This window comes from Nerophis lumbriciformis, linkage group LG01, assembly GCF_033978685.3.
Source record: "Nerophis lumbriciformis linkage group LG01, RoL_Nlum_v2.1, whole genome shotgun sequence".
NCBI classification, from domain to species: Eukaryota; Metazoa; Chordata; class Actinopteri; order Syngnathiformes; family Syngnathidae; genus Nerophis; species Nerophis lumbriciformis.
The window spans coordinates 77786235-77912046 of record NC_084548.2 but is presented as its reverse complement, the minus strand read 5'-3'; the positions used below and the strand labels follow the sequence as shown (position 1 = coordinate 77912046).

General features: G+C 38.0%; 2 protein-coding genes across 4 annotated transcripts; one reads left to right on the top strand and one right to left on the bottom strand.

The window, feature by feature from the left end:
- Positions 1-6644: 6644 nt before the first annotated feature.
- On the bottom strand, positions 6645-70691 carry LOC133614928 (sodium-coupled neutral amino acid transporter 3-like). 3 transcript variants are annotated; one of them, XM_072914795.1, is made up of 16 exons: positions 70103-70612; positions 43891-43996; positions 43749-43818; positions 39902-40017; positions 35547-35620; positions 35377-35469; positions 30701-30782; positions 28142-28224; positions 25173-25231; positions 21495-21611; positions 19706-19785; positions 19533-19633; positions 19337-19461; positions 13467-13611; positions 11537-11640; positions 6645-7395 (listed from the first exon to the last, which is right to left on the bottom strand). In XM_072914795.1, the coding sequence occupies exons 2-16, from the start codon at positions 43962-43964 to the stop codon at positions 7291-7293; spliced, it is 1428 nt and encodes a 475-aa protein (XP_072770896.1). In that variant the 5' UTR covers positions 43965-43996; positions 70103-70612; the 3' UTR covers positions 6645-7290. The 3 variants fall into 3 exon arrangements, with proteins under 3 accessions (XP_072770896.1, XP_072770895.1, XP_072770894.1); XM_072914794.1 differs by lacking the exon at positions 6645-7395 and having other exon boundaries at positions 11285-11640; positions 70103-70385; positions 70557-70691; XM_072914793.1 differs by lacking the exon at positions 6645-7395 and having other exon boundaries at positions 11285-11640; positions 70103-70616.
- A 7758-nt stretch (positions 70692-78449) lies between these two features.
- LOC133612608 (solute carrier family 2, facilitated glucose transporter member 1-like) lies at positions 78450-125385 on the top strand. The gene is made up of 10 exons (XM_061970188.2): positions 78450-78542; positions 94183-94275; positions 100085-100245; positions 100315-100555; positions 108313-108475; positions 111269-111456; positions 113571-113675; positions 113926-114027; positions 116957-117160; positions 125084-125385. The coding sequence occupies exons 1-10, from the start codon at positions 78525-78527 to the stop codon at positions 125285-125287; spliced, it is 1479 nt and encodes a 492-aa protein (XP_061826172.2). The 5' UTR covers positions 78450-78524; the 3' UTR covers positions 125288-125385.
- The last annotated feature ends 427 nt before the right edge of the window (positions 125386-125812 follow it).

Genomic DNA, 125812 nt, shown 5'->3' with positions numbered 1-125812 from the left:
AAGTCTAAGACTAGATGTGACCAATCAAAGTCTAAGACTAGATGTGACCAGTCTTAAGACTAGATGTGACCAATCAAAGTCTAAGACTAGATGTGACCGATCAAAGTCTAAGACTAGATGTGACCAGTCTTAAGACTAGATGTGACCAATCAAAGTCTAAGACTAGATGTGACCAATCAAAGTCTAAGACTAGATGTGACCAATCAAAGTCTAAGACTAGATGTGACCAATCAAAGTCTAAGACTAGATGTGACCAATCAAAGTCTAAGACTAGATGTGACCGATCAAAGATGCTAGTCTTAAGACTGGTCACATCTAGTCTTGGACTTAGATTGGTCACGTCTAGTCTAGGGGCTGGGGTATGTCTTCCAGTTTCACAATATAAAGAGTCTTCTGGTGTGTAAACTTTGTGACAAAGACCCACAGTAAAGGCCAAGGACCAGAGTCCAGGGGACAGAATACGGCCCATCAGGTGCTAACAATTAGCACCTTGCAGTCGGAATCATGCCCAGGGAAAAAAGCTTTGGTGCAGGGCCAGAGTGCAGAGATCATCCGAGTTCCTTTGGCAGGAGAATTCTAGGTCTCCGGTTCAGATCCTTGGATGGTAGTACCTGGGCTTCAATGTCAGGCAGCTGCTCTTCTATACTCTGGCTCAGGAACTGGACTACTGGACTACTGCGGCACGTGAATTTGACACTGGGATTACTGCAGGACGGGCCCTGGACCAAAGGGAAGGCAGGGCACGTGTAATGTAGCACTGGAAACTAGGGACCAGGTCTGTAGGGCCAGAAGAGAAGTACCCTGGCTTGCTGTGGAACAGAAACTGGAGATGCCCAAACCTTTTCCACTGAGGGCCCCTGATTGACAAATCAAAGGATTCGGGGGCCATCTTAGTAGTTTCCCCCTTCAAAACCAGTACAATATATACTTTTGTTTTTCCAAAGATGAAAAATACATCGTCATCGCTCTAGTCATAATTTTTGTGCTTAAAAAATGTCCCTGACTTGAGTTTGTTTGATAGTCATTACTGCCACAAGTGGTGGAAAAGAGTATTACAACTGAGTACCACAGCTGAGAAACTAACAATGGGCCCCGGCCCTATGGTTAAGAAACACTGGCTCAAACCGTATGTACGGTAAGAAAGAAGATGTTAGTGGTTTTGAAACAGTCCCTTTTTTAATAAACCTTCAAACCAGTAAGCAGGCCACGGCTCACCGCTTGTTGTCATTGCGCTCATTCATGGGTGAGCGAGCACAGGGGGGCCCAAACTCTTTCCACCGAGGGCTTAGGGCCAAATTACAGGACCTCAGGGTCAGAGGTCGGCAACCCAAAATGTTGAAAGAGCCATATTGGACCAAAAATACAAAAGAAACATTTGTCTGGAGCCACAAAAAATGTAAATCCTTATATAAGTGTTATAATGAAGACAACACATGATGTAAGTGTCTATATTAGCCTACTATCAAAATGACTTTAAAAGTCTTATATAAGTGTTATAATGAAGACAACACATGATGTAAGTGTCTATATTAGCTCTATTAGCCTACTATCAACAAGACTTTAAAAGTCTTATATAAGTGTTATAATGAAGACAACACATAATGTAAGTGTCTATATTAGCCTACTATCAAAATGACTTTAAAAGTCTTATATAAGTGTTATAATGAAGACAACACATGATGTAAGTGTCTATATTAGCCTACTATCAAAATGACTTTAAAAGTCTTATAAGTGTTATAATGAAGACAACACATGATGTAAGTGTCTATATTAGCCTACTATCAAAATGACTTTAAAAGTCTTATATAAGTGTTATAATGAAGGCAACACATGATGTGTCTATATTAGTTATATTAGCCTACTATCAAAATGACTTGAAAAGTCCTTTATAAGTGTTATAATGAAGACAATACATGATGTAAGTGTCTATATTAGTTATATTAGCCTACTATCAAAATGACTTTAAAAAAAGTCTTGTATAACTGTTATAATGAAGACAACACATAATGTAAGTGTCTATATTAGCCTACTATCAAAATGACTTTACAAGTCTTATATAAGTGTTATAATGAAGACAACACATGATGTAAGTGTCTCTATTAGCCTACTATCAAAATGACTTTAAACGTCTTGTATAAGTGTTATAATGAAGACAACACATGATGTAAGTGTCTATATTAGTTATATTAGCCTACTATCAAAATGACTTTAAAAGTCTTATATAGGTGTTATAATGAAGACAACACATGATGTAAGTGTCTATATTAGCCTACTATCAAAATGACTTTAAAAGTCTTATAAGTGTTATAATGAAGACAACACATGATGTAAGTGTCTATATTAGCCTACTATCAAAATGACTTTAAAAGTCTTATATAAGTGTTCTAATGAAGGCAACACATGATGTGTCTATATTAGTTATATTAGCCTACTATCAAAATGACTTGAAAAGTCCTTTATAAGTGTTATAATGAAGACAACACATGATGTAAGTGTCTATATTAGTTATATTAGCCTACTATCAAAATGACTTTTAAAAAAGTCTTGTATAAGTGTTATAATGAAGACAACACATAATGTAAGTGTCTATATTAGCCTACTATCAAAATGACTTTACAAGTCTTATATAAGTGTTATAATGAAGACAACACATGATGTAAGTGTCTATATTAGCCTACTATCAAAATGACTTTAAACGTCTTGTATAAGTGTTATAATGAAGACAACACATGATGGAAGTGTCTATATTAGTTATATTAGCCTACTATCAAAATGACTTTAAAAGTCTTGTATAAGTGTTATAATGAAGACAACACATGATGTAAGTGTCTATATTAGCCTACTATCAAAATGACTTTAAAAGTCTTATATAAGTGTTATAATGAAGACAACACATGCTGTAAGTGTCTATATTAGATATTTTAGCCTACTATCAAAATGACTTTAAAAGTCTTGTTAAAGTGTTATAATGAAGACAACTAATGCTGTAAGTGTCTATATTAGCCTACTATCAAAATGACTTTAAAAGTATTGTATAAGTGTTATAATGAAGACAACTAATGCTGTAAGTGTCTATATTAGCCTACTATCAAAATGACTTTAAAAGTATTGTATAAGTGTTATAATGAAGGCAACACATGATGTAAGTGTCTATAGTAGTTATATTAGCCTACTATCAAAATGACTTTAAAAGTCTTATATAAGTGTTATAATGAAGACAACACATGCTGTAAGTGTCTATATTAGATATTTTAGCCTACTATCAAAATGACTTTAAAAGTCTTGTATAAGTGTTATAATGAAGACAACTAATGCTGTAAGTGTCTATATTAGCCTACTATCAAAATTACTTTAAAAAGTATTGTATAAGTGTTATAATGAAGACAACACATGATGTAAGTGTCTATATTAGCCTACTATCAAAATGACTTTAAAAGTCTTATATAAGTGTTGTATGAAGACAACACATGATGTAAGTGTCTATATTAGCCTACTATCAAAATGACTTTAAAAGTCTTATATAAGTGTTATAATGAAGACAACACATGATGTAAGTGTCTATTAGCCTACTATCAACATGACTTTAAAAGTCTTATATAAGTGTTATAATGAAGACAACACATAATGTAAGTGTCTATATTAGCCTACTATCAAAATGACTTTAAAAGTCTTATATAAGTGTTATAATGAAGACAACACATGATGTAAGTGTCTATATTAGCCTACTATCAAAATGACTTTAAAAGGCTTATATAAGTGTTATAATGAAGACAACACATGATGTAAGTGTCTATATTAGTTATATTAGCCTACTATCAAAATGACTTTAAAAAGTATTGTATAAGTGTTATAATGAAGACAACACATGATGTAAGTGTCTATATTAGCCTACTATCAAAATGACTTTAAAAGTCTTATATAAGTGTTATAATGAAGACAACACATAATGTAAGTGTCTATATTAGCCTACTATCAAAATGACTTGAAAAGTCTTATATAAGTGTTATAATGAAGACAACACATGATGTAAGTGTCTATATTAGCCTACTATCAAAATGACTTTAAAAGGCTTATATAAGTGTTATAATGAAGACAACACATGATGTAAGTGTCTATATTAGTTATATTAGCCTACTATCAAAATGACTTTAAAAAGTATTGTATAAGTGTTATAATGAAGACAACACATGATGTAAGTGTCTATATTAGCCTACTATCAAAATGACTTGAAAAGTCTTATATAAGTGTTATAATGAAGACAACACATGATGTGTCTATATTAGTTATATTAGCCTACTATCAAAATGACTTGAAAAGTCTTATATAAGTGTTATAATGAAGACAACACATGATGTAAGTGTCTATATTAGCCTACTATCAAAATGACTTTAAAAAAGTCTTGTATAAGTGTTATAATGAAGACAACACATAATGTAAGTGTCTATATTAGCCTACTATCAAAATGACTTTAAAAGTCTTATATAAGTGTTATAATGAAGACAACACATGATGTAAGTGTCTATATTAGCCTACTATCAAAATGACTTTAAAAGTCTTATATAAGTGTTATAATGAAGACAACACATGATGTAAGTGTCTATATTAGATATTTTAGCCTACTATCAAAATTACTTTAAAAGTCTTATATAAGTGTTATAATGAAGACAACACATGATGTAAGTGTCTATATTAGATATTTTAGCCTACTATCAAAATTACTTTAAAAGTCTTTGAGTACCTTGAAGGTAGAAAAGCGCTATACAAGTATAACCCATTCATCATTTATTTATTTGTATAAGTGTTATAATGAAGACAACTAATGCTGTAAGTGTCTATATTAGCCTACTATAAAAATGACTTTAAAAGTATTGTATAAGTGTTATAATGAAGGCAACACATGATGTAAGTGTCTATATTAGTTATATTAGCCTACTATCAAAATGACTTTAAAAGTCTTATATAAGTGTTATAATGAAGACAACACATGATGTAAGTGTCTATATTAGATAGTTTAGCCTACTATCAAAATGACTTTAAAAGTCTTGTATAAGTGTTATAATGAAGACAACACATGATGTGTCTATATTAGCCTACTACCAAAATGACTTTAAAAGTCGTATATAAGTGTTATAATGAAGACAACACATGGTGTAAGTGTCTATATTAGTTATATTAGCCTACTATCAAAATGACTTTAAAAGTCTAATGAAGACAACACATGATGTAAGTGTCTATATTAGTTATATTAGCCTACTATCAACATGACTTTAAAAGTCTTATATAAGTGTTATAATGAAGACAACACATGATGTAAGTGTCTATATTAGCCTACTATCAAAATGACTTTAAAAGTCTTATATAAGTGTTATAATGAAGACAACACATGATGTAAGTGTCTATATTAGCCTACTATCAAAATGACTTTAAAAGTCTTATATAAGTGTTATAATGAAGACAACACATGATGTAAGTGTCTATATTAGCCTACTATCAAAATGACTTTAAAAGTGTTATAATGAAGACAACACATGATGTAAGTGTCTATATTAGCCTACTATCAAAATGACTTTAAAAGTCTTATATAACTGTTATAATAAAGACAACACATGATGTAAGTGTCTATATTAGCTATATTAGCCTACTATCAAAATGCCACCCGAACGCCTCCGTAGGGAGGTGTTTCGGGCACGTCCGACCTATAGGAGGCCACGGGGAAGACCCAGGACACGTTGGGAAGACTATGTCTCCCGGCTGGCCTGGGAACGCCTCGGGGTCCCACAGGAAGAGCTGGACCAAGTGGCTGGGGAGAGGGAAGTCTGGGCTTCCCTGCTTAGGCTGCTGCCCCCGCGACCCGACCTCGGATAAGTGGAAGAAGATGGCTGGACATGACTACGTGTCGCAGGCTGACACAAATCTTCGTTGACAGAAATGTTGAAATGTAATATTTAATTTACATAGGAAAAGATGAGTAAAAGTTCTCAGAAGGTGAGATAACTCCTGGGAATGACCAAAGGTATAGATGTGTGTGTCCAACTTAAAGGAAGTGTCTTCTTCTAATGGATTCATTACAGTCTTTGCAAGCTGGGTAACATTTGCTGTGGTCTGGAACAAAATAGTAAAGTTTGCTGTGGTCTGGAACAACATGGTAATGTTTGCTGTGGTCTGGAACAACATGGCACACAAACAACTATCAGACATGCAGCCAATATTACATACAGATAATGTGTCATGAGACATGCAAATATCAATGAAATACACAGAGGACAAACAGTATGAAGTGAAATATAGCTACAGACGAGGCATAATGATGCAGCTAGCCTACATAGCATGTTAGCATGGATTAGCTTGCAGTCATGCACTGACCAAACATGTCTGATTAGCACTCCAACAAGTCAACAACAAAGCTCACATTTGTGCATTCACACACAGTATAAAACGTTTGGTGGACAAAATGAGACAAAAGAGGAGTGGCATAAAACACCTCTTTCTGTGGCAGCGTCGGAGAAAGTTGCACATGTGAACAAACTATGTTGAGTTCAAGGACCGCCAATATTATTAGGACAAAATGGAGCTGGCCAAATACCGTCATGAGTGTGGCATATTTATTATCAGGAGTGGATATTAGCCTGGTAGCGGGCCTGTAAACAAGCTAGCATGCTAAGGATTGTGCTAACGTTGGTCAAGCGGCTGGAGAAAAACAAATCAAATGCAGGATTTCATCTTTTGAAAATATTTATTGAACAATGTCCAGAATAAATGTGTTTGCTTGCACTCTGCCACGTGATTGGCTGACTGCAGACTTGGTCTCTGCCTTCAAGTCCGCTACCACAACTAGAAAATGACCACAATTTGTGGCGGCGAGTGTTTGGTCTTTGACTTGCTAAACGCAAACTTGGCTAATGGCGAAAGAAATGTTTTGCATGGCGAGTTAGCAATTGTCAGGTTGTGAGGATGGCGGCTTCCCGACACCACGCTGGCCGCCGGTGCGCGGACACAGGACACGCCTTCCCTTTCGCCGCCGTGACGTCCTCAAAGAATGAAGGAACTGTCCTGGTAGAATGAAGGAGCCGTCCTGGTAGAATGAAGGAGCCGTCCTGGTAGAATGAAGGAGGCGTCCTGGTAGAATGAAGGAGGCGTCCTGGTAGAATGAAGGAGGCGTCCTGATAGAATGAAGGAGCCGTCCTGGTAGAATGAAGGAGCCGTCCTGGTAGAATGAAGGAGCCGTCCTGGTAGAATGAAGGAGCCGTCCAAGCGTGCAGCAGAGAGGTGAGGACTGTTGCCACAAGCACTTTAATGGCCGCCCACGCTGCGTTTTTGCCCGCTCATCCAATCCACGGCGATGAAGGTGACGCTCATGGTCATGAAGATGAAGCCCAGGGCGGTGAAGCAGGCGGCCTGAGGAGGACAACAACAAATCGGAGAAGAAATGAATGTGGTTCACAATCCTTCTGGAAGACTTCTCTTTTCCTTTTTCATGCATTCTTAGTCGTAAAAAAAGGCTAGCAAAAGTCAGCTAACAATGGAGTCGATGCAAGTCGCTCTTTTCCGCCTATGAAGCGCTCTAAAAAAACCTCCATCAACAATTGATCAACATGCTGTTCATTTCTGCTTTTTTTTTACAAAGAATTTATGTCATTGAATTTTTTGCATTTGAATTCTGTAAACGGAACTTTTTTGCATCAAATTATATTGACAATTACCTTGAAAACAATTTGTTAGCAAAATGTGTGTCTTTTAAGATTCAGTGTAAAAAAAGTGAAGTGTAAAACAATTCAGTATTTAAAAATCCAGTGTAGAAAAATTCTGTTTAAAGATTCAATGTAGAATAATTCAGTGTAAAAAAAAAATAAAATTAGTGTAGAATAATTCAGTGTGAAAAAAAAAATTTAGTGTAGAACATTTAGTGTAAAAAATTCAGTATTTAAAAATCCAGTGTATAAAAATTCAGTGTTAAAAAATTCAGTCTAATAAAATCAGTGTTGAAGAATTTAGTGTAGAAAAATTCAGTGTAAGAAATATTGTTTAAAAATTCACTGTTTAAAAATTCAGTGTATAAAAGTTCAGTGTAAAAAATTCAGTATTTAAAAATCCAGTGTATAAAAATTTATTGGAATTTTTTTTTGTAATTCAGTGTAAAAAAAAAAAAAGTGTATAAAAATTCAGAGTTAAAAAAATTCAGTGTAAAAAAAATCAGTGTATAAAAATTCTGTGTATTAAAATTCAGTGTAGAAAATGTCAGTGTAAAAAAAATTTAGTGTAGAAAAATGCAGTGTTTTAAAATTTTGTGTAGAAAATTTAGTGTAAAAAATTCAGTATTTAAAAATCCAGTGTATAAAAATTCAATTTAAAAATTCAGTGTAGAAAAATGAAAATCTATGTATAAAAATTCAGCGTACGGTATAGAATTCAGCGTGGAGTAATTCAGTGTAAAAAAATACATCTAAAGAAACGTGTAGAAAAATGCAGTGTTTGAAAATTTTGTGTAGAAAATTCAGTGTAAAAAATATTAAAACATTCAGTGTAAAAAAATCAGTATTTAAAAATCCAGTGTAATTTTTTTTTTTTTTAACTCACTGTTTTAAAATTCAGTGTAAAAAAAAAAATCATTGTTGAAAAATTCAGTGTATAAAAATTCAGTGTAGGGTATAGAAGTCAGTGTAGAATAATTCAGTGTAAAAAACATATGTAGAAAAATGCAGTGTTTGAAAATTTAGTGTGCAAAAATTCAGTGTAAAAAATATTTACAAATTCAGTGTAAAAAAAATTCAAACATTCAGTGTAAAAAATTCAGTATTTAAAAATCCAGTGTATAAAAATTCAGTGTAAAAATTTTTTTTTTTTTAAACTCACTGTTTTAAAATTCAGTGTAAAAAAAAAAAATTCAGTGTATAAAAATTCAGTGTAGGGTATAGAAGTCAGTGTAGAATAATTCAGTGTAAAAAAAAATATTGTGTAGAAAAATGCAGTGTTTGAAAATTTAGTGTAGAAAAATTCAGTGTAAACAATATTTACAAATTCAGTGTAAAAAAAATTAAAACAGTCAGTTTAAAAAAATCAGTATTTAAAAATCCAGTGTATAAAAATTCAGTGTAAAATTATTATTTTTTTTAAACTCACTGTTTTAAAATTCAGTGTAAAAAAATAATTGTTGAAAAATTCAGTGTATAAAAATTCAGTGTAGGGTATAGAAGTCAGTGTAGAATAATTCAGTGTAAAAAAAAATATTGTGTAGAAAAATGCAGTGTTTGAAAATTTAGTGTACAAAAATTCAGTGTAAAAAATATTTACAAATTCAGTGTAAATTTTTTTTTAAAACATTCAGTGTAAAAAAAAAATCAGTATTTAAAAATCCAGTGTATAAAAATTCAGTGTAAATTTTTTATTTTTTTTTAAACTCACTGTTTTAAAATTCAGTGTAAAAAAAAAAAAAAAGTTAAAAAATTCAGTGTATAAAAATTCAGTGTAGGGTATAGAAGTCAGTGTAGAATAATTCAGTGTAAAAAAAAATATTGTGTAGAAAAATGCAGTGTTTGAAAATTTAGTGTACAAAAATTCAGTGTAAAAAATATTTACAAATTCAGTGTAAAAAAAATTAAAACATTCAGTGTAAAAAAATCAGTATTTAAAAATCCAGTGTATAAAAATTCAATTTAAAAATTCAGTGTAGAAAAATGAAAATCTATGTATAAAAATTCAGCGTACGGTATAGAATTCAGCGTGGAGTAATTCAGTGTAAAAAAAATACATCTAAAGAAACGTGTAGAAAAATGCAGTGTTTGAAAATTTTGTGTAGAAAATTCAGTGTAAAAAATATTAAAACATTCAGTGTAAAAAAATCAGTATTTAAAAATCCAGTGTAATTTTTTTTTTTTTTTTAACTCACTGTTTTAAAATTCAGTGTAAAAAAAAAATCATTGTTGAAAAATTCAGTGTATAAAAATTCAGTGCAGGGTATAGAAGTCAGTGTAGAATAATTCAGTGTAAAAAAACATATTGTGTAGAAAAATGCAGTGTTTGAAAATTTAGTGTACAAAAATTCAGTGTAAAAAATATTTACAAATTCAGTGTAAAAAAAATTAAAACATTCAGTGTAAAAAATTCAGTATTTAAAAATCCAGTGTATAAAAATTCAATTTAAAAATTCAGTGTAGAAAAATGAAAATCTGTGTATAAAAATTCAGCGTACGGTATAGAATTCAGCGTGGAGTAATTCAGTGTAAAAAAATACATTTAAAGAAACGTGTAGAAAAATGCAGTGTTTGAAAATTTTGTGTTGAAAATTCAGTGTAAAAAATATTAAAACATTCAGTGTAAAAAAATCAGTATTTAAAAATCCAGTGTCATTTTTTTTTTTTTTAACTCACTGTTTTAAAATTCAGTGTAAAAAAAAAATCATTGTTGAAAAATTCAGTGTATAAAAATTCAGTGTAGGGTATAGAAGTCAGTGTAGAATAATTCAGTGTAAAAAACATATGTAGAAAAATGCAGTGTTTGAAAATTTAGTCTACAAAAATTCAATGTAAAAAATATTTACAAATTCAGTGTAAAAAAAATTAAAACATTCAGTGTAAAAAAATCAGTATTTAAAAATCCTGGGTATAAAAATTCAGTGTACATTTTTTTTTTTTTTTTAAACTCACTGTTTTAAAATTCAGTGTAAAAGAAATCACCGTTGAAAAATTCAGTGTATAAAAAGTGAGTGTAGGGTATAGAAGTCAGTGTAGAATAATTCAGTGTAAAAAAAAAATATTGTGTAGAAAAATGCAGTGTTTGAAAATTTAGTGTAGAAAAATTCAGTGTAAAAAATATTTACAAATTCAGTGTAAAAAAAATTAAAACATTCAGTGTAAAAAAATCAGTATTTAAAAATCCAGTGTATAAAAATTCAGGGTAAAATTTTTTTTTTTTTTTTACTCACTGTTTTAAAATTCAGTGTAAAAAAATAATTGTTGAAAAATTCAGTGTATAAAAATTCAGTGTAGGGCAGTGGTCCCCAATCACCGGGCCGCGGACCGGGACCGATTGGTACCGGGCCGCAAAAGAAAAAGAAAAAAAAATATATATATATATTTTATTAAATCAACATAAAAACACAATATATACACTATATATCAATGTATATCAATACAGTCTGCAGGGATACAGTCCGTAAGCACACATGATTGTATTTCTTTATTAAAAAACAACAACAAAACAAACAAAAAAAATCATGAAATATTGTTGCTGGATTTTAGATGTTGTTTTTACAGGTTTTTTTGAGCTGCATTTTAGCCACCTCTTACTTGCCATATTTGACAACTTAGAATGCAAACATAAGTGTTGTCGTGTGACATGATGATTGTGCATAAGTGTTGTTGTCTGACATGATGATTGTGCATAAGTGTTGTTGTCTGACATGATGATTGTGCATAAGTGTTGTTGTGTGACGTGATGATTGTGCATAAGTGTTGTTGTCTGACATGATTATTGTGCATAAGTGTTGTTGTCTGACATGATGATTGTGCATAAGTGTTGTTGTGCAGGAGAAGAAGTGCACCTGGATCTTTGGTCTTGAGTTGAGGGGTTCTTGTTCAGTGGGGATGATGCGGATGTAGAAGAGTCCAGGCAGGATGAAGATCAGACTGGGAGCAGTTGTGGCCCCTGAACACACACACACATACACACACACACACACACACAGAGAGAGAGAGAGAGACTTATTATTCCAAAATATTGATGCTAAGATGTTCTATTTAGCACATTCATCCATGGTGTTCAAACAGTTTAAGACGGGGGTGTCCTAACTTTTTCCACTGAGGGCCAAACTGAAAAATGAAAGCATGCGGCGGCCATTTTGATATTTTTCATTTCCTAAACCAATAGAATATATTGATTTGTATTGAACATTTATGGCTTCCCTCAACTTTGATCCCAAGGACCTGAAAAGTGTCTTTGTCATAAAAATGTTAAAAATATATGAATTCACTTTTCATTATTCAACAAAATATGCACAAAGTAGAAAAGCAGTGAAGTTGTCAAGTTGTGTAAATGGTCAATAAAAAGAGAATAAATCAACTTATATTCAATTGAATAGACTGCAAAGACAAGATATTTCATGTTCACACTGACAAACTTTCTTCTTTTTTTACAAATAATCATTAACTTAGAATGTAATGGCAGCAACACATTGCAAAAAAGGCATTTTTACCAGTGTGTTACATGGCCTTTCCTTTTAACAACACTCAGTAAAGGTTTGGGAACTGAGGAGACACATTTTTGAAGTGGAATTCTTTCCCATTCTTGCTTGATGTACAGCTTAAGTTGTTCAACAGTCTCCCTTCTCATATTTTAGCCTTCACACATCTTCAATGTCTGGACTACAGGCAGGCCAGTCTAGTACCCGCACTCTTTTACCATGAATGATGGCATCGTCTTGCTGAAATAAGCAGGGGCGTCCATGATAACAACATATGTTGCTCCAAAAGCTGTATGTACCTTTCAGCATTAATGGTGCCTTCACAGATGTGTAAGTTACCCATGTCTCGGCCACTAATACACCCCCATACCATCACACATGCTGGCTTCTACACTTTCACCCTAGAACAGTCCCCATGCTTCTTTTCCTCTTTGCTCCACAGTTTCCAAAAACAATTTGAAATGTGGACAGAACACTTTTCCACTTTGCATCAGTCCATCTTAGATGATCTCGGGCCCAGCAAAGCCGGCGCCATTTCTGGGTGTTGTTGATAAATAGCTTTGGCTTTGCATAGTAGAGTTTTAACTTGCACTTACAGATGTAGCGACCAACTGTAGTTACTGACAGTGGTTTTCTGAAGTGTTCCTGAGCCCATGTGGTGATATCCTTTACACACTGATGTGGCTTTTTGATGCAGTAGCGCCTGAGGGATCCAAGGTGTGTAATATCATGGCTTACGTGCAGTGATTTCTGCACATTCTCTGAACCTTTTGATGATATTACGGAGCGTAGATGGTGAAATCCCGAAATTCCTTGTTGAGAAATGTTGTTCTTAAACAGTTTGCTCAGGCCTTTGTTGACAAAGTGGTGACCCTCGCCCCGTCCTTGTTTGTGAATAACTCAGCATTTCATGGAAGCTGCTTTTATAGCCAATCATGGCACCCACCTGTTCCCAATTAGCCTGTTCACCCGTGGGATGTTCCAAATAAGTCTTTGATGAGCATTCCTCAACTTTCTCACTCTTTTTTGCCACTCGTGCCAGCTTTTTGGAAACATATTGCAGCCATCAAATTACAAATGAGCTAATATTTGCAAGAAATAATAAAGTTTGTCAGTGTGAACATGAAATATCTTGTCTTTGCAGTCTATTCAATTGAATATAAGTTGAAAAGGATTTGTTGTATTCTCTACACAAGGTGACCAGTTATTGATGATAACATTGGTGAAGACGGGTCTTACTTTCTCTGCTCATAATGTACAGTATGTGTTGACTTGTAAGTGAAAGTGATACCGGTGATGCCGAAGATGTCTCGGATGTTGGGGACGAGGATGACCAGCATGTTGACAGTGAACAGAAGGCACAAGGCGATGATGATGTGCCTCAGCCAGTGAAAAGGTCTCCCAGGGAACAGGAGCTGCTGCAGCGCCCGGCGGATCTGATGGAAATAGACACGTACAGTAAGCAGGATTTATTTTTGGTTTATTGAAGTACAGTATGTCTTTTTCACCCAACATGGAAGCTGTTGTTGCTGATGTATGCTAACATACTCACACGGTGTCTGTGTCAACATTTTGACACTTGAAGTTATTTTAAAAATACATTTTCAACCAGCCCACCTTGTCACAAATCTCCCTAAACTTCTCCCATTTGTTTGTGCTGAATACATTGTTGTTTATTATAGTTATTTTGTTATTAATGTGTTATTATTCATAACTAGTAGTGATATAAGAAAAAAAAAAAAATCGATTTTCAAATGAATTCTTATTTGTAATGATTCTGAGTTGGAAAAATAAGCAAATAAATAAAAAAAAATAAAAAAATATATACATATATATATATATATGTACAGTACAGGCCAAAAGTTTGGACACACCTTCTCATTTAAAGGCCGTTGCTATAGTTATTATCAATTGTGCTGAAGTTGTACTTTTCTATCTGTGCAAAGGGACAACTTGCAATCTTGGATTGCGAGTGGCCTCGTATCAGTGTTTGTGTCCAGACTCGGCCTGCTGACTGCCAAGGGCGAACATCGAGTACCTTGACGCAGACAAAGCAGAGACAGGGCGATATCACGAGTGTCAGCACATTTCCATTTCATGAATAATCATATATTGTGTCTAACTGGGGCTGCTGAAATGACCCCCCCTTCCTTCAGAAGCAGCCTCAGTGATGTAACCAGGGACCTCCCAAATAAATAGAGGAGCACGTGGGCTGTGCCTTAGAGCGTAGGTTGGAACTGTAACTTGAGTGTACAGCCCAATACGTCTCTCCTCATGAGCCAAATTTAACTCTGTCTCTACATGATTCCTTGCCTCTGTTTAATAAATGTCATCAGTGTTTGAACTGGACAAACAAAAAAAGGTGAAATAACTGAAAACATGTTTTATACTCTACTTTCTTCAAAATAGCCACCCTTTGCTCTGATTACCGCTCTGCACACTCTTGGCATTCTCTCCATGAGCTTCAAGCACACATGTGAAGTGAAAAGCATTCCAGGTAACTACCTCTTGAAGCTCATGGAGAGAATGCCAAGAGTGTGCAAAGCGGTAATCCGAGCAAAGGGTGGCTATTTTGAAGGAACTAGAATATAAAACATGTTGTTTTTTTTTAACTCCACATGTGTTCATTCCTAGTTTTGATGTGACAATCTACAATGTAAATAAAGATTGAATGAAAAGAAGGTGTGTCCAAACATTAATAACATAAAAGCTATAATATATAACATAACAAAATATTATAACCAAACAAATGGGACAGGTGTGTTGCCAAGGTGATGTATTTTACAATAATGACAATGTGAAAACATTTTTCCACATTTTTTCTTGCAAATTGACTCGAAATAAAAGAAGTGTTCACAGCATTTGTGATGAAGATGAAAAGTGAGCATCCTTGAGATGTTCCTCCAGCTTCATTGGAGTCCACCTGTGGTCAAGTCAGAGGGAAGGCACATTGACGGTGTATGGCAGAACACAAACCAAGAATGAAGTCCAAGGAATGGTCTGTAGACCTCCGAGACAGGATGGTCTCAAGGCACAAATCTGGCGAAGGGTACTGAAAAAATACGTGCGTGGCCTCCATCATCCGTACATGGAAGAAGTTTGGAACCACCAGGCTGTCTAAACTGGGCGATGGAGGGAGAAGGGCCCTAGTCAGGGAGGTGACCAAGACCATGGTCACTCTGTCAGAGCTACAGCATTCCTCTGTGGAGAGAGGAGAACTTTCCAGAAGGACAATCCACCAACCAGACCTGTATGGTAGAGTGGCCAGACAGAAGCCGTTTCTTAGTAAAAAATGCACCTGAAAGACTCTCAGACCGTAAGAAACTAAATTCTCTGGTCTGACGAGACAAAGATTGAAGTCTTTGGTGTGAATGTCATGTTTGGAGGAAACCAGGCACCGCTCATCACCAGGCCAGTACCAAGCATGGTGGTGGCAGCATCATGATGTGGGGATGGTTTTCTGGGAGACGAGTCAGGATAGAGGGAAAGATGAATGCAGCAATGTATAGAGACATCCTGGATGAAAACCAGGGCTTCCTACCCAACCTGATGGAACTTGAGAGGTGCTGCAAAGAGGAAGTGCCCAAAGATAAGTGTGCCAATCTTGTGGCGTGGTATTCAAAAAGCCTTGAGGCTGTAAATGCTGCCAAAGGTGCATCAACTAAGTATTGAGCAAAGGCTGTGAAGACTTTTTATGTACGTGAGATGTTTGCAAACATTTAATAAAAATGTTTTCACATTGTCTTTCATGGGGTTATTGTGTGAAGGTTTTTGCGGACACAAATGAACTGTGACACACTCCATTGAGTGGAATCTCTGGCCATAGATATCATCTATTATGTTAGTTACTTCTCTTTCTTCTATTTCCTGCTGGATCTACTCTCTATTTTATGCTGCAGCTGTCACATATACTGTACATCAGGGGTGCTCACACTTTTTCTGCAGGCGAGCTACTTTTAAATTGATCAAGTCGTGGGGATCTACCTCATTCATACCGTATTTTCCGCACTATTAGCCGCACCTAAAAACCACAAATTTACTCAAAAGCTGACAGTGCGGCTTATAACCCGGTGCGCTTTATATATGGATTAATATTAAGATTCATTTTCATAAAGTTTCGGTCTCGCAACTACGGTAAACAGCCGCCATCTTTTTTCCCCGTAGAAGAGGAAGTGCTTCTTCTTCTACGCAAGCAACCGCCAAGGTAAGCACCCGCCCCCATAGAACAGGAAGCGCTTCTTCTACTGTAAGCAACCACCCGCCCGCGTAGAAGAAGAAGAAGCGCGCGGATATTACGTTTCATTTCCTTTGTGTGTTTACATCTGTAAAGACCACAAAATGGCTCCTACTAAGCGACAAGTTTCCGGTTCATGAAAAGACGCAATCTCTCCATCCGCACACGGACTACTATTTCACAGCAACTGCCTAAAGACTTTCAAGAAAAGCTGGCTACTTTCCGTGCATATTGTAAAAACAAGATAGCTGAAAAAAAGATCTGGCCAGAGAACATTATCAACATGGACGAGGTTCCACTGACTTTTGATATTCCTGTGAACCGCACTGTGGATACAACGGGAGCACGTACGGTGAATATTCGCACCACAGGGAATGAGAAGTCATCCTTCACTGTGGTTCTAGCTTGCCATGCTAATGGCCAGAAACTTCCACCCATGGTGATATTCAAAAGGAAGACCTTGCCAAAAGAGACCTTTCCAGCCGGCGTCATCATAAAAGCTAACTCGAAGGGATGGATGAAGAAAAGATGAGCGAGTGGTTAAGGTAAGTTTAAGTTTACGCGAAGAGGCCGGGTGGCTTTTTTCACGCAGCTCCATCCATGTTGATATACGACTCCATGCGCGCCCACATCACGCTGGTTTTTAATATATTATTAAAGTTTGACTGACCTATCTGACTGTTTTTTTGACATTCCTTTAGCGCAGTTAGATGCGGCTTATAACACGGGGCGGCTTATAGGTGGACAAAGTTTTGAAATATGCCGTTCACTGAAGGCGCGGCTTATAACCCAGGGCGGCTTATGGTGCGGAAAATACGGTATATATAATTTATATTTACTTATTTATGAAATATATGTTTTTGTTAACAAGTTAAAGGTGTTTAATGATAATGCAAGCATGTTTAACACATATAGTTAATATTGTTAATACATTAAAGGTGTTTAATGATAATACAAGTATGTTTAATACATATAGTTAATATTGTTAACAGCTTAAAGGTGTTTAAAGATAATACAAGCATGTTTAACACATATAGATTCCTTTCTTTCATGAAGACAAGAATATAAGTTGGTGTATTACCTGATTCTGATGACTTGCATTGACAGGAATCAGACAGTGGTGATGATAATGTCCGCATTTTCGAATGGAGGAGAAAAAAAGTCTCCTTTCTGTCCAATACCACATGAAAGTGGTTGGTTTTTGGCATCTTATTTGTCCAGCTTCCGTACTCCTTTGTATACACTTTACAAGAAATACATTGTCGGCAAACTCCGTAGCTTGCTAGCTTGTGCACGCCAGCTTTCTGAGACTCTTATTTTGTTAGCGCAACTGTGCAACTGTGCAGTCGGTCTTTGGAGTTTTGACGACAGGTACGGCGCCAGAGTCTGTTGAAATAAAGTGTTTCTCGCCTTCCAGTCGGCAATTTTAATGAGCTGGCAGCAGCCGGCGTCATCTCAGAAGACCCTCGGGTGCCGTGAATGTCAATCAAGTGACGAAAGTGACGTCATAGTGAAGATTTATGATCGCTCATTTTTAGGACTATTTTTTTAATGCCTGGCTGGTGATGGACTGACACACCCTCCGAGATCGACCGGTAGCTCGCGATCGACGTAATGAGCACCCCTGATGTACATGCTCATTGTTATATATGTTATAGACATCATATAATATATTATGTAAATATGACATATATATGTTATATTTGATATGGCTATATTTAGAGTACCGTATTTTCCGCACCATAAGGCGCCCTGGGTTATAAGCCGCGCCTTCAATGAACGGCATATTTCAAAACTTTGTCCACCTATAAGCCGCCCCGTGTTATAAGCCGCATCTAACTGCGCTAAAGGAATGTCAAAAAAACAGTCAGATAGGTCAGTCAAACTTTAATAATATATTAAAACCAGCGTGATGTGGGCGCGCATGGAGTCGTATATCAACATGGACGGAGCTGCGTGAAAAAAGCCACCCGGCCTCTTCGCGTAAACTTAAACTTACCTTAACCACTCGCTCATCTTTTCTTCATCCATCCCTTCGAGTTAGCTTTTATGATGACGCCGGCTGGAAAGGTCTCTTTTGGCAAGGTCTTCCTTTTGAATATCACCATGGGTGGAAGTTTCTGGCCATTAGCATGGCAAGCTAGAACCACAGTGAAGGATGACTTCTCATTCCCTGTGGTGCGAATATTCACCGTACGTGCTCCCGTTGTATCCACAGTGCGGTTCACAGGAATATCAAAAGTCAGTGGAACCTCGTCCATGTTGATAATGTTCTCTGGCCGGATCTTTTTTTCAGCTATCTTGTTTTTACAATATGCACGGAAAGTAGCCAGCTTTTCTTGAAAGTCTTTAGGCAGTTGCTGTGAAATAGTAGTCCGTGTGCGGATGGAGAGATTGCGTCTTTTCATGAACCGGAAACCTGTCGCTTAGTAGGAGCCATTTTGTGGTCTTTACAGATGTAAACACACAAAGGAAATGAAACGTAATATCCGCGCGCTTCTTCTTCTTCTACGCGGGCGGGTGGTTGCTTACAGTAGAAGAAGAAGCGCTTCCTGTTCTATGGGGGCGGGTGCTTACCTTGGCGGTTGCTTGCGTAGAAGAAGAAGCACTTCCTCTTCTACGGGAAAAAAAGATGGCGGCTGTTTACCGTAGTTGCGAGACCGAAACTTTATGAAAATGAATCTTAATATTAATCCATATATAAAGCGCACCGGGTTATAAGGCGCACTGTCAGCTTTTGAGAAAATTTGTGGTTTTTAGGTGCGCCTTATAGTGCGGAAAATACGGTATTTATACCTGCATTGTCCTTTCCATCCTTACACTTTCCATCATTGTAACTGAGCTACTGTGTGGAACAATTGGCTCATTGAAGTTAGTGTGAGTGTAAGAGAGAATGTGAGTATGTTGATGAGATTGTGAGGTCGTACAGGGAAGAGGACCACGGGGACGGTGAGGGTGACGGCCACCAGGACGGCCAATCGCACGCAGAGGATCAGAGTGTCCAGGGGGTCCACCTTGCTGTAGGTGTGCAGGAGCTCTGCTTCCGTGTTTCCTGCACAACAAAAGCACAACAAGTGTCAGATCCGATGAAGGCAGGTGAAGGAAGAGAGTCTCTGCTCTCACCGTAGAAGGTCAGGTAGCCAAAGATGGCCGTGAGGAAGTACATGACGAACATGGCCAGGATGGAAACGTTGCCGATGTTCTGCATTCTCCTCTTGGTGGGACTTGAGGGAGCAAACATGTCAAACATGTCAGCTCTTCCAGCAGCAACACTGAGAGCGGCGCAGGAATCTTACCTTCTGAGCTCCGTGTAGATGGGAAGAACTTCAGGGTGGCAAACAAAAGCAAAGGCCAGGATTGGAATGGCGTACGCCGTCTGCCAACAAGGAGGAGAACATCTTCAACAACTTGAACTTACTTTAGGAAACTGATGTTCTTTCTATCATTGAAATGCCATCATCATATTGATCATTGATCATTGTCATCATCATATTGATCATTGATCATTGTCATCATCATATTGATCATTGATCATTGTCATCATCATATTGATGGATTCTTCTATATTAACTACTGTCACTTATTTTATGTAGCAACTACTACACCAAAAACACAAATAAGTAAGCAAGAACTCAAAAAAAGTGAGGCAATCAGTTGTGTTTTTGGAGTTCATAAACGCAAATATTTCAGTATATTTGGAGTTTATGTTAAATGTACTTTTAAATGATAATGTCATTAAACTTACCAATTAAGCCAACTCAAATATTGTCCTCCTCGTGTCTGCTGCCTTAAGAGGAAGCGCACGCTAAATGCTACAAAATAAAAGCACTTCCTCTGTGCGTGCATGTAATAATTGATACACACACACACACACACACACACACACACACACACACACACACACACACACACACACACACACACACACACACACACACACACACACACACACACACACACACACACACACAGTATGATAACAATACAAATCTATAATGCAATGGATTCATTCTTCATTTATTCTTGGGGGACCACATTGAATGACATAGCGGGCCACGTTGAATGACATGACGGGCCACTTTAAATGATATGGTGGGCCACATAAATGAGGTGACAGACCACATTAAATGATGTGGCAGACCACGTTGAATGACATTACGGGCCACTTGGAATGACATGAAGGGCCACTTTAAATGACATGAAGGGCCAAATTAAATGACATGGTGGGCCACATAAATGAGGTGACAGACCACATTAAATGATTTTGCAGACCACGTTGAATGACATGACGGGTCACTTTAAATGACATGAAGGGCCACTTTAAATGACATGAAGGGCCAGTTTAAATGACATGGTGGGCCACGCATTAAATGACATGGTGGGCCACATAAATGAGGTGACAGACCACATTAAATGATGTGGCAGACCACGTTGAATGACATGACGGGTCACTTTAAATGACATGACGGGCCACTTTAAATGACATGAAGGGCCAGTTTAAATGACATGGTGGGCCACGCATTAAATGACATGGTGGGCCACATAAATGAGATGACAGACCACATAAAATGTTGTGGCAGACCACGTTGAATGACATGACGGGCCACTTTAAATGACATGACGGGCCACTTTAAATGACATGAAGGGCCACACATTAAATGACATGGTGGGCCACATAAATGAGGTGACAGACCACATTAAATTATTTTGCAGACCATGTTGAATGACAGGCCACCGTAATGAGGTGACGCACTGCATTAAATAATGTGGCAGGCTAGTTTAAATGAAGTGGCAGGTCAGAGCTGAGTTTGACACACGTGCTTTAAAGGAGACATGTACTGTATTTCATGTCTGCCAGTATGTTTTAGCACAACCATATTTGGTCATATTTCCTGCTGGGGCGGTGCTGCCACCTAGCTGCAGGCCCATGCATCGTTCAAGACTGACAAAAGAGGCAGATACTGGAAGCCCCGCCCCCCCACCACAATATTGTAGAAGCCCTGGCTCACCACTTGGTAGACACAATATTGCAGGAGCCCTGGCTCACCACTTGGTAGACACAATATTGTAGGAGCCCTGGCTCACCTCTTGGTTGACGTTGAAGAACTTGGTGCTGCACGCGTCCTCTGAAGTGTCTGCGCTGACAGAGAAGTTTCCAAACACTTCCAGTGGGCAAGCGATGTTGAATCTCTTGTAGATCACCTGAGGCCACATTAGAGGAGGTCACCATCAAGCTCACTTGGTCAACAACCATCTACCACCTACTGTAAGTCTGCTCTTACATTCACTTGACATCTACCACCTACTGTAAGTCTGCTCTTACATTCACTTGACATCTACCACCTACTGTATGTCCACTCTTACATTCACTTGACATCTACCACCTACTGTAAGTCTGCTCTTACATTCACTTGACATCTACCACCTACTGTAAGTCTGCTCTTACATTCACTTGACATCTACCACCTACTGTAAGTCTGCTCTTACATTCACTTGACATCTACCACCTACTGTAAGTCTGCTCTTACATTCACTTGACATCTACCACCTACTGTAAGTCTGCTCTTACATTCACTTGACATCTACCACCTACTGTAAGTCTGCTCTGACATTCACTTGACATCTACCACCTACTGTAAGTCTGCTCTTACATTCACTTGACATCTACCACCTACTGTAAGTCTGCTCTTACATTCACTTGACATCTACCACCAGTTCAAAAAACAACTTTTGTTTGTTGTCCTGATTAAGAGGAATGTTTTGACGGTGAAATGGTTGAAATGCGTTGAAAAATGTGGAAGGAGTAGTCGCCTAAAAAAAGGGTTTGAAAAAAACGAGAATTCCTGGAATTTTTTTGAACTTGTAAAAATGATAGTTTGAATGTCCAGGATGGTGGAATGTGTTGAAGGGGGAATGCTTTGAAGCAGGTGAAAAATGTGGGAATGATGGAAGTTTGAAAAATGGCCAATTCATTTTGAATGGGAAAAATGTCCCGGAAAACTTGGAATTCTGGGAAATCTGGGAATTTGTGGAATGCGTCAAAAGAAAGCCCGCCATTCCCAAATAGGCTGAACAGTTTGAAGTTGGAACGCTTTGAATGGGGTGAAAAATGTGGAAGGTAGAGCGTGCCAAAATGTGGAGAAGAAGCATACTTGCCAACCCTCCGGGATTTTCCGGGAGACTCCCGAAATTCAGCGCCTCTCCCGAAAACCTCCCGGGACAAATTTTCTCCCAAAAAACTCCCAAAATTCAGGCGGACCTGAGTGACGTGTTGACAACACACAACAACAGTGTCTACCGTAAAGCAGTTGGTCTGCCGTAAACAGCAATGTTGTGACACTTTTAAACAGGACAATACTGCCATCTACTGTACATGCATATGTGACCCACCCATAATGTGTCACATTTTTGTGTTGATTTATTTATTTTATTTTGTGGTTTGAATTCGTTTTTGGAGCTGTCATTACACATTTATCAGTATTCACATTGGTCAGTAGGGGGCAGTAGGGCGTTTCTTCCCAATTGAATGCTATCACCTGCAGACCGGAAGTGTCTTGTCATTCTGATGAGCGCGACCAGTCTGTGAACAATTGAAACTGTCCTGTGTGCTTTTTCCTCCTGTATAACAGGTTAGTTTTGGTGAATCAACTCACTGAATAATATCCATGTGATCTTTATAAGTTTAAGTACACATTCTGATGGTGGAGCCTAACTCTAAAGTGTTTGTGAGTTGTAGTTTGTAAATGAACACTGAAATTCAAGTATTTCTTTTATTTATATATATATTAGAGATGCGCGGTTTGCGGGCACAACCGCGGAGTCCGCGGATTATCCGCGGATCGGGCGGATGAAATTTAAAAAAATTAGATTTTATCAGCGGGTCGGGTCGGGTCGGGTTGGGCTGGGCGATTGAAATAAAAAAAAATTAGATTTTAAATAGATTCAGGCGGGTGGCAGTTAAACCAATTGGTAAATATATATACATAGTTAAATGTTGTTACCCACATACGAAAAACGAGCAGGCACCTGCAGCATATGCCACAACAGAAGAAGAAAAAAAAAAGAGATGGACACTTTTACGGAGCGGAGAAGGCCCCCAACGCCTCGCCGGGGTCCGGGACCGAGGCCCCTTCCCCCGAGAGGGCCCCACCGGGAGCCGTAGCTGAGGCGATCCGCGAGAAGGGCCCGACGCACGTCCAGGGTCACCACCGCGCCCACCGCACCGACACCCCGCCTCGTCCGCCTTCGCCGCGGCCGGCGTCACGCGAAGCAGGTAAGCAGCTTACCTGCCCGCCACCCCCGTGGCCGGGGGCTCGTAACAGGGGTCACTCCGCGCTCTCCGCCCGCGCAGCTTACCTGCCCGCCACCCCTGTTGCCGGGGGCGCGTAACAGGGGTCACTCCGCGCGCAGTGCGCTCACGAAAGGGGTGGGGCTCACCCTGGTTGATATAGACAGCAGCTAGGACGGTGGCCATGGAAGTCGGAACCCGCTAAGGAGTGTGTAACAACCCACCTGCCGAATCAACTAGCCCTGAAAATGGATGGCGCTGGAGCGTCGGGCCCATATACCCGGCCGTCGCCGGCAGCGAGACGCGCTTGGAGGTGCGCTCAGCGCGGCTCCCATATGATTGCGCACTGGTGTGCGTCTGGGTCGTGACAGCGTGGCACACGAATGTCTGCACTGCATTGGATCAGTCTCCTTTCTTTAACAGGCAAAAGCTTTATAACCTCACTAATGCCTTGCATCGTCTATATTAGATATATAACAACGGGCGGGTGCGGGCGGGTGCGGTTCTGATCAAATGTTACATCGGGTGGATGGCGGATGGTTGACAACTTTCTGATGCGGTTGCGGATGAAATAATTGCCTATCCACGCATCTCTAATATATATATATATATATATATATATATATATATATATATATATATATATATATAGCTAGAATTCACTGAAAGTCAAGTATTTCTTATATATATATATATATATATCTTAACCACGCCCCCAACCACGCCCCCCGCCCCACCCCGACCACGCCCCCGCCCCACCCCCCACCCCCCACCTCTTGAAATTGGAGGTCTCAAGGTTGGCAAGTATGAGAAGAAGAAGAAGAAAAAGAAGAAAGCATATGTGAGAATGCTCTGGAACATTCACACAATAAGTTGAAGTGCAAGAAGAAAAAGATGAATTTTGCTGTAGAAAAGCGTGTGTGAGAATGTATATGTCTTTGTTGCAGCTAGGAGTGTTGGCGATTCTCTTTTCAAGACGCCCCCCCACACCCCACACCCTACACCCCACACCCCACACCCCAGGTCAGGATGCATTCCAGGAAAGTTGGAACTTGCCAGGTCTGAAGCAGTTGAAGGTAAACAAAAAACATGGCTGGATTTTGTCAGGTGCCGATGTACAGTTCATCTTTTATTCAGGAAATAATGGTTTGTCCTCATGTAATACTGTATCTCCACACATACTGTACCTCCACACTACACATACTGTACCTCCACACCACACATACTGTACCTCCACACCACACATACTGTACCTCCACACCACACATACTGTACCTCCACACCACACATACTGTACCTCCACACCACACATACTGTAACTCCACACCACACATACTGTACTTCCACACATACTGTACCTCCACACTACACATACTGTACCTCCACACCACACATACTGTACCTCCACACCACACATACTGTACCTCCACACATACTGTACCTCCACACCACACAGGTGGATTGTAACAACTTACCACACAGAGGAAGAACACCATGCAGGAGAGAGAAAAGCCGCTTGTGTAACCCAGATAACCTTGGAAACATGACAACATGCAACATTAATGCTCATTATTTACATATATTACTGTATTAAAGCAATGAGTCCTTTCTAACATGACAACATGTAACATTAATGCTCATTATTTATGCATATTACTGTATTAAAGCAATTAGTCCTTTCCAACATGACAACATGTAACATTAATACTCATTATTTATGCATATTACTGTATTAAAGCAATGAGTCCTTTCCAACATGTAACATTAATGCTCATTATTTAGGTATATTACTGTATTAAAGCAATTATTCCTTTCCAACATGACAACATGTAACATTAATACTCATTATTTAGGTATATAAATGTATTAAAGCAATGAGTCCTTTCCAACATGTAACATTAATGCTCATTATTTACGCATATTACTGTATTAAAGCAATTATTCCTTTCCAACATGTAACATTAATACTCATTATTTACGTATATTACTGTATTAAAGCAATGAGTCCTTTCCAACATGACAACATGTAACATTAATGCTCATTATTTAGGTATATAAATGCATTAAAGCAATGAGTCCTTTCCAACATGTAACATTAATGCTCATTATTTACGCATATTACTGTATTAAAGCAATTATTCCTTTCCAACATGTAACATTAATGCTCATTATTTACGTATATTACTGTATTAAAGCAATTATTCCTTTCCAACATGTAACATTAATACTCATTATTTACGTATATTACTGTATTAAAGCAATGAGTCCTTTCCAACATGACAACATGTAACATTAATGCTCATTATTTAGGTATATAAATGCATTAAAGCAATGAGTCCTTTCCAACATGTAACATTAATGCTCATTATTTATGCATATTACTGTATTAAAGCAATTATTCCTTTCCAACATGACAACATGTAATGTTAATGCTCATTATTTAGGTATATAAATGTATTAAAGCAATTATTCCTTTCCAACATGACAACATATAACATTAATACTCATTATTTACCTATATTACTGTATTAAAGCAATGAGTCCTTTCCAACATGTAACATTAATGCTCATTATTTAGGTATATTACTGTATTAAAGCAATTATTCCTTTCCAACATGACAACATGTAACATTAATGCTCATTATTTACGTATATTACTGTATTAAAGCAATGAGTCCTTTCCAACATGACAACATGTAACATTAATACTCATTATTTAGGTATATTACTGTATTAAAGCAATGAGTCCTTTCCAACATGACAACATGTAACATTAATGCTCATTATTTATGCATATTACTGTATTAAAGCAATTATTCCTTTCCAACATGACAACATGTAACATTAATACTCATTATTTACGCATATTACTGTATTAAAGCAATTATTCCTTTCCAACATGTAACATTAATACTCATTATTTACGTATATTACTGTATTAAAGCAATGAGTCCTTTCCAACATTCAACATTAATACTCATTATTTACGTATATTACTGTATTAAAGCAATGAGTCCTTTCCAACATGTAACATTAATGCTCATTATTTACGCATATTACTGTATTAAAGCAATTATTCCTTTCCAACATGACAACATGTAACATTAATACTCATTATTTACCTATATTACTGTATTAAAGCAATGAGTCCTTTCCAACATGTAACATTAATGCTCATTATTTATGCATATTACTGTATTAAAGCAATTATTCCTTTCCAACATGACAACATGTAATGTTAATGCTCATTATTTAGGTATATAAATGTATTAAAGCAATTATTCCTTTCCAACATGACAACATGTAATGTTAATGCTCATTATTTAGGTATATTACTGTATTAAAGCAATGAGTCCTTTCCAACATGACAACATGTAACATTAATGCTCATTATTTACGCATATTACTGTATTAAAGCAATTATTCCTTTCCAACATGACAACATGTAACATTAATGCTCATTATTTAGGTATATTACTGTATTAAAGCAATGAGTCCTTTCCAACATGACAACATGTAACATTAATGCTCATTATTTACGCATATTACTGTATTAAAGCAATTATTCCTTTCCAACATGACAACATGTAACATTAATGCTCATTATTTACGTATATTACTGTATTAAAGCAATGAGTCCTTTCCAACATGACAACATGTAACATTAATGCTCATTATTTACGCATATTACTGTATTAAAGCAATTATTCCTTTCCAACATGACAACATGTAACGTTAATGCTCATTATTTAGGTATATAAATGTATTAAAGCAATTATTCCTTTCCAGCATGACAACATATAACATTAATACTCATTATTTAGGTATATAAATGTATTAAAGCAATGAGTCCTTTCCAACATGTAACATTAATGCTCATTATTTACGCATATTACTGTATTAAAGCAATTATTCCTTTCCAACATGACAACATGTAACATTAATGCTCATTATTTATGCATATTACTGTATTAAAGCAATGAGTCCTTTCCAACATGACAACATGTAACATTAATACTCATTATTTACGCATATTACTGTATTAAAGCAATTATTCCTTTCCAACATGTAACGTTAATGCTCATTATTTAGGTATATAAATGTATTAAAGCAATTATTCCTTTCCAACATGACAACACGTAACATTAATACTCATTATTTAGGTATATTACTGTATTAAAGCAATTATTCCTTTCCAACATGACAACATGTAACATTAATGCTCATTATTTAGGTATATAAATGCATTAAAGCAATGAGTCCTTTCCAACATGACAACATATAACATTAATACTCATTATTTAGGTATATTACTGTATTAAAGCAATGAGTCCTTTCCAACATGTAACATTAATACTCATTATTTAGGTATATAAATGCATTAAAGCAATGAGTCCTTTCCAACAATAAAATCTGCATGAAGAGTTGACAAAGTAGTAGCTACCGAGGTGCTTCATGAGGGCCAAAGGCAGGATTATGGCCAGAGTGACGAGGATGATGAGGTAGTTTCCGTTCATGAACCATTCACTAGGTGAGGAAGAAAAGTAAGGTCACATGACTACCACTCTTCTGTGCCGCTGATTGCAATCATGGACGACTACCAATCACTTTTAAAACACTATTTTACATAGCCACCACTTTTTTTTCCCCTACGCTTTGTACATTGCGGCTTATGAAACGGTGCGGCTAATTTATGGATTTTTCTTCGTCGACGGCCATCGTGTTTTGTCAACAATAAGTTTTCATAAAAGGTGTGTTATTGTTTCTGCTACGGCGCCTTCTTTCACTGCAGGTACTGTGGGTTGAACGTCTACGGTATTTCCTTCTTTTTAGTGCTTTGAACCGGAAGTATAAGTGCTGTTGTCTAAATTCTAAATCGATTCATTTTTTTTTTAACTATTTAAAAAAACAAAAACCTGTTTCTTTACTAACCTGTAAGCTGTTTTGAAAAAGTTTCATTCTAATTATTATACCAAATATTACATTGCGAGAGTATCGTGTTGAATTGAGAATGGATTCTAAATCAAATCGTCACCCAGGAATTGGAATGGGATGGAATGTTTAGAGTCCAAAGATTCACAGCCCTAATGAGCTGCCTTCCTGTCTGCTCCTGCTTGTTCTGTGTAACATGTTTAGCTCCGCCCTGCAGTCAGAATAATACTTGAAAGAAATGTAGTTTATTGGGAGGATTATTCCTTTAGTGGAGCGGCTCCACACTGTGTATGAACATACACGGTTAGCTGCTCTGCCATCCAGGGGACCCGAGAAAATTGGATTGGTTTTGCAATAGACCTTTCTGATCACATACCCTATTTTTTTCGGACTATAAGTGGCAGTTTTTGTCATAGTTTGGCCGGTGGTGCGACTTATGTGTGAAATGATGAACACATTAAAATATTATTGATCTCATTCACATAAGAGACTAGACGTATAAGATTTCATGGGATTTAGCGATTAGGAGTGACTGTCATGTCTGTGTAATCATGTTTTGTTTTAAGTCATGTTTTGTTTAGTTTCTGGCTTTTCACTCCCTTGTCTTGTTTGCATGATTAGTTTCACCTGTTCCACGTTTGGACTCATTGTGCACTCTTGTTTGTCACCATAGCAACCATTAGTTTTCACCTGTCACGTCACGCACCTGTTTCACGTTTTGAGTCACGCACCTGTTTTCGTTAATCATGTCTGTGTTATTTAAGCTTTTCATTTTCCGTTGTTCGTCCTGACGACCTCACCACATTTATGCTCTGTCCATTCTTCCCATGTCCATTCTTCATGCAACTATTTCTGTCCAAGCCAAGTAAGTTTTTGTTCCATGTTCATAGTCTTTTTGGTTTCATAGTTTGTTCTCTGCCATTGTGCGTGTTTTTTGTTTGTACTTTTTTGCTATAGTCTTTTGGTTTCATAGTTTATTCTCCGCCTCTGTGCGCGCTTTTTGTTTATTCCTTTTTCTGATAAATATAAATAAATCATGTACCTTCATTTCCGTCTCGCCCGTGCCAACTTTCCGTTGCATCCCGGAAAAGCAAACACCCAGGACCAAGTCATGACAGTAAAAAAAAAAGGAATAAACAAAAAGCGCGCACAGAGGCGGAGAATAAACTATGAAACCAAAAGACTATAGCAAAAAAGTACAAACAAAAAACACGCACAATGGCGGAGAACAAACTATGAAACCAAAAAGACTATAAACATGGAACAAAAACTTACTTGGCTTGGACAGAAATAGTTGCTTGAGGAATTGACATGGGAAGAAGTGCCAGGCATGGACAGAGCATAAATGTGGTGAGGTCGTCAGGACGAACAACAGAAAATGAAAAGCTTAAATAACACAGACACGATTAACGAAAACAGGTGCGTGACTCAAAACGTGAAACAGGTGCGTGACGTGAAAACTAATGGTTGCTATGGTGACAAACAAGACTGCACAATGGGTCCAAACGTAGAACAGGTGAAACTAATCATGCAAACAAGACAAGGGAGTGAAAAGCCAGAAACGAAACAAAACATGACTTAAAACAAAACATGATTACACAGACATGACAGTGACAGATTGTTTGGTAAACGTATAGCATGTTCTATATGTTATAGTTATTTGAATGACTCTTACCATAATATGTTACGTTAACATACCAGTTGGTTATTTATGCCTCATATAACATACATTCTTTACTATTGATTTATTTTAAATTGCCTTTCAAATGTCTATTCTTGCTGTTGGCTTTTATCAAATACATTTCCCCAAAAAATGCGACTTATACTCCAGTGCGACTTATATATGTTTTTTTCCTTCTTTATTATGCATTTTCGGCCGGTGCGACTTATACTCCGGGGCGACTTATACTCCGAAAAATACGGTACTTTTTCGCGGAAAATTTCTACCAAATGTCCATTTTTATTGGTTATTAATTTTCCATGACAAAAATCGATACTTTGACTGCGATCAATGACGAGACTTAGATGAAGAATTATAGAACAGACTATGTAATATTCAAGTCGTACTTACTCAGAGCCAGATGTTTGGCCGAGAAAAGCCTGGATGACCAGCGGTAACTCTGATTTGACGATGAACAGGTAGCTGGACATGGCTGCAAAAATCAACAAGAATGTATCAGCCTATAATTCATCTTTCCACCAACACATCTAGATAACGTAATGTCTGACTTGCAATTAGGACCATTTTAAAGTTGGATATTTTACACGGACACCAACGTGGATTTATGGGAACAAACTGACTCATTTGGAAATGTTCCAAGCAATTAGAGTGGTTTTGACATAGTCTTGATTAAAACAAGTGCTTTTAATATTGCTTCAGTCGACTCTGTCATGATCTGGATCATGTTTTTGTTCTTTTCTGTTAGCTTTAAGACTCCATTAGTTCCTGTTTGTGTGCACCCTTGTTTGTTTTAGTTTCCATGACGACTTATGATTTTCACCTGCCTCTTGCGTTCAGGACACACCTGTCTCTAATCATCCATCCATCCATCTTCTTCCGCTTATCCGAGGTCGGGTCGCGGGGGCAGCAGCCTAAGCAGGGATGCCCAGACTTCCCTCTCCCCAGCCACTTCGTCCAGCTCCTCCCGGGGGACCCCGAGGCGTTCCCAGGCCAGCCGGGAGAGGTAGTCTTCCCAACGTGTCCTGGGTCTTCCCCGTGGTCTCCTACCGGTCGGACGTGCCCGAAACACCTTCCTAGGGAGGCGTTCGGGTGGCATCCTTACCAGATGCCCGAACCACCTCATCTGGCTCCTCTCCATGTGGAGGAGCAGCGGCTTTACTTTGAGCTCCTCCCGAATGACAGAGCTTCTCACCCTATCTCTAAGGGAGAGACCCGCCACTCGGCGGAGGAAACTCATTTGGGCCGCTTGTACCCGTGATCTTGTCCTTTCGGTCATAACCCAAAGCTCATGACCATAGGTGAGGATGGGAACGTAGATCGACCGGTAAATCGAGAGCTTTGCCTTCCGGCTCAGCTCCTTCTTCACCACAACGGATCGATACAGCGTCCGCATTACTGAAGACGCCGCACCGATCCGCCTGTCGATCTCACGATCCACTCTTCCCCCACTCGTGAACAAGACTCCGAGGTACTTGAACTCTTCCACTTGGGGCAAGATCTCCTCCCCAACCCGGAGATGGCACTCCACCCTTTTCCGGGAGAGAACCATGGACTCGGACTTGGAGGTGCTGATTCTCATCCCAGTCGCTTCACACTCGGCTGCGAACCGATCCAGTGAGAGCTGAAGATCTTGGCCAGATGAAGCCATCAGGACCACATCATCTGCAAATAGCAGAGACCTAATCCTGCAGCCACCAAACCAGATCCCCTCAACGCCTTGACTGCGCCTAGAAATTCTGTCCATAAAGGTTATGAACAGAATCGGTGACAAAGGGCAGCCTTGGCGGAGTCCAACCCTCACTGGAAACGTGTCCGACTTACTGCCGGCAATGCGGACCAAGCTCTGACACTGATCATACAGGGAGCGGACCGCCACAATAAGACAGTCCGTTACCCCCTACTCTCTGAGCACTCCCCACAGGACTTCCCGGGGTACACGGTCGAATGCCTTCTCCAAGTCCACAAAGCACATGTAGACTGGTTGGGCAAACTCCCATGCACCCTCAAGGACCCTGCCGAGAGTATAGAGCTGGTCCACAGTTCCACGACCAGGACGAAAACCACACTGTTCCTCCTGAATCCGAGGTTCGACTATCCGGCGTAGCCTCCTCTCCAGTACACCTGAATAGACCTTACCGGGAAGGCTGAGGAGTGTGATCCCACGATAGTTGGAACACACCCTCCGGTTCCCCTTCTTAAAGAGAGGAACCACCACCCCGGTCTGCCAATCCAGAGGTACCGCCCCCGATGTCCACGCGATGCTGCAGAGTCTTGTCAACCAAGACAGCCCCCTATGTCTCTAATCAAGAGACCACTATTATTTAAGCCTGTCTTTGCCAGTTAGTCGTCCTGGCGTCATTGCTTGTGTCATGCCATTGTTTACTTCATGCCTTGCCGAGCAACTTTTGTTTGTTCATGCCACAGTTAGCGAGTGTTTGTCCTGTCCATAGTTTATGCTAAGTGTTAGCTTTTGTTTCCTGCGCTAAGTTGTGCCTTCGCCTTCTGCGCCTTTTTGTTTGTACCTATTTGAGAGTCAAGATTAAATCATGTTCCTACCTTCAAGTTCTGTCCGGAATAGTCCGTTTGCGTCCTGGGAGAACAAACCTCGCAGTAAGCCTCCGACAATACCTTTGACATCAAACTAACCAGCGGTTGACGTAAACAATCAGTCATGCAGCACTCGGGCGGACTCAGACAAACTCCCTCAAAGTCATTTTGCAATTATCAACACCAACAAAGCAAGTAGAAAACACTCAAATGTAAAGGAAGGTTTTAATTCTCCCAAATACGCTAGCTTGACTCTGACTCTGCAACATCGCGTGGACATCGGGGGCGGTACCTCTGGATTGGCAGACCGGGGTGGTGGTTCCTCTCTTTAAGAAGGGGAACCGGAGGGTGTGTTCTAACTATCGTGGGATCACACTCCTCAGCCTTCCCGGTAAGGTCTATTCAGGTGTACTGGAGAGGAGGCTACGCCGGATAGTCCAACCTCGGATTCAGGAGGAACAGTGTGGTTTTCGTCCTGGTCGTGGAACTGTGGACCAGCTCTATACTCTGGGCAGGGTCCTTGAGGGTGCATGGGAGTTTGCCCAACCAGTCTACATGTGCTTTGTGGACTTGGAGAAGGCATTCGACCGTGTACCCCGGGAAGTTCTGTGGGGAGTGCTCAGAGAGTATGGGGTATCGGACTGTCTGATTGTGGCGGTCCGCTCCCTGTATGATCAGTGTCAGAGCTTGGTCCGCATTGCCGGCAGTAAGTCGGACACGTTTCCAGTGAGGGTTGGACTCCGCCAAGGCTGCCCTTTGTCACCCATTCTGTTGATAACCTTTATGGACAGAATTTCTAGGCGCAGTCAAGGCGTTGAGGGTATCTGGTTTGGTGGCTGCAGGATTAGGTCTCTGCTTTTTGCAGATGATGTGGTCCTGATGGCTTCCTCCGGCCAAGATCTTCAGCTCTCACTGGATCGGTTCGCAGCCGAGTGTGAAGCGACTGGGATGGGAATCAGCACCTCCAAGTCCGAGTCCATGGTTCTCTCCCGGAAAAGGGTGGAGTGCCATCTCCGGGTTGGGGAGGAGATCTTGCCCCAAGTGGAGGAGTTCAAGTACCTCGGAGTCTTGTTCACGAGTGGGGGAAGAGTGGATCGTGAGATCGACAGGCGGATCGGTGCGGCGTCTTCAGTAATGCGGACGCTGTATCGATCCGTTGTGGTGAAGAAGGCGCTGAGCCGGAAGGCAAAGCTCTCGATTTACCGGTCGATCTACGTTCCCATTCTCACCTATGGTCATGAGCTTTGGGTCATGACCGAAAGGACAAGATCACGGGTACAAGCGGCCCAAATGAGTTTCCTCCGCCGGGTGGCGGGTCTCTCCCTTAGAGATAGGGTGAGGAGCTCTGTCATTCGGGGGGAACTCAAAGTAAAGCCGCTGCTCCTCCACATGGAGAGAAGCCAGATGAGGTGGTTCGGGCATCTGGTCAGGATGCCACCCGAACGCCTCCCTAGGGAGGTGTTTCGGGCACGTCCGACCGGTAGGAGGCCACGGGGAAGACCCAGGACACGTTGGGAAGACTATCTCTCCCGGCTGGCCTGGGAACGCCTCGGGATCCCCCGGGAGGAGCTGGACGAAGTGGCTGGGGAGAGGGAAGTCTGGGCTTCCCTGCTTAGGCTGCTGCCCCCGCGACCCGACCTCGGATAAGCGGAAGAAGATGGATGGATGGACGCTAGCTTGACGCTAATTCATGTTGGACTTGCCATAGACAGGCTACTATTAGCATTAGCAATTTTACACGGCGATTTAACACCTCCAAGTTTGAAAACTACAACTAAGATGAATGTTACAATCTAACAGGTGGTGTGTAAAAGGTACAACACTTACAGTATAAACACTTTGTAGGGCGCAACAGCTTCCTGGAAAAAACCTACTTCCTAGCTAGACGACATACCACAGACAGCCGTCGGATGTCTTGAAAGTGCAATGAGACTTTAAAGTGATAATAAAACAAAAATATAATAACAGTTTTCATCATCAGTTCATTTTTGTATGTTTCATTCAAAAATATATTTTCATTATCAAACAATACACACAAATGTGAACATATCTACAGTATATATACACCTGTGTTATTATTAGTTATTAGTATCAAACTACTCAGATGATGTCTTCTAGGACAAAGCAAACATTATTGGCTGTAGTTTTGCTCTATTTCAAAAGTTTATTTACATCTAACATTCTGCCCTGACATTGAATTTAGAGGATAAACAAACAGCCCTTTAATGGAAGTTGTTTATTGACACACGCTGTAATACTAATAATAATGTAATACTAAGCACATCAAGGAAAGTGCGTTAATATGCATCAACCATCATCAATGCAGTTTGGAATCAATTAAAAAAAAAAGCAACATAATTAAAAAGGTTGGCTTCATTTCTCCTCCCAGACAACAAAGCAATATTGATGTTAATGAGTGACAAAGACTGAATACATTCACATGGACATGGAAAATGTTCAAAATAATGTTTTTATTCCCATCAATTGTCAAAGAATTTCCCCCGATGCCACCAGCTTACCTCCAATGTTGTGCAGCGTGATGACCACACCTGCCAGGATCTTACCTGGCTGGCCAAAGGCTCTCATGCCCAGGTGCTCGTAGGCACGGATACCTGTTGGCACAGGGCGAGAAATCTCAAGTAACGCTAATGTTTTTGCTCTTATTCACTCAATTCTTTGGAAGACTTACCCACAAATCCAGCACTACGGAGCAGGAGATGGATGGAGTAACAGGACAGACACGCAATACATATCAGCAGAACCCTGGTAAATACATACAAAGAAGACCCTGGTAAATACATATTAGCAGCATATTAGCAGGATCCTGGTAAATAAATATCAACAGGATCCTGGTAAATACATACCAATAGGACCCTGTTAAATACATAATAAATATCAATAGTACTTTGTTAAATCCATATTAAATATAAATAGGACCCTGGTAAATACATATTAAATATCAATAGGACCCTGGTAAATACATATTAAATATCAATAGGAACCTGGTAAATACATATTAAATATCAATAGGACCCTGGTAAATACATATTAAATATCAATAGGACCCTGGTAAATCCATATTAAATATCAATAGGACCCTGGTAAATACATATTAAATATCAATAAGACCCTGGTAAATACATGATAGTGTTAAATAAACACAAGTAATGCACTTAAGAGGGAAAAAGTCTGAGTAGTCCAGGTAAAGCAAATCCATTTTTATGGCTTGATTATAATGAGTATGCACTTGATTACAATGAGTATGCACTTGATTATGAGTATGCACTTGATTATGAGTATGCACTTGATTATGAGTATGCACTTGATTATAATGAGTATGCACTTGATTATAATGAGTATGCACTTGATGATAGACTCACAAGAAAAGCCGAAAGCTGAACATGCATTTCATGAGTATGCATTTGATTATTATGAGTGTGCACTTGATGATAATGAGTATGCACTTGATGATAATGAGTATGCACCTGATGATAGACTCACAGGAAAAGCACCATGAGTATGCACTTGATGATAATGAGTGTGCACATGATGATAATGAGTATGCACTTGATGATAGACTCACAGGAAAAGCACCATGAGTATGCACTTGATTATTATGAGTATGCACTTAATTATAATGAGTAAGCACTGGATTATATTGAGTTTGCACTTGATGATAATGAGTATGCACTTGATGATAGACTCACAGGAAAAGCAGCATGAGTATGCACTTGATGATAATGAGTGTGCACTTGATGATAATGAGTATGCACTTGATGATCGACTCACAGGAAAAGCACCATGAGTATGCACTTGATTATAATGAGTATGCACTTGATTATAATGAGTAAGCACTTGATTATATTGAGTTTGCACTTGATGATAATGAGTATGCACTTGATGATAGACTCACAGGGAAAAGCACCATGAGTATGCACTTGATTATAATGAGTATGCACTTGATTATAATGAGTAAGCACTTGATTATATTGAGTTTGCACTTGATGATAATGAGTATGCACTTGATGATAGACTCACAGGAAAAGCACCATGAGTATGCACTTGATTATAATGAGTATGCACTTGATTATAATGAGTAAGCACTTGATTATATTGAGTTTGCACTTGATGATAATGAGTATGCACTTGATGATAGACTCACAGGAAAAGCAGCATGAGTATGCACTTGATGATAATGAGTATGCACTTGATGATAATGAGTATGCACTTGATGATAATGAGTATGCACTTGATAGCACCATGAGTATGTACTTGATGATAATGAGTATGCACTTGATGATAATGAGTATGCAATTGATGATAATGAGTATGCACCTGATGATAGACTCACAAGAAAAGCACCATGAGTATGCACTTGATTATAATGAGTATGTACTTGATGATAATGAGTATGCACCTGATGATGGACTCACAGGAAAAGCACCATGAGTATGCACTTGATGATAATGAGTATGCACTTGATGATAATGAGTATGCACTTGATTATGAGTATGCACTTGATTATGAGCATGCACTTGATTATAATGAGTATGCACTTGATTATAATGAGTATGCACTTGATGATAGACTCACAGGAAAAGCCGAAAGCTGAACATGCATTTCATGAGTATGCATTTGATTATTATGAGTGTGCACTTGATGATAATGAGTATGCACTTGATGATAATGAGTATGCACCTGATAATAGACTCACAGGAAAAGCACCATGAGTATGCACTTGATGATAATGAGTATGCACTTGATGATAATGAGTATGCACTTGATGATCGACTCACAGGAAAAGCACCATGAGTATGCACTTGATTATAATGAGTGTGCACTTGATGATAATGAGTATGCACCTGATAATAGACTCACAGGAAAAGCACCATGAGTATGCACTTGATTATAATGAGTATGCACTTGATGATAATGAGTATGCACTTGATGATAATGAGTATGCACTTGATGATAATGAGTATGCACCTGATGATAGACTCACAGGAAAAGCACCATGAGTGTGCACTTGATGATAATGAGTGTGCACTTGATGATAATGAGTATGCACTTGATGATCGACTCACAGGAAAAGCACCATGAGTATGCACTTGATTATAATGAGTATGCACTTGATGATAATGAGTATGCACCTGATGATAGACTCACAGGAAAAGCACCATAAGTATGCACTTGATGATGAGTGTACACTGGATGATAATGAGTATGCAGTTGATGATCGACTCACAGGAAAAGCACCATGAGTATGCACTTGATTATAATGAGTATGCACTTGATGATAATGAGTATGCACCTGATGATAGACTCACAGGAAAAGCACCATGAGTATGCACTTGATGATAATGAGTGTGCACTTGATGATAATGAGTATGCACTTGATGATCGACTCACAGAAAAAGCACCATGAGTATGCACTTGATTATAATGAGTAAGCACTTGATTATATTGAGTTTGCACTTGATGATAATGAGTATGCACTTGATGATAGACTCACAGGAAAAGCACCATGAGTATGCACTTGATTATAATGAGTGTGCACTTGATGATAATGAGTATGCACTTGATGATAATGAGTATGCACTTGATGATCGACTCACAGGAAAAGCACCATGAGTATGCACTTGATAATAATGAGTATGCACCTGATGATAGACTCACAGGAAAAGCACCATGAGTATGCACTTGATTATAATGAGTATGCACTTGATTATATTGAGTTTGCACTTGATGATAATGAGTATGCACTTGATTATAATGAGTATGCACTTGATTATAATGAGTATGCACTTGATTATTATGAGTATGCACTTGATTATAATGAGTATGCACTTGATGATAGACACACAGGAAAAGCCGAAAGCTGAACATGCATTTCATGAGTATGCATTTGATTATTATGAGTGTGCACTTGATGATAATGAGTATGCACTTGATGATAATGAGTATGCACTTGATTATAGACTCACAGGAAAAGCACCATGAGTATGCACTTGATGATAATGAGTATGCACTTGATGATAATGAGTATGCACTTGATGATAATGAGTATGCACCTGATAATAGACTCACAGGAAAAGCACCATGAGTATGCACTTGATTATAATGAGTGTGCACTTGATGATAATGAGTATGCACTTGATGATAATGAGTATGCACTTGATGATCGACTCACAGGAAAAGCACCATGAGTATGCACTTGATAATAATGAGTATGCACCTGATGATAGACTCACAGGAAAAGCACCATGAGTATGCACTTGATTATAATGAGTATGCACTTGATTATAATGAGTAAGCACTTGATTATATTGAGTTTGCACTTGATGATAATGAGTATGCACTTGATTATGAGTATGCACTTGATTAAAATGAGTATGCACTTGATTATGAGTATGCACTTGATTATGAGTATGCACTTGATGATAGACTCACAAGAAAAGCCGAAAGCTGAACATGCATTTCATGAGTATGCATTTGATTATTATGAGTGTGCACTTGATGATAATGAGTATGCACTTGATGATAATGAGTATGCACTTGATTATAGACTCACAGGAAAAGCACCATGAGTATGCACTTGATGATAATGAGTATGCACTTGATGATAATGAGTATGCACTTGATGATAATGAGTATGCACCTGATAATAGACTCACAGGAAAAGCACCATGAGTATGCACTTGATGATAATGAGTGTGCACTTGATGATAATGAGTATGCACTTGATGATCGACTCACAGAAAAAGCACCATGAGTATGCACTTGATTATAATGAGTAAGCACTTGATTATATTGAGTTTGCACTTGATGATAATGAGTATGCACTTGATGATAGACTCACAGGAAAAGCACCATGAGTATGCACTTGATTATAATGAGTATGCACTTGATTATAATGAGTAAGCACTTCATTATATTGAGTTTGCACTTGATGATAATGAGTATGCACTTGATGATAGACTCACAGGAAAAGCAGCATGAGTATGCACTTGATGATAATGAGTGTGCACTTGAGTAGAGACTCACAGGAAAAGCAGCATGCCTGTGTTGGACATGGCGTAGGAAAGTCCCAGAATGCCGCTGCCCATGATGGCGTTGCTCAGGTTAAAGACGGACATTCCAAAGGAGGTCTTGCCCTCAAACTGTGAAGATGAAAAATCACTTCAATTTCAAACTGTAAATGTACAAAGTCACTTCATTAGCGCTGAGCACGAAAGCTAAATGCATGTGTGTTGATGTTGATGTTTGAACTAGCGTGCTACACCTTCAATTGCTTCTGCTAACTCAAAGAGTTCGCATCTCAAATCAACCTTTTCCATTGAAATGGATGTCATTTGTGCTTCGCCCCCTCAAAACCACACAATTTGAACATTTATTTTGAAGAAAAACACTTTTAGATGAGAAATATTGCATTAACACAAAAGAACATCTAGTGAAGTCATGTAATACAAATATACAGAATTGACCTTTAAGTCCCATCTTAAAACTCATTTGTATACTCTAGCCTTTAAATAGCCCCCCTGTTAGACCAGTTGATCTGCTCCCCTTTTCCTTGAGGGGGAGGGGGGGGGGGGGGGGGGGGGGGGCACAGGTCCGGTGGCCATGGATGAAGTGCTGGCTGTCCAGAGTCGGGACCCGGGGTGGACCGCTCGCCTGTGCATCGGCTGGGAACATCTCTGCACTGCTGACCCGTCTCCGCTCGGGATGGTTTCCTGCTGGCCCCACTATGGACTGGACTCTTACTATTATGTTAGATCCACTATGGACTGGACTCTCACTATTATGTTAGATCCACTATGGACTGGACTCTCACTATTATGTTAGATCCACTATGGACTGGACTCTTACTATTATGTTAGATCCACTATGGACTGGACTCTTACTATTATGTTAGATCCACTATGGACTGGACTCTTACTATTATGTTAGATCCACTATGGACTGGACTCTCACACTATTATGTTAGATCCACTATGGACTGGACTCTTACTATTATGTTAGATCCACTATGGACTGGACTCTTACTATTATGTTAGATCCACTATGGACTGGACTCTTACTATTATGTTAGATCCACTATGGACTGGACTCTTACTATTATGTTGGATCCACTATGGACTGGACTCTCACAATATTATGTTAGATCCACTATGGACTGTACTCTTACTATTATGTTAGATCCACTATGGACTGGACTCTTACTATTATGTTAGATCCACTATGGACTGGACTCTTACTATTATGTTAGATCCACTATGGACTGGACTCTTACTATTATGTTAGATCCACTATGGACTGGACTCTTACTATTATGTTGGATCCACTATGGACTGGACTCTCACAATATTATGTTAGATCCACTATGGACTGGACTCTTACTATTATGTTAGATCCACTATGGACTGGACTCTTACTATTATGTTAGATCCACTATGGACTGGACTCTTACTATTATGTTAGATCCACTATGGACTGGACTCTTACTATTATGTTAGATCCACTATGGACTGGACTCTTACTATTATGTTAGATCCACTATGGACTGGACTCTTACTATTATGTTAGATCCACTATGGACTGGACTCTTACTATTATGTTGGATCCACTATGGACTGGACTCTCACACTATTATGTTAGATCCACTATGGACTGGACTCTTACTATTATGTTAGATCCACTATGGACTGGACTCTTACTATTATGTTGGATCCACTATGGACTGGACTCTCACACTATTATGTTAGATCCACTATGGACTGGACTCTTACTATTATGTTAGATCCACTATGGACTGGACTCTTACTGTTATGTTAGATCCACTATGGACTGGACTCTTACTATTATGTTAGATCCACTATGGACTGGACTCTCACACTATTATGTTAGATCTACTATGGACTGGACTCTCACTATTATGTTAGATCCACTATGGACTGGACTCTTACTATTATGTTAGATCCACTATGGACTGGACTCTTACTATTATGTTAGATCCACTATGGACTGGACTCTTACTATTATGTTAGATCCACTATGGACTGGACTCTTACTATTATGTTAGATCCACTATGGACTGGACTCTCACACTATTATGTTAGATCCACTATGGACTGGACTCTTACTATTATGTTAGATCCACTATGGACTGGACTCTTACTATTATGTTAGATCCACTATGGACTGGACTCTTACTATTATGTTAGATCCACTATGGACTGGACTCTTACTATTATGTTAGATCCACTATGGACTGGACTCTTACTATTATGTTGGATCCACTATGGACTGGACTCTCACAATATTATGTCAGACCCACTCGACATCCATTGCTTTCGGTCTCCCCTAGAGGGGGGGGGGGGGGGGGTTACCCACATATGCGGTCCTCTCCAAGGTTTCTCATAGTCATTCACATCGACGTCCCACTGGGGTGAGTTTTTCCTTGCCCTTATGTGGGCTTTGTACCGAGGATGTCGTTGTGGCTTGTGCAGCCCTTTGAGACACTTGTGATTTAGGGCTATATAAATAAACATTGATTGATTGATTGATTGATTGGAAAGTGGACTGTTAGCGTATCTCCTTAGATGTGATTCTCTGTCCAACACACCAGCAGTAGCTTCTTCATATTTTCATGGATACATGAGATAGCATCATAGCTGGACTCCTTCTGTTTCCGTATGGTGCCGACTAGCGGCGCTACGCCCCAACTGCTCCACCAACTTAGCTTTCTTGAATTCAGTGACTATCATTGGCAGCGTCCTTCCCACTCACTCTCCATCTCTACGTTAGCTACTAGGACCCAGTCTTTGTGTTTTGCTCCCATCTTACAAAGTTCACTGTGAAATTTGCCAAGTCAGCTAGCGGCTTGTAACCTAAAGCGTAACAAGTAGCTGACAAACAACTCACATCCTGGAAAACAAGGTAGAAGTGTACTGCGTGTTGTATACAGGTCCGGCCCTAACCAATCTGGCGCCCTAGGCAAGATTTTAGGTGGCGCCCCCCCACATCGGCAGTGAAGTGTATATACTCACAAGAAACCGAATAGCTTTGTCTTTGACCTTTTTTTTTGTACTTACAACTATACCTAATATATAAAGGGGTGGAAAAGTGACTATTACCTGCAGGGCAAACATTAGCTAACCAGAAGGCAATAACAATGTAAACAAAAACACCTGCTTAAAAGATCTAATACAAATGTCCCTGAGGAATGTAAGGTGGGAGTACTGTAATTACCTAACGTTACATTATTATTTTCCATAACAATTTAGCCCCCTCCACAATATTAACCCGACGTTAAAACAGAACTAGCTATTTATTGATTAGCAATTGCCGAATCATGTAACATTAGCTTAATGCTAAAAAGCCAGGTTACTATCACATTCTGTAACAGACAAATAATTTCATGTAGGCTAACGTTACCTACCTGCTACCTCTGTCTTTTCTCGTTTCTCCTCTTCTTTTCTCTTTTTTCTTCCCTGGGCACCTGACAGTTTTGGCTGTTTTGACATCTTGTGTTGATTTTTTGATGTGGTGACGTCCAAAAAGAGTCATGATACGGGAAGGGAGGGGGCGCACCGTGCGGGGGGAGGGGGGTGGGGGGGCGTAATGTTGTAACAAATAATATTTCTATTATATAGGCTTTACTTTGCATTTTAATTAACGTGGGATTATTTGTTGTATTTAGAAATAATAGTACCAGCTTTTTTTTTTTTTTTTTTCCTCCAACATTTGTGGCACTGGCGTGGCGCCCCCTGATGGACGGCGCCCTTAGCATTTGCCTATACGGCCTATGCCACGGGCCGGCCCTGGTTGTATACAGTTAGACCCAAAAACAATTGGATGTGTTTAGCGTAGGATGTGGGTGGATCGTACTCACGTCCGTAAACTGAGGGCTCTTTGGTGTTTTGCTCTTGTGTTCCAGAAACATTTGTTCCTCTTCTGGGACTCTGCAAGTGAAATATTGTACTTTTAATGTAAACAATACAAGATTGGTTGCTAATCTATCAAATATGACCTACTCTGCTGCGTCCATCGCCACTGCAGCTCCAGTGTGTTGATTACCATTTGCTACTTTCTCCAGTTCCATTTTCATGGACTCTTTTTACTTGCAAGACAGTAAAATATCTGAAAAACACAAATACAAGACATTTTTAAAATAAAGTGATATCAGTGCTTGTATTGAATCTTATGAATAAACAGTTTTGGTTTAAAAAGGACGATACAAGCGTAAAGTCATATCAATGTCATATCGCGCTTATTGTCATCGAAATTATAATTATTATCATGTATTGTTTTTTTGGTCTTTTTTACTACTTTATTGCAATGATTCCGCAAAATGATTTTTTTAATGGAAATAAACAATTATTGTGATGTATACTGTATAAATACTGACATTCACAGTAACTATTGTGATGTGTGTGTGTATATATATATATATATATATATATATATATATATATATATATATATATATATATATATATATATATATTGTGATGTGTGTGTGTGTATATATATATATATATATATATATGTATATATACATATATATCCATCCATCCATTTTCTACCGCTTATTCCCTTCGGGGTCACGGGGGGCGCTGGAGCCTATCTCAGCTACAATCGGGCGGAAGGCGGGATACACCCTGGACAATATATATATATATATATATATATATATATATATATATATATATATATACACACACACACATCACAATAGTTACTGTGAATGTCAGTATTTATACAGTATACATCACAATAATTGTTTATTTCCATTAAAAAAAATCATTTTGTGGAATCATTGCAATAAAGTAGTAAAAAAGACCAAAAAAACAATACATGATAATAATTATAATTTTGATGACAATAAGCGCGATATGACATTGATATGACTTTACGCTTGTATCGTCCTTTTTAAACCAAAACTGTAGGTAAAAACTGTTTATATGTATATATATATATATATATATATATATATATATATATATATATATATATATATATACATATGAATATATGTATATATATATATATATATATATATATATATATACACACACTATATTGCCAAAAGTATGGTGTCCAGCCATCCAAATGATGAGAACCAGGTGTCCTAATCACTTGGCCCGGTGTATCAAATCAAGCACTTAGGCATGGAGACTGTTTCTACAAACATTTGTGAAAGAATGGGCCGCTCTCAGTGATTTCCAGCATGGAACTGTCATAGGATGCCACCTGTGCAACAAATCCAGTCCTGAAATGTCCTCGCTCCTAAATATTCCAAAGTCAACTTTATTCTAAGAAAAGTGAAGAGTTTGGGAACAACAGCAACTCAGCCACCAAGTGGTAGGCCACGTAAACTGACCGAGAGGTTAAAGTTAAAAGTTAAAGTACCAATGATTGTCACACACACACTAGGTGTGGCGAAATTATTCTCTGCATTTGACCCATCACCCTTGATCACCCCCTGGGAGGTGAGGGGAGCAGTGGGCAGCAGCGGTGGCCGCGCCCGGGAATCATTTTTGGTGATTTAACCCCCAATTCCAACCCTTGATGCTGAGTGCCAAGCAGGGAGGTAATGGGTCCCATTTTTATAGTCTTTGGTATGACTCGGCCGGGGTTTTGAACCCACAACCTACCGATCTCAGGGCGGACACTCTAACCACTAGGCCACTGAGTCGGTCAGCATAGTGCAAAGACTTTCTGCACAGTCACTTGCTACACAGCTCCAAACTTCATGCCACCTTCCAATTAGCCCACGTACAGTACGCAGAGAGCTTCATGGAATGGGTTTCCATGGCCGAGCGGCTGTATCTAAGCCATACATCACCAAGTCCAATGCAAAGCGTGGGATGCAGTGGTGTAAAGGACATCACCACTGGACTCTAGAGCAGTGGAGACGCCTTCTCTGGACTGATGAATCACACTTTTCCATCTGGCAATCTGATGGACCAGTCTGGGTTTGGAGGTTGCCAGGAGAACGCTACATTTCGGACCGCATTGTGCCAAGTGTGAAATTTGGTGGAAGAGGAATTATGGTGTGGGGTTGTTTGTCAGGAGTTGGGCTTGGCCCCTTAGTTCCAGTGAAAGGAACTTTGAATGCTCCAGGATACCAAAACATTTTGGACAATTCCATGGGATGGCACTTCAACTTCATATGTGAGTGAAGGCAGGTGGCCAAATACTTTTGGCAATATAGTGTATATATATATGTACATATATATTTATATATATATATATATATATATATGTATGTGTGGGAAAAAAAATCACAAGACTATTTCATCTCTACAGGCCTGTTTCATGAGGGGGGGTACCCTCAATCATCAGGAGATTTTAATGGGAGCATTCACATACCATGGTTTATATAGGGCACAGAGTGGGTGGGTACAGGCTGGTGTAGGGGCGTGGTGATTGGCTCATGTGTTACCTAGGAGGTGTTTCCGTCTATGGCGGCATGCTGTTACAATTTCGCTGCGCTTGTTGAGGGATGACAGGTCTGGACGGTAAATAATAAACAGTTTCTCTTTCAAGCATAGGTTGCATCTTTTATTACCACTATTGTAAGGTGTGCTGGATGCAAGAATTTGCCATGTTATTGAATATTCAACATTATTGTCTTTGAGGTCCCAAATGTGTTTGCTGAGTTCTGTGGTATTTCGCAGGTTTTTGTTCCTGAAAGAAGCCTTGTGATTGTTCCATCTGGTTTTGAATTCTCCCTCGGTTAATCCTACATATGTGTCGGATGTGTTAATGTCCTTGCGTGTTACCTTAGATTGGTAGACAACTGATGTTTGTAAGCACCCCCCGTTGAGAGGGCAATCAGGTTTCTTTCGACAGTTGCAGCCGTTGTTGGTTTTGGAGTCGCTCTGTATATATATATATATATATATATATATATATATATATATATATATATATATATATATATATATATATATATATATATATATATATATATATATACATATAATACCAAACTTATTAATAGTACCATGGTACAATTGAATGTGCTCAAAAAGTACTGGAATTAGTTAATTTTTTTAAATGAATAAATATACTTTAGATAGCGATTAGCACGCCAGCTGCTTCTCCAGGAAGTAAACAGTGTCTACTGTCTTTAACTCCAGCTCTTCTGTCCTGCCCAGCGATGGTGAAATGTTGGTAAACATGGCGTGTGAGTGGCGTGGTGATCAATGTGACCTGAGCATGACAGCAAACACAAGGTCGTGGTGCACAGCAGGTCATTTCTTTTCTCACTCACGCAAACTTTCTTTCTCAACTCTTTCTGCACTGAAAAGAAGACAAATAAACATTTTTACGGATTGAGTAGTCGAGGAAAAAAGAAAGAACTATATTATTTTGTCAAAATACAAATGTCATTTAGAGAGCAGCCATATTTGATTACATCATATCAGGAAATGATGATAGAACAAAGCCAACATATGAAAATACATGTTCTATTTTGCACACTTACATTCAACTCCTCATATAGTATTCATAATAAATGTACCATAACACGTCATTATTTGTCACATTTATAATAACACAGGCTTTCTGAACCTTTTCACCCAAGGTCTAACTTTTCCACTACACAGGGGCCCGGGGCCCCGCTCAAATATTACCACTCTTGATTTGAATGCTACTCAATAATCACACGGAACCTACTTACAGTTGAAAAGAATGTCGAATGATATACAATCATGTTTTCATCACAAAGATTATTATCAAGGCTTAGCTCAGGCTGATTACAAAAATGCTGACCAAGTATGCTGCAAAAGAAGGGATTGATATCAACTGAATATGAATACATTGGAACTGAAACAATAATAAATGCCAATTATATATGTTTCTTAAATAAACTGTCAATAAAATGAAGTGCAAATGAAAATACAGATTTAACAACTAAGTCATAATTTTTGCGCTTAAAAAACTTTAGCTCCAGACTTCTTCTGTTTGTTTGATATTGTCATTACTGCCACAAGTGGTGGAAAAGTGTATTACCACGGTCTTGATCATACTTGCCAACCCTCCTGGATTTTCCAGGAGACTCCCGAAATTCAGCGCCTCTCCCGAAAACCTCTCGGGACAAATTTTCTCCCGAAAATCTCCCGAAATACAGGCAGAGCTGGAAGCCACGCCCCCTCCTGCTCCATGCGGACCTGAGTGACGTCAGGTGCGCAATACCACGTAAATCGTTGGCCAACCAAAAAGTAACCCCAGTACGCTATAGCCAACATTCACCAGGAGATGGCAACAGACAAACATAGATCACTCTATTACATTCCTCCCCTTTTAGAAATGTATAGAAGTTACTCAAAATAAATAAACAAACCCAACCAAAAAAATGCAGCAGCTCAATTAAAAAACTGTACTTAAGCCACATTCTTTTTTTTTTTTTTTAGTACTGAACTCTTAACCCTCATTTGTAAAAACTAACATGCTTATTATACAAACAGTATTTGTACACCTTTAACACAGATTTTTATACTGTCTTCAGAGATTCAGTTTTTTTGGTGGTACTCGAAACCTTTCTGGGTACCTGCGAAAGGGTGTTCAGCATGGTTCGAAAAATAGTGACAGATAATAGAACAAGGATGGACAATTCAAACCTTAACTCAACAATGAGTAGATGAGTGTTATGTGTGTGTATATGTGTAAATAAATGAACACTGAAATTCAAGTATTTATTTTATTTATTTATATATATATATATATAATAAAATAAATATATATATATATATATATATATATATATATAGCTAGAATTCACTGAAAGTCAAGTATTTCTTATATATACATATAAGAAATACTTGACTTTCAGTGAATTCTAGCTATATATATATTTATTTTATTATATATATATATATATATATATAATAAAATAAATATATATATATATGATAAAATAAATATATATATATAGCTAGAATTCACTGAAAGTCAAGTATTTCTTATATATACATATAAGAAATACTTGACTTTCAGTGAATTCTAGCTATATATATATATATATATATATATATATATATATATATATATATATAAATATAGCTAGATTATATATATACTATATTTTATTATATATATATATATATATAATAAAATATATATATATATATAGCTAGAATTCACTGAAAGTCAAGTATTTCTTATATATATATATATATATATATATATATATATATATATATATGAAATACTTGACTTGGTGGATTCTAGCTGTAAATATACTCCTCCCCTCTTAGCCACGCCCCCAATCACGCCCCCGCCCCACCCCGACCACGCCCCCCACCTCCCGAAATCGGAGGTCTCAAGGTTGGCAAGTATGGTCTTGATGCTCGCAGGAAATTTAAGTCTGGGTTGGTCCTCACATATATTCATTTAGCATCGATGCTAGCAGGAAATTTAAGTCTGGGTTGGTCCTCACATATATTCATTTAGCAACAATGCTAGCGGGAAATTTAAGTCTGGGTTGGTCGTCACATATATTCATTTAGCATCGATGCTAGCAGGGAATTTAAATTGGGGTTGGTCCTCACATATATTCATTTAGCAACAATGCTAGCAGGAAATTTAAGTCTGGGTTGGTCGTCACATATATTCATTTAGCAACAATGCTAGCAGGGAATTTAAGTCTGGGTTGGTTGTCACATATATTCATTTAGCATCGATGCTAGCAGTAAATGTGAGTACAACTGAGAGCTGCTGCGGAGAAGCAGATATTTTTTGTCAGTCCTCTAGGGGGCGCTCGCTAGCCAACTAAAGTTAAGAAACACTTACTTAAAGTAACGCTTCTCTTACTTGAGTACACATTTGAGCAAATCTACCCAAATGTGTTTGGACAAATCTTATTTATACTTTCATTGTGGTTTTTTTATTATTGATTTTTCACTCGGCAGCACGGTGGAAGAGGGGTTAGTGCGTCTGCCTCACAATACGAAGGTCCTGAGTAGTCGTGAGTTCAATCCCGGCCTCGGGATCTTTCTGTGTGGAGTTTGCATGTTCTCCTCCGTGACTGCGTGGGTTCTACTCCGGCTTCCTCCCACCTCCAAAGACATGCACCTGGGGATAGGCCCCTCCCACCTCCAAAGACATGCACCTGGGGATAGGCCCCTCCCACCTCCAAAGACATGCACCTGGGGATAGGTTGATTGGCAACACTAAATGGTCCCTAGTGTGTGAATGTTGTCTGTCTATCTGTGTTGGCCCTGCGATGAGGTGGCGACTTGTCCAGGGTGTACCCCACCTTCCGCCCGATTGTAGCTGAGATAGGCTCCAGCGCCCCCCCGCGACCCCGAAGGGAATAAGCGGTAGAAAATGGATGGATGGATGGACATCACTGCGCTAACGCTAGCTTTGTGTCGCTTGTGTTTGCGACACGGTTGGTTTGCCGGTTCCAATGTTGCCATTGCGCAATAAGAGACTGGAAGCTGGAGCCTATCCCAGCTGACTTTGGTCTGAGTACGCCCTGGGACTGTCCCAGGGCAGAGACAAACATTGGTGTTGGCGCTGAGGCAGACGTGCTAACCACACGCAGGATGGCTTTTTTTAGACGTCTTCTTTAGACGCACTCTCAGCAATGAAGCTCTTGTGAGGCCAAACCTTTGTCTGTTTGGCTGTCGATATCACATCTGTGGATATCACATCTGTGGATATCACATCTGTGGATATCACATCTGTGGATATCACATGTGTGGATATCACATCTGTGGATATCACATCTGTGGATATCACATGTGTGGATATCACATGTGTGGATATCACATGTGTGGATATCACATGTGTGGATATCACATCTGTGGATATCACATCTGTGGATATCACATCTGTGGATATCACATGTGTGGATATCACATCTGTGGATATCACATCTGTGGATATCACATGTGTGGATATCACATCTGTGGATATCACATGTGTGGATATCACATCTGTGGATATCACATCTGTGGATATCACATGTGTGGATATCACATCTGTGGATATCACATCTGTGGATATCACATGTGTGGATATCACATGTGTGGATATCACATCTGTGGATATCACATGTGTGGATATCACATCTGTGGATATCACATCTGTGGATATCACATCTGTGGATATCACATCTGTGGATATCACATGTGTGGATATCACATGTGTGGATATCACATCTGTGGATATCACATCTGTGGATATCACATGTGTGGATATCACATGTGTGGATATCACATGTGTGGATATCACATCTGTGGATATCACATCTGTGGATATCACATCTGTGGATATCATATCTGTGATACCACATCTGGGCTCTGTACCGAGGATGTCGTTGTGACTTGTGCAGCCCTTTGAGACACTTGTGATGTAGGGCTGTATAAATAAACATTGATTGATTGATCTGTGGATATCACATGTGTGGATATCACAAGTGTGGATATCACATGTGTGGATATCACATGTGTGGATATCACATCCAGTATGCACTCTGGCCACGAAACATTTGGCCACCTCAGTAATGACAGACTAGCTGATAAACGCTGAGAATGACCTTCCTGTTCAAACACCAAACATCTGCTTTCCCACTACGTGGCTCTTTTTAATACTGTAATATGCTCTTCCTGCATACAGTTTGTTCCCAACATGAAACATCAACTACCGTGCAGGGAAAATGGAGGCTGACAGCGGTCAGGGCCCATTGTGGGGCCACCAGCGCCCCCTAGGGGGAACGCCAAAACATCTGTTTCACAGCTGTGGTCCGTATGGTACACAGTTGTAATACACTTTCCCACCACTTGTGGCAGTAATGACAAACTCAAACGAAGCTGAAGTCATAGAGAAGTTTCCCAAGCGCAAAAATGATGACCAAAGTGGTGAAGCTGTATATTTTCGCACTTTAATTTTATTTTCAGTTTATTTAAGAACCATCATTTTTTTCAGTTTATTTTAGCATAACATAATTGCACGTCAATTTATTTTGTCTGTCAGTTGTCGAGGAGTCCCTTCTTATGCAGTCTATTTGATTAGTTTTGGGGTTTTTTAATCAGTCTGACCTAAGCCTAAGGTTTAGATGAATAATATTTGTGATTCATAACATTTGACTAGGTTGTAAACTGTGAGTAGGTTAGACATAATTATTAAATTAGGAGTAAGCTGACTAATTCAGTGTTAGTATTTGAGCTGACCCCGGGCCCCTCTGTAGTGGAAAAGTTAGGCCCCGAGGTCAAAAAGTCGATAGTATATGGTGATAATCCTCAATGAAATATTGAAAAACTGTTCAATTTGGCGTTATGATGCACTCCAATCAGTGACGTGTAGTCACTAGAGGCAGGTGAGGCGGGGTCTCACCTGCCATCATGGAAAGAAAAAAAATGTAAAAAGAAAACAAAATAATTAAATTGTTATATGTATGCAGTGATTATACTATAAAGTTATTTTCCATTTAACTTCACCAGTTTTAGATTATTTTTTATTCAAAATCGCTGAATTTTCACATTTGCCGTTCAAATACTGAGAAGAGACGGTGCGGTGATCAGCAGCCAGTTGAGGCACGTCACTCAGTGCCTCAACATGGATTGCGCAATGACTCGGCTAACTGCAGGCCTGCTGTGCAGTGAGACCGTATTGCTATATGAATTATATTATACATTTCCATAGTTTAGTTAGCTGAGGTATATAATGTACAGTGTATTTTGTCAACAACTGTATGTGCGTAAAGTATTTCTTGTGCTGAGCGATCATAAAACGGCTGCAAAAGACGCACTGGCTGAGGCTCCAGTAGCCCCGCCTCCTGCACCCCCGCCGTAAAATTGTTATATCAACTAAAGCCCACACTTAAACTTTCCACGTGCAAGATTGAATCTATTTAAAAAAGTTATTTCATAAGAAGCCAAAAAGTGCAAAAACAGTCATGTTCGTGTTGGAGGAGTTGTGAATGACTGCAGGGCCACAACATTAGGTACACCTGCAGACTGCAGGTGTATCTAATTCACAACTCCTCCAACATGAACATTATTGTTTTTGCACTTTTTGGCTTTTTATTAAATAACTTTTGTAACCTATTTTTATGGGCTTTCCTATTTGTGATGTTAAGTTCCTGTTATGCGCTATTATACAGTATATGCCTTGAGCTCTTATTTTGAAGGCGCCAAGAGCGGAAGTGATGACATGTTGTAGTGGAGCGGAGGTTTTTGAAAGAAGGTAAATAAAGTGGTCCTCGTGTAAACTGGAGCCTCCGTGTTTGTTATTTTGTAGTTTCATACAGTATAGGCCACATTTATAAACCCTCGGTTACACTTTTTTTAAATAGATTCAATCTTGCACGTGGAAAGTTTAAGTGAGGGCTTTAGTTGTGGCACATGGACTTAATTTATAAGTAAAGGTAAGACCATAATAATGTTTTTTTAATCAAATGTGCTTTTTTGTGTGCTACAGTTTGTATGTGTAAAGTTAAAGTTAAGTTAAAGTAGCAATGATTGTCACACACACACTAGGTGTAATGAAATTTGTCCTCTGCATTTGACCCATCCCCTTGTTCACCCCCTGGGAGGTGAGGGGAGCAGTGGGCAGCAGCGGCGCCGCGCCCAGGAAACATTTTTGGTGATTTAACCCCCAATTCCAAGCCTTGATGCTGAGTGCCAAGCAGGGAAGAATGCTGGTATGAGCTTTTAAACATAACCCGTTAACTGCTGCCAATCAAATGGTGAATAAGATACTCTTTAGGGTTCATATGTTTGTAAATGTGACTGTGATGAAGTCAGTGCCTCACCAGCCATCAACCTCACCACACATCACTGACTCCAATGTTGTCAAAAGTATCCATAAAAAATTGCAAGAAATGAATATGGCTGAAAACTGTATATAAGTCTTTTATACCAGTCAATATCCATCATCATTTATCATTTTTGAAGGACTTATCCAAAATAGGGACTTGGTGAAAAAAATATGAAATGTGAACATCTATATTTAAAAGTAACTCCCTCACATTATAATCCCTCAGATTTTAGGGAAGAAAGTAAATGTCAACACAAGCATGGAAAACACTGTAAACAAAATATTAAAGTCACTTTGAACACTTAACAATAAGATCTTCAAATGGAGGTGAAAAAATCATGAATATGTAAGAAATGCTTGATAAAGTGTAAGAAAATAGTGCAAAAGTGTGGAAATGTAAACATAGAAACCTGAGAAGAACTATTTTCTGCAGGTTTAGTGGCAGGAAATAACGACTGTGTAACATTATTTTGCCCTGTTATTCTTATTTAACTATGGAAATTATTATTTTTTATGCAGTCATTGTTTAAATATTATTGATATATCGTTCGATATTGATAATTATCAACATTTGTATGGCGGCGCGCACAGACGCAGCGGCTTACGGCTCTCCATTTCAGTGCTCTTTCTTCCTTCTTTTCTTCATGTTTTTTTTCCTTTTGTGCACCACCTGTACTGCAAACACCCGGTACACCCTCCAGTCACTCTTGGATATCGGTAACTCGCACCAGGTATCTGTTTCGAGCGACTTTCACCACGAGCACAACATCCCAGATGACATAGCGAGAGCACAGGGCTCTCCGTGGTTTGTTGTCGGGTCTGGGAGACGGCGCAGACGGAGGAGGGAGATGAAGCAGAAGCGTGGCCGCAGGTCCGGCGTCTTGCTCAGGCTTAGGAAACAACCCCACAAGCCACCTCTACCGAGCCTGTTCCTCTCTAATGCCAGATCCCTTGTACAGAAGATGGACGACCTGGAGTTACAACTTGCTGGAAACCGCTATGTTCGGGACTGTTCTGTGCTATGATTATCACCGAAACCTGGCTTCACCCGGAAATACCCGATGCTAGCATGCAGCTAGCCGGACGCACTCTGCTCCGCCGGGACAGAACTAAGGACTCCGGTAAGAGCAGAGGAGGGGGGCTCTGTATCTACGTGCATGAGAACTGGTGCAACAACGGGACAATCACTGAACAGCACTGTTGCCCGGAAGTGGAGTACATGTCTGTTAGATGTCGGCCTTTTTTTCTCCCGAGAGAGCTGTCTGTTGTTATCATCACGGCTGTGTATATTCCACCGGACGCCAAAGTAAACACAGCGCTCTCTCTTCTGCTGAACACCGTCAACGAACAGCAGCGGGCCCACCCCGACGGTGTTCATATCATAGCAGGGGATTTTAATAAGGCCAATCTGAAGACTGTACTCCCTAAGTTCTACCAGCACGTGAAGTGTTCTACAAGGGGCAAGAACACCCTGGACCACGTGTATACCAACATAAAGCATGCGTACAGAGCTACACCCCTCCCCCAGCTTGGACAGTCAGACCATCTTTCCCTCCTGCTCTCTCCTACCTACACCCCCATCAGACGCCAGGCCAGGCCTATCACAAAGACTGTTATGACCTGGCCTGACGATGCACTCCCCAAACTTCAGGACTGCTTCCAACACACAGACTGGGACCTCTTCCAACAACAGGAGCTGGAGACAGCCACAGGAACGGTGCTGGACTACATAAAGTTCTGCATCGGGAATGTGACTGTGGAAAAAACCATCCGGGTTTACCCCAACAAGAAACCCTGGATGACCAGCCAGGTCCGCACACTCCTCAGGGCCCGCGACGCAGCCTTCAGGTCAGGGGACAGGGCACTGTACAGTGTTGCTAGAGCCGACCTGAAGAGAGGGATTAAAAAAGCAAAGGCGGACCACAGGAGGTGCATAGAGTCCCATCTGTCCAGCAAAAACTCACGGGAGGTGTGGCGGGGCATTCATGACATCACGAACTTCAGAGGCTGCAATATGACAACTGCGGATCAGAGTGCGACACTGGCAGAGGAGCTTAACTGTTTCTTTGCCCGTTTCGAAACCCCCCAGCGACACTCATCTGCTCCAGCCCTGCCCCCGCCCCCACCGGGCTCCGGCGCCACTCCACTCACTGTACAGGAGCACAGTGTCAGACGAGTGCTCCTGGCTGTGAACCCCAGGAAGGCTACCGGACCAGACAGAGTACCTGGAAAGGTGCTCAGGACGTGCGCCCACCAGCTCGCTCCCCCCCTCACCAGGATCTTCAACCTCTCCCTGGCTCAGGCAGTCATCCCATCCTGCCTGAAGTCATCTACAATAATCCCGGTGCCGAAGAAGTCTCCCATCACCAGCCTGAATGATTACCGACCAGTGGCCCTCACTCCGGTAATCATGAAGTGCTTCGAGCGACTTGTTCTCCAGCACATCAAGGACCATATCCCTCCAGACTTCGACCCCCACCAGTTCGCATACCGGGCGAACAGGTCCACAGAGGACGCCATCGCTGTTGCTCTCCACTCTGCTCTGAACCACCTGGAGCAGCAGCAGAGCTATGTCCGGATGCTCTCTGTGGACTATAGCTCTGCCTTCAATACAATAATCCCGAAGAGCTACATATTCAAAGTGAAGGAGAGGCGAATGCCGCATGTATTCAATAATCAACAACAACAGAAATATTGCAGGTGAGAGTGTAGCTCTGCCACCACAAGCCCAGGGAGTGTGCAGTACCACAGAAAAGCGTGCGAGCGAACCTCGACCGCTTCTATAAGTGCTGAGAAAAGACGACTTCAAGACGCTCTTCTGTGCTTTGAACACGGCTTAACCCTAACCCTAACTCTAACCTAACCCTCTAACCCTAACCCTAACCCTTTGTTTTTCATGCACTTTGGAGGAATAAACATGTCAAAGTAGAGCAAAAAGTCTGGAATAGTAACAAGGAATACAAAGAGTGTCTGACTCAGATGAGTAAATAAGGAATACAAAGAGTGTCTGACTCAGATGAGCAGCCAGCAGGTTTCACTTTTCACTTCCAGCCATAAAGTTTGTTTGTTGGAATTGAAATTCCTCTCCAGAAAAGTGAAGAAAGGTAGTTCTAAAACATCTTTATGTTTCCCATGTGAGAAAAGTCTCCTCCTCCGCGTTCTGGAAGAGTCCCAGAGTCCACCACATGAGACTTTCCAAGACTCATAATTCATCAAGTGCAGAACATACAGTACTTTTCACTAGGCCAGTATACTCAGAACATACAGTACTTTTTACTAGGCCAGTCTACTCCTCGCATGTATTTTCTCTAAGTGGGACTTGGTGTGGATAGTGACATTATTTCTGGCCAGCAGAGGGCGCTGTGGCTCAAATTGTGGTCGGGAAAATGCCGGAATTAGCACGACAGCTCGCCTACATACTCCTCTCTCCAGTAGTTATGTCAAATTGTAAATATTCATTGATTTGAAACTATCATTTTATAACACGCTGATTGTTACCCTTAACAAGTGACGGTAATTTACTAGCTTTGGTTCACGCTTGTTAGCCGGGATGCTAGCAAGAAATCCCATTTGGGAAAAAGCTTCATTTGGATGACGATTGGATTCAGAATCTTTTCTCAGTTCAACAGCGTTCTTGCAACTTATTCTTTGATAGAAAATAGATAATAAAACCATTTCAAAACAGATCAAATACCTTCTCTTCTCTTGGCTGACATCCATCCATTTTCTACCGCTTATTCCCTTCGGGGTCGCTGGAGCCTATCTTAGCTACAAAAGGCGGGGTACACCCTGGACAAGTCGCCACCTCATCGAGGCAGACGCACTAACCCCTCTTCCACTGTGCTGCCCCTTGGCTGACATACTGTATGTAAATGTTCTTGTTTTTTAAATCAATTCTTCAACATTTTAAATCAATTCAAAATTGAAATAAAAATCGTGATTGGAATAGGAATCAATTGGTTGGTCGTCACATATATTCATTTAGCATCGATGCTAGTAGAAAATGTAAGTGGTTGTCACATATATTCATTTAGCATCGATGCTAGTAGAAAATGTAAGTCGTGGTTGGTTGTCACATATATTTATTTAGCCTTGATGCTAGTAGAACATTTAAGTCAGGGTTGGTTGTCACATATATTCATTTAGCATCGATGCTAGTAGAAGAAAATGTAAGTCGTGGTTGGTTGTCACATATATTCATTTAGCCTTGATGCTAGTAGAACATTTAAGTCGGGGTTGGTCGTCACATATACTCATTTAGCATCGATGCTAGTAGAAGAAAATGTAAGTGGTTGTCACATATATTCATTTAGCATCAATGCTAGTAGAAAATGTAAGTCGTGGTTGGTTGTCACATATATTCATTTAGCCTTGATGCTAGTAGAACATTTAAGTCGGGGTTGGTCGTCACATATACTCATTTAGCATCGATGCTAGTAGAAGAAAATGTAAGTGGTTGTCACATATATTCATTTAGCATCGATGCTAGTAGAAAATGTAAGTCGTGGTTGGTTGTCACATATATTTATTTAGCCTTGATGCTAGTAGAACATTTAAGTCGGGGTTGGTCGTCACATATACTCATTTAGCATCGATGCTAGTAGAAGAAAATGTAAGTGGTTGTCACATATATTCATTTAGCATCGATGCTAGTAGAAAATGTAAGTCGTGGTTGGTTGTCACATATATTTATTTAGCCTTGATGCTAGTAGAACATTTAAGTCAGGGTTGGTTGTCACATATATTCATTTAGCATCGATGCTAGTAGAAGAAAATGTAAGTCGTGGTTGGTTGTCACATATATTCATTTAGCCTTGATGCTAGTAGAACATTTAAGTCGGGGTTGGTCGTCACATATACTCATTTAGCATCGATGCTAGTAGAAGAAAATGTAAGTGGTTGTCACATATATTCATTTAGCATCGATGCTAGTAGAAAATGTAAGTCGTGGTTGGTTGTCACATATATTTATTTAGCCTTGATGCTAGTAGAACATTTAAGTCGGGGTTGGTCGTCACATATACTCATTTAGCATCGATGCTAGTAGAAGAAAATGTAAGTGGTTGTCACATATATTCATTTAGCATCGATGCTAGTAGAAAATGTAAGTCGTGGTTGGTTGTCACATATATTTATTTAGCCTTGATGCTAGTAGAACATTTAAGTCGGGGTTGGTCGTCACATATACTCATTTAGCATCGATGCTAGTAGAAGAAAATGTAAGTGGTTGTCACATATATTCATTTAGCATCGATGCTAGTAGAAAATGTAAGTCGTGGTTGGTTGTCACATATATTTATTTAGCCTTGATGCTAGTAGAACATTTAAGTCAGGGTTGGTTGTCACATATATTCATTTAGCATCGATGCTAGTAGAAGAAAATGTAAGTCGTGGTTGGTTGTCACATATACTCATTTAGCATCGATGCTAGTAGAAGAAAATGTAAGTGGTTGTCACATATATTCATTTAGCATCGATGCTAGTAGAAGAAAATGTAAGTCGTGGTTGGTTGTCACATATATTTATTTAGCCTTGATGCTAGTAGAACATTTAAGTCGGGGTTGGTCGTCACATATACTCATTTAGCATCGATGCTAGTAGAAGAAAATGTAAGTGGTTGTCACATATATTCATTTAGCATCGATGCTAGTAGAAAATGTAAGTGGTTGTCACATATATTCATTTAGCATCGATGCTAGTAGAAAATGTAAGTCGTGGTTGGTTGTCACATATATTTATTTAGCCTTGATGCTATTAGAAGATTTAAGTCGGGGTTGGTCGTCACATATACTCATTTAGCATCGATGCTAGTAGAAGAAAATGTAAGTGGTTGTCACATATATTTATTTAGCCTTGATGCTAGTAGAACATTTAAGTCAGGGTTGGTTGTCACATATATTCATTTAGCATCGATGCTAGTAGAAGAAAATGTAAGTCGTGGTTGGTTGTCACATATATTCATTTAGCCTTGATGCTAGTAGAACATTTAAGTCGGGGTTGGTCGTCACATATACTCATTTAGCATCGATGCTAGTAGAAGAAAATGTAAGTGGTTGTCACATATATTCATTTAGCATCGATGCTAGTAGAAAATGTAAGTCGTGGTTGGTTGTCACATATATTTATTTAGCCTTGATGCTAGTAGAACATTTAAGTCGGGGTTGGTCGTCACATATACTCATTTAGCATCGATGCTAGTAGAAGAAAATGTAAGTGGTTGTCACATATATTCATTTAGCATCGATGCTAGTAGAAAATGTAAGTCGTGGTTGGTTGTCACATATATTTATTTAGCCTTGATGCTAGTAGAACATTTAAGTCAGGGTTGGTTGTCACATATATTCATTTAGCATCGATGCTAGTAGAAGAAAATGTAAGTCGTGGTTGGTTGTCACATATATTCATTTAGCCTTGATGCTAGTAGAACATTTAAGTCGGGGTTGGTCGTCACATATACTCATTTAGCATCGATGCTAGTAGAAGAAAATGTAAGTGGTTGTCACATATATTCATTTAGCATCGATGCTAGTAGAAAATGTAAGTGGTTGTCACATATATTCATTTAGCATCGATGCTAGTAGAAGAAAATGTAAGTCGTGGTTGGTTGTCACATATATTTATTTAGCCTTGACGCTAGTAGAACATTTAAGTCGGGGTTGGTCGTCACATATACTCATTTAGCATCGATGCTAGTAGAAGAAAATGTAAGTGGTTGTCACATATATTCATTTAGCATCGATGCTAGTAGAAAATGTAAGTCGTGGTTGGTTGTCACATATATTTATTTAGCCTTGATGCTAGTAGAACATTTAAGTCGGGGTTGGTCGTCACATATACTCATTTAGCATCGATGCTAGTAGAAGAAAATGTAAGTGGTTGTCACATATATTCATTTAGCATCGATGCTAGTAGAAAATGTAAGTCGTGGTTGGTTGTCACATATATTTATTTAGCCTTGATGCTAGTAGAACATTTAAGTCAGGGTTGGTTGTCACATATATTCATTTAGCATCGATGCTAGTAGAAGAAAATGTAAGTCGTGGTTGGTTGTCACATATACTCATTTAGCATCGATGCTAGTAGAAGAAAATGTAAGTGGTTGTCACATATATTCATTTAGCATCGATGCTAGTAGAAGAAAATGTAAGTCGTGGTTGGTTGTCACATATATTTATTTAGCCTTGATGCTAGTAGAACATTTAAGTCGGGGTTGGTCGTCACATATACTCATTTAGCATCGATGCTAGTAGAAGAAAATGTAAGTGGTTGTCACATATATTCATTTAGCATCGATGCTAGTAGAAAATGTAAGTCGTGGTTGGTTGTCACATATATTTATTTAGCCTTGATGCTAGTAGAACATTTAAGTCAGGGTTGGTTGTCACATATATTCATTTAGCATCGATGCTAGTAGAAGAAAATGTAAGTCGTGGTTGGTTGTCACATATACTCATTTAGCATCGATGCTAGTAGAAGAAAATGTAAGTGGTTGTCACATATATTCATTTAGCATCGATGCTAGTAGAAGAAAATGTAAGTCGTGGTTGGTTGTCACATATATTCATTTAGCCTTGATGCTAGTAGAACATTTAAGTCGGGGTTGGTCGTCACATACACTCTTAGAAATAAAAGTGCTAAGTAGAACCATATAAGGTTCTTTGGCTCGTCCTCATAGGAGAACCCTTTTTGGCTTCAGGTAGAACCTTTTTATAAAGGTTCCACCTGGAACCCTTTTGGAGGGTTCTACCTAGAACTGTGTGTGTAAGGTTCCACCCAGAACCCCCCATGAGAGGTTCTACAAAGAACCCACACAGGGAGTTCCACTAAGAACCCTTTCGTATTTCAAGGGTTTCATCTAGAACCCACACAGGGAGTTCCACTAAGAACCCTTCTGTATTTCAAGACTTTCATCTAGAACCCACGCAGGGAGTTCCACTAAGAACCCTTTCGTATTTCAAGGGTTTCATCTAGAACCCACACAGGGAGTTACACTAAGAACCCTTTCGTATTTCAAGGGTTTCATCTAGAACCCACACAGGGAGTTCCACTAAGAACCCTTTCGTTTGTCAAGGGTTTCATCTAGAACCCATGCAAGGAGTTCCACTAAGAACCCTTTCATGTTTCAAGGGTTTCATCTAGAACCCACACAGGGAGTTCCACAAAGAACTCTTTCATGTTTCAAGGGTTTCATCTAGACCTGACACAGGGGGTTCTAAAAACATCCCTTTTCAATGGTTTTCACCGATAACCGTCTTGTCTTCTGAGGGTTCTATAAAGAACCATATTGTATTCTACAGATCAGTTTAGTTCATATTATATTGTGGTCATTTATCATGTTGACATTGAACAAACATTCAAAACATTTGAATGAGAAAAACATTTATTTAAAGATAGGCACCATTATTGGCAAATGTTATCAGGAAGTATGTCCCTGGTGACACAGGATCTTACCCATGCTTTCAACAATCCCTGAAGAACTCTTTCTTCCAAAAACGGTTCTCTGGATCAAAATAGTTCTTACTGGAACCCTTAGTGTTAGTGAGAACCCTTTTAAAACCAATTATTCAGAAAAGGGGTTTTAAAGGGTTCTCTGGATCAAAATGGTTCTTACTGGAACCATTAGCGTTACCAAGAACCCTTGAAAAACCCTTTCTTCGGGAAAGGGTTTTTCAGAAGCAAATGGTTCCAGTTAGAACCTCAGCCCTTGTAGAAGAACCCTTTTAGAACCCTTATTTCTAAGAGTGTATACTCATTTAGCATCAATGCTAGTGAGAAATTTGGTCGTCACACAAATATTCTCACAGGCTGGCCTAAGGTATGTTTACCGTTCATGTTCTTCGCTTTTTTTGCGAACTAAGTTGTCACATTTAGCTTTACCTTCTTGCCTTTTTTCAAAAAATGTTCCCTTTAAAAAAAACAATACCATGAACAGGTGGGTTACAATGTGTCTTTTTCCACGCTGAGTTGGAAGATGAGAGCGATACATATTATATATGAATATTACTATATTAGACTGACCATACGTCCTCTTTTCACCGGACATGTCCTCTTTTGCGGAGCTGTCAGGGCGGAGTTTCTTAAATGCCTCAAATGTCTGGCATTTTGAGTTAGGGTTGCGTGTATTTTCAATGTACTTTCAGGGTTAAGAAGGTTAAAAACAAACCAAACAGCAGCATTGGTGAGGGAGGGGCAGAGACAGAGAGAGAGAGAGAGAGTTATGATAAACGCGCATGCGTCGCCAGGCTCTGCTTTTTATCCATAGATTTATCACATTTAATTTTTTATTATCTATAGCAGGGGTGTCAATAGTGTGCCACAGAGGCCACAGCTAATGTTTTAAAGGCCCACGGCACATTCTAAAAATACTATTAAAATAAACAAAAACATAACAAAAGTGAAATAAAAAAGCTTAAAGGTTAAATGTAATTTAGAAAAAGTTGCAATGTTGACTAATAAAACAAAACTGTTTTTTTTTCTTTCAAACTGTCATTGCTCAAAACATAATATTGAATCAAAATCAATGTTATTATGAATTATTGACCTATCCGAGGCTCCCTTTACTTCACATCAAATATTACACTAAGAAAAATATTTTTGGTGGAAGATTTTGCATATTTTGTGTGTTTGCCATTAAAAACATAGTTTTGTTTGACAAAAAAAACGGCGGAAAACAAACAAACAAAAAAACAACATAAAAAACAGTAAAACATTTTGAAATGAGGGATAGATGTGAAGTTGATGTAGACTCCAGAGATTGAAATATAAAATGTATGTATGCCCTGGCACACCATTATCATTTCATCACCCAAGCAAAACACTTTTTACACTTTTATACTGAAATAAATACACCTACAACTTATTCAATACAAACATAGAAAAAACTAGCAGCAGCAGTAAAGTTTAGATCCATGAAGGAAAGAAGAAAGTGAATGAATGTTTATAACTGAATACATTTACATATGTATGTAAATGTGTTTTTTTGTTTTTTTTAATGAATGAAGTAACGTTTATGACAACCTTTTTCCAAAACACAACATAGAATGTGAGATATAACAGGATAATGCATACATTTATCATTTGTTTTCAAAACAAAAAAGTGGGACCCCAAAAATGTACTGTGGGACCCCATTTTTATGACTTGATGGGGTCCCATTTTGAAAATTCCTAGCGCCAACACTGCTGTCAACAGAGGAGAAAAAATGCTTGATTTAAATAAATATATTATTTATAAAGCAAGTTGGAGTATCATTGGCAAATGTCCACCTAGTCCGGGCCTTGGCACGCATATACAGTAGGTGTCCTCTTTCTGCCATTTCACAATATGGTCAGCCTAACTGTATATATATATGTATATGTATATTACTATCCAGCAAAGATGAGTAAATAGTTGTCCCTGGAGAAGCTAGACTGTAAACAAGTATACTCGCTTTTGTGAGAAATGGGATTAATATTGTGACTTTCTACTTTGAAGGTTGTCCAAGATCTTCACTAAAACTCTGCCTCAGACTTGAACTCCTTGACAGTCCAAATCACTCTGCAAACCTCCAAAATAGCGCAAACACACATTAATATTGAACAAAAAAAGTCTTTTTATGCCTCCAAATAGGCAAAGGTCTAATGCTAACCTTGAAAAAAAAAATGTACCTTGAAAAAATTTTTTAACCTTGAAAATCATTTGTTTATCTTGAAAATCATTTTTAACCTTGAAAAAAAATTTTACCTTGAAATTTTTTTTTTACCTTGAAAATCATTTGTTTACCTTGAAAATCAATTTTAACCTTGAAAAAAAAAATTTACCATGAAAAAATTGTACCTTGAAAAAGATGTTTTACCTTGAAAATCATTTTTAATCTTGAAAAAAAAATTTTACCTTGAAATTTTTTTTTTACCTTGAAAATCATTTGTTTACCTTGAAAATCATTTTTGACCTTGAAAAAAAAATTTTACCTTGAAAATTTTTTTTTACCTTGAAAATCATTTTTTACCTTGAAAAAAAATTTTTTACCTTGAAAAAAACATTTTACCTTGAAAAAAAATTTTTACCTTGAAAATCATTTGTTTACCTTGAAAATCATTTTTAACCTTGAAAAAAAATGTTTACCTTGAAAATATTTTTTACCTTGAAAATCATTTTTTACCTTGAAAATCATGTTTTAACTTAAAACATTTTTTTTTAATTTTTAATTTTTTTTTAAGTTTTTGTAATTTTTTTAAAAATTTTTGTAATTTTTTAAAAAATTTTTGTAATTTTTTTTAAAATTTTTGTAATTATTTTTAAAATTTTTGTAATTTTTTTTTTGATTTTTGTAAATTAAAAAAAAAATATATTTTTTTTTTAATTTTAAATTTATTTTTAAATTTTTTAAATTTTAAATTTTTTTTTAAATTTTTTTAAATATTTTTAATTTTTTGAAATATTTTTAATTTTTTGAAATATTTTTTAAAAAATGTAACTTTTTTAAACTTTTTTTTAACTATTTTTAAAAATATTTACCCTAACCCTAACCCTAAACTTAACCCTAACCCTAACCATAATCTTAACCCTAACCCTAACCCTAACCCTAATCTTAACCCTAACCCTAACCCTAATCTTAACCCTAACCCTAACCCTAATCTTAACCCTAACCCTAACCCTAACCCTAACCCTAACCCTAATTGTTAAAATTGTTTAAAAAAATTAAAAATTGTTTTAAAATTTTTTTTAAAAATTAAAAAAAAAGTGAAACATTTTTTTTTAATTAAAATAAATAAAAAAAATTAAATAAATAAATAAATTAATTAAAAAATTAAAAAAAAAATGTTTTAATTTAAAAAATTTGAAAATCATTTTTTACCTTGAAAATAATTTTTAACCTTGAAAAAAAAATTTTACCTTTAAAATTTTTTTTTACCTTGAAAATCATTTTTTACCTTGAAAATCATGTTTTAACTTAAAACATTTTTTTTAAATTTTTTAAATTTTTTAAATTTTTTAAATTTTTTAAATTTTTTAAATTTTTTAAATTTTTTAAATTTTTTAAATTTTTTAAAATATTTTAAATTTTTTAAATTTTTTTAACTTCTTTAACTTTTTTTAAACTTTTTAAAACTTTTTTTTAACTTTTTTTTTAACTATTTAAAAAAATATTTACCCTAACCCTAACCCTAACCCTAATCTTAACCCTAACCCTAACCCTAACCCTAACCCTAACCTTAACCCTAACCCTAACCCTAACCCTAAAAAAATGTTAATTGTTAAAATGGTTTAAAAAAATTAAAAAAATTAAAAATTGTTTAAAAAAAAAATTTTTAAATAAAAAAAAAGTAAAACATTTTTTTTTAAATTAAATTTTTTTTTAAATTAAATTAAAAAATAAATAAATAAATAAATTTAAAAATTTAAAAAAAAAATTGAAAAATTGAAAAAAATTTAAAAAAATTGAAAATCATTTTTTACCTTGAAAATTTTTTTTTTACCTTGAAGATTTTTTTTTACCTTGAAAATCATTTTTTACCTTGAAAAAAATTTTTTACCTTGAAAAAAATTTTTTACCTTGAAAAAAATTTTTTACCTTGAAAATCATTTGTTTGCCTTGAAAATTATTTTCAACCTTGAAAAAAAAATTTTACCTTGAAAATTTGTTTTTACCTTGAAAATCATTTTTTACCTTGAAAAAAAAAATTTACCTTGAAAATTGTTTTTTTACCTTGAAAATCATTTGTTTACCTTGAAAATCATTTTTAACCTTGATATAAAAATTTTACCTTGAACATTTTTTTACATTGAAAATCATTTTTTACCTTGAAAAAAAAATGTTACCTTGAAAAATTTTTTTTACCTTGAAATTTTTTTTTTACCTTGAAAATCATTTTTTACCTTGAAAAAAAAATTTTACCTTGAAAAAAAATAATTTACCTTCAAAATTTTTTTTTACCTTGAAAATCATTTGTTTACCTTGAAAATCATTTTTAACCTTGAAAGCAATTTTTTACCTTGAAAATCATTTTTTACCTTGAAAATTTTTTTTACCTTGAAAAAAAAATGTTACCTTGAAAAATTGTTTTTACCTTGAAAATCATTTTTTACCTTGAAAAAAAAAAATTTACCTTAAAACATTTTTTTTACCTTGAAAATCATTTGTTTACCTTGAAAATCATTTTTAACCTTGAAAAAAAAAATTTACCTTGAAAAAAAAAAAATTCCATGAAAATTTTTTTTTACCTTGAAAATCGTTTGTTTACCTTGAAAATCCTTCTTTTTAAAAAAGCCTTTTTTTTTTATATATGTGTGCTAGTTCTAGCTATTAGGCTGTTCTAGTTTTTATTTTTTTTACTATCTATTTTACTTGTTGGGGGCAGCTATTTGTGCTTCTAGCGTTGTTGTTGTTTTTTAAATGCACTTTGAGGTTGTTTGCTCAATGTAAAGTGCTTTTACAAATAACATCTATTATTACATAGAAGATTAACACAATTCTAAAGAAGAATCCTGGTAAACATCGTCATCCTAATTGATGAATTAGAATCTGTGCAAATCCAGTAGGCACACGTGAGTCCAACTGAAACGCTAACGCTAGCTTGCCGACACGTGCAATGCGACAAGTACCAAGTGATAGGACTGCGATAGCGACAAGTACCAAGTGATATGACTGCGATAGCGACAAGTACCAAGTGATATGACTGCGATAGCGACAAGTACCAAGTGATATGACTGCGATAGCGACAAGTACCAAGTGATATGACTGCGATAGCGACAAGTACCAAGTGATATGACTGCGATAGCGACAAGTACCAAGTGATATGACTGCGATAGCGACAAGTACCAAGTGATATGACTGCGATAGCGACAAGTACCAAGTGATATGACTGCGATAGCGACAAGTACCAAGTGATAGGACTGCGATAGCGACAAGTACCAAGTGATATGACTGCGATAGCAACAAGTACCAAGTGATATGACTGCGATAGCGACAAGTACCAAGTGATATGACTGCGATAGCGACTAGTACCAAGTGATATGACTGCGATAGCGACAAGTACCAAGTGATATGACTGCGATAGCGACAAGTACCAAGTGATAGGACTGCGATAGCGACAAGTACCAAGTGATATGACTGCGATAGCGACAAGTACCAAGTGATATGACTGCGATAGCGACAAGTACCAAGTGATAGGACTGCGATAGCGACAAGTACCAAGTGATATGACTGCGATAGCGACAAGTACCAAGTGATAGGACTGCGATAGCGACAAGAGTGAGCATGCAAACGCTAACATGCTAACAGTTAGCATGTGTCACATACTAAGTTTAATGACTGTAAGTATGTATGTGCGCAAAAATAGCTAGAGAAAAAAGCATAATATTTAGGACAACTTGTTACTTAATAATACTTTAATATTTAGGACAACTTGTTTATTTATCAGTACTTTAATATTTAGGACAACTTGTTTATTTATCACTACTTTAATATTTAGGACACCTTGTTTATTTATCACTACTTTAATATTTAGGCCAATTGTTAATTTATCACTACTTTAATATTTAGGACAACTTGTTATTTAATACAACTTTAATATTTAGGACAACTTGTTTATTTATCACTACTTTAATATGTAGAACAACTTGTTACTTATCACTACTTTGAAATTTAGGACAACTTGTTACTTATCAGTACTTTAATATTTAGGACAACTTGTTTATTTATCACTACTTTAATATTTAGGACAACTTGTTTATTTATCACTACTTTAATATTTAGGACAACTTGTTTATTTATCACTACTTTAATATTTAGGCCAATTGTTTATTTATCACTACTTTAATATTTAGGACAACTTGTTACTTATTTATCACTACTTTAATATTTAGGACAACTTGTTACTTATTAATACTTTGATATTTAGGACAACTTGTTTATTTATCACTACTTTAATATTTAGGACAACTTGTTACTTATCAGTACTTTAATATATAGGACAACTTGTTACTTATTTATCACTACTTTAATATTTAGTACAACTTGCTACTTATCAGTACTTTAATTTATAGGATAACTTGTTGCTTATTTTCACACTACTTTAATATTTAGGACAACTTATTACTTATTACTACTTTGATATTTAGGACAACTTGTTACTTATTACTACTTTGATATTTAGGACAACTTGTTGCTTATTACTACTTTGATATTTAGGACAACTTGTTACTTATTACTATTTTAATATTTAGGACAACTTGTTTGTTTATCATTACTTTAATATTTAGGACAACTTGTTACTTATTACTACTTTAATATTTAGGACAACTTGCTTATTTATCACTACTTTAATATTTAGGACAACTTGTTACTTATTACTACTTTGATATTTAGGACAACTTGTTACTTATCACTATGATATTTAGGACAACTTGTTACTTATTACTACTTTAATATTTAGGACAACTTGTTACTAATTTCATATTTAGGACAACTTGTTACTACTTTAATAATTAGGACAACTTGTTTCTACTTTAATATTTAGGATAACTTGTTACTTATTACTACTTTAATATTTAGGACAACTTGTTACTTATCACTATGATATTTAGGACAACTTGTTACTTATTACTACTTTAATATTTAGGACAACTTGTTACTACTTTAATATTTAGGACAAATTATTACTTATTACTACTTTGATATTTAGGACAACTTGTTACTTATTACTACTTTGATATTTAGGACAACCTGTTACTTATTACTACTTTAATATTTAGGACAACTTGTTACTTATTACTACTTTAATATTTAGGACAACTTGTTACTTATCACTATGATATTTAGGACAACTTGTTACTTATTACTACTTTAATATTTAGGACAACTTGTTACTACTTTAATATTTAGGACAAATTATTACTTATTACTACTTTGATATTTAGGACAACTTGTTACTAACTACTACTTTAATATTTAGGACAACTTGTTTATTTATCACTACTTTAATATTTAGGACAACTTGTTTGTTTATCATTACTTTAATATTTAGGACAACTTGTTTATTTATCACTACTTTAATATTTAGGACAACTTGTTACTTATTACTACTTTAACATTTAGGACAACTTGTTTATGTATCACTACTTTAATATTTAGGACAACTTGTTACTTATCACTACTTTAATATTTAGGACAACTTGTTACTTATCACTATGATATTTAGGACAACTTGCTACTTATTACTACTTTAATATTTAGGACAACTTGTTTATTTATCACTACTTTAATATTTAGGACAACTTGTTACTTATTACTACTTTAATATTTAGGACAACTTATTACTACTTTAATATTTAGGACAACTTGTTACTACTTTAATATTTAGGACAAGTACTTTCACATTGAGCGGTCCAAGTGAACAAAAGCCCAGTAGAAGAGCGTTCCTTCAGACAAACCACGTGGCAGCACGTAGTGCAGTGTTGGGGGGGCGGGGAGGGGGAGGCGCGGCACTTACCTCCTCAAACAAGCCCAGCTGATAGCCGGGTGGTCTGGTCCTGATAGCAGAACCAGGGTGGTCTTGTCCTGATAGCAGAACCAGGGTGGTCTTGTCTTGATAGAAAAGCCAGGGTGGTCCGGTCCGGATAGCAGAACCAGGGTGGTCCGGTCCGGATAGCAGAACCAGGGTGGTAGGGTCCTGATAGCAGAACCAGGGTGGTCTGGTCCTGATAGCAGAACCAGGGTGGTGCGGTCCTGAGAGCAGAAGCTTGCAGGCTGGTCCTGAAGCCCTGCAGGAAGTTCTGTGTGGAAGGTTGGAGGAGAAGAGAGAAGAAATATGACAACATGGAGCCAGAAGTGGGGGCGGCTGCTGAAAATGATGGTTTCAAGTTTCTGGTGACATCACACACGGAGGCCGGCTCCTCTTCCTCGCCATAAAAAGAAAAGACTTTCTACGTGACTTGTTGTCTCACCAGTGCCAGGACTTGTGTGCTCCACTTTTTGTCGTGGGAGCAGCAGGTTACGTAAGGAAAGGTCAACATGTGAAGGTGTGCACACTTTTCTAACAGCAGATGCTGGCGCTCCCAGGGCTCCATTTGGGGCTCCTCCCAGGGCTCCATTTGGGGCTCCTCCCAGGGCTCCATTTGGCTCCTCCCAGGGCTCCATTTGGGGCTCCTCCCAGGGCTCCATTTGGCTCCTCCCAGGGCTCCATCTGGCTCCTCCCAGGGCTCCATTTGGCTCCTCCCAGGGCTCCATCTGGCTCCTCCCAGGGCTCCATTTGGCTCCTCCCTGCGTACAGTGAACTCAGAGAAGGGCACTCCGGTGATTTACTGTGGCGCTTAAATAAACTATACGACACGGCGGAATGTTCCAGAAATACGTCCGAGGGACGCAGACTTCTTGTCGTCTAGTCTGCGTACAAACAGAGGTTTTTAGGTGCTGCTGTCCTCGCCTCTGCTGCGGAACACAAACCAACACAACCTGTGGCCCACATGAAAACATGCAGGGGCCATTTAGATTTTTTTAACATCAAGACAATATTAATTGTAATCTTTAGGCCTTCCCTCAATGTTGGTCAATGTTAAAAGTCCCAAAATGGTCTCAGTCATTAAAGTGTTAAAACATGTCATATACCTGTGTACATACATACTGTGTATATCCACTCCCCTGCAATAATTATGCAGACATGACCGGGGGCCCCTCTGCCAGTTGGCCAAGTCTGGGGTCTCAAGAGGACTCATGGCGATACCGTTGTGCTTCATGCAGAAATCAAGACAAACAGGAGTTCTTCACACCATTTCTTTGTGATGTCCAGCAGGTGTGCAGCGTTCCGGTCCAGCGCCCAGTCCCAGGCCCCAGGTCCCAGGTCCTGCTGCAGCTGTTGTCCATGAAAACTTGGCCTGGGCTTCCCAGTGCACAGCAGCCTGCCAGGCTGCAGTCCTGGCGTAGTCCAGCTGCGGAGCAGGGGGTCAGGGAGCGAAAGTGACCTCTGAAGTGATTAGCAGCGAGGTAAGGGACCCTAATCATATGACCTTTGACCTAAGCTACGCCAAGGAGCTTGTGGGAGATCCCATCCACTTAATGTCCATGAGCACGTCTCGCAGACAAAGACTGTGCTGCACAAAACCATAAATAACAAATCATCGGTTTTACTTGACCAGCTCCCATTGAAGGGGAAGTGCACTTTAAGAAATTAATGCATTCTAAATTTTAGATAAATACATTCTATGCTGCCTATAAAGCCCTTAAAAGCATCCAAACACCTCCATTAAGGTTTTATATACATGATGTAAGTATATATGTCATGTAGTAACATTCATAATAACATGTAATATATACATGATGTAAGTATATATGTCATGTAGTAACATTCATAATAACATGTAATATATACATGATGTAAGTATATATGTCATGTAGTAACATTCATAATAACATGTAATATATACATGATGTAAGTATATATGTCATGTAGTAACATTCATAATAACATGTAATATATACATGATGTAAGTATATATGTCATGTAGTAACATTCATAATAACATGTAATATATACATGATGTAAGTATATATGTCATGTAGTAACATTCATAATAACATGTAATATATACATGATGTAAGTATATATGTCATGTAGTAACATTCATAATAACATGTAATATATACATGATGTAAGTATATATGTCATGTAGTAACATTCATAATAACATGTAATATATACATGATGTAAGTAAATATGTAGTATCTAGTAACATTCATAATAACATGTAATATATACATGTAAGTATATATGTCATGTAGTAACATTCATAATAACATGTCATATATACATGATGTAAGTATATATGTCGTGTAGTAACATTCATAATAACATGTAATATATACATGATGTAAGTATATATGTCATGTAGTAACATTCATAATAACATGTAATATATACATGATGTAAGTATATATGTCATGTAGTAACATTCATAATATGTAATATATACATGATGTAAGTATATATGTCATGTAGTAACATTCATAATAACATGTAATATATACATGATGTAAGTATATATGTCATGTAGTAACATTCATAATATGTAATATATACATGATGTAAGTATATATGTCATGTAGTAACATTCATAATAACATGTAATATATACATGATGTAAGTATATATGTCATGTAGTAACATTCATAATAACATGTAATATATACATGATGTAAGTATATATGTCATGTAGTAACATTCATAATAACATGTAATATATACATGATGCAAGTATATATGTCATGTAGTAACATTCATAATAACATGTAATATATACATGATGTAAGTATATATGTCATGTAGTAACATTCATAATAACATGTAATATATACATGATGTAAGTATATATGTCATGTAGTAACATTCATAATAACATGTAATATATACATGATGTAAGTATATAAGTCATGTAGTAACATTCATAATAACATGTAATATATACATGATGTAAGTATATATGTCATGTAGTAACATTCATAATAACATGTAATATATACATGATGCAAGTATATATGTCATGTAGTACCATTCATAATAACATGTAATGTATACATGATGTAAGTATATATGTCATGTAGTAACATTCATAATAACATGTAATATATACATGATGTAAGTATATGTCATGTAGTAACATTCATAATAACATGTCATATATACATGATGTAAGTATATATGTCATGTAGTAACATTCATAATAACATGTAATATATACATGATGTAAGTATATGTCATGTAGTAACATTCATAATAACATGTAATATATACATGATGTAAGTATATATGTCATGTAGTAACATTCATAATAACATGTAATATATACATGATGTAAGTATATATGTCATGTAGTAACATTCATAATAACATGTAATATATACATGATGTAAGTATATATGTCATGTAGTAACATTCATAATAACATGTAATATATACATGATGTAAGTATATATGTCATGTAGTAACATTCATAATAACATGTAATATATACATGATGTAAGTATATAAGTCATGTAGTAACATTCATAATAACATGTAATATATACATGATGTAAGTATATATGTCATGTAGTAACATTCATAATAACATGTAATATATACATGATGCAAGTATATATGTCATGTAGTACCATTCATAATAACATGTAATGTATACATGATGTAAGTATATATGTCATGTAGTAACATTCATAATAACATGTAATATAGACATGATGTAAGTATATATGTCATGTAGTAACATTCATAATAACATGTAATATATACATGATGTAAGTATATATGTCATGTAGTAACATTCATAATAACATGTCATATATACATGATGTAAGTGTATATGTCATGTAGTAACATTCATAATAACATGTAATAAATACATGATAGCGCCCTAATGAGTTATAGCCGCTCTGTGTATAAACCCAGCACTTTACAAAAAAAAATACAAATCTTAATGTGATTTAATGTAATTTTACATCAAATAAACTAATGACACATTTATGTACTTAATGCCGGACACATTTAAATATTTATTTAAATATTTATTTATTTACTTAATGTTGTCCTATTTTTCCCTCAATATAACTAACTTTGGGTTGTGTTTTCACCGTATTGCATGTGTTTTGGGGGTTTGTGTGTGTTTGGGCGTTGTTGAGCATTTTGCGTGGCGCCTATGTTTTTGTGTTTTGTGAACTTGCATTTAAAGATGTATTTATTTCCCTCAATATAGCTAACTTTAGGTTGTGTTTTCACCGTATTGCATGTGTTTTGGGGGTTTGTGTGTGTTTGGGCGTTGTTGAGCATTTTGCGTGGCGCCTATGTTTTTGTGTTTTGTGAACTTGCATTTAAAGGTGTATTTATTTCCCTCAATATAGCTAACTTTAGGTTGTGTTTTCACCGTATTGCATGTGTTTTGGGGGTTTGTGTGTGTTTGGGCGTTGTTGAGCATTTTGCGTGGCGCCTATGTTTTTGTGTTTTGTGAACTTGCATTTAAAGGTGTATTTATTTCCCTCAATATAGCTAACTTTAGGTTGTGTTTTCACCGTATTGCATGTGTTTTGGGGGTTTGTGTGTGTTTGGGCGTTGTTGAGCATTTTGCGTGGCGCCTATGTTTTTGTGTTTTGTGAACTTGCATTTAAAGATGTATTTATTTCCCTCAATATAGCTAACTTTAGGTTGTGTTTTCACCGTATTGCATGTGTTTTGGGGTTTTGTGTGTGTTTGGGCGTTGTTGAGCATTTTGCGTGGCGCCTATGTTTTTGTGTTTTGTGAACTTGCATTTAAAGATGTATTTATTTCCCTCAATATAGCTAACTTTAGGTTGTGTTTTCACCGTATTGCATGTGTTTTGGGGGTTTGTGTGTGTTTGGGCGTTGTTGAGCATTTTGCGTGGCGCCTATGTTTTTGTGTTTTGTGAACTTGCATTTAAAGGTGTATTTATTTCCCTCAATATAGCTAACTTTAGGTTGTGTTTTCACCGTATTGCATGTGTTTTGGGGGTTTGTGTGTGTTTGGGCGTTGTTGAGCATTTTGCGTGGCGCCTATGTTTTTGTGTTTTGTGAACTTGCATTTAAAGGTGTATTTATTTCCCTCAATATAGCTAACTTTAGGTTGTGTTTTCACCGTATTGCATGTGTTTTGGGGGTTTGTGTGTGTTTGGGCGTTGTTGAGCATTTTGCGTGGCGCCTATGTTTTTGTGTTTTGTGAACTTGCATTTAAAGGTGTATTTATTTCCCTCAATATAGCTAACTTTAGGTTGTGTTTTCACCGTATTGCATGTGTTTTGGGGGTTTGTGTGTGTTTGGGCGTTGTTGAGCATTTTGCGTGGCGCCTATGTTTTTGTGTTTTGTGAACTTGCATTTAAAGATGTATTTAGTTCCCTCAATATAGCTAACTTTAGGTTGTGTTTTCACCGTATTGCATGTGTGTTTGGGGGTTTGTGTGTGTTTGGGCGTTGTTGAGCATTTTGCGTGGCGCCTATGTTTTTGTGTTTTGTGAACTTGCATTTAAAGGTGTATTTATTTCCCTCAATATAGCTAACTTTAGGTTGTGTTTTCACCGTATTGCATGTGTTTTGGGGGTTTGTGTGTGTTTGGGCGTTGTTGAGCATTTTGCGTGGCGCCTATGTTTTTGTGTTTTGTGAACTTGCATTTAAAGATGTATTTATTTCCCTCAATATAGCTAACTTTAGGTTGTGTTTTCACCGTATTGCATGTGTGTTTGGGGGTTTGTGTGTGTTTGGGCGTTGTTGAGCATTTTGCGTGGCGCCTATGTTTTTGTGTTTTGTGAACTTGCATTTAAAGATGTATTTATTTCCCTCAATATAGCTAACTTTAGGTTGTGTTTTCACCGTATTGCATGTGTTTTGGGGGTTTGTGTGTGTTTGGGCGTTGTTGAGCATTTTGCGTGGCGCCTATGTTTTTGTGTTTTGTGAACTTGCATTTAAAGATGTATTTATTTCCCTCAATATAGCTAACTTTAGGTTGTGTTTTCACCGTATTGCATGTGTTTTGGGGGTTTGTGTGTGTTTGGGCGTTGTTGAGCATTTTGCGTGGCGCCTATGTTTTTGTGTTTTGTGAACTTGCATTTAAAGGTGTATTTATTTCCCTCAATATAGCTAACTTTAGGTTGTGTTTTCACCGTATTGCATGTGTTTTGGGGGTTTGTGTGTGTTTGGGCGTTGTTGAGCATTTTGCGTGGCGCCTATATTTTTTGTGTTTTGTGAACTTGCATTTAAAGGTGTATTTATTTCCCTCAATATAGCTAACTTTAGGTTGTGTTTTCACCGTATTGCATGTGTTTTGGGGGTTTGTGTGTGTTTGGGCGTTGTTGAGCATTTTGCGTGGCGCCTATGTTTTTGTGTTTTGTGAACTTGCATTTAAAGATGTATTTATTTCCCTCAATATAGCTAACTTTAGGTTGTGTTTTCACCGTATTGCATGTGTTTTGGGGGTTTGTGTGTGTTTGGGCGTTGTTGAGCATTTTGCGTGGCGCCTATGTTTTTGTGTTTTGTGAACTTGCAGTTAAAGATGTATTTATTTCCCTCAATATAGCTAACTTTAGGTTGTGTTTTCACCGTATTGCATGTGTGTTTGGGGGTTTGTGTGTGTTTGGGCGTTGTTGAGCATTTTGCGTGGCGCCTATGTTTTTGTGTTTTGTGAACTTGCATTTAAAGGTGTATTTATTTCCCTCAATATAGCTAACTTTAGGTTGTGTTTTCACCGTATTGCATGTGTTTTGGGGGTTTGTGTGTGTTTGGGCGTTGTTGAGCATTTTGCGTGGCGCCTATGTTTTTGTGTTTTGTGAACTTGCATTTAAAGATGTATTTATTTCCCTCAATATAGCTAACTTTAGGTTGTGTTTTCACCTTATTGCATGTGGTTTGGGGGTTTGTGTGTGTTTGGGCGTTGTTGAGCATTTTGCGTGGCGCCTATGTTTTTGTGTTTTGTGAACTTGCATTTAAAGGTGTATTTATTTCCCTCTATATAGCTAACTTTAGGTTGTGTTTTCACCGTATTGCATGTGTTTTGGGGGTTTGTGTGTGTTTGGGCGTTGTTGAGCATTTTGCGTGGCGCCTATGTTTTTGTGTTTTGTGAACTTGCATTTAAAGGTGTATTTATTTCCCTCAATATAGCTAACTTTAGGTTGTGTTTTCACCGTATTGCATGTGTGTTTGGGGGTTTGTGTGTGTTTGGGCGTTGTTGAGCATTTTGCGTGGCGCCTATGTTTTTGTGTTTTGTGAACTTGCATTTAAAGATGTATTTATTTCCCTCAATATAGCTAACTTTAGGTTGTGTTTTCACCGTATTGCATGTGTTTTGGGGGTTTGTGTGTGTTTGGGAGTTGTTGAGCATTTTGCGTGGCGCCTATGTTTTTGTGTTTTGTGAACTTGCATTTAAAGGTGTATTTATTTCCCTCAATATAGCTAACTTTAGGTTGTGTTTTCACCGTATTGCATGTGTTTTGGGGGTTTGTGTGTGTTTGGGCGTTGTTGAGCATTTTGCGTGGCGCCTATGTTTTGTGTTTTTTGAACTTGGATGTGTTTTGGCGGTTTGCGTGTGTTTTGCACTTTGCGGCGCGTTCGCCCTTTGTCGGCAACCGTAAAAGAAATCAAAGAAGAGAAGAATAAGTGATTATTACATTTGAACAGAAGTGTAGATAGAACATGTTACAACAGAAAATAAGCAGATATTAACAGTAAATGAACAAGTAGATGAATAATCCATTTGTTACAGTTTGTCCCTCATAATGTGTAGAAAATAATAGGTGTATAAATGACACAATATGTTACTGCATAGACTAATTAGGAGTCTTTGTTTGTTTACTTACTACTAAAAGACAAGTTGTCTAGTATTTTATTTAAGGACTAAATGACAATAATAAACATATGTTTCATGTACTCTAAGACTTTTTGTTACAATAAAGACAATAATGACATTTTTTGTGGTCCCCTTTATTTAGAAAAGTATGGAAATACATTTTGGTACTGGTACAACCCTGTTACAATATATATTGATTTTGAAAATAAACAGTTTTAAAGACAAAACACTTTCAATACTGCAACATTGTATTGTTACATTCTACCTGTTTGCTCTTTTATTCCACTTTTTTCCCCCCTGTAATATTATTTTTAAAAGGAGTTTTTGGTCTGAGTCCTCTGGCAGAGAACTCCTGGACAATACGGGCGCTGATAGGAATGGGTGATAGTATCCTTTTGGAGCGTCATCCGTTTGACTTTGTTTTCCTTCCTCTCGGCCAATCAGCAGCGTGATCCAGCCAGATCCACTTAGGGCTGAGGTCATTAAGCTGCTTACGTGAGCATCTTCTCGCTGGTCTGCACCAAGACCACTTGGACACGTCTTCATGATGCAGGACTAGAAAGCCTTTTCTTCAAGTGGCTGCCATGGAGTGCAGCGGAAAGGTAATTGTGGAATAATATTCTGTACATTTGAGGACTAATATCTTGGCTGCTGTGATTGGATGGATTGTTCCCGCCAACAAGCAAGAGAACGACAGCATTTGTTAACTCTTCTTTCTTCGGTCACTGATGAGTTCTCGCCGTTCATTCCAGAACTCGGTTGATTTTGAGAGACGAGGTAGAGAAAGTGTGATAGAGGAGGTTACTCTGGATCTGATATCTTCTTAGGACAAGGACTGCGGTCGAAGAGTAGGGCACAGAGAGGCTTTCAGGTAGGGCTCGGCGAAATATCAAATATACAGGTAAAAGCCAGTAAATTAGAATATTTTGAAAAACTTGATTTATTTCAGTAATTGCATTCAAAAGGTGTAACTTGTACATTATATTTATTCATTGCACACAGACTGATGCATTCAAATGTTTATTTCATTTAATTTTGATGATTTGAAGTGGCAACAAATGAAAATCCAAAATTCCGTGTGTCACAAAATTAGAATATTACTTAAGGCTAATACAAAAAAGGGATTTTTAGAAATGTTGGCCAACTGAAAAGTATGAAAATGAAAAATATGAGCATGTACAATACTCAATACTTGCTTGGAGCTCCTTTTGCCTCAATTACTGCGTTAATGCGGCGTGGCATGGAGTCCATGAGTTTCTGGCACTGCTCAGGTGTTATGAGAGCCCAGGTTGCTCTGATAGTGGCCTTCAACTCTTCTGCGTTTTTGGGTCTGGCATTCTGCATCTTCCTTTTCACAATACCCCACAGATTTTCTATGGGGCTAAGGTCAGGGGAGTTGGCGGGCCAATTTAGAACAGAAATACCATGGTCCGTAAACCAGGCACGGGTAGATTTTGCGCTGTGTGCAGGCGCCAAGTCCTGTTGGAACTTGAAATCTCCATCTCCATAGAGCAGGTCAGCAGCAGGAAGCATGAAGTGCTCTAAAACTTGCTGGTAGACGGCTGCGTTGACCCTGGATCTCAGGAAACAGAGTGGACCGACACCAGCATATGACATGGCACCCCAAACCATCACCCAACCATGCAAATTTTGCATTTCCTTTGGAAATCGAGGTCCCAGAGTCTGGAGGAAGACAGGAGAGGCACAGGATCCACGTTGCCTGAAGTCTAGTGTAAAATTTCCACCATCAGTGATGGTTTGGGGTGCCATGTCATCTGCTGGTGTCGGTCCACTCTGTTTCCTGAGATCCAGGGTCAACGCAGCCGTCTACCAGCAAGTTTTAGAGCACTTCATGCTTCCTGCTGCTGACCTGCTCTATGGAGATGGAGATTTCAAGTTCCAACAGGACTTGGCGCCTGCACACAGCGCAAAATCTACCCGTGCCTGGTTTACGGACCATGGTATTTCTGTTCTAAATTGGCCCGCCAACTCCCCTGACCTTAGCCCCATAGAAAATCTGTGGGGTATTGTGAAAAGGAAGATGCAGAATGCCAGACCCAAAAACGCAGAAGAGTTGAAGGCCACTATCAGAGCAACCTGGGCTCTCATAACACCTGAGCAGTGCCAGAAACTCATGGACTCCATGCCACGCCGCATTAACGCAGTAATTGAGGCAAAAGGAGCTCCAACCAAGTATTGAGTATTGTACATGCTCATATTTTTCATTTTCATACTTTTCAGTTGGCCAACATTTCTAAAAATCCCTTTTTTGTATTAGCCTTAAGTAATATTCTCATTTTGTGACACACGGAATTTTGGATTTTCATTTGTTGCCACTTCAAATCATCAAAATTAAATGAAATAAACATTTGAATGCATCAGTCTGTGTGCAATGAATAAATATAATGTACAAGTTACACCTTTTGAATGCAATTACTGAAATAAATCAAGTTTTTCAAAATATTCTAATTTACTGGCTTTTACCTGTACTGGATATATCGCGGGGTTGTCTCTGTGCGATATAGAAAATGACTCTATGGTGATATTGGAGTATACATTCTCACACAGTTGCTTTTAGCTGCGGGCATTACACTACAGGCTCTCCTCACTCTTTCTTGTCTCTCCTTCTCACAGAGACATAAAACAAGCGCACCTTCTTACATACGTCACATACTGTCGCGCGTGCAACGTCATACGCCCTCGCCCAGCAGAAAGGTAGAGACATGGTAACATTAGCTGTGATGCTAGCGGAGTGGTGCGAGTGGTAATACAAGAGAGAGAAGGTGCCAATCTGGTAACAAATGAAGGAAGATGTTATGGTTGGAGGAGGGAGTTGTGACAGCACAGAACCACAAGGGGGCAATGATGCTCTATGTATTTATTATATATATAAACAATATCCATCCATCCATCCATCCATCCATCTTCTTCCGCTTATCCGAGGTCGGGTTGCGGGGGCAGCAGCCTAAGCAGGGAAGCCCAGACTTCCCTCTCCCCAGCCACTTCGTCCAGCTCTTCCTGTGGGACCCCGAGGCGTTCCCAGGCCAGCCGGGAGACATAGTCTTCCCAACGTGTCCTGGGTCTTCCCCGCGGCCTCCTACCAGTCGGACGTGCCCTAAACACCTCCCTAGGGAGGCGTTCGGGTGGCATCCGGACCAGATGCCCGAACCACCTCATCTGGCTCCTCTCCATGTGGAGGAGCAGCGGCTTTACTTTGAGCTCCCCCCGGATGACAGAGCTTCTCACCCTATCTCTAAGGGAGAGACCCGCCACCCGGCGGAGGAAACTCATTTCGACCGCTTGTACCCGTGATCTTGTCCTTTCGGTCATAACCCAAAGCTCATGATCATAGGTGAGGATGGGAACGTAGATCGACCGGTAAATTGAGAGCTTTGCCTTCCGGCTCAGCTCCTTCTTCACCACAACGGATCGATACAGCGTCCGCATTACTGAAGACGCCGCACCGATCCGCCTGTCCATCTCACCATCCACTCTTCCCTCACTCGTGAACAAGACTCCGAGGTACTTGAACTCCTCCACTTGGGGCAAGATCTCCTCCCCAACCCGGAGATGGCACTCCACCCTTTTCCGGGCGAGAACCATGGACTCGGACTTGGAGGTGCTGATTCTCATCCCAGTCGCTTCACACTCGGCTGCGAACCGATCCAGTGAGAGCTGAAGATCCTGGCCAGATGAAGCCATCAGGACCACATCATCTGCAAAAAGCAGAGACCTAATCCTGCAGCCACCAAACCAGATCCCCTCAACGCCTTGACTGCGCCTAGAAATTCTGTCCATAAAAGTTATGAACAGAATGGGTGACAAAGGGCAGCCTTGGCGGAGTCCAACCCTCACTGGAAACGTGTCCGACTTACTACCGGCAATGCGGACCAAGCTCTGACACTGATCATACAGGGAGCGGACTGCCACAATCAGACAGTCCGATACCCCATACTCTCTGAGCACTCCCCACAGGACTTCCTGAGGGACACGGTCCAATGCCTTCTCCAAGTCCACAAAACACATGTAGACTGGTTGGGCAAACTCCCATGCACCCTCAAGGACCCTGCCCAGAGTATAGAGCTGGTCCACAGTTCCACGACCAGGACCAAAACCACACTGTTCCTCCTGAATCCGAGGTATAACAATATAATATAATAAATAATGAACAATCTCATTTAATTAAACGACAAAAGAATGGCATGTGTGAACGAGATCCAAAAGGGATGTATGGTGGAAGACTATGTGTATGTGTTGAGTATTACCATAATTGTTGGATGAGGAAGCAGACAAATCCACAGGACCGTGACAGAAGAGGAATGAATTCCCAAGAAAACAGCAGGGGGTCCATCGTCTGGCGGTGGTTTGGCTTCAAGTGGGAAGATGTCGAACAGACAACCGTAATTTGTCAAGTATGCAGCAAAAGCGTAGCATTACTGCTAATATGTAGCATCATTTGAAAAGTCACCCGCTAGAGAATGAAGAGTGCTTGAAACTCCGCATGTCAACATCTCCGTTCGGTGCCACACCCACTAAATGCCCAAGCAAACATTTCCACATCAACACCGTATGAAACAAATAGTCAATAACAGGAACCTACCACATAGTGAAGGATTTGATTTTCTATTATGCAGCTCATTTTTATTTGACACTTATTGAAATATCTTGTGTGACATCATGCACAAAAGTGCACTTTATTAGTTTTAAACTATTGTAGTGGTGTTCTGTACAAAAAGTGCACTTTAATTTAGTGTTGTTTTGATATGTCATCTTAGTGACATCATGCACAAAAGTGCACTAATAGCTTGTTTTAAAATGTCTCTGACAATCTTGCACTTTCTGTTTTGGAAATGACATGAATGTTTGTGCCACTGCTTAATAACTCTTTAATAAATACACTTTTACTTGGGATTTCCCTCTCTGCATGAAAGTTTAAAAGTAGCATATATTAATGAAGAAGAATGTTTTAATGTAGACACATAGAATCATCATACTGCTGTCATTATATGCATCAAGTGTTCATTCAAGGCTAAGGCCAAATATCCACATATACAGGTAAAAGCCAGTAAATTAGAATATTTGGAAAAACTTGATTTATTTCAGTAATTGCATTCAAAAGGTGTAACTTGTACATTATATTTATTCATTGCACACAGACTGATGCATTCAAATGTTTATTTCATTTAATTTTGATGATTTGAAGTGGCAACAAATGAAAATCCAAAATTCCGTGTGTCACAAAATTAGAATATTACTTAAGGCTAATACAAAAAAGGGATTTTTAGAAATGTTGGCCAACTGAAAAGTATGAAAATGAAAAATATGAGCATGTACAATACTCAATACTTGGTTGGAGCTCCTTTTGCCTCAATTACTGCGTTAATGCGGCGTGGCATGGAGTCGATGAGTTTCTGGCACTGCTCAGGTGTTATGAGAGCCCAGGTTGCTCTGATAGTGGCCTTCAACTCTTCTGCCTTTTTGGGTCTGGCATTCTGCATCTTCCTTTTCACAATACCCCACAGATTTTCTATGGGGCTAAGGTCAGGGGAGTTGGCGGGCCAATTTAGAACAGAAATACCATGGTCCGTAAACCAGGCACGGGTAGATTTTGCGCTGTGTGCAGGCGCCAAGTCCTGTTGGAACTTGAAATCTCCATCTCCATAGAGCAGGTCAGCAGCAGGAAGCATGAAGTGCTCTAAAACTTGCTGGTAGACGGCTGCGTTGACCCTGGATCTCAGGAAACAGAGTGGACCGACACCAGCAGATGACATGGCACCCCAAACCATCACTGATGGTGGAAACTTTACACTAGACTTCAGGCAACGCGGATCCTGTGCCTCTCCTGTCTTCCTCCAGACTCTGGGACCTCGATTTCCAAAGGAAATGCAAAATTTGCATGGTTGGGTGATGGTTTGGGGTGCCATGTCATCTGCTGGTGTCGGTCCACTCTGTTTCCTGAGATCCAGGGTCAACACAGCCGTCTACCAGCAAGTTTTAGAGCACTTCATGCTTCCTGCTGCTGACCTGCTCTATGGAGATGGAGATTTCAAGTTCCAACAGAACTTGGCGCCTGCACACAGCACAAAATCTACCCGTGCCTGGTTTACGGACCATGGTATTTCTGTTCTAAATTGGCCCGCCAACTCCCCTGACCTTAGCCCCATAGAAAATCTGTGGGGTATTGTGAAAAGGAAGATGCAGAATGCCAGACCCAAAAACGCAGAAGAGTTGAAGGCCACTATCAGAGCAACCTGGGCTCTCATAACACCTGAGCAGTGCCAGAAACTCATCGACTCCATGCCACGCCGCATTAACGCAGTAATTGAGGCAAAAGGAGCTCCAACCAAGTATTGAGTATTGTACATGCTCATATTTTTCATTTTCATACTTTTCAGTTGGCCAACATTTCTAAAAATCCCTTTTTTGTATTAGCCTTACACAATATTCTAATTTTGTGACACACGGAATTTTGGATTTTCATTTGTTGCCACTTCAAATCATCAAAATTAAATGAAATAAACATTTGAATGCATCAGTCTGTGTGCAATGAATAAATATAATGTACAAGTTACACCTTTTGAATGCAATTACTGAAATAAATCAAGTTTTTCCAAATATTCTAATTTACTGGCTTTTACCTGTATATATGGTGTATGGTGACATGGACTAAACATATCCACATCATAATAAAAGGCCATATCGCCCAGCCCTACTTTCAGGCACTCTTTAATGGTGAACTTGGACAAGTGTGTGTTTGTGTGTGTGTGTGTGGGACTAGGATACATTTAGGCAATATAATATGCAATAATATAACATGCTATGTATAATATGATATACTCTACAATGTGTTATAAAACACATTTAAAACAGTCCATAAGAAATAAATGGAAAATAAGCACTGTTGATTTAGACATGGTCTATGTCGCCCTCTAGTGGTAGGATAGGGTAACTACTGTGTAACAGGAAGTATGTCGCCATTAAGAGGGCGAATTATCTCGTCATACAGAAACATTGTTGCAAACAAACACTCGGTGAAGGCTCCATTTAACACATTATAGGCAGTTTAGCATGGATAAGAGTGCTATAATCGCCGTAGACTTACGTTTGAGTCAGGAACGCACACGATGCTGTTTATGCCGTCACCCACCAGCCGATATTAGGCGGGAAACGCGACAAACAGGAAATGACGTCCCAGACTAGATCGCCAAAATAAGAGCTCAGGAAACCTAACATCTTCAAACTACGTCAGAATAAGATCAAACTTTCAGACAGAAAGTCCAAACTTGTTTCTCGTCAGCGCGTCCATCGCTCCACATGTTCAACAATCCTTGAAGGTCGAAATAGGTTCTTGTCAGGCTGTCAAAAATATTAATTAAGTAGAGGTATCAAAAATATCAATTTTCTAATGAATCACGATTCTTATTAGCAACGATTGTTAATCGATTAAAAAAAAAAAGTTTTTAATCTGTCCTGTCCAGCCATTTAGGCGATACATATAGTAGATGTAGATGATCTATATCTGCTGTACACAATGACTTTAGAAAAGAGAAGTGTTGGATACTTTTCTTGTTGCCTTGTTTGTATTTGACTTTATTAAATGTTTGGATAGCATTTTACCAAACAAAACCATTTTTATTTTGAATTAATATAGAAATGTGTCAGAGCTGTTTAACTATTTTAAGGAGGAATGTAGCTCATCATAGAACTTGCACCCAATGTTATTTAAAAAAGTATTGATTTTGAATCGAGAATCGTTTTGAATCGAGACCCGATTCTGAATCGAATCGAATTGTGTGGAGCCCAAAGACTCACAGCCCCATCGATACTTCCATACCCAGTCGATACCAACATGCAAAAAACACATTGATACCCATACTTGCCAACCCTCCCGGATTTTCCGGGAGACTCCCGAAATTCAGCGCCTCTCCCGAAAACCTCCCGGGACAAATTTTCTCCCGAAAATCTCCCGAAATTCTGGCGGAGCTGGAGGCCACGCCCCCTCCAGCTCCATGCGGACCTGAGTGACGTGTTGACAGCCTGTTCTCACGTCCGCTTTCCCACAATATAAACAGCTAATGATGGAGGGCGAGTTCTTGGTTTCTTATGTGGGTTTATTGTTAGGCAGTTTCATTAACGTCCTCCCAGCGCGGTAACAACACACAACAGCAGTCAAGTCTTGAAAGTCTTCGTCTACCGTAAAGCAGTTCGTCTGCCGTAAACAGCAATGTTGTGACACTTTTAAACAGGACAATACTGCCATCTAGTGTACATGCATATGTGACCCACCCATAATGTGTCACATTTTTGTGTTGATTTATTTATTTTATTTTGTGGTTTGAATTCGTTTTTGGAGCTGTCATTACACATTTATCAGTATTCACATTGGTCAGTAGGGGGCAGTAGGGCGTTTCTTCCCAATTGAATGCTATCACCTGCAGACCGGAAGTGGCTTGTCATTCTGATGAGCGCGACCAGTCTGTGAACAATTGAAACGTCCTGTGTGCTTTTTCCTCCTGTATAACAGGTTAGTTTTGGTGAATCAACTCACTGAATAATATCCATGTGATCTTTATAAGTTTAAGTACACATTCTGATGGTGGAGCCTAACTCTAAAGTGTTTGTGAGTTGTAGTTTGTATTTGTGAATGAATCCAGTGCACAGCTGCAGTAATCAATACAAAAAGGTGACGTGAGTGCACAATGTTTATATAGGAACTTCTGATCCTAATTCAGACTCCCAAATTAGAGCTCCCGTTTTCTTATTGATTTTATAATGTATATTTGTATAATGTGTGTGTTCTGAAATAGTGACAGAGAATAGAACAAGGATGGACAATTCAACCCTTAACTCAACAATGAGTAGATGAGTGTTATGTGTGTGTATATGTGTAAATAAATGAACACTGAAATTCAAGTATTTCTTTTATCTATTTATATATATATATAGCTAGAATTCACTGAAAGTCAAGTATTTCTTATATATATATATCTTAACCACGCCCCCAACCACGCCCCCCGCCCCACCCCCGACCATGCCCCCCCAACCCCCACCCCCACCTCCCGAAACTCTGAGGTCTCATGGTTGGCAAGTATGTTGATACCTGTTTTCTGTAGTATTGGCTACTGTTCACATTTGAACCCATACGGTACCGATGATCGCTGCCTATAAAAGTACTAAATTAGGTACCCAAACGGGGCGGGGTTGTGATGGCGGGAAGCTTCAAAGACTACAAGTTGCAATACCGACCTCTGCCTGTAGGAGTCATACATCATTGTGACGTCCGTATGGACTACAACTGAAATGGCTGTAGAGAACTACAAAACAAAAACAAAATATTCCGGTTTTGATCCCGGTTTAGGCTTCTGTGGCTAACGTCCATCCGCAGTGTTTTAGCTACTTCTAAATGACTAATCCTGGCCTCCATGGCGACAAATAAAGTCAGTTTCTTACAAGTAGCATTATCACTGGAGGACGAGGAATAGCTAAACATGCTTCACTACACACCGTAGGAGGATACAATTAGCTCACCGCTAACAGCAAGCTAGGGCTCTTCAATGTAAACAAATGCCATGGGTGTGTCTACACCTGACGTCCACTGTAATGATACCAAGTACAAGAGCCGTATCTCAAATATTTATATGTAGCCTCCCCGCCACTAGTTGGCGTAGCGACTGTCACAGAGAACACCGTAGCATCCCGTCTTACTCGTTAGCATTAGCTTACAGCTAGAGATGGACATGACTTTGCTTTTCCGAGCATGGTTGTGCAGAAAATGAGTGTAAAGGACCGTGCTGAGAAGAGGAAGTGGGTGATATCCATTGAATTAACGAAAGAAATCGTTAAAAACATGACCGAGCGTGTTGCTAGCTAGCTCGGTGAAGCAGCTGGAGCGTAGCACCGCTAGTCTCCTGCATACTGACGCAGGATACGTCAATAACGTCAGCCCAGGGCGTAAAAAATATTGTCTAAACATGTATCCATGAAAATATTGATAAGCTGCGTTTGACAGAGAAGCAGCTACAAGTAGATACGGTAGAAGTCCACTCTCCAAGGTAAACACTTTACATTGTTGTTACGTTACTTTATGCAAAGTACAAAAGCAGTGAAGTTGTCAGGTTGTGTAAATGGTCAATAAAAAGAGAATACAACAAATCCTTTTCAACTTATATTCAATTGAATAGACTGCAAAGACAAGATATTTCATGTTCACACTGACAAACTTTATTATTTTTTGCAAATATTAGCTCATTTGGAATTTGATGCCTGCAACATGTTTAAAAAAAGCTGGCACAAGTGGCAAAAAAGAGTGATAAAGTTGAGGAATGCTCATCAAAGACTTATTTGGAACATCCCACAGGTGAACAGGCTAATTGGGAACAGGTGGGTGCCATGATTGGGTATAAAAGCAGCTTCCATGAAATGCTCAGTCATTCACAAACAAGGACGGGGGCGAGGGTCACCACTTTGTCAACAAATGCCTGAGCAAATTGTTTAAGAACAACATTTCTCAACAAGGAATTTAGGGATTTCACCATCTATGCTCCGTAATATCATCAAAAGGTTCGGAGAATCTGGACAAATCACTGCACGTAAGCCATGATATTACACACCTTCCATCCCTCTGTTATGGGTTGGAGGAGGGAGTTGTGACGGCACAGTACCACAAGGGCACAGTAAAGATCTATGCTTTATTTTATATATATATATATATAAACCTGAGAAATAACAGCTACCAACCATTCACGAAACCCAACACAACACTCCAATACGTGCACCATGACAGCAACCACCCACCCACCACCACGAAAAGAATACCTTCCGGAATCAATAAAAGGCTATCGATGCTGTCATCTAGCAAAGCTGAATTTGACCAAGCAACCCCCCCGTACCAAAAAGCCCTTGATGAAAGCGGATACAATTTCACCCTCACCTATGAACCCACGCCAGGAAACCAACCAAAAAAAGAACAGAAAACGAAACGACATCATCTGGTACAACCCCCCATACAGCAAAAACGTCTCAACTAACATTGGCCACAAATTCCTCACTCTGATTGACAAACACTTCCCCAAAGGCAACACCCTAAGAAAAGTATTCAACAAGAACAACATTAAATTGAGCTACAGCTGTATGAACAATATACGACAAATTATCTCAAACCACAACAAAACAATTGCAAATGAGCAGTCGGCCCCCGGACAGAGCGACCCCAAAACCAACAAAGGCTGCAACTGCCGCAAGAAACCTGATTGCCCTCTCAACGGGGGGTGCTTTCAAACATCAGTTGTTTACCAATCTAAGGTAACACGCAAGGACATTAACACATCCGACACATATGTAGGATTAACCGAGGGAGAGTTTAAAACCAGATGGAACAATCACAAGGCTTCTTTCAGGAACCAAAACCTGCGGAATACCACAGAACTCAGCAAACACATTTGGGACCTCAAAGACAATAATGTTGAATATTCAATAACATGGCAAATTCTTGCATCCAGCACACCTTACAATAGTGGTAATAAAAGATGCAACCTATGCTTGAAAGAGAAACTGTTTATTATTTACCGTCCAGACCTGTCATCCCTCAACAAGCGCAGCGAAATTGTATCAGCATGCCGCCACAGACGGAAACACCTCCTAGGTAACACATGAGCCAATCACCACGCCCTTACGCCAGCCTGTACCCACCCACTCTGTGCCCTATATAAACCATGGTATGTGAATGCTTACATTAAAATCTCCTGATGATTGAGGGAACCCCTCATGAAACAGGCCTGTAAGAGAGATGAAATAGTCTTGTGATTTTTTTTCCCACACATACATATATTGCGCTCTACTACGGTATCGAGCACTATTTTTTGGATAACCTTATTAAGACATATATATATACATATATATATATATATATATATATATATATATATATATATATATATATATATGTATGTGTGGGGAAAAAAAATCACAAGACTATTTCATCTCTACAGGCCTGTTTCATGAGGGGGGTACCCTCAATCGTCAGGAGATTTTCATGAGGGTACCCCCCTCATGAAACAGGCCTGTAGAGATGAAATAGTCTTGTGATTTTTTTCCCCCACACATACATATATTGCGCTCTACTACGGTATCGAGCACTATTTTTTGGATAACCTTATTAAGACATATATATATATATATATATATATATATATATATATATATATATATATATATATATATATATATATATATATATATAAATAAAACAATAATACTACAAACTAAGGAACTGGAGTGTGAACTAATATCCAAGAGTGTGTGTTGTAGAATAGGTGTGGGAATTACTTGAGTGTTTTACCGTAGTGTGTTGAATCGAGAGCGGGGACAAAGCAGAGGAAGGTCCGTGAGACAAGCGGGAGGTCCGTGGGGCTGAGAGAGAGGCGTCAAGAGGTCCGTGTCCAAGCGGGAGGTCGAGATCCAGGAGGCAGTTCGGGAAGCAGGGCGGGGAACGAGGAATGACGAGACACACAGCAACGTCAACACGGGAACGGAGGTGTGCAGTAGGATCGACAAGGTGGACACGAGACAATCAAAATGACGGGGGAAGAAAAACAGAGAGAGATTGCATAAGGCACGATGATTGCTTACTGAACGCCAACAGAAGGTTATGTTCCAGCGAGGGATGGCAGGTTGTGCAGGCTTTTGAAGGCAGGTCTTATCATGAGCTCCAGGTGTGCAGATTGATTGCAGCTGTTTGCTGCCACTGGTCTGGGGCGCGCTCTCGGAGCTGCGCTCGGTGCAGCGCACAGATGAATGCGCACTGACGTGCCCCAGGACCGCATACTTGCCAACCCTCCCGGATTATCCGGGAGACTCCCGAAATTCGGCGCCTCTCCCGAAAACCTCCCGGGACAAATTTTCTCCCGAAAATCTCCCGAAATTCAGGCGGAGCTGGAAGCCACGCCTCCTCCAGCTCCATGCGGACCTGAGTGACGTGTCAACAGCCTGTATTCACGTCCGCTTTCCCACAATATAAACAGCGTGCCTGCCCAAACACGTTATAACTGTAGAATGATGGAGGGCGAGTTCTTGGTTTCTTATGTGTGTTTATTGTTAGGCAGTTTCATTAACGTCCTCCCAGCGCGGTAACAACACACAGCAACAGCAGTCATGTTTTATTCTACCGTAAAGCAGTTCGTCTGCCGTAAACAGCAATGTTGTTGTAATGTATTGAGTTGGAGGCAATAACCAGGCGAGGTGATGAAGTACGTCTCTTTACTGTAGACTTCAGAACAGACTCACACACTTGACGTCAGGTGCGCAACACCACGTAAATCGTTGGCCAACCAAAAAGTAACCCCAGTACGCTATAGCCAACATTCACCAGGAGATGGCAACAGACAAACATAGATCACTCTATTACATTCCTCCCCTTTTAGAAATGTAGAAGTTATTCAAAATAAATAAACAACCCAACCAAAAAATGCAGCAGCTCGATTAAAAAACTGTACTTAAGCCACATTCTTTTTTTTTTTTTTTTTTAGTACTGAACTCTTAACCCTCATTTGTAAACAATAACATGCTTATTATACAAACAGTATTTGTACATCTTTAACACAGATTTTTATACTGCCTTCAGAGATTCAGTTTTTTTGGTGGTACTCGAAACCTTTCTGGGTACCTGCGAAAGGGTGTTCAGCTTGGTTAGAAAAATAGTGACAGAGAATAGAACAAGGATGGACAATTCAACCCTTAACAATGAGTAGATGAGTGTTATATGTGTGTATATGTGTAAATAAATGAACACTGAAATTCAAGTATTTATTTTAGTTATATATATATATATATATATATGAAATACTTGACTTGGTGAATTCTAGCTGTAAATTAGCCACGCCCTCAACCACGCCCCCTCCCTCACCCAGACCACGCCCCCCGACCCCCCACCCTCCACCTCCCGAAATCGGAGGTCTCAAGGTTGGCAAGTATGCAGGACCGTGACACCCTCACCCTACTGCATCAAAAAGCCACATCAGTGTGTAAAGGATATCACCACATGGGCTCAAGAACTCTTCAGAAAACCACTGTCAGTAACTACAGTTGGTCGCTACATCTGTAAGTGCAAGTTAAAACTCTACTGTGCAAAACCAAGGCAATTTATCAACAACACCCAGAAACTGGGCCCGAGCTCATCTAAGATGGACTGATGCCCGTCAATACGTGGACTATGGTGTGGTTGTTTTCCCGAGATGCAAGTGAACTTGGACCGGACATGGCGTGAAGGTAATGACATCTTTATTTTAACGCTAATAAAAGGAATAAACAAAAGGCGCGCACAAGGGCGGAAGTACAAAACTTGGCTATGAAAACAAAAACTAGCACAAAGGACAAAAAACAAAAGACACTAAGTGTGGCATTAATAAACAAAACTTACTTGCGATGACGTGAACAGGACAGCATGGACTATGAAACAAGCAGCGTGAACTAAGCATGAAACCCTAAACATGACATGAAGCAGAGTGATGTCGCCAGGAAGACAGCCTGCCAACATTGGCTTTAAATAATACAGACATGACTGACAACAGGTGCGCGAGTGCAAAACGTGAAACAGGTGGAACTAATGGTCGCTATGGTGACAAAACAAACAAGAGTGCCCAAAGTGTCCAAAAACCAAATTGAACATAACCAAAACAAAACATGATCACACAGACATGACTGATGCAAAGTGGAAAAGTGTTCTGTGGTCTGACGAGTCCACATTTCAAATTGTTTTTGGAAACTGTGGACCAAAGAGGAAAAGAAGCATGGGGACTGTTCTAGGGTGAAAGTGTAAAAGGCAGCATGTGTGATGGTATGGAGGTGTATTAGTGGCCAAGACATGGGTAACTTACACATCTGTGAAGGCACCATTAATGCTGAAAGGTACATACAGCTTTTGGCATCCAAGCAACATTATCATGGACGCCCCTGCTTATTTCAGCAAGACAATGCCAAGCCAGGTGTTACAACAGCGTGGCTTCATAGTAAAAGAGTGCGGGTACTAGACTGGCCTGCCTGTAGTCCAGACATTGAAAATGGTGTGAAGGCTAAAATATGAGAAGGGAGACTGTTGAACAACTTAAGCTGTACATCAAGCAAGAATGGGAAAGAATTCCACTTCAAAAATGTGTCTCCTCAGTTCCCAAACCTTTACTGAGTGTGTCACGTTCAAACAATGAGGACATCTATTAAACAAGACAAAAGGCAAGGAATCAAACAGAGATAGAATTCAATTTGGACTCAATATTGAGGAGAGACATGGCCACTGCACTCTCTGTACAGTCCTGCACCACGCTCTGACGAAGAAGGTTTTCGTCTCCTCCTTTATTCAGATGTTCAATGTTCACGCACCAACACATGTCACAGCAGGAATGGGAAGTATGTAAAACAGTCATTGTTTTCGGTCGCTTTGAAGACCAAGAATTTCTCGGGCTTGGGCTCTTCCTGGATCCAGCTGGGGCAGGTGTTGGAGGACAATGGATAACCCCTCCCGTCTCCTGACCACAGCAATTTCAAGAGGGCAGCGGGTCGTAAATAGCGTTGACCTCGGTTACCAAATAGTTGGAAGAGAGTTTGTGAAATACTTCAGAGCGAGTTCGTTTAACACTTCAAAGAGAGTTCCTCTGGAAGTTGAGCAGATCCTGCCATCTGTCCGTGTTGAAATCACAGTGGAGTTTCACGAGCCTTCTTCCTCTTGTTAGGCCTCGAAAGACAGCATTCATAATACAACGTTTCTTTTGTGATAACTTACAAACAATTATTCCAACAGAGTGTTGTTAAAAGGAAAGGCCATGTAACACACTGGTAAAAATGCCTTTTTTGACATGTGTTGCTGCCATTAAATTCTAACTTCATTATTATTTGTAAAAAAAAAAAGAAGAAAGTTTCTCAGTGTGAACATGAAATATCTTGTCTTTGCAGTCTATTCAATTGAATAAAAGTTGAAAAGGATTTGTTGTATTCTCTTTTTATTGACCATTTACACAACTTCACTGCTTTTGTACGTGTTTGTACTACATTCTCTTGTGTTGTTTTTATACAATAATGTTGTTAAAATGGTTGTGTTTTTGTGCACTGATTACATTGATTTGAAATCATTTCAATGGTTGACGCTGTTTTGCAATGTTCATTTGTGAAGTGCCAGAAGCAAATCAAGTGGTGTTATCACTGAAGTGCAGTTTGATGGACGTCTTCATTATTGGCACATTGACGTTCTTCTCACAGGTGACAGCCCACCTTATGATGGCGGCGGGCACGGCTGTGATTGGCTCCCTGCAGTTCGGCTACAACACAGGTGTCATCAACGCTCCTCAACATGTGAGTACAACAATTGTGTGAGGTGTGGAAACAACAACAACAACAACAACAACAACAACAACAGCACCATGAATTGATTAACGTGGACCCCGACTAAAACAAGTGTAAAAACTTATTGGGGTGTTACCATTTAGTGGTCAATTGTAGGGAATATGTACTGTACTGTGCAATCTACTAATACAAGTCTCAATCAACAACAACAACAACAACAACAACAACAACAACAACAAGGTCTCATCCCAGTCCAGCTCAATATAATGAATGACAGCATTCTACAAGGTATGGGGGCTCAAATGGGACACAATTAAATAAATGCATCTTTAAATAATTACTGAAATGTGTCATTAGCATCCATAATTACATACATAAATGGTATTGAATGTGTGTAAAAGTACATTTATTTATTTAATCATTTAAATATAGAACTAACTATTCAATCCTTTAATTAGTGATTGGATTATTTTGTGATTGAATGAACATAACAACTGCATGATTCAATGAAATATTTCCAGATTGAATTATTTTAGAATGTATTATTATTAATGTATTATTCAGATCTGTCAAACAATCAATCAGGTTTTAGGACACGCCCACATCTGAGCTGGGCAGAAATGGAAATAATCAAATAAATCACTTATTCATAAATTAGTTAATTAAGTCATGGAATAACGAAATTAATGAATACTTCAAATATTAATTGAATATTGAAATAAGTAAATGGTTAAATGTACTTTTACAATATATACATTAATGACATATTTATGTAATTAATTCCAGTTATAATTAATTAATGACACATTCAGGTTGTTATTCAAAGATTTATTTAACTTTGACGGATAAAATAGATCTGTGGTGGGCTCTCCTATTTCTGGGGCTGAGGTTGCCGAGGTAGTTAAAAAGCTCCTCAGTGGCAAGGCCCCGGGGGGTGGATGAGATCCGCCCGGAGTTCCTTAAGGCTCTGGATGTTGTGGGGCTGTCTTGGTTGACAAGACTCTGCAACATCGCGTAGACATCGGGGGCGGTACCTCTGGATTGGCAGACCGGGGTGGTGGTTCCTCTCTTTAAGAAGGGGAACCGGAGGGTGTGTTCTAACTATCGTGGGATCACACTCCTCAGCCTTCCCGGTAAGGTCTATTCAGGTGTACTGGAGAGGAGGCTACGCCGGATAGTCGAACCTCGGATTCAGGAGGAACAGTGTGGTTTTCGTCCTGGTCGTGGAACTGTGGACCAGCTCTATACTCTGGGCAGGGTCCTTGAGGGTGCATGGGAGTTTGCCCAACCAGTCTACATGTGTTTTGTGGACTTGGAGAAGGCATTCGACCGTGTCCCTCGGGAAGTCCTGTGGGGAGTGCTCAGAGAGTATGGGGTATCGGACTGTCTGATTTTGGCGGTCCGCTCCCTGTATGATCAGTGTCAGAGCTTGGTCCGCATTGCCGGCAGTAAGTCGGACACGTTTCCAGTGAGGGTTGGACTCCGCCAAGGCTGCCCTTTGTCACCCATTCTGTTCTGAACTTTTATGGACAGAATTTCTAGGCGCAGTCAAGGCGTTGAGGGGATCTGGTTTGGTGGCTGCAGGATTAGGTGTCTGCTTTTTGCAGATGATGTGGTCCTGATGGCTTCATCTGGCCAGGATCTCCAGCTCTCGCTGGATCGGTTCGCAGTCGAGTGTGAAGCGACTGGAATGAGAATCAGCACCTCCAAGTCCGAGTCCATGGTTCTCGCCCGGAAAAGGGTGGAATGCCATCTTCGGGTTGGGGAGGAGACCCTGCCCCAAGTGGAGGAGTTCAAGTACCTCGGAGTCTTGTTCACGAGTGAGGGAAGAGTGGATCGTGAGATCGACAGGCGGATCGGTGCGGCGTCTTCAGTAATGCGGGCGCTGTATCGATCCGTTGTGGTGAAGAAGGAGCTGAGCCGGAAGGCAAAGCTCTCAATTTACCAGTCGATCTACGTTCCCATCCTCACCTATAGTCATGAGCTTTGGGTTATGACCGAAAGGACAAGATCACGGGTACAAGCGGCCGAAATGAGTTTCCTCCGCCGGGTGGCAGGGCTCTCCCTTAGAGATAGGGTGAGAAGCTCTGTCATCCGGGGGGAGCTCAAAGTAAAGCCGCTGCTCCTCCACATGGAGAGGAGCCAGATGAGGTGGTTCGGGCATCTGGTCAGGATGCCACCCGATCGCCTCCCTCGGGAGGTGTTTAGGGCACGTCCGACCGGTAGGAGGCCACGGGGAAGACCCAGGACACGTTGGGAAGACTATGTCTCCCGGCTGGCCTGGGAACGCCTCGGGATCCCCCGGGAGGAGCTGGACGAAGTGGCTGGGGAGAGGGAAGTCTGGGCTTCCCTGCTTAGGCTGCTGCCCCCGCGACCCGACCTCGGATAAGCGGAAGAAGATGGATGGATGGATGGACACTAATACCAAAAGTCACAATGTCTCATAGACTTCTAAAAACAGACCACCTCAAAAAACTGGTATGGAATTTCACAGTTTTTTACTGAATGGGACACCCAAAATGTACAGAAAGGGGGATGTACAATATTAACTATGAACAATAAAACACTGAATATTAACAACATATGAACACATTTTCCTTCTCAAACCAAAACACAACAAAAATGTGACAAACTGCACAATATGAATGCAAAGTGTAATAAACACCAACGATATGATATAATATCACGTGACTTAGATTACCGTAATAACTCCTATAACAACCAAAAGTGCAGATTTCAACCATTGGAATACTTTGAAGACTTACGGTCATTTAAAAACATCATAATGGCAAATACACTTTTCATGTTAAAGGTCTAAAAAAAAGATGTAGAATGCCCGGCGGGCCGGATTGAAATATTGTGGACTACATGTACCAAGTTATATGGCAATGTGAAAGGTTTGAAACAGTAGCCTATAGGCACACCTTGGTCAAATGTCTCCTCTTTAGTTTTGGGCGTGCGTTAGACTGCTAAGCTTGCTCTACTTATTGTCACCAGTATAACCATTGCTAGCGTTGGTTGTAGTTGGGTTTTGTCAAGACTTGGTCTTGGGTGTTTGCTTTTCCGGGATGCAACGGAAAGTTGGCTCGGGTTAGACGGGAATGAAGGTACATTTTTATTTAACACTATAACTACAAAACAAGGAAGTAAACAAAAGGCGCGCACAATGGCGGAGAACAAACTATGAAAAAACAAAAAGACTATAAACATGGAACAAAAACTTACTTTGGCATGGGACATGAAACAGGATCTTAGAGGATGAAGAGTGTACAGAAGCATAAATGTGGAGATGTCGTCAGAACGAAAAACTGAAAAAGAATGAACTTAAATACTATGGACATGATTAGTGAAAGCAGGTGCGTGACTCAAAACGTGAAACAGGTGCGTGACGTGACAGGTGAAAACTAATGGTTGCTATGGTGACAAAACAAAAGTGCACAAAAAGTCCAAAAACCAAAACGAACATGACCAAAACAAAAACATGATCACACAGACATGACAGGTTTAGTCTTTGTTTTACCAATAACACCAAAATTGATTGATTGATTGATTGAAACTTTTATTAGTAGGTTGCACAGTACAGTACATATTTTGTACAATTGACCACTAAATACCAGAGGTGTGGACTCGAGTCACATGACTTGGACTCGAGTCAGACTCGAGTCATGAATTTGATGACTTTAGACTCGACTTGACAAAATGTAAAAAGACTTGCAACTCGACTTAGACTTTAACATCAATGACTTGTGACTTCACTTGGACTTGAGCCTTTTGACTTGACATGACTTGACATGACTTGCTACTTTCCCCAAAACCCAAAGATGAAAAAGTTATTCGGGAGCGCTCCGTATTTTTCATTGTGTACTTGTCTATCAGCGTTGCGTGTGTCAGCTGGTGTGCTCTCAGTACAACAGCCAATCAAATTACATCTACTTTGTTTTCATCACACAGCATTCATCCAATCAAATTGCAGGACAACCAACGAAGAAGACATGTCCAAACCACACGCTAGTGAACAAAAAATGATACCTAAAATAATTTCGTTTGGGTATAAAAATTACGAGGTGGTCAACACAAAACGGTTTGCAGTATGCAACACATGCGGTTCCAAAATGACTGATGGAGAGGCAACAACTTCCAACTTCGTCCGGCATTTGAAGTTGCACAAAGAAGGGTAAGTTTTGAATGTAAGATAACGTTTATTGGGTAAGTAACGTGACTTTTATTTGCTGTGTAGTTAAATCAGTGAGGCTGTAAACTCACTGCTAACGTTATAACGTTATTGCAAACACGGGAATCTGTTGCAGTTCACTACCTTATTCATACTTTTTGTTCAGTGATTTTTTTTAAGCAGGGTTACGTTAGTCAATATATCACACGTAACGTTAGACGGCGGTCAGCAGCACCGCGTATTTTAGCCACCTAAAAAAAGACAAAAATAGTCAAATAAAGGTCAGTTAAAATGTATACTATATTATGAATATGTGTACCGTTTTAGCTAGCTTTCTGACATACTGTTGGTTGTTTACCTCAGTGGTCCCCAACCACCGGGCCGCGGCCCGCTACTGGTCCGTGGATCGATTGGTATCGGGCCGCACAAGAAATAATTTTTTTTTTCTTTCTTTTTTTAATTAAATCAACGTAAAAAACACAAGATACACTTACAAGTAGTGCACCAACCCAAAACAACTCTCTCCCCCTTTTGTTCTGGGCATTGAACATGAAGACTCTTCCTTCACTGTTCCGAGTGGCCATGAGAGTCTTGGCAGTGCCTGCCTCCAGTGCTCCAGTGGAGCGAGTTTTCAGCCATGGTGGCATCATACTACGCCCCCATCGTGCACAAATGACTGACAGACTCTTGGCTAATTTGGTCTTTTGCAGATGCAATGCAGCATAGGGCCCTGACATATAAAAAGTACAACTTTTTTGTTATGTTCACGTATATGTCATGTTTTTTCAATGTTAACACTTTTGTACAAATAAGTACATTTGCACTTTATTTTTCAATGTGTTTGTTCTGTAAAGGAATGAGTTAATGTTTAAAATGACTGGTTAATAGTGCTATTATAAAGTGCAATGTCAGCACAATTTTCTTTCCTGCAATTTAAAATGCACTTGTTTTAATAAATAAATACAGCGTTTGAAAAGCATACACAATCTGTGTTAATATATTAGTCTGTGGTTAAAAGGACTTGAAAGGACTCGAAACTCAAAATGCAGGACTTAGGACTTGACTTGAGACTTTCCAGTCTTGACTTTGGACTTGACTCGGGGCTTGCCTGTCTTGACTCGGGACTTGACTCGGACTTGAGGGCAAAGACTTGAGACTTACTTGTGACTTGCAAAACAATGACTTGGTCCCACCTCTGCTAAATGGTAACACCCCAATACGTTTTTCCACTTGTTTAAGTCAGGGTCCACGTTAATCAATTCATGGTACAAAAAAGGATACAATAAAACACAATTATTCCAACATTAGTCATCATGGCAATGTGAAAGGTATGGAGACATCCAAATCACATGATCAAATAATTCCTATTGTGGACTACATACACCAAGTTATATGGCAATCTGAAATGTTTTATTGCGTCTAAAGTCAACTTGTTTTTCCATTCTACTGCCACTTTAAAACATCAACACAGTATTAGTTTTTTCTGTTGTGATCCTGAGCTTTTTGAGGCGCCAAGGAACTCATGCAATCACAACTTGATTTTGTGTTTGTGAAAAATCCTGAAAAGGTCACAACTTTGTAAAAACATCTGCATCTCGGGCCTCAACAATCCATTTTTGAATGCCAACGATGACGTGTTTGTGTCAGATCATCGAAGGCTTCTACAACGAGACGTGGAGCAGCAGGTTTGCCGAGCCCATCCCCCAGAGCACCCTGACAGCTCTGTGGTCTCTCTCCGTGGCCATCTTCTCTGTGGGCGGGATGTTGGGTTCCTTCTCCGTGGGCCTTTTTGTCAACCGCTTGGGCCGGTAGGAATCACCACACTGGCTTCTCCTGTCCCCCAAAACCCAGCCTAATGGCTGCCATTGGGTCCCAAGGAGAAACTCCATGCTGGTGGCCAACGTGCTCGCCCTCACCGCCGCTTTGCTCATGAGCTTCTCCAAGATGGCCGCCTCATGGGAGCTGCTGATCATTGGACGCCTGACAGTGGGGGTCTACTCTGGCCTGTCCACCGGCTTGGTGCCCATGTATGTGGAGGAGATCTCCCCGACCTCGCTGCGTGGAGCCATGGGCACCTTGCATCAGCTGGGCGTGGTCATTGGCATCCTCGTGGCTCAGGTAAACCCTTTTCAAGATTGATTGTCATATGCACAGTTAAACAGACAACTTTGCTAGTCCACCCTTCAACAAGTCACACGGTACTTAGCTCAAAATGAAAATGTATATACAAGGCACAGTAAGTAACATAACATTATTGCACATTCTCATTGACAGTCAACAGTATAAATATGGAGGTGACATTTGGTCACAGCAGCAGTTCAAGTGTCTTTAGTCATCAAAGGTGAAAAGTGTCTACAGTGATGGTTCACAGTTCGGGGGGTGGTCATGGTAGCTGTCTTTTGTTCAAAAAGACAGCTACCAGATGAGCTCAGGCCCAGCGAAGCCGACGGCGTTTCTGGGTGTTGTTGATAAACGGTTTTCGCCTTGCATAGGAGAGTTTTAACTTGCACTTACAGATGTAGCGACCAACTGTAGTTACTGACAGTGGGTTTCTGAAGTGTTCCTGAGCCCGTGTGGTGATATCCTTTACACACTGATGTCGCTTGTTGATGCAGTACAGCCTGAGGGATGGAAGGTCACGGGCTTAGCTGCTTACGTGCAGTGATTTCTCCAGATTCTCTGAACCCTTTGATGATATTACGGAGCGTAGATGGTGAAATCCCTAAATTCCTTGCAATAGCTGCTTGAGAAAGGTTTTTCTTAAACTGGTCAACAATTTGCTCACGCATTTGTTGACAAAGTGGTGACCCTCGCCCCATCTTTGTTTGTGAAAGACTGAGCATTTCATGGAATATCCTTTTATACCCAATCATGGCACCCACCTTCCAAAGACATGCACCTGGGGATAAGTTGATTGGCAACACTAAATTGGCCCTAGTGTGTGAATGTGAGTGTGAATGTTGTCTGTCTATCTGTGTTGGCCCTGCGATGAGGTGGCGACTTGTCCAGGGTGTACCCCGCCTTCCGCCCGATTGTAGCTGAGATAGGCTCCAGCGCCCCCCGCGACCCCAAAAGGGAATAAGCGGTACAAAATGGATGGGATGGATGGATGAGCATTTCATAGAATATCCTTTTATACCCAATCATGGCACCCACCTGTTCCCAATTAGCCTGCACACCTGTGGGATGTTCCAAATAAGTGTTTGATGAGCATTCCTCAACTTTATCAGTATTTATTGCCACCTTTCCCAACTTCTTTGTCACGTGTTGCTGCCATCAAATTCTAAAGTTAATGATTATTTGCAAAAAAAAAAAAAGTTTATGAGTTTGAACATCAAATATGTTGTCTTTGTAGCATATTCAACTGAATATGGCTTGAAAATGATATGCAAATCATTGTATTCCGTTTATATTTACATCCAACACAATTTCCCAACTCATATGGAAACGGGGTTTGTAAACAAAAACAGAATGCTGGACGACAGCAAAGACTTACTGTGGAGCAAAGACAAAGTACATCCGAACATGACATGACAATCAACAATGTCCCCACAAAGGAGGATAAAAACAAGTGAAATATTCTTGATTGCTAAAACAAAGTAGATGCGGTGAATATCGCTCAAATGAAGACATGAAACTGCTACGGGAAAATACCAAAAAGAGAGAAAAAGCCACCAAAATAGGAGCGCAAGACAAGAAGTAAAACACTACACACAGGAAAACAGCAAAAGAGTCCAAATAAGTCAGGGTGTGATGTGACAGGTGGTGACAGTACACCTACTTTGAGACAAGACCTATATTGATACAGTACACCTACTTTGAGACAAGACCTATATTGATACAGTACACCTACTTTGAGACAAGACCTATATTGATACAGTACATCTACTTTGAGACAAGACCTATATTGATACAGTACATCTACTTTGAGACAAGACCTATATTGATACAGTGCATCTACTTTGAGACAAGAGCTATATTGATACAGTACATCTACTTTGAGACAAGACCTATATTGATACAGTACATCTACTTTGAGACAAGACCTATATTGATACAGTACACCTACTTTGAGACAAGACCTATATTGATACAGTACATCTACTTTGAGACAAGAGCTATATTGATACAGTACATCTACTTTGAGACAAGACCTATATTGATACAGTACACCTACTTTGAGACAAGAGCTATATTGATGCATGCTTGGTTATGCTTTAAAGTCATATCCAACAATTGCGACAACGACTTTTTACTGTCAACTGAGTTTGGTTTTTGAATGATTTGTGCTGGTGGTGTGCCTCCGCATTTTTTCAACGCCAAAAATGTGCCTTGGCTGAAAAAAGGTTGAAAAAGACTGCACTAATCAACCGTTTAACAGTATTAGACATATTTAACAATGATACACATTTACACACAAAAAGAAAAGAAAAAGGAATAGACTGAAGCCAAAGCTAATATTTGCCTATCCTATACCTTCACTGAAAATAAGATTACCTGCAACATCAACGTTCAAAGAATCAATGGGATGAAAGTAATTATTATATTTGATAATTTTCAATTATTTCACCTTTCAAGGTTTTTTGAAACCTTAACAAAGAAGTACATGTCTTCAACTCATCACTGAGCTTGTTCCACCATTTAACTCCTAAAAGTGAAATACATTTCTATTTTATATTCCTTCTTATTTGACCTATTTCAAAAATATATATCACCCATAAATGATAGTTTTCTCCTCCTAATGGAAATAAGCTAAGAATACAAGCTGGAAGGCTGTTGTTCTTTACTCCAAACATCATTTCCATTGCTTTTAAAAACACAATATTTCAACACATTATTGGTATGTTCATAGTATTATTCTAATGACCCTTTTTTGAAGTTGAATTATTGGCTCTATATTTGTTTTATAAACATTTCCCCAAACTTCAACACAATATGTTAAATATGGAAAAATAAAAGAATAATATAACATATACATATACTGTTCACATTTGAACCGATACGGCACCAATTCCTGATGTCTGGGACTCGATACCAGTACTCAACAGCATTGATTTTCGGTACTTTTGTGTGTAAATAAATGCTCATTGTTTGATAATAACATTTTATTTCTGTATTGCAACATTTAAAAATGAGTTGATTATGATAACAATGCTGTCCTGTTGTTAAATCCTCTTTTTTCTTTTGACTTTTGCAATGCAGTCACACTTCCTGGACATTTGGCTATCTAAGTAGCTTTTTGTGTTATGTTGCGCCCTACAAAGTCTTAGCACCAGGGGTGCCCAAACTTTTTCCACTGAGGGCCGCACACTGAAAAATGCAATCACGCGGCAGTCATTTTGATAGGTTTCGTTTTTAAAAGCAATACAATATTTATTGTAATCCTTAGCGCTTCCCTGACTTTTGGTGAATGTGAAAGGTCCCAGGGATCAAAAGGGTGTCACTCATCAAAATGGTAATATAAGTCATATTTTTTTTAATTTAAACGCTTAAATATCTAACAACTTCAAATCTGACCTACAGTTTTAAATGTTTTGGTTTTATGTCGTTTTTGTCAAAACCTTCTTTTTTAATAGGAAAAACACCAAATATGCAATACCCCCCCCCCCCAAAATGTTCAAAGTGGAACATTTCAAGTGAAATAATTTGAGCCTAGAATAGGTCAATAATTCATAACAACATTGATTTTGATTCATTATTATTTTTTGAACAATGACAGTTTAAGACAGGGGTCGGCAACCCGCGGCTCTAGAGCCGCGTGCGGCTCTTTAGCGCCGCGTGCGGCTCTTTAGCGCCGCCCTAGTGGCTCTCTGGAGCTTTTTCAAAAATGTATGAAAAATGGAAAAAGATGAGGTGAAAAAGAAATATTTTTTGTTTTAATATGGTTTCTGTAGGAGGACAAACATGACACAAACCTCCCTAATTGTTATAAATCACACTGTTTATATTAAACATGCTACACTGATTCGAGTATTTGGCGAGCGCCGTTTTGTCCTACTAATTTTTGGCGGTCCATGAACTCACCTTAGTTTGTTTACATGTATAACTTTCTAGGACTTGTTTTATGCCACTTCTTTTTCTGTCTCATTTTGTCCACCAAACTTTTAACGTTGTGCGTGAATGCACAAAGGTGAGTTTTGTTGATGTTATTGACTTGTGTGGAGTGCTAATCAGACATATTTGGTCACTGCAAGCTAATCGATGCTAACATGCTATTTAGGCTAGCTGTATGTACATATTGCATCATTATGCCTCATTTGTAGCTATATTTGAGCTCATTTAGTTTCCTTTAAGTCCTCTTAATTCAATTTATATCTCATGACACACTATATGTATGTAATATGGCTTTTCATTTTTTGTGGCTCCAGACAGATTTATTTTTGTATGTTTGGTCCAATATGTCTCAACATTTTGGGTTGCCGACCCCTGGTTTAAGAAAAATCAGACTAAAGGTCTCAGGGATCCAAAAGACCCCCACTCATAAACGTGTTAATTCATATATCATTTTGACTTTCAACGCTTAAATCTGTAGATCAACTTCTATCCGTCAATTCAAAGTTTTTATAATTTTTTGAGCAATGACAGTTTTAAAGTTAAAAAAGTGCCTGCATGGCAGCTTTGTGTTATTAGTGTCATTATTGCAACATTTCCTCGTTACATTACAGCTGTTTGCTCTTCTATTCCACTTTCTAATGTTTTTTTGTAACATTATTTTTAGAATGTGCCGTTAATAAATGAGCTGCGGGCCTCAAATGGCCCCCAAGCCACACTTTGGACACCCCTGGTCTACACTGCGAGTATTGTGCGTACTTATTTCACAGCAGCTGTGCGACTCCAACGTTCATCTTAGTTGTGGTCTTCATCACCAAGTTTGGAGGTGTTGAAATTAGGGATGATGTCTGATAAGAAATGATCGAGTTCGAGCCTATCATCGAATCCTCTTATCGAACCCATTCCTTATCGATTCTCTTATCGAATCCAGATAGGTTGTTGTATATGGAAAAAAACACACAATATTTGGTTTAACAAAAGCTCACTTTTATTTTATAAGAAAAAAATAAAATAAAATAAATAAATAAATAAATAAATAAATAAATAAATAAATAAATAAATAAATAAATAAATATTGACTGTTGTTACCCCCTAAAATATATATATATATATATATATATATATATACATCAATCGATGTGTTTACCTTGAAAATCATTTTTAACCTTGAAAAAAAAAATTTACCTTGAAAAAATTATACCTTGAAAAACATTTTTTACCTTGAAAATCATTTTTAACCTTGAAAAAAAAAAAAATTCTTGAAAAATTTTTTTTACATTGAACATTTTTTTTTACCTTGAAAATCATTTGTTTACCTTGAAAATCATTTTTAATCTTGAAAAAAAAATTTTACCTTGAAAATTTTTTTTTACCTTGAAAATCATTTGTTTACCTTGAAAATCATTTTTAACCTTGAAAAAAAATGTTTACCTTGAAAATATTTTTTACCTTGAAAATAATTTTTTACCTTGAAAATCATGTTTTAACTTAAAACCTTTTTTTTTTTTTTTTTTTTTTTTTTAATTTTTGTAATTTTTTTTTAATTTTTGTAATTGTTTTTAAATTTTTGTAATTTTTTTTACATTTTTGTAATTTTTTTTAAATTTTTGTAATTGTTTTTAAATTTTTGTAAATTAAAAAAAAAAAAAAAAAATATATTTTTTTTAAATATATTTTTTTTTAAAATATTTTTAAAACTTTTTAACTTTTTTTTTAACTTTTTTAAAACTTATTTTTAACTATTTTTAAAAATATTTACCCTAACGTTAACCCTAACCCTAACCCTAATCTTAACCCTAACCCTAACCCTAACCCTAATCTTAACCCTAACCCTAACCCTAATCTTAACCCTAACCCTAACCCTAATCCTAACCCTAAAAAAAATTTTAATTGTTAAAATTGTTTAAAAAAATTACAAAAATTAAAAATTGTTTTAAATTGTTTTAAAACATTTAAAAAAAAAAAGTAAAACATTTTTTTTTAAATTAAAATTTTGAAAAAAAATTAAATTAAAAAATAAATAAATAAATAAATAAATTAAAAAAATTTTTAAAAATTAAAAAAATTTGAAAATCATTTTTTACCTTGAAAATAATTTTTAACCTTGAAAAAAAAATTTTACCTTGAAAATTTTTTTTTACCTTGAAAATCATTTTTTACCTTGAAAAAATTTTTTTACCTTGAAAAAAAAATTTAACTTGAAAAAAAAATTTTACCTTGAAAATTTTTTTTACCTTGAAAATCATTTTTTACCTTGAAAATCATTTTTTACCTTGAAAAAAAAATTTTAACTTGAAAAAAAATTTTACCATGAAAATTTTTTTTTACCTTGAAAATCATTTGTTTACCTTGAAAATCATTTTTAACCTTGAAAAAAAATTTTGACCTTGAAAATTTTTTTTTACCTTGAACATTTTTTTTTACCTTGAAACATTTTTTTTACCTTGAAAAAAAATTTTTACCTTGAAAATTTTTATTTACCTTGAAAATAATTTGTTTACCTTGAAAATCATATATATATATATATATATATATATATATATATATATATATATATATGTATATATTGACTGTTGTTACCCAAAGTATATTAAGTGGGATTTTTCAGAAAAACAAATATATACAGTAACACAAAAACAACCTGTCTCTGTGTATAAATATTAATATATAAGCTTTGGCTTCAGCCTATTCCTTTTTCGGTCATGCTTTTTCTTTTCTTTTCCTTTTGTGTGTAAATGTGTATGATTGTTATATATGTATAGTCTGTACTCTTAAACTGGTCACACAAAATGGTTAATGGTTGATTATATGACCGAAATAAACTTATTTCAATATAGTGTTAAATTAAATCAGTCCCTTGGGCAAAAAACTGAAAATAATACAGCTCTCCAAAAAGTGCACTTCTGCTGCTATTGGAACATACAGACTACACACACTATGACACTAAGAACGCCACAGTCATCAATCAACAATTCTGCAGTCCTGGTTGACATAAGACGTAACCTTATTTTAGCTTAAAGGCTACAAGTGTGCAGGTATGGAAATGAACCGGCAACAGTTAACGTTAGTTACTCACCGGCACTATCACTGGGACTGCAGGTTGAAGCAGAGGAAGAGGGGTGTGCTTCGTCATCTCTGTCGCTGCTTCTCCACGTGTCGAAGACACGACGCGGTTCTCGAACGTTCAGGTTATGTGCGGCCTGAACATGTTTGTTGTACTTCCCCCCTCACACGAGAGCGAAGCCTGGCAATAATTGCATATTGCCGTTTCCTTGTCATATTTTTTTGTAAAATGAAGCCATGCCTTGAGGCGTTTTTTCCGGTCCATTATTTTTGCTGCCTAATGACTGAGCTACGTCATTTCCTGTGATGTCCCACAGGGCATTTCCTGTGTGACGGGATTCGTTCCCAGGGATTCGAATAAAGAACCAACTATTTTTCTTTTCTATAGTGGCCTCGATAACGGGAACCGGTTCTCAAAAAGGGATTCGAGTCCATGGAATCGGTTCTTTTCTTATCGAACAACCGAGAGAACCGGTTTCGAACATCATCCCTAGTTGAAATCGCCATGTAAAATGGCTAATGCTAATGACAATGTAAACTAGCATCATTTGGTGTGTTTTCTACTGAGCTTTTTCTACTTGCTTTGTTGGTGTTGAAAATGACAACAATACTTAGCGGGAGTTTGCCAGTCTGCAAGCGGATTTGACCTGAATCCATACCAACAGAATTCGGTCAGTTTCTATAAAAGCAGCGAATTGGGTACGCGTCCCTGATTGTCACCGTGTTGTTGGATGTTGACAGAAAAAAAACATGTGTTGTAGGTTTTGGGGATGGACTCCATCTTGGGGAACTCCTCCCTGTGGCCCTTCTTGTTGGGGTTCACCCTCCTGCCGGCTGTTGTGCAAACCATCCTGCTGCCCTTCTGCCCTGAGAGCCCGAGGTACCTTCTCATCAACTGCAACCAGGAGAGCAAAGCCAACAGTGGTGAGAAATACGTCAAAGGGTTAGGGTTAGGGTTTAGGGTTAACCCTAACCTCAACCCCAAACCTACCCCTAACCGTAACCCTAACCCTACGTGTCGTGAGCAAAAGAATCATCAGTCACTGTTGGACATTACAATGCCATTTTCATGTTAGAGACAAGGTAACGAGGTAAATACATGTGTTTCCGTTAGCGGAAATTACCCATAATCCTTCACTGCGGCCGCCATCTTGTGTGTCATAACTTTGTTTATTCGCCTGCGGAAGTTTTCTACAGATTTTTCACACTTTTGCTTCCACAATGACGTCAACTTGGGGACATTTGAAAGAGGACGTGAAAGTTCCCTACAGACGGACGTTAGATGGGGTTTGCAAAGCCAAGTTTTTTACAGAAATGGAAGGATATCATGCGATAAAGATCCGTATGAGATGGGAAAAGACTAGGGTTGCAAAGGGGTGGAAGGTTTCCGGTAAATTTCCGTAAACTTTCCGGAAATTTACCACGGGAAGTTAAGCTCGGGAAGCTTGGAAATTTTGACCATTTTTGGATTATTCAAAGTTGGACAGCGTCCATCTTATTGTGTAGAATAAGATGAGAAGCTTGTAAAAGACTAATGCAATGCCACACACAGATATAAATAGTCAGCTAAACAATCTTTAACAATATTTGACTGATGGACAAACGAATAGAAATAGGCTAGATGAATAAATGAACAGTCAATCAGCATGCTAAATCAAACTATAAGCTACATTCTTGTATGACAACAGAATGGCTAGCAGAACAGAAGGCAGAGGAAACTACACTTTTTCATTTAGTTGAACTTTACACATCACAAAAAAGGTCAATTCGGATTGCTAACGTTGTTAGCATAAATGAATGGGAATTAGCATCATGGCTAACGGAGAAATATTTTGGGTTCATTATGAGACTGTGGTGGTACATAAACCTAGCTAGCTAGAGATATTGGCCCCAAAATCATTGCACAAGTGCAGGAACAGCTAGTCTGCTGGAGTAGTCTACAGTCATACAGTAACAAGCTATATTAAAGTTAAATACCATAGATCAAATATATTTACCCCATCAACACTTACCTGACTGGATGAAGTCCTTGGGCTCAAATACTAGTGTGGCCTCAATAGCCCTGCTGTAGTGTGTAGCATGCTGGCAATTATCTGGGCATGTGATGGAAGAATGCACTGCACATGTGATGGAGGAATGCACCGTCAAGGGTTGAAATTCTACTGAATGTGCATGAAATCAGGTTGTTTTAGCTAATAATCATGCTGCAAGATCTAGCATGTTGCATTCAATGTTTATTCCCATGGAAAGTTTTTAACTTTGAATATTCCCAGAATTTTGCAACCCTAGAAAAGACTGATTCGGAATCTTACCCCGTTATATATATATATATATATATATATATATATATATATATATATACATACATATATATATATATATATATATATATTAGAGATGCGCGGATAGGCAATTATTTCATCCGCAACCGCATCAGAAAGTCGTCAACCATCCGCCATCCACCCGATGTAACATTTGATCAGAACCGCATCCGCCCGCACCCGCCCGTTGTTATATATCTAATATAGACGATGCAAGGCATTAGTGAGGTTATAAAGCTTTTGCCTGTTAAAGAAAGGAGACTGATCCAATGCAGCACAGACATTCGCGTGCCACGCTGTCACGACCCAGACGCACACCAGTGCGCAATCATATGGGAGCCGGCGACGGCCGGGTATGGGCCCGACGCTCCAGCGCCATCCATTTTCAGGGCTAGATGATTCGGCAGGTGGGTTGTTACACACTCCTTAGCGGGTTCCGACTTCCATGGCCACCGTCCTAACTGCTGTCTATATCAACCAGGATGAGCCCCACCCCTTTCGTGAGCGCACTGCACGCGGAGTGACCCCTGTTACGCGCCCCCGGCAATGGGGGTGGCGGGCAGGTATATATATATATATATATATATATATATATATATATATATATATATACATACATACATATTTTATTTCATTTTATTTTATTTTTTTCACTTCACAGGTGTTCCTGGAACACCTGTGAAGTGAAAACCATTTCAGGTGACTACCTCTTGAAGCTCATGGAGAGAATGCCAAGAGTGTGCAAAGCAGTAATCAGGGCAAAGGTGTCACAATGTGTTGGTGACGAACTCCAAGATGCAGAGGAGGCAGGCTTTGTGCGGGAAAACATGATTTGATGTCCACAATACAGAAAAAACACAAACCAGGAACTAGGAACTGGCAAACCGGAAACAGCAACCAGAAAACAGAAAAACTGGAAATAGCTAACGGCTAACAGGATCTGGCTAACAGGAAAACACAAAACAAGGAGCTAGGAGACAGCAAACTGTAAATAGCTATAGCAACCAGCCAACAGGAACAGCATACTGCAAATAACGACATCGACGAGTATTAGCACGACAATCAATACTCCAGCACTGACTGGAGGTCAAAGGTCAAAGCAGGTCTAAATAGCAGCTGGCTGATTGACAGCAGGTGTGGCCAGGTGCCAATCAGCCGCAGCTGAGGGACTAGCAGGAAACTGAACCAAAATAAGAGCGCTTACAGGAAATAAAGACAGAAGGAAAAGCAAAACAGAACTAAACTGTCAGTGACAAACCTGACACAGGGGTGGCTATTTTGAAGAAACTAGAGTATAAAACATGTTTTCAGTTATTTCACCTTTTCTATATATATATAAATATATATATATATATATATGTGTGTGTGTTTACATATAAAGACAGTATTTTTTCAGTTTTAGTGAAGTTGCGAGGAAGCGATGACGTGAGCGAGGACATGATGGAGATGAAGGAAGAGAGCCAGCTGATGATGACAGAAACCAAAGTGACCATCGCACAACTTTTACGTTCTCCCGTCTATCGCCAGCCCATAATAGTCGCTGTGATGCTGCAGCTCTCTCAGCAGCTGTCTGGCATCAACGCTGTAAGTCAACACTTCTAGTCACTATCTTGTGAGCGTGTGTCATGTGTGCACCACCATGTCAAGTTTGCACCACCATGTCATGTTTGCACCACCATGTCATGTTTGCACCACCATGTCATGTTTGCACCACCATGTCATGTTTGCACCACCATGTCATGTTTGCACCACCATGTCATGTTTGCACCACCATGTCATGTTTGCACCACCATGTCATGTGTGCACCACCATGTCATGTTTGCACCACCATGTCATGTTTGCACCACCATGTCATGTTTGCACCACCATGTCATGTTTGCACCACCATGTCATGTTTGCACCACCATGTCATGTTTGCACCACCATGTCATGTTTGCACCACCATGTCATGTTTGCACCACCATGTCAAGTTTCTACCACATTTCATGTCTTTTATCATGTCTTCTTTCATGTCCTCTTTCATGTCCTCTTTCATGTCCTCTTTCATGTCTTCTATCATGTCCTCTTTCATGTCTTCTTTCATGTCCTCTTTCATGTCCTCTATCATGTCCTCTTTCATGTCCTCTTTCATGTACTTTATCATGTCCTCTTTCATGTCCTCTTTCATGTCCTTTATCATGTCCTCTTTCATGTCCTCTTTCATGTCTTCTTTCATGTCTTCTTTCATGTCTTCTTTCATGTCCTCTATCATGTCCTCTTTCATGTCCTCTTTCATGTCTTCTTTCATGTCTTCTTTCATGTCTTCTTTCATGTCCTCTATCATGTCTTCTTTCATGTCCTCTTTCATGTCTTCTTTCATGTCCTCTATCATGTCTTCTTTCATGTCCTCTTTCATGTCCTCTTTCATGTCCTTTATCATGTCCTCTTTCATGTCTTCTTTCATGTCTTCTATCATGTCCTCTATCATGTCCTCTTTCTTGTCTTCTTTCATGTCTTCTTTCATGTCTTCTATCATGTCTTCTATCATGTCCTCTTTCATGTCTTCTATCATGTCTTCTATCATGTCCTCTTTCATGTCTTCTATCATGTCTTCTATCATGTCCTCTCATGTCCTCTTTCATGTCTTCTTTCATGTCCTCTTTCATGTCCTCTATCATGTCTTCTTTCATGTCCTCTTTCATGTCTTCTATCATGTCGTCTTTCATGTCTTCTATCATGTCCTCTTTCATGTCCTCTTTCTTGTCTTCTTTCATGTCTTCTATCATGTCCTCTTTCATGTCCTCTTTCATGTCTTCTATCATGTCTTCTTTCATGTCTTCTTTCATGTCCTCTTTCATGTCATCTTTCATGTCCTCTTTCATGTCTTCTATCATGTCCTCTTTCATGTCTTCTTTCATGTCCTCTTTCATGTCTTCTATCATGTCGTCTTTCATGTCTTCTATCATGTCCTCTTTCATGTCCTCTTTCTTGTCTTCTTTCATGTCTTCTATCATGTCCTCTTTCATGTCCTCTTTCATGTCTTCTATCATGTCTTCTTTCATGTCTTCTTTCATGTCCTCTTTCATGTCATCTTTCATGTCCTCTTTCATGTCTTCTATCATGTCCTCTTTCATGTCCTCTTTCATGTCTTCTATCATGTCTTCTTTCATGTCTTCTTTCATGTCCTCTATCATGTCTTCTTTCATGTCTTCTTTCATGTCCTCTTTCATGTCCTCTTTCATGTCTTCTATCATGTCCTCTTTCATGTCTTCTTTCTTGTCTTCTTTCATGTCGTCTTTCATGTCTTCTATCATGTCCTCTTTCATGTCCTCTTTCTTGTCTTCTATCATGTCTTCTTTCATGTCCTCTTTCATGTCCTCTATCATGTCCTCATGTCTTCTATCATGTCTTCTTTCATGTCCTCTTTCATGTCCTCTTTCATGTCCTCTTTCATGTCTTCTATTCATGTCTTCTATCATGTCCTCTTTCATGTCCTCTTTCATGTCCTCTTTCATGTCTTCTTTCATGTCTTCTATCATGTCCTCTTTCATGTCCTCTTTCTTGTCTTCTTTCATGTCCTCTTTCATGTCCTCTATCATGTCTTCTATCATGTCCTCTCATGTCCTCTTTCATGTCTTCTTTCATGTCCTCTTTCATGTCCTCTTTCATGTCCTCTTTATCATGTCTTCTATCATGTCTTCTTTCATGTCCTCTTTCAGGTCTTCTATTATTCCACTGGAATCTTTGCCAGAGCGGGTGTGTCCCAGCCCGTCTACGCCACCATCGGAGCAGGAGTCGTCAACACCGCTTTTACCCTTCTGTCTGTGAGTATTTACCGTCTACTTCATGTATACTCTGTGAGTATTTACCTTCTACTTCATGTATACTCTGTGAGTGTTTACCTTCTACTTCATGTATACTCTGTGAGTATTTACCTTCTACTTCATGTATACTCTGTGAGTATTTACCTTCTACTTCATGTATACTCTGTGAGTATTTACCGTCTACTTCATGTATACTCTGTGAGTATTTGACATGTCAGGATGTTGCTAACGTTGTGTTTCTGTGGTGCAGTTGTTTGTGGTGGAGCACACGGGCAGAAGACCGCTACACCTCACGGGTTTGATGGGAATGGCCGTTTGTGCGCTGGTTCTCACTCTGGCCATGGCCTTGTTGGTAAGGACTATTTGCCTTCTACTACTTTGTTGGTAAGGACTATTTGCCTTTACTACCTTGTTGGTAAGGACCATTTGCTTTCTACTACTTTGTTGGTAAGGACTATTTGCTTTCTACTACTTTGTTGGTAAGGACTATTTGCCTTCTACTACTTTGTTGGTAAGGACTATTTGCTTTCTACTACTTTGTTGGTAAGGACTATTTGCCTTTACTACCTTGTTGGTAAGGACCATTTGCTTTCTACTACTTTGTTGGTAAGGACTATTTGCCTTCTACTACTTTGTTGGTAAGAACTATTTGCCTTTACTACCTTGTTGGTAAGGACCATTTGCTTTCTACTACTTTGTTGGTAAGGACTATTTGCCTTCTACTACTTTGTTGGTAAGGACTATTTGCCTTCTATCAATCAATCAATCAATCTTTATTTATATAGCCCTAAATCACAAGTGTCTCAAAGGGCTGCACAAGCCACAACGACATCCTCGGTACAAAGCCCACATACGGGCAAGGAAAAACTCACCCCAGTGGGACGTCGATGTGAATGACTACTACTTTGTTGGTAAGGACTATTTGCCTTCTACTACTTTGTTGGTAAGGACTATTTGCCTTCTACTACTTTGTTGGTAAGGACTATTTGCCTTCTACTACTTTGTTGGTAAGGACTATTTGCCTTCTACTACTTTGTTGGTAAGGACTATTTGCCTTCTACTACTTTGTTGGTAAGGACTATTTGCTTTCTACTACTTTGTTGGTAAGGACTATTTGCTTTCTACTACTTTGTTGGTAAGGACTATTTGCCTTCTACTACTTTGTTGGTAAGGACTATTTGCCTTCTACTACTTTGTTGGTAAGGACTATTTGCTTTCTACTTCTTTGTTGGTAAGGACTATTTGCCTTCTATTACTTTGTTGGTAAGGAGTATTTGCCTTTACTACCTTGTTGGTAAGGAGTATTTGCTTTCTACTACTTTGTTGGTAAGGACTATTTGCTTTCTGCTACTTTGTTGGTAAGGACTATTTGCCTTCTACTACTTTGTTGGTAAGGACTATTTGCCTTCTACTACTTTGTTGGTAAGGACTATTTGCCTTCTACTACTTTGTTGGTAAGGACTATTTGCTTTCTACTACTTTGTTGGTAAGGACTATTTGCCTTCTACTACTTTGTTGGTAAGGACTATTTGCCTTCTACTACTTTGTTGGTAAGGACTATTTGCCTTCTACTACTTTGTTGGTAAGAACTATTTGCCTTCTACTACTTTGTTGGTAAGGACTATTTGCCTTCTACTACTTTGTTGGTAAGGACTATTTGCCTTCTACTACTTTGTTGGTAAGGACTATTTGCCTTCTACTACTTTGACATTGTGCCAAAATACACCAGCTGTGTCATCTTACGAAACATTTTCACTTTTTGATCCAAAATGTTGCAAAAATATTTCATATCGGTTATGCGACACCCATTTTCTCTATCTTTTAGTTTTCCACCAAAAAAAGTGTGAATATATCGTACCAGTTCAACCATCTGGGTTATCGTACCAGTTTAACCATCTGGGTTATCGTACCAGTTTAACCATCTGGGGTATCGTATTAGTTTAACCATCTGGGTTATCGTACCAGTTTAACAATTTGGGTTATCGTACCAGTTTAACCATCTGGGTTATCGTACCAGTTTAACCATCTGGGGTATCGTATTAGTTTAACCATCTGGGTTATCGTACCAGTTTAACAATTTGGGTTTATCGTACCAGTTTAACCATCTGGGTTATCATAGCAGTTTAACCATCTGGGTTATCGTACCAGTTTAACCATCTGGGTTATCGTACCAGTTAAACCATCTGGGTTGTCATACCAGTTTAACCATCTGGGTTATCGTACCAGTTTAACCATCTGGGTTATCGTACCAGTTTAACCATCTGGGTTATCGTACCAGTTTAACCATCTGGGTTATTGTACCAGTTTAACCATCTGGGTTATCGTACCAGTTTAACCATCTGGGTTATCGTACCAGTTTAACCATCTGGGTTATCATACCAGTTTAACCATCTAGGTTATCGTACCAGTTTAACCATCTGGGTTATCGTACCAGTTTATCCATCTGGGTTATCGTACCAGTTTATCCATCTGGGTTATCGTACCAGTTTAACCATCTGGGTTATCGTGCCAGTTTAACAATCTGGGTTATTGTACCAGTTTAACCATCTGTGTTATCGTACCAGTTTAACCATCTGGGTTATCATACCAGTTTAACCATCTGGGTTATGTTGCGTCCGACCAGTCTTCCCTCTCAGGGAATTAAAGTCACTGGTCAATCCCAAGTTCTTTAGATGACATATATGCTGAGTAAAAAGGACCATCAAGACAAAATAGGAATATTATCAAGTTTTACTAAAGCTTTAGGAGATTAGTCCACACAAATGCGATCATACCGGCATCTCGAATTGGTCCAACATTCAAACAGGAAGAGACAACATATTGAATTCGAAAACAGCCCCCACCCTGTCCAGGAAGGAATACAGCCTCATTGTTCGAATACAGATAAGATAAAAAGGGAGTAATCCAGCCCCTCAAGACACTACACAGACATCTGCAGACAAAGAGAGACAAGTGTAAATGGAAAAATACTAGCTGATTTAAACATGACTATTGTTAAAGAAAGAACTCTTAAACATAAATGCATTCTCCAGTTATCGTACAACCCACTTTTTATGTGTTCCGTTTTTTGGAGGGAAAAAATGTGCCAAAATGTTGCCCCAGTTTTTGTACGCAATCTCAGTTTTTGTAGGACCCACATTTCATGTTACAGTTTTCAACCAAAGATTTTGCCCTGTTTTTTGTCTACTAAGTTGCTTATCTACGACCCACTTTTCATGTTTTGCTTTTAGAGCTGAAAAGTATTGAAAAAGGTGTGAGTGAGAAGGTGTTTTGTGTGTCAGGATCAGCACAGCTGGATGTCCTACGTGAGCATCGTGGCCATCCTGGGCTTCGTAGCCTTCTTTGAAATCGGCCCCGGGCCCATCCCGTGGTTCATCGTGGCAGAGCTCTTCAGTCAGGGGCCCCGGCCTGCCGCCATCGCCATCGCCGGCTTCTGCAACTGGTCGGCTAATTTCTTAGTGGGCATGAGCTTCCCGTACGTGGAGGTAAGTCCCAGGCTTCTCTGGCATCTTGTCTCGCTTGCACACAGCCAGTCCAACACAAAACAAACTAGTCCCCGCCCGCACTCACGCTACCGCTCCCTCTCTTCTCTCGCCCACACACTCACTGACGTCACTCACCTCACATGCTCACCTATTAAAGGGCCACACCCACACATACGCTACTCTCATAACAGCTTGTAAGTTCCAAGCCGCAGCTGCGATTGGACCTGGATAGCCTCCGGGAAGAAGTAATGGACTACCAAGTGAATTGGCACTGAAGATCTTCCTCAGGAAGCAAAGATTGACCGGTTTTGGGCCATGCTAGGGAGAGATGGAAGATTCCAGACTCTAGTGCATTTGATGAAAGCATTTTTGTGCGTGCCACACAGCAATGCATCATCAGAGAGGGTGTTCAGCATGGTTAGAAAAATAGTGACAGAGAATAGAACAAGGATGGACAATTCAACCCTTAACTCAACAATGAGTAGATGAGTGTTATGTGTGTGTATATGTGTAAATAAATGAACACTGAAATTCAAGTATTTCTTTTATTGATATATACATATATATATAATAAATATATATATATATATATTTATATATATAGCTAGGATTCACTGAAAGTCAAGTATTTCTTATATATATATATATATATATATATATATATATATATATACATACATATATATATATATATATATATATATATATATATATATATATATATATATATATGTATGTGTGGGGAAAAAAAATCACAAGACTATTTCATCTCTACAGGCCTGTTTCATGAGGGGGGGTACCCTCAATCGTCAGGAGATTTTAATGGGAGCATTCGCATACCATGGTTTATATAGGGCACAGAGTGGGTGGGTACAGGCTGGCGTAGGGGCGTGGTGATTGGCTCATGTGTTACCTAGGAGGTGTTTCCGTCTGTGGCGGCATGCTGTTACAATTTCGCTGCGCTTGTTGAGGGATGACAGGTCTGGACGGTAAATAATAAACAGTTTCTCTTTCAAGCATAGGTTGCATCTTTTATTACCACTATTGTAAGGTGTGCTGGATGCAAGAATTTGCCATGTTATTGAATATTCAACATTATTGTCTTTGAGGTCCCAAATGTGTTTGCTGAGTTCTGTGGTATTCCGCAGGTTTTGGTTCCTGAAAGAAGCCTTGTGATTGTTCCATCTGGTTTTAAACTCTCCCTCGGTTAATCCTACATATGTGTCGGATGTGTTAATGTCCTTGCGTGTTACCTTAGATTGGTAAACAACTGATGTTTGTAAGCACCCCCCGTTGAGAGGGCAATCAGGTTTCTTGCGGCAGTTGCAGCCTTTGTTGGTTTTGGGGTCGCTCTGTCCGGGGGCCGACGGCTCATTTGCAATTGTTTTGTTGTGGTTTGAGATAATTTGTCGTATATTGTTCATGCAGCTGTAGCTCAATTTAATGTTGTTCTTGTTGAATACTTTTCTTAGGGTGTTGCCTTTGGGAAAGTGTTTGTCAATCAGAGTGAGGAATTTGTGTCCAATGTTAGTTGAGACGTTTTTGCTGTATGGGGGGTTGTACCAGATGATGTTGTTTCGTTTTCTGTTCTTTTTCGGTTGGTTTCCTGGCGTGGGTTCATAGGTGAGGGTGAAATTGTATCCGCTTTCATCAAGGGCTTTTTGGTACGGGGGGGTTGCTTGGTCAAATTCAGCTTTGCTAGATGACAGCATCGATAGCCTTTTATTGATTCCGGTAGGTATTCTTTTTGTGGTGGTGGGTGGGTGGTTGCTGTCATGGTGCATGTATTGGAGTGTTGTGTTGGGTTTCGTGAATGGTTGGTAGCTGTTATTTCTCAGGTTGAAAGTGACGTCAAGGAAGTTGACGGTTTGCTTGTTGGCTTCAATCGTGATCCGTAGGCCGTTCTCTTTGAAAATTTGGCATATGTGCTTCTTGGTATTCTCGCTGCTCCTTGGCGAGGCGCGACACACTGCCAGTCCGTCATCACGGTAAATACCAAGGTTCAGATTGAGGCTAGCGAGCTGGGAGAGGAGGAAACTCCCAACGAGTTCACACGTTTCTGCTCCGTCAAAACTTCCCATAGTGACGTCAAATGTTGCATTGTTCTTTTTTTGCCATGGTGTACTGTTGTGGATGAGAATGGAGTTTTTTGCGTGGATGATGATGTTTCTTTCGTTGCCTGTGATTGAGTCGTAGTCTAATGCTCCCATTAAAATCTCCTGATGATTGAGGGAACCCCCGCTCATGAAACAGGCCTGTAGAGATGAAATAGTCTTGTGATTTTTTTCCCCACACATACATATATATATATATATATATATATATGAAATAATTGACTTGGTGAATTCTAGCTGTAAATATACTCCTCCCCTCTTAACCACGCCCCTAACCATGCCCCCGCCCCAAACACGCCCCCCGCCCCTCCCGAAATCAGAGGTCTCAAGGTTGGCAAGTATGCCCAAATGTGGTGAATATCATCGCTGCCCAAACCCACAAGGGTTTCCGCCATAAAAGTGGCAAAAGTAAGTCATATATATACTTTTTAAAACAACTTTTAGCGCTTAAATCTCTAGATCAACTTCAGAACTACCCTTCAATATTAAGTTGTTTTTCTCTTTTATGCCCTTTACTTCAAAGAAAACTCCATTTGTACCGCAAAAACACAAACTATGTAATATTTTTGTAAGCACATCCACACTCTTACGTCACTACCAACTCACCAACATGCTTTTATTACACGCACCCTCTTTTCATCACTATACAGCACAGCAGTTAGGGCTAGCTGCACACACCTAAAGTGAGTGCCACACTATAGAGTGGTGTGGTATATAAGCTGCACACACCAAATGTGAGTGCCACGTACACTATAGAGTGGTGTGGTATATAAGCTGCACACACCAAATGTGAGTGCCACATACACTATAGAGTGGTGTGGTGTATAAGCTGCACACACCAAATGTGAGTGTCACACTATAGAGTGGTGTGGTATATAAGCTGCACACACCTAATGTGAGTGTCACACTATAGAGTGGTGTGGTATATAAGCTGCACACACCAAATGTGAGTGTCACGTACACTATAGAGTGGTGTGGTATATAAGCTGCACACACCAAATGTGAGTGTCACGTACACTATAGAGTGGTGTGGTATATAAGCTGCACACACCAAATGTGAGTGTCACACTATAGAGTGGTGTGGTATATAAAAATGTGAGTCCTTCCACTTGACTCCATGCTTCTTGGGACCAACATTGTGTGTAAAAATGTTATAAAAGGTTATTTTCAGGCAAAACTGCACATAGAAAAAGCTTTTGTTATTTGTCACGTTTTATTTGAACAACATCATCCTGTTCAATGGACAATTGATATGGAATGTAGTCATGTTGTACATAACATTATTCCTATTATTATGAATAGATACATAACATTATTCATATTATTATGAAGATACATAACATTATTGCTATTATGAATAGATACATAACATTATTCATGTTATTATGAATAGATACATAACATTATTGCTATTATTATGAATAGATACATAACATTATTCATATTATTATGAATAGATACATAACATTATTCATAATATTATGAAGATACATAACATTATTGCTATTATTATGAATAGATACATAACATTTTTGCTATTATTATGAATAGATACATAACATTATTGCTATTATTATGAATAGATACATAACATTTTTGCTATTATTATGAATAGATACATAACATTATTGCTATTATTATGAATAGATACATAACATTTTTGCTATTATTATGATTAGATACATAACATTATTGCTATTATTATGATTAGATACATAACATTATTGCTATTATTATGAATAGATACATAACATTATTGCTATTATTATGAATAGATACATAACATTATTGCTATTATTATGAATAGATACATAACATTTTTGCTATTATTATGATTAGATACATAACATTATTGCTATTATTATGAATAGATACATAACATTATTGCTATTATTATGAATAGATACATAACATTTTTGCTAGTATTATGAATAAATACATAACATTATTCATATTATTATGAAGATACATAACATTATTGCTATTATTATGAATAGATACATAACATTATTGCTATTATTATGAATAGATACATAACATTTTTGCTATTATGATTAGATACATAACATTATTGCTATTATTATGAATAGATACATAACATTATTCATATTATTATGAATAGATACATAACATTATTCATATTATTATGAATAGATACATAACATTATTGCTATTATGAATAGATACATAACATTATTGCTATTATTATGAATAAATACAAAACATTATTGCTGTTATTATGAATAGATACATATTATTATTGCTATTATTATGAATAGATACATAACATGATTCCTATTATTATGAATAGATACATAATATTATTGCTATTATTATGAATAGATACATAACATGATTCCTATTATTATGAATAGATACATAACATTATTGCTATTATTATGAATAGATACATAACATTATTGCTATTATTATGAATAGATACATAACATTATTGCTATTATTATGAATAGATACATAACATTTTTGCTATTATTATGATTAGATACATAACATTATTGCTATTATTATGAATAGATACATAACATTATTGCTATTATTATGAATAGATACATAACATTTTTGCTAGTATTATGATTAGATACATAACATTATTGCTATTATTATGAATAAATACATAACATTATTCATATTATTATGAAGATACATAACATTATTGCTATTATTATGAATAGATAAATAACATTATTGCTATTATTATGAATAGATACATAACATTTTTGCTATTATGATTAGATACATAACATTATTGCTATTATTATGAATAGATACATAACATTATTCATATTATTATGAATAGATACATAACATTATTGCTATTATGAATAGATACATAACATTATTGCTATTATTATGAATAAATACAAAACATTATTGCTGTTATTATGAATAGATACATATTATTATTGCTATTATTATGAATAGATACATAACATGATTCCTATTATTATGAATAGATACATAATATTATTGCTATTATTATGAATAGATACATAACATGATTCCTATTATTATGAATAGATACATAACATTATTGCTATTATTATGAATAGATACATAACATTATTCCTATTATTATGAATAGATACATATTATTATTATTATTGCAATTATTATGAATAGATACATAACATTATTCATATTATTATGAATAGATATATAACATGATTCCTATTATTATGAATAGATACATAACATTATTGCTATTATTATGAATAAATACATAACATGATTCCTATTATTATGAATAGATACATAACATTATTGCTATTATTATGACTAAATACATAATATTATTGCTATTATTATGATTAGAAACATAACATTATTGCTATTATTATGAATAGATACATAACATTATTGCTATTATTATGAATAGATACATAACATTATTCATATTATTATGAATAGATATATAACATGATTCCTATTATTATGAATAGATACATAATATTATTGCTATTATTATGATTAGAAACATAACATTATTGCTATTATTATGAATAAATACAAAACATTATTGCTATTATTATGAATAGATACATAACATGATTCCTATTATTATGAATAGATACATAACATTATTGCTATTATTATGAATAGATACATATTATTATTGCTATTATTATGAATAGATACATAACATTATTCATATTATTATGAATAGATATATAACATGATTCCTATTATTATGAATAGATACATAACATTATTGCTATTATTATGAATAAATACATAACATTATTGCTATTATTATGAATAAATACATAACATGATTCCTATTATTATGAATAGATACATAACATTATTGCTATTATTATGACTAAATACATAACATTATTGCTATTATTATGATTAGAAACATAACATTATTGCTATTATTATGAATGGATACATATTATTATTATTGCTATTATTATGAATAGATACATATTATTATTATTGCTATTATTATGAATAGATACATAACATTATTCATATTATTATGAATAGATATATAACATGATTCCTATTATTATGAATAGATACATAACATTATTGCTATTATTATGAATAAATACATAACATGATTCCTATTATTATGAATAGATACATAACATTATTGCTATTATTATGAATAAATACAAAACATTATTGCTGTTATTATGAATAGATACATATTATTATTGCTATTATTATGAATAGATACATAACATGATTCCTATTATTATGAATAGATACATAATATTATTGCTATTATTATGAATAGATACATAACATGATTCCTATTATTATGAATAGATACATAACATTATTGCTATTATTATGAATAGATACATAACATTATTCCTATTATTATGAATAGATACATATTATTATTATTATTGCTATTATTATGAATAGATACATAACATTATTCATATTATTATGAATAGATATATAACATGATTCCTATTATTATGAATAGATACATAACATTATTGCTATTATTATGAATAAATACATAACATGATTCCTATTATTATGAATAGATACATAACATTATTGCTATTATTATGACTAAATACATAATATTATTGCTATTATTATGATTAGAAACATAACATTATTGCTATTATTATGAATAGATACATAACATTATTGCTATTATTATGAATAGATACATAACATTATTCATATTATTATGAATAGATATATAACATGATTCCTATTATTATGAATAGATACATAATATTATTGCTATTATTATGATTAGAAACATAACATTATTGCTATTATTATGAATAAATACAAAACATTATTGCTATTATGAATAGATACATAACATGATTCCTATTATTATGAATAGATACATAACATTATTGCTATTATTATGAATAGATACATATTATTATTGCTATTATTATGAATAGATACATAACATTATTCATATTATTATGAATAGATATATAACATGATTCCTATTATTATGAATAGATACATAACATTATTGCTATTATTATGAATAAATACATAACATTATTGCTATTATTATGAATAAATACATAACATGATTCCTATTATTATGAATAGATACATAACATTATTGCTATTATTATGACTAAATACATAACATTATTGCTATTATTATGATTAGAAACATAACATTATTGCTATTATTATGAATGGATACATATTATTATTATTGCTATTATTATGAATAGATACATATTATTATTATTGCTATTATTATGAATAGATACATAACATTATTCATATTATTATGAATAGATATATAACATGATTCCTATTATTATGAATAGATACATAACATTATTGCTATTATTATGAATAAATACATAACATGATTCCTATTATTATGAATAGATACATAACATTATTGCTATTATTATGACTAAATACATAATATTATTGCTATTATTATGATTAGAAACATAACATTATTGCTATTATTATGGATGCATATTATTATTATTGCTATAATTATGAATAGATACATAACATTATTCATATTATTATGAATAGATATAACATGATTCCTATTATTATGAATAGATACATAATATTATTGCTATTATTATGATTAGAAACATAACATTATTGCTATTATTATGAATAAATACAAAACATTATTGCTATTATTATGAATAGATACATAACATTATTGCTATTATTATGAATAGATACATAACATTATTGCTATTATTATGAATAGATACATAACATTATTGCTATTATTATGAATGTATGTATAAGTAATAATAATTAGAGTTGTTGTATAAGATGATGATAAGTTGTGTTGTCCCTGCAGCAAGTGTGCGGTGCTTACGTCTTCATCATCTTCAGCGTCCTCCTGCTGGCCTTCTTTGTCTTCACTTACTTCAAAGTCCCCGAGACAAAAGGAAGAACCTTTGAGCAGATTTCAGCAGGTTTCCTCCGCCAGTCGGCCGACAAATACTCTCCTTCACAACACTTCAGCACGCTGAGGGGGGAAGGTCACGACCCTGACCTGTGAAAGATGGCCTCACCTGACCTTTGGGGTCATTGACTCCAAACTATCAGTGAGGAAAGTCATGTGACAAGAACAGGAAACATACATACATGTCCTTTAACTGGCAACAACAGGAAACATACATGTTGATACATACATACATACATGTCCTTTAACTGGCAAGAACAGGAAACATACATGTTGATACATACATACATACATGTCCTTTAACTGGCAAGAACAGGAAACATACATACATGTCCTTTAACTGGCAAGAACAGCAAACATACATGTTGATACATACATACATACATGTTCTTTAACTGGCAAGAACAGGAAACACATGTTGATACATACATACATACATGTTCTTTAACTGGCAAGAACAGGAAACACATGTTGATACATACATACATACATGTCCTTTAACTGGTAAGAACAGGAAACATACATACATACATACATGTTCTTTAACTGGCAAGAACAGGAAACATACATGTTGATACATACATACATACATGTCCTTTAACTGGCAAAAACAGGAAACAT

Bases quoted from the DNA above. Each gene is read 5' to 3' on its own strand.
- LOC133614928 (XM_072914794.1), bottom strand. From the start codon at position 43,964: ATGAAAATGGAACTGGAGAAAGTAGCAAATGGTAATCAACACACTGGA. The intron at 40,018-43,748 runs GTGAGTACGATC...TCATCTTCACAG, and splicing joins AGAGCCCTCAGTTTACGGAC to TTTGAGGGCAAGACCTCCTT. The intron at 21,612-25,172 runs GTAAGTTGTTAC...ATGTGGCCTCAG, and splicing joins TGGTGTTCTTCCTCTGTGTG to GTGATCTACAAGAGATTCAA.
- LOC133612608 (XM_061970188.2), top strand. The intron at 94,276-100,084 runs GTGAGTACAACA...TGTTTGTGTCAG, and splicing joins TCATCAACGCTCCTCAACAT to ATCATCGAAGGCTTCTACAA. The intron at 114,028-116,956 runs GTAAGGACTATT...TTTGTGTGTCAG, and splicing joins CTCTGGCCATGGCCTTGTTG to GATCAGCACAGCTGGATGTC.